This window comes from Lissotriton helveticus, chromosome 4_2 (genome assembly GCF_964261635.1).
Source record: "Lissotriton helveticus chromosome 4_2, aLisHel1.1, whole genome shotgun sequence".
NCBI lineage: Eukaryota > Metazoa > Chordata > Amphibia > Caudata > Salamandridae > Lissotriton > Lissotriton helveticus.
This window is the reverse complement of record NC_136064.1, coordinates 28,821,962-28,966,140: the sequence shown is the minus strand read 5'-3', so window position 1 is coordinate 28,966,140 and position 144,179 is coordinate 28,821,962.

The window sequence follows — 144,179 nt, the reverse complement described above, 5'->3', positions numbered from 1 at the left end:
CCAAGAATGCGGGAATTTTACTGTTAATGCGTCCGCCACATCTACGTGGTGTGGTGTATCTCTGCTTTGGTGGGAAACTTCTTGCTTCTGCGCACTAGTGCCAAGATTGCCGCTTCATGCTTATTCATACTATCGCACATGCTGCTGCTTGTACTAAACTTTGTTCGTTCTGCTTAACTATTATTGCAATAGTATAAATAAAGTAATGGGGTTTGAGTAGAAATAAGTGGTATACAGTGCATTCATGTATTTTTGTATTCTAATGTGTCTTTCCTTGACTTTGTTATTAGCTCATATTTGGGCCCGAGGGTAACATGAACTCCATATTGAAAAAGCTGCACCTGTGCAGAGAATCCCATAAAAGTCTAAGGTCGCTGTCATTGAATGGCTGCCAACACCCATCTTAACCACAATGTTCCTGGGAACCTGCACATTTGTACCTCAGAAGAGGAAGAGAAAAGAACTATACTAAATACAATGTATCATATTTGAAAGCAATATTGTTGGAAGGAATAAAGAACGTGAGAAAATAAATTATGGGCGGGAACATTGATCCATTACATTGAATAAGAAATGACCTCATCTTAGTATGGTGTGATGACCTCTCCTTGCTTTTTTGACCAATCAAATCAAGGGAATGCATGAATTTGCAACACTGGGGTTTAGTCACTGTCCTGGAAAATAGTATAACTAAGGTAGGCTAAGATAGTTAGATTGTCCGAATTGTCTGAGGAGCTGACCTGTCACTGACCCAACGCATGCTATAGGAGATCGAGAGCAGAGGTGCTGGCAGAGCACTCTGTCAGAAGAATTGAGATTTGCTGAAGGGAGAATTATCGATTACCCAGTCGGGGTACCTAAATCGGCGTAGAGAGAGGGGTGTAACGCTGGCCTTGCACTTAGCTAAGGTCACCTGTCCTGATCTGCACCTGTCCTGTCCTGAGGGCACCTGATTAGTCAGGAGCCCCATCTTTGCCCCAGCCCGTGGCCAGGGTTGGTCTTCACACCATTCTAGGAAATTATATAATCTGTCTAGTATGTCCTTGTGCTATTTCCCTTTCTCACCCTTCCCAGGTACCAAGGTTTAAAGGTGTTACTGTGATTTCTTGCTAACCTTATGTTTTATTAATCATATTCTTAATTGTGAAATTTATGGTCACTGCAATTTGGTCAACGACTCACCAAAACTTGCATAGATAAAGTGTTTAAAACTCCTCTTGAGTCTGTGAGTATTGCAGGAAAGGTAAATTGTTAACTAACTAATCATTATGCTAACCCCCTTTTTCGATCCCTAGGACTTCTAGCATAAGTGACAAAGATTGGTAAGTCATGGGTTACAGGTATTAGTCCTAAAAGAACTCAAAGTACTGATAGGCTGTAAGTAGTACAAAGCAGGACTATTAATTCAGAGTGTGAATATTTATGGGCCCAGGTGAGTATGGTAAATTGAGCTGGTAGTCCCGCACGCTATCACAGGGATACTGATGTTCAGGTGAAAAGCAATCAGGACTCCAGAGCATAGGGGTGAGTAAAAGATCCTGTGCTGCAGACAGGAGTACCTGTTTTGGACGCCAGCACTGGGATCTCAGTAACTTCCTTTTCTGCTACTGGTGTGAGAACCAAAGTGAAGGCAGCAGCATACATGAACTCATCTTTCGTCTCTGAGGTCTTGGTTGTGCCCACGGCATTCTGTTGTCTTTTGCCCTGCATGGAGTGGAGATTACACAGGGAATATGACAGGCAGTTTTGAATGAGCACCCAAGGAATACCTTGAGCAGGATTGCTATAGTCTCTGCTTTTTCATTCGGAAATTAAAAGATACATTCCCGAACAATTGAAGACGACTAATTAATAATTATCAAAAATTATAGCCAAATTGTGGCCAGGTGTGTGAATGTTTTCCAAGCTACCAATAATTTTGATACAAAATGCCTTATTTAGAGTTTGGTACACGGCATACTCATCCACAATCACAGCAGAGTACCCAGTGCACCAAATTTGCAGCTCCTCTTCTCCACTGCCAGGAAATGTAATAAATCTGATTGCTATTTGGTATAGGTGACTACCCCATCTCAAGAAATAATCACAAACCTTGTCTGGGGGAACTCTCAACGTCACTAAATTAACCTGAAAACACGTTCCTGGTAGCAATGGATCAGAGTAGAAACGCTTACCAATTTGTAAAGTATTTATGTAGGACAAAAACAGTAATAAAGTTGAAAACCAAAACAATGAAAATACCAAACTGAATGAGAAAAATCGAGTCAAATATAATAAACAATCCAACACCAAAATGACAAAAATCCAAATGCAGAAAAGCAGATACGATTTTTTAAACTTTAAATTGAAATAATTCTGTTAAGCATAAAGTGGCAATGATAGTTAATGGTTGCGGTAGAACGAGAAATTACTGAAATTTGACGCTAACTGCAATGAAGTATACCAGTAGGGTTTGTCCCGGTCAAAAATATTGCCTTTTGACTTTAAGTCACAATCCACCACAGGAGTACACTTCTAAAGCCCATCCGGACCTCAAGGGAGGCACTTAGAGACTACAAAGGTGTTGCCAAACAGCAGGGTCTAGTACAGGACTAGTTGCCACTGGTCAATGGTTTGTTATAGGAAAAAAAACTCTTTAGCTTGTTGTGTCCCTGAAGCTTTAATAGGTGGTCTGTTTTCTCATGTTAGGAGTCTAATTCTTTGTCCTTGGCGAAGTTAATGCCAACAATATTACTAGTGATGCATTATGAATGTGATCAATTGCAAGAACTGGCTTAACAAACGTTATATAGAAAGGAAAATATGTTTATATACAGTATGGAATACCTTAAAGATGGCACGCGTTATATTTTCATCGCGCTAGTCCCCTCTCTGTTTCATCAAATTCAAAATGACTGGTTTAAATGGCACTGCGTATGCTCATCGCATTGACACTGACGAAGGAGTCATCTCTGAAAATGCGTTTGTCTTACTGCTGATTAAAATGCCGTTTGAATCACCCCGCGAGTGCTGTATTACTTTCTGTTGAATTGGGATGTTTTTGGAGCTGGAATATTGGCGCGGGGCACCTATGCACTACAGCACCCGCCTAACGAGTGACTTGTGGTTTGATGCAAACGGAGCGAAAATAAATATTCGAGTGCACCGCTGCAGACCGACCAAGGAGCGTGGAGGAGATCCCGCGGCCAAATGGAGAAAGGAATCACTAACCAACACAGGGGCGGAACCGCGAGTATCGGGTAAGCCCAGTGATTGATTGTGCCTCCAAATGTGGTCTTGCAGCTAGGCGAGGGTTGGATAGAATAAACAGCAGATAACAGAGAGTGGAGCCCGGGAGCGGTGCACCACGACAGCAACTCGACATAAACATGTTTAACGTGACAGAGCGAAGAGAGGCGGTTCAAGAACAGAAATCCGGATATTACGCTCCCCTTTAACAACAAAAAAATTACAAGAGACACCTCCAATGCGCTTGTAGTCCAATTCAATAAACTGGAGAGGTTATATGAAAGAGAAATACGCAAGTGGTGGGAGGGCACCTCATTACAGAGTTATATAGAAGTACAGAGAGTACCCCGAGGCTTGCGCATATATACCGTTCCAGCGTACGAAAACCCTGACCCACTATTACTTGAAGCATGGGCAACACACACGGCACTATCATGCAACGGGATGCTTGAAATATTGGTGCATTTTGCGTGGATTGACAGGGACAAGACCTTAAAAGAGCTTGAATTATTGGAGGAGGAACTGTCAAAGGACACGGATGAAGAGCAACAAGAACTGCTGAGAGATGTACTGAAGAAACTTTAAAATTAAAAACCGTAAACAAGAAAAATTCGACCGGGACGAAAGGGCATACGCGCCGGGAAGAGTGTTAACTTTTGCCAAAAAATACGAGCAATTGCGAAAAGAACTGGTGAGCAAGAACAAGACACCAACAGAGCCACCCCAAGAGTCGAAACCTCTGAATCAGATTTGACAGAGGGAGAACAATCAGGGGAAGAATCAGCAAGCACTTCTGGAAGAGCTCTAAAGACCCCTTTTCAGCAGGAGTTCAATAGTATACGCCAAACCTGGCTGAGAGGAGGGAAGAGCAAGCCACCCGAGGAAGAAGACAAACAAGGAGGGGCAGCTGGAAGGGGAAGGGCCAAACAAAATCCATTTCCAAACCAAACTCCCAGAGTCACCCAGAGCAAACGTGTAGGCAGATGGTAGCAGATGAGGATCAATTGACAATTATCAATCTTTCTTCAAAAATTTTGACCTCCACAGAAGAATCAGTGTTAAAATTAGGACTCACATTTTGTCCAACAAACAGCATGGAATATACGCGAACACAGATTGATCTGTTTAAGTTCATCTGAAAACTAAAGTTACATACATTTTATAAAATCAAACCAACAACTAAAGAAGCAAAGTTTCTGAAATTGACCCGGAGAGACACGGATTTATTGACGGTCAATGACCTGACAGCACTGGAAATTCTGGAAGATCTGCATCAGGAGGGTACCATGGGAGATTTACCACAAGAAGTCACACCAACCCAAAGTATAAAAAAAATCCGAAGTAGAACAAGTTTCACCGAATAGTGGTCTAAAACTACCATCACAATTTTTACCACAAATGCCCTCCGATGCCATCGATATTTTCTCTGATCTAATAATTAAAGATCTTATCGCTTTCAGAGAGAATAAGACTGTCTTTAGAAAATCAATAATCTACATCTTTCTTTGATAGGACGGACAAATGCCCTAAAAATGGTCTACTTTCCAAAACTCTTGTATTTATTTAGAGCAATCAATCTGGAAATCTCAGATCAATGGTTTAAAATAATGGAACGTATCTTTACGGATTTTATTTGGGCATATACGCAGCCCCGCCGGGCCTATAAACTTCTCACACTTCCTAAAGAAAGAGGAGGGTTAAGTCTTCCAAACCTCAGGGCATATTATTGGACAACAGTCTTGCTATATAATCAAGAGCTTTTTCTTCTTGATGGAACAGGGATATCTCGGGATAAAGATGCACTGACTATTCATCAAATAATATTAGATGATAGAAGTATCGGCTATCTTTGGAGATATCTCTTTGATAGCTATCACAAAAAAATAAAACTAAAAACACTCTTAGCCGTGTTTAAAGTTTGGAAATCTGTGAGGAAAATAATCGGTCTGGGACGGTTATCTATCTATACTCCTATAGAAAATAATCCTCTCTTACCAGACATATTCAAAGACTCCTATATTGATAGATGGATCACAGCTGGAATTACTAATATAGGTTGCTTCTTCTCCGCAGAAGGGATATATTCTTTTGAATTTTTGAAAGACAACTATCATCTCAAATGGAGAGATTTTTTTAAATATCTCCAAATTAGAGATATTCTATTACGACGAATGAAGAGAGAAGACACCATGCCTAAAAACATTATAGCTGAAACTCTTAGCCATTATCAGGAAAAAATACGGATTGGAGGTTTTTACCAATTATTACTTACATATTTACCTGATGATAGACAGAAGATTATTCAGAAATGGCAAAAGAAATTTATAATTTCAGCTGATGAATTTGAGTATGTAAATGAGCTTTCACAAACTGTACTCATGTCAACCAAATTACAAACACAATTTTATAAAATATGCTTTTTCATGTATTATACTCCAGACAGAATCGCCAAATGGGGTAATGGGAGAGGAACATGTTGCTTTCGTTGTAACTTACAAGATGCGGATGGTATACATATCTTTTCATCTTGTCCTGCTTTAACTTCTCTCAAATCAAAAATTGAACATTTCCTCTCATTAATCCTAAAAACGGTGGTTAAGTTATCTGATCAAACAACTCTATTAGGATTAGTAAATTGTACTAATCTGAATGCTGGTCACGAACTGATTTTTATCTCGATGGCCGTTTTAAGAATCTGTATAGCATCGGCTTGGCTAGATCCTATCGCCCCCTCATATTAACAGTGGTTCTCTAGACTATTAGCAATTTTTAATTTAGAAATGGCAATATATAAAACTAAAGGTAGGAAACGTAGAATAAAAGGTTTAAAAATGTGGTCTCCTTTTATAGAATGGTCTGAACTTTAGACATTCATTTAACAATAATATTGTCAAAAATATCTAGTTGTAATATATACCCATCTATCTTAATGTTTATTTGTATCTTGATGATTCATTTGTTACTTTAAATATTCAATTTTATGTATTAATATTACCTATAAGTTCTTGAATTTCTTTTTGTTCCACATTTAATCTGCCCGATCAGAGGGGGGGGGGGGGTTCTTTTATGTGTTGTATTGTCTTTTTGTTGTATAAAATTCAATAAAAAGACTTAAAAAAAAAAGAAAATCTGACAATTTAACCAAGACACAAAGAATGGCGATAAAAAACTTGGAAGATGACAAAACAGTAATCTATAAACCCTCGGACAAGGGAGGGAATATAGTTCTACTTTCGCGGGAATATTATGTAAAGGAAGCCATGCGGCAATTGACGGAAACAAGCTGCTACGAACTTACCTCCATGGAGAAATACAATGACAGCATTCTCCAACTCCATTTGTTGCTCAAAAAGTGACATAAAAAGACAAATGCTTTACCTGGATGAATATCTATTTCTGAGGATGACTAATCCAATTTTACCAACTTTTTATCACCTACCAAAGGTGCACAAGGATTAAGATCACCCACCTGGATGACCTAAAGTCTACTCTATGGGGAGCCTGACTGAGAACCTTTGGACCATTATCTTTTTGAGTCTGTTTTGGATCTAAAATATTATATATATAGGACACTACAGACTTTATCATCTGTATTGACAAAGTGAACTGGCAACCAACATACTGTCTAATTGTTCTGGACATTACTAGTCTTTACACGTGTATTGAACACATGCAAGGCTTAGAGGCAGTAGAATACTTTCTAAATAAACGCCAATTGTAATTAGCCCTACACAATCAGATGCAGCTTGAACTAGTCAAGTATTGCCTCTTTAATAACATCTTTCTCTTCCAAGGAGATCTTTTTCGACAGGTCTCCGTTACAGCGATGGGCACCTGCTTCGCCCCCAGCAACGCAAATTTGTTCGTTGGCTGGTGGGAGGAGCAGGTGGCCTGGGCACCCGATAAAGAGGAATGGTTCAGGAAGATTGTATCATGGTATAGGTACATCGACGATCTATTCCTAATTTGGAATGGATCAGTGGATGAGGAAGAGCAATATGTTGGATTATTCAATGATATTCAGGTGAACCTAAGGTTCACGGGACAAGTAAGTTTGGTGGCAGCGAACTACTTCGACCTTAAAAGTGAGATACAGGATGGCAAAATTAGAACACCAACAGCTAGTAATAGTACTTAAAACGCATCCACAAGCCATCCGGTGAAGCTCAAAAATAGTATCCCCCATGGGGACCTATTGAGATTAAAACGCAACTGCACTAACATAAAAGATTTTGACTTAGCAGCAGCAGATAGCATCAATAGATTTGCAGCAAAAGGGAATAGTAAGGGCCTCTTAAAGAATACCCTTAAGAAAGTTGAACTTATGCCTAGAAAAGATCTTTTAAAGCCCAAACAGAGAACAAAGAACGATGATGAAGGTAGGTTTTGGCTTATAACTATCTTCTCACAGGATGCAGGCACTCTCAGAAAAATTATGAGAAGACACTGGCACGTCCTGAAAAACAAATTATATTCGGGGCAGACGTACCAGTGGCCCCATTAATCACTTTCACAAAGTCATGATCCCTTAGGGACGACTTGGTGCATAGCTTTTTGGATCCAGTGCAAGCCAAACAAAGTACACTACGAGAGATAAGAGGGTTTTTTCCTTGTGGAAAATGCAAGGCTTGTGCCTTTAGCAAAATTGCCCTCTTATTTGAAGTAAAAGGCCTAAAGGGAGGTAGAAGGGTAAACAAATTTCTCACCTGTCAGACAACCTTCGCAGTGAATTGTCTCAAGTGCCCATGTGGACTTAGATACATTGGAAGTACTATTAACTGTGTAAAGCTGAGAATTCTGGAACACATGTGAGCCATCGCAAAAAAAGATTTTTCTTATCCGGTGGCCCACCACTACGCAATTAAACACAGAAGTAACAGGGATCTGTTAGAGTATTTTTGCTTATACTGTGTACCAAGCAGCCCTAGAGGGGGAGACAGAGTGTTAAAATTGAGAAGGCTAGAGTCCAGATATATAGTGGATCTGCAGACGAAATCACCCGGAGGATTGAATAGTCGGGAAGAACTGGCGGTGCACCTAGGAAATTAGTCTTGTACTCAAGTGTTGCGGTTTTCAAGTGTTTTGTTTTCTGTTTGTTCTTGTATGTTCATTATGATACCATTTAGAATGTCTCTGAATTAAAACCAAGTAGGGTGTTTAGGTGAAGAAGTATAACCAACTTAATGCCAAACATAATCAAAGCCAATTTATGGCTAGATAGACCCTAGTGGGATGTTATCGAAGATTAAAGATGATGCAATGTTGGAATTTTTGTAACATCATCATATTTTAATTGTGATTTTAGTTTTGTGCAAATGAATTCAGAAAATAAGTGATCAACTGAGTAGTTCACTTCTCGAAGATAGCTGATGCCATTTTGTTTTTGGTTACATCACACCTTATTAAGTACTATTGAATGAATTGTTGTGTTCAAGTGGGGAAGAGTTGACTAAATAAGAGATAAACCATATGAATATATAAACAAGGAGGGGTAAAGCAACCCATTAAGCGTTGCAATTGCCGATCCACGGCCACATTATTATTGCGAAGTTAATGCCAACAATATTACTAGTGATGCATTATGAATGTGATCAATTGCAAGAACTATATACATATATTCACTGAAAAAAGCAAAGGTTTCAGAAACGTTATAGTTAGAAATTTTCTTTTAAAAAACCTTAGAAATTCACAGAAAAAAACATAGGTTTCAGGGGTGTTATAGTAAGCTGGCTATTTTACTCGTACAAAACCCCTATAACTTGTGCGCCCGCAATGCACTGCTGATGATGTCACATATTGCAACATTCATTACATGGTCAGTGACATCACTGATGACATCACAAATGACATCACTGATGACATCACTGATGACATCATCCAAGTGACAATCTGATACACCTCATCATACACTAGTACAACCTTTCATCACTCACTGTAAAATACAGAGTACCATATTTGAAACCATTGACACACCAAGACCAGTTACTACATACCCACTCACTGATTCCTAAGTCTACACACATAACTACCTATTCAACAACAGAATAATTTATACATGCAGTCACTAAATAATAGAACACTATCAAAATGCACTTATACATATATATAGACATTGACACATCAGCAGTCATCTTAGTCAGTTAGGCAGCCATCCTACTCACTCATGAAAAACGTAATCACACATACATTTACTGACTTACACAATTATCCAACAACACCTCATTTATTCAAACACATAGTAACTCATAGTTAATATGTTAAAAAAATCACCATTACAATTATACACTCATTCATATTGTTACTCTCACAATCACTGACTCTTACATATACTTATTTATATACACCAACTCTCGCATACAATTTCTTTTATTTTTTAACTTATTTAAGATGTACAACTAAAACTAAAACATATATTCGCTCATCAACACAAAAATAAATACACTCAGTCACCCAAACAACTGTTTCCACATGCACTCTTAAACCTAAACACCTAGTCAACCAACCATTCACACATCTATGCATAGAGTGACACACACCCCATGCAATCAAACACAAACTCAGTGTCCCATACAAACACTCATTCAACTAATCAATAACTAATATACACATTCATGTAGATAGTGACCAACTGATGCAGCATGTTGTACAACAACAGAGACAGTGATGCACACATTCACATAGTTTAGTTACTAATCAATGTATTAAGTTAGACAGCCACTAAATCCTCCATCCAGATAGATATATCAACTCAATCTTCAATACAGATTGGTATATATATAATACATATTTCAATTTCAAACTAAACCACATTCACTGGATGATGTCATCAGTGATGTTATAGTTAGCTGGACATTTCAGTCGTACAAAACCATTGAAATTCCTCTGTTATAGTTAGTTGTACTAAGTATAACTCGTGCACCTGCAATCCACTGCTGATGATGTCACATATTACATCATTCATGACATGGTCAGTGACATCACTGATAGCATCATCCAGTGACTGTGGTTTGGTTTGAAATTTAAATATGTATTATATACATACCAATCTATATTGAAGATTGAGTGGATATATAACTGTCTGAATGGAGGATTTAGTAGCAATGTGATTGAAGGTTTAAGTGACTAATTTAAAGTGTCTCACTAAATATATGGGATAGTGATTAAACTGTGTGAATAACTGTATCACTCTATCTCTTGTTGTGTAAACTACTACAAACATTGATTTCTAGCTATGTGAAAGTCTATATTAGTATTAACTAGTTAAGTGAGTATTTGTATGGGATAGTGAATGTGTGTGTGTGGTTGGGTGGGAGGTATGTGACGGTCCAAAGATGTATAAATGGTTGATTTAGTAGGTATAATAGGTTAAGACTGTATGTGGAAACAGTTGTTTGGGTGAGTGAATCTCTTTATGGGTGTGGTGATGAGTCAATATATTTCTCAATGATACACGTCCAACAAAGTAGAAATATAAAAGGCAGTGTATGTGACAGTTGTTGTTTATAAATAAGTATACATAAGACGCACTGATTGTATGAGTGACTGTATTGAAAACTTTTACTTGTAATAGTGATTTTATACCACACTAAGTATGAGTTACTATCTATATGAATCAATAAAGTTGTGTTTGTATGTGTGTATCTTATTAAATGTAAGTATGATCAATTGTTTGCATAATTGAGTAGGATGACTGCATAAGTGAATAGTATGTGTGCTGGTGTGTAATGTCAATGTAGGTGTATAAGTATATATAATAGTATTCTATCGATCTTTGTTAGCATGTATGAGTGAATTTCTAGGTAAGTGTTTAGATGTGTGTGTGTAGATGTAGGAATCACTGAGTGGGTTTTTAGAAATTGGTATTGGTGTGTCAATGGTTTCAAATATGGTGCTCCATATTTTTATAATGAGCGTTGAAAGTGTATGATAAGATGTATCAGATTGTCACGTGGATGATGTCATCGGTGATGTCATCAGTGATGTAATTTGAGATGTCATCAGTGATGTCACTGACCATGTCATGATTGATGTAATAAGTGACATCATCAGCAGTGGGTTGCTTGTGAGCGAGTTATACTTAGTACAACTAACTATAACGGAAGAATTTCAATGGTTTTGTACGACTGAAATGTCCAGCTAACTACACCACCCCTAAAACCAATGGTTTTTTCAGTGAATTTCTAAGGTTTTTTAAAATGCAAATTCCTAACTATATCATGTCTGAAACCTATGGTTTTTTCCAGTGAATTTCAAAGGTTTTTTAAATGCTAATTCCTAACTATCAAATAACTGAAATCTATGTTTTTTTCAGTGAATTTCAAAGGTTATGTATTCATTCTTATATTTTTTTCTTGATACTGATTTACTACATTTATTTAAACTAGTTATTTTTAGATATTTTATTTTTTAAATTACATTATACATTACAAAATATACTTTCTCAGAATGAATTACTTTAGTTAAAATACTTTGCAAATAGACAATAGACTTTTAAGTACAGTAGTTAAAGTTGAAATGGGCAACTCAATGTCAGACACAATACAACATTGAGCTCAATGTGAATTTCTAGTTAAATGCAATTAGTTACTTTATGGATTACTTTTCTAACCACAGGACTGGATCTTAGATTCAGTCCTGAGACATCTCCTGTAAACAGTTGAGCAAAAGCGTTTTGGTTAAAGTAGTGATTTTTAAGGAATATTGTTGTATTTTAAAAGTTGACACTTAGAAATGTTTTCACATAGAATCACCAATGTTATCCGATGGGAGAAAATTAACTTAGCAGGTAAGTAATGTTATTGTTACTTTTTCTTACTCAGTGGTGGATCCTGGATCCAGCACTGGTGCATCTCCTGCAAACAGTTGATAGAATGCGTTTAAGTCATACAGGCGATTTTTAAGGAATATTGTGTCTCTGATTTTTAAGGAGTATTGTGCGAATACAGGCAGTGTCTCCCGACCCCGCTTGGCGCCAGGTAAACACAAAAGATCTATTCTGCCCAAAATAGATTCATCAACATAGAAGAGGAGACCCTGACCAAGTCGAACATCGAGATGTCTGACTTATGAAGATATCTGGCGCAATAATCCTTTCCCTGCCCCCGTCCCGAAGAAGACCCGCTCGAGACCCACAAATAAGGCGTCTATAGGGTCGAAACGTCGACAGAATCTTATAAGGACCAGTTAACCGCGTCCAACACACCACAGCTAAATTAACATAGCGTGTTGGATTGGAGTACCATTAAATCAGGAACCGGCTTTTCTAACTTTTCTTCCCCTCTAATACCTCTTCATTCACATGTATATAGTTCACTAATTATTATGTCACTGTGTCACAATTTCTTCACGTTATGTCACTTTGTTCACTGATTTGAATTGTAGCGCCGTATTTTGTAATTAATTTGTATGCATATATCAAGGTGTCAGTTGAAAAGAACAAACAAAATCATGAATGAAAAAGTAATTCTGTGGTAAATAAATAAATAATACCTCTATTTTTGACTAGATATACAATAACAGATAGCTCAATAAATAAGAGTCAAGATTCGAGGTAGCTGGAGTTTTGCAGGTTTAATACAGCATAAAGGACAGGAACAGGACAACCTGCACGGGAATAGGATGGCAGCGCTGCACAACACTTAATAACAGGGCACAAGCATATATATACTTAAACGAAATACATGATGTTCAATACAATAGGCGTAGCAGTAGGCAGGGCCTGTAGCAGTCGCGAAAGATAAGGCAGAAAGTAGGTGTAACAAGAGGCGTGAACAGGGCGTATACATAGACATGTGATGTAAACATAACAGAATATGTCATAAATGGGGCGGAAACATGGAGGGGGCTACCTAAGGAGCCGGGACCTCTAACCTAGTGGTGCGCGCAAGCTGGCAATGACGTGTTACTGGGGAGAAGCTGGGGGCTATGACTTCTGCGCTAGAAGAAGAGACTGAAGTCTGGAGAGTCAGAGCGACATGTACCTAAACACTATCTAGTATCTGATGTTTAGAGAACATATTGATAGAATCCAAAAGTTATCAGGGTAAAGGCTAACAGACTCTAAGACTGGTGCATGCATTATTCTACATGTAGTGCGTGTTAAGGAATATTAAATGACCATTAATACAGTATTTCTCTTACATGGAGACGTAAAGGCTAGACCATGACGGAAACTATTGATGCGATTCAGTAGCTTAGGAATGCAGAGAAGGAGAGCTGGACTGATAACTAGAATCATAACATACTCTTGGCAGACTGGCAGGCAGAGCCAGGCCGAGCCGGGCACTGTGAGGCAAGAAGTAAGTGAAGGGTCAGGGATACAGGTGGGGGCTGTATCGCTCCTCAGAGAGGGTTCAGGAGACAGGAGCTGAATCTGAGTCCGGGCCCTTTTGAGGCCTAGAAACGGGGATTTTATAATGAAATAACGTGCACAGCGAGAAACGTGGCAACGTAACTTTACATAGGCCTAATACTCGTAGCTTTCAAGAGAACTGGAAACTGGCATACTAGAGGTGGACACAACTGTAATCGCGTCTTTAATCGATCATAAGGAATACATATGCATATTAATCATGCACATATAACATAAGATGGGGAACACGTAGGGACACAGAACATGGCAAAATTTACTTTTCCACATTCCCTCCTTGTCACTACGTTTCCATCAGGAAACATCAATATTCATGATACCATCTATCATTTCATACAGTATCATTTGCTCGTCTCGAATTGTCTTGGAATGGGATTTAGGACGGGACTTGGGACTAGGAATACAAGAGGTAGCACAAATGCCGCAAATCGCAGGGCCACATTGTATACAGAGGCAGCAACTGAATATGATCGCTACTGCAATACCTAGAAAGGACAATACTTTCCATCCCCAGGCAGAAATAATACTCCAAAACCAACCGGACCATGTCCAGGTGCCTGGATTCTGGTGTAACTGATGGGCAATTTTATGTAGTCTGGTTATAGCTGAATAAACAGACGGCGCGTTATTAGGAATGAAAATGCAGCAACTAGATCCGATGACTCTACATGCTCCTCCTCTATCAGCCAGTATGACGTCAAGAACGAGACGATTTTGGAGCACGACAAATCTCATAGCAGATTGCTCTTCAGTTAAGTTACCTAGGGCAGAAGTAGTCTCATTCACTACTGCTTCAAGGGTTCTGGTTAGTCTACGTATTAACTTACTATTCTGGATAGGTCCTATAAAGAAAAAGAAACCTTTATTGAAATCTGTATACTGTTCTAGAGCAGTTTCAGTTTGATCGACAATCGGGGACTCGATCTCCCTTCTATGTCTAATGTGTACTAGATGTGTGTTTCTATGATAATCGGATGGGGCTAGAAAAACTGGTGGCAGTAGGAAGGCAATGTAACAGGTTCCCTCCCAATCGAGGGGCAGACGAACATATGCGGTCTGACCACAAACAAAATATGAATGACGTGAGGCTTTGAAAATAGATTTCCCACTGTCACTATACTCGACAATAGTAGAACAATCACTATGTCGTACATGTACGGAACCATTATTTCGGACACATAATTCGCCTTTGACTGGTAGTACTGAAATAGCAGGTAAGTCTGGAGTAGGATCAGACTGAACATTCAGGACCATAAAATTCGAAGAATAATTACCCAAATTATAAACTTCATTTTCTAGATCTAACCCTGTTCTGTAAGGGAAGACCTTGTTTTTCTGGAAAAGATGTACTATTCAGAAGGTACATATCATTTGAAAATGACGTTAACATGGACCAGGCTCCACACGAACCATTATGTGAAAACGGATAAGGAAACAGTGGCAGAACTCCCTTCGGTGTCTGGAAAGGGGGGAGTCGACCACACACCCAACAATTAGTGGCATTGCTGGTCTGGTGTGAATAATGTAACATACGGATAAATGTATTGTTGCGCATAGCAAGACGATAGGATAGTTCGTGAGGAGGCAGATCACTAAACGTGTGCTCTACTGTAGCATTAGAAAACTTATTTACATGAGAAATTGGAAAACATAAATGAAATGCATAACTCGTGCAGGTAATCATCAGACTTAAAAACAATATAAAACTTAGAAAAACGATACATCGGATTGAGTTTTGACTAACTCTCTCACTATGGGGGTCTATCTCATACATGTCAGATACCTGTCTAACCGTTTCACCCAGGGGGACTTAGACAATTAAACTGGCTGACTTATTTTACTAGACCGAAGCTTCTGTTTATACTCCTGCTGCGGAGTTTTCTCTAACAGGGGAGGATTTGAGGCAAAGTCATTAGCGGGACAGTCCTTGATAATAGGCAAATGTTCAGACTTGAAAGTGTCTATAGAAGTGTCTTTGAGTCCGTGAAATTTCTTAACATGCGACAGATGCACCCAGCCTTTCCTGCCTTCCAACTTCACGGCCGTGCGGGTGGTTAGAAGGACTAACTTCGGCTCCTTCCAGCGAGGCTCCAGCGGACTTGAACGATCAAAATTCCGGATTAAGACCAGGGTGCCGGGAAGGATCTCGTGTGGCTTGACTTCAGTATTGTCGGGAAATGCAGCGGCAACCTGTGAACGACAAGAGTGTAGGGCAGACATCAAGGAAGCTAGGTAATCTGTCAGCATATTACTGGAAACATCTGTAATACTTCGGGGTCTGGGTGTACCCCACATGTTCGGGGGGCGGCCGAATACGACCTCATAAGGGGACAGGCCTGATCTGGAGTGTGCGACCATGCGCATATAAAACAAAGCAACGGGCAGGGCAACTAACCAGTCTACACCTTTTTCTTGACAGACTTTGGCAATACGGATTTTCAAGGTTTGATTATGTCTCTCTACGAGACCGGCTGCTTCTGGATGGCGTACACAATGGAACTTCCACTGGTACCCTAACAAAAGGGACACGTGCTTCATTAGTTCGGATGAGAATGGCTGGCCGTTATCAGAATACACGACCCTAGGGAGTCCATAACGGGGGAAAAATCCACGAACCAACTGCTTGGCAGTGGTCGCGGCTGTATAATCTGGGACTGGATATGCCTCTGTCCACCTGAACAAAGCGCATACAACTACAAGGACATACTTGAAACCTCGACATCGCTCCATCTGAATATAATCCATCTGGAGGACTTCAAAAGGGTGGTCAGGGGGCTGGAATCCACCTTGTTCCACCGGGACACTTTTACCTGGATTGAACTGGCAACATATCATACAGGTACGGACATTCTGCTTGGCTGCAGCTCGTAAATGCTTGTTGAACCAAATGTTCTGGATACTGTCTAACATGGCTTTTTCTCCTAAGTGTGCTGGACTATGTGCGGTATTGATAATGACTTGAACCATTGAGTCGGGGAGAAACCATGTGGCTTTTCCCTTCGTCAACCATCCCTGATCTGTCTGGACCCCTCCTTGTTCGGACCATTTCTTGATTTCTTCGGGAGTAGCATGTAACTGGATATCTATGACATCTTGTGTAGGGTCCTTAACTGTCATACAAGTAGTCTGTTCTAGAGTGGATGTCGGTGTCTTGTTAACTGGTATGTCTGGTGTCTGTGCTGTAAGCTTGGCTGTTCGATCTGCTAGATCATTACCTTGGGAAATAATGTCAGTAACTTTCGTATGTGCTTTGAACTTCATGATAGCGATAGATGTCGGTAAATGTATTGCATCTAACAGAGCTTGAATAAGGAAACCATGCTGAATCTTGGTTCCATGAGAAGTCATGAAACCTCTCTCCTGCCAGAGCACTCCAAAGTCGTGTACAACTCCAAATGCGTAGCGTGAATCTGTGTAAATATTAACTTTCAGGTTCTTGGCATGTATGCAGGCTTGTGTCAGAGCGACTAGCTCTGCTGCTTGAGCAGACAGGGTGTCAATACGGTGTGTTTCAATAACTTCAGTGTCAGTAGTCACTGCATACGCGGCTACTAGTTCTCCTGTACTTGTTCTCATACATGAACCATCCACATAAAGTGTCAGGTCGGGATTTGGTAATGCAATATCTGTCAGATCTTGTCTTGGCTTTGTCATAGTGTTAACAACTTCCACACAATCATGTGTGGCAGGATTTGAAGTAACTGACGGTAACAGTGTAGCAGGATGTAGAACGTTGCAGCGTCTGATTTCTATGTCTGGCTGGAACAGTGTCAGTTCATAACCTGTCAAACGTGCAATTGTCAAGTGCTGAGTCTGTGTTCGGTTTAAAAGAACTTCCACGGAGTGTGGAACTTGTACTGTCAAGGAGTGTCCTAATACTATGGAATCACTTTGTCTGATAGCTAGTGCTGTGGCTGCAACTGACTTGAGGCACGCAGGCAGAGCCTGGGCTACTGGATCTAGTGTGCTCGACAAATAAGCACAAGGCTTGTACTGTCCGGCTTGATCTTGTGTGAGAACAGATAATGCTGTACCATCACGTTCTGTGACAAAAAGTGAAAAAGGCTTACTGTAGTTCGGTGTAGCTAGAACAGGAGCTTGGCATAAAGCTTTCTTCAACTCATTGAAACTAAGTGTATGTTCAGATGTCCAAGGGAGGACAGTCGATACGGCTGCCTCCTGTGTCGTTAACTGTATCAGTGGCTTGGCTAGGAATGCATACTGAGGAATCCATTGTCTGCAGTAAGAAGTAAGGCCGATAAAAGCACGCACCTCCTTCTGTGTCTTGGGCTGTGGAAGACTCGCTATTAACTGGATGCGATCGGGTGTCAACTGCCTACCCCACTTGGACAGCAAGTGGCCTAAGTAGATCACTTGCTGGACACAGAATTGAAGCTTCGAAGGGGACACCTTGTGCCCCATCTCGGCTAGGAAATACAGGACTGTAAGTGATGCTCGCTCGCAAGCACGTTCAGACCGGGCTGTGATCAGTAGATCATCGACATACTGGAGCAGGGCAGTGTCAGTTGGCATGGGAATATTGTCTAGTTGTCTCTTAAGTGCTTGACTGTAAATACTAGGACTTTCTGTGAAACCTTGAGGAGCTCGTGTGAATTTATAGCTCCTTCCATTTAAACAAAAACCGAAAAGGTACTGGCTGTCTGGATGAATTGGAACACTGAAAAATGCGTTCTTGAGGTCTATTACTGTGAAAAATATTGCCTCAGAATCAATAGCTGTCAACAGAGATGAGATATCTGGAACAACTGGATACTGGGGGATAATACATTTATTGAGTTCTCGAAGATCAATCACTAATCGATATACTGGGGGTGCATTTGGATCAGTACGTTTCATAACTGGAATAATAGGAAAATTACATACATTGGAGTCAGTTTCTACAACTACTCCTTGAGCCATGAGCTCGTCAATAATTTTGGATAAGGCTGCTACAGCCTCAGGTGGCAATCTGTACTGTCTGATTCGTGGCAAGACTATACCTTGCTTGAGAGTCACACGATGGGGTGTGATTTGCATAAAGCCAACATCAGTTGGACCTTGCGCCCATAGATGCTGCGGAACATTAGACAATCTCGGATCAAAATCTCGTAAAACATAGTGACCCTTGAAGTCACGCAAAAACAAACGTATTCCTTCTGGGGAGCAGCAAATAACTGCACCTAATTCTTTCAATGTCTTAATACCTAACAAATTTTCTGGACATGACTTCGTAAGCAATAGATCAGTAGTTCGGGACAATGGACCTACTTCTAGAGTAACTGGCTTTGATATCTCGTTTACAATAGGCTTTCCTGAAAATCCAAGGGAAACATTTCTAGAGCCTGAGAGCGGAGCCCCTGGAACCTCGTCATGACTTATAGTAGTCCTACTTGCCCCTGTATCAATCAGAAACTTTCTGTCTTTCCGTAATACTTGACTATGTACATAGGGACCTTCTTGATCTACAGGAATCTCGATGAGAGGCAAGCCTACCTCCCTCTCTAGGCTGTTTCATGAATACGCTTGATACTCTGGATACTCTGTCTGTGCATACTGGTACATCTGCTGTGTAACATGCTGAGTTGCAGCGATAGGCTGCGGTGCTGGAACTGTCTGTTGTGCATTCTGTGGCTGAGAAGTCTGTGAAACTTGTTCTTGTCTAGGCGGACGTGGTCTTTCTTTAGTTTTACCAGTGGCTATATTGTGTTTCAGAACTGCACACTCGTTTATGAAATGACCTGGCTGTTTACAATAATTGCATGTCCCTTTAACGGAAGCTGCAGGATGACTGGCTTGATTCGGACCCCTCTTCTGACTGTCTTGGGGAACAGATTGTGCAACTAGTACTTTCATTTTCGTGTCTTTCATACGTCTTCTCTCGTGTTCTTGCTCTTCTCTGATTCTATTCTGGTGATACTGGAGCATCTGTAACATCTGGGACGGGGTACTAGCTTGCCATGTACTTTCGACTTTCAAAACTCGATTCTTAACTTGTGGACTTGAATTCTCGACTAATTTAGTAACAAAAAGATGAGGGTATGACTTACTACTCGTCTTCAAACCACTGTTGATTATAAAACATTTCTCAAATCTAGAATAAAAATCACTAGTGTCTTCGTCTTGTTTCTGTTTACAGGCTGAGATTGCATCCCAGTCTTCCTTTTTAGTGGCTAATAATCTAGGCAAAACTTGTATTAACAGTTCAGGTAATTCTTTACATTTATCTCCAAGACCGGTACCTTGTACTCGTATCTTATCTTCAGCTTCTAGAGCTGTCCAATCAATCTTTTTCTCTCCCACCTCCCAATCTTTTTCCTTGAGTTTTTCGTATACCCCTGCGGGCAACAGGACTTTTAACATTTTAATAATATCTGGATACGTGTATTCTCCCATATGGAGCATGTCTTTTAATTCTCGGTGGAACCCTGCTGGATCTTTGTCGTGACAGGGAATTAATTTCTTCATCTCTAAGAGTTCCATCTTGGTAACTGGGGTGTAAACAAATACTCGTTGCATTTCACCACCCTCTGTCCTAACTGGGTGTACTTCTCGTAACGGATGCTGTCTGTCTATGTAAAACGGTTTACTTTCCGGGGGTGAGACATGAACAAAATGCGGGTTCAAAAACGTTCTATATTTGTGGCGTTGTTCTAGAATGACACTAATTAAATCGGTACCTAAACCTTTCCATCTATACTGGAGTAACTCGTTCAGGACATCATGTAACGGACCTGGATCAGAATGTTGACCCTCATACAGAGTGATGAGGTGCTGGATCATATACATACCCACCAGTCGTTGCTCGGCTGGGGGCAGTTTCAGAAACATTTGTGCCACTATTTCGTCTGGAAAAGTGGTAGAATCAGTAATCCATCGGACTGCTGATCGGGCTAGTTCTTGTTCATGCATGGTACTTAACTCACTATAACCGATTCGTGATTTCAGAATGTGATCGGTAGCTTGAAATACTTGTTCTAGAGAGCCTTGTTCTGGTGCTGGAAGATGAAAGACTTTCTTGTGTTCTAGGCGTGACTGTCGGTCTGGAAATCTAGATTTACCTACATACGCTATTCTGGCGGTATTCTCGTCGTTTACCTCTTCACTAGAAGAGTCATTTTCTTTCTCGCTTCCTAGAGCTTCTTTGCGTTGTTCGTGTAACCTTATTATTTCTTTACGTATTTTCTTGTACATACTTTCTATACTATTGAGTGTCTTGTGCTTACCCTCGGCTATATTATCACTCCACCTTGTCAGAACTTTCATTTCGGTCGGATCTTTAGTCGGACAATCTTGTTCCCGTATTAAACAATTGATCAGAAACTTTAATAACATGAACTGGATCTCAGCTTTCCTGAGAGACATGACTTCACCAATACTTTCTGGATCTTGTCCTGTACGGATGAAACGATACATTCTGTCTAGATCCTCTTTCATATTCGGTAGGGTGACCAAATACTCGGACACCTGTCTTATACGTACGGAATATATAACCATACTATCCTCGCCTGGGACTGGATCATAACAGCATTCAGTAAGAGCTCGCCTGATTTCTGCAATGGACTGATATTTAGGCGTACGCTGTAACGCACGTTCATGTAACTCGACTGGCCCTAGACGTCTATTTGGCGGCGGGGTACCAGGAGGACATCCTCCCGCGGCCCCTAAACTGGAATCGTCGACTGATACTCTTCGAGCTGGCAGAGTGACTGAAGTAGCGGGAATTTGTACTACGGGCTGGACCGGGGGTACCGTAACAGGTGCTGTAACAGGTGCCCCGGTGACTGGAGGACCATGAATTACATTATTTACAGGAGCTGGTGGAACAGGATTTGCATATTCTGGGACTGTGTCGTCCAAATAGGACGAGAGAAAAATATCAGCTGCCGTCGGTTTGTGACGTAGCTTGGTCGGAACTAAAGGTGGCGGGAAATTACTGGATGCCTCCGGGGTTGCTTTTGGCAAGCCCTCGGCAAGAAGAGGATACATACCCTTAATGAGGGCATTTCTCTGTCACCTATCTCGATCAGTTCCCTTTCTTGGGCTCTTTCTGAGGATTCTCTACTTAATTCTGACTTTCTGATTTCTTTTTCGGTTCTCTTATGAGATTCTTTGCGCCATAACTCGATGGCATCTTTCTGTGACTGTCTGGCTTTCTTTTTCCATAATACTTCTTCTACTCGCATGATGCACTCGGCATCCCATGTACCCGATACGGGCCATCTATACTTTTCTTCTAACTGTTTGGTGTACTCCACCCACAAATCTAGATACAATATGGCACTTATGCCATGCTTTTGATACATAAAATGACCTGGACTGTCCCTAGGCGGGACAGGAACTGCTTCTTCTAACAGACCTTTTCTAGTTTTTAACTGACGTAATTTTGAGAACAGAGGCATGACTGAACTGTAGTCTAGACACAATACAATACACAATGAACACAATAATGACTTGAGACTGATCACTCATACCACGACATTGAAATACATGAATGACATTTTTAAAATAACAGTTCGGACAAAATACTACCTGGAATATTGAAAACAGAATACATTAATTTCTCGAGAACAGAACGGACTAGAACAGAAACTAGATGCACTGCTAAAACAGTACGAAACTTACCGGTCTCATAAAGAGACACGTCAGGACCCGCATCCACCTAAGTGGACACTTCGTGTTGGATCTGTGTACCCAAACCCACGGACCAGAGACAATGCAATTGACCCTGTCTAGATACTACCCCAGCAACGGTACTCACCGGGCAGCAAGAACGGAAGGCCTCGGACTGGACTGGACTGCTACGACAACGGACGGACGAACTTCGGACTTCTGTTACGGGTGGACCTCCGGATACCTCGGACCTTGGACTCTCGGCTTGGGCTCTGGTCGGGACTCGCCGCGTTCCTCCACCGCCTCGTCTGGATGCTGGACCGCAACCTCCGTCTCCTTCGTGGGCCTGAGGGATACTTGAAGCAGAAATATCTGCCGCTGCGCAGGATGGTTCCGTCACGGCTGCAGAGGATCAGGGGGCCTGCGTGGCTTCTCCGGCGCGTGGGGAAAGGGCAGGTCCCTATTCGGGCGCCATTATGTGGTAAATAAATAAATAATACCTCTATTTTTGACTAGATATACAATAACAGATAGCTCAATAAATAAGAGTCAAGATTCGAGGTAGCTGGAGTTTTGCAGGTTTAATACAGCATAAAGGACAGGAACAGGACAACCTGCACGGGAATAGGATGGCAGCGCTGCACAACACTTAATAACAGGGCACAAGCATATATATACTTAAACGAAATACATGATGTTCAATACAATAGGCGTAGCAGTAGGCAGGGCCTGTAGCAGTCGCGAAAGATAAGGCAGAAAGTAGGTGTAACAAGAGGCGTGAACAGGGCGTATACATAGACATGTGATGTAAACGTAACAGAATATGTCATAAATGGGGCGGAAACATGGAGGGGGCTACCTAAGGAGCCGGGACCTCTAACCTAGTGGTGCGCGCAAGCTGGCAATGACGTGTTACTGGGGAGAAGCTGGGGGCTATGACTTCTGCGCTAGAAGAAGAGACTGAAGTCTGGAGAGTCAAAGCGACATGTACCTAAACACTATCTAGTATCTGATGTTTAGAGAACATATTGATAGAATCCAAAAGTTATCAGGATAAAGGCTAACAGACTCTAAGACTGGTGCATGCATTATTCTACATGTAGTGCGTGTTAAGGAATATTAAATGACCATTAATACAGTATTTCTCTTACATGGAGACGTAAAGGCTAGACCATGACGGAAACTATTGATGCGATTCAGTAGCTTAGGAATGCAGAGAAGGAGAGCTGGACTGATAACTAGAATCATAACATACTCTTGGCAGACTGGCAGGCAGAGCCAGGCCGAGCCGGGCACTGTGAGGCAAGAAGTAAGTGAAGGGTCAGGGATACAGGTGGGGGCTGTATCGCTCCTCAGAGAGGGTTCAGGAGACAGGAGCTGAATCTGAGTCCGGGCCCTTTTGAGGCCTAGAAACGGGGATTTTATAATGAAATAACGTGCACACTGAGAAACGTGGCAACGTAACTTTACATAGGCCTAATACTCGTAGCTTTCACGAGAACTGGAAACTGGCATACTAGAGGTGGACACAACTGTAATCGCGTCTTTAATCGATCATAAGGAATACATATGCATATTAATCATGCACATATAACATAAGATGGGGAACACGTAGGGACACAGAACATGGCAAAATTTACTTTTCCACAATTCAATAATTAAAAAACCTTACTGACCCTTTCTTTTGTTTGGACTTGCACTTTAATGATTTAATCGAGGTGGCATAATAAGTAATGAGGTTATATCATGATTACAGTTGAAGATATATACAGAATTTAAAGCAATCGTGTTCATACCCGACAGAACCACTGTTGTAACTATTAATGTATTGCCCAGGTTCTTAGGGATACTGGGTTGCCCCCATAAGAAGTTTTCTTGCCAGGTAAACATTGGCAGAGCAGAAGACCCTGCTGACTTTGCTGATCTCTCCTGAAGAACTCTTTGTCACGTTTTTTTAAAAAATTGATTAGGAATTTGTAAACTTCATTCATGTGTTAGAATTGATAAATAATTTTAATACACACACCCACTGTGCACTTACAACCATTTTCGGGGTTGCCAGGGTTATTAAGGCTCGTTTAGGAAGTCTCTGCTCAGTGTTGCAGCCTGCCCGCCCCGGTCCGACTCGGTATCAATACCGTTGAGCAGATAGCGGGACAGGTAAGAGCCAGAGAGTCACGCCCAGGCACTTCCTGAGAGTTGAGTCGGTAGGTTAGCGCTCTAGCCTCTAAGCACAAAGGGCTATTTAGCCACTCGTCGGCTCTAGCACGCAGCTATTGCGCGCAGAGGGGTGCCTAAGAACGCGCCAAAGACGAGCCTAAGACCAGCCCGTCTGCGCCCGTCCGCGACAGGACGGGAACAGGGGCCGTGGGGGGGACTATGCACAATCTGTACAATCCTCTTTCCTCCAGGATAACCTACTCAGCACAGGTACTTCGGAACTTACATGTGAGACAAACACAAGATTGTGGTAAAGATGATAACAACTCAGTGGAGGGTCCATTTTCCTGCATCCACTGTAGAGCCCAGTTTACCACACAATGCCAGGTAACCTCAATTAAACGAAATGTAACAGCCTATACTCCCTGCCCTAAAGTCACGGAAAATGACATTAACACCCCTAATCTCACTGGAAGGAAAAACATCCTTTGTAATATAAGGTCACTACCCAAACATACATTCGAAGTATGGGACCTTATTTCCAGCAACGAGCCAGATCTGTGTTTCATTACCGAAACTTGGCTTAAACCCCACTCGACCCCCTCTATCACATTAGCAATTCCAATCGGCTATAAAATAATTAGGCTAGACCGCCCCCCGAAAATAGGAGGAGGGATTGCGATTATTCATAAACAAGAAATCAACTGTACCATAGTAGCAGAATTAAGCACTCCGGACATTGAATTACTTATCTTCAAATCTGTCCTCTAGCCTAAACAAACCAGAATGGGTGCCCTAGTGTACCGCCCACCAGGACCCAGCACGAATTTCTCAAATACGCTCCTTGAGAATCTTGCACCTTATGTTTATAATGACCGAGATTTCTTATTAGTAGGAGATTTTAATATACACAGTGAACAGAAAGACTGTAAGGAGGCACAATCTATTCTAAATGACCTCTCCCTACTGGGGCTAACACAACATAACGTGGGCCCAACACACCTGGCAGGGCATACCCTAGATCTAGTATTAGCCAATTTTCCCACAGTCACCTGTCTACCTCCCACCCAAGTCAGCTGGACTGACCATTTTATTATTGAGTTTTCTACCCCTCACCCCAAACCTACCTCCCACGGACCGATTTCCCTTCCCAGCGAACGACGTCAATGGCACAAAGTCAACGAAACTATATATTCAGATAAATTCATTGAACCCTCCATTACTACTTCGGAAAATATCGAAAGCGCCCTCGAAAAATTCGCAAGAGCAACAATGACTGCCATAGACACTATAGCCCCCCTTAAACAATTTAGACCCCGGCCAGCTAACAAACAAGAAATATGGTTTTCTGACAACCTTAGGATACTAAAACAAACAACTAGGAAGTTAGAGAAGAAATGGAGAATTTCCCCACCTATCGACCGACAGGAGCCTCTACTGGGACTCATTAACCATCTATCATAAAGCTATCCGTACTGCGCGGAAAACACACATAGCGTCCCTTATCACGGCCGCAGACAACTCCCCCAGGGTCCTATACCAAGTACTACAATCCTTTGTCAAACCGACAGCATGTGAAAGCTCCGACATTTCATCACAAAAGCTCTGTGATGGAATATCCCAATTTCTCTCTAACAAAATAGATACTATTGACGAAAAAATAGTCAACTCTAATAATATCATGATCAGCGATGCAGGTCTCGCCTTCCACGAAACAGAATATAATCAAAACTCTCATACCCTAGATATTTTTCCCCCTATTACCTCAAAGGATTTGTCAGCACTCACCATACAGATCAAAAGTGGCAGCCCTGACGATACCATTCCAGACAGACTTATGCCCACCTCACTGGAAGCCTTAAGTCCTACGTTCGAAAAACTTGTCAATCTGTCACTTAGTACAGGCTCTGTCCCCAGACAATGGAAGCAGGCACTAGTTAGGCCTATTAGGAAAAACACTGCTATACCATGGACCGAACTAGCAAACCTCAGGCCCATCTCCCTGCTACCGTTTTTGGGAAAACTTAGAGAGAAATATGTAAACAGACACTTATCCAGCTACATTGAAATAGCTGGCGGCCTAGACTATTCCCAATCTGGTTTTAGGCCAAAACACAGTACAGAGTCCACCCTCCTGTCTGTTACCGATGACTTGAATATGTTCCAGGACAAAGGCTACTCTGTGATCCTAGTGTTACTAGATCTGTCGGCAGCGTTCGACAGCATGTCACATAACATCCTTATTAACCGGTTGTCGAACGTAGGAGTCAAGAACAAAGCCCTTGCCTGGCTAAGGAGTTTCCTATCCGAAAGCACCCAGACTGTCACCATGGGTGCATATCGATCAGCGGAGGTAGAGCTTTCAAAAGGGGTGCCACAGGGCTCCTGTTTGAGCCCAACACTCTTTAACATCTACGTGGCACCCCTGGCAAGAGTGATGCGCAAATTTGGTTTCATCCCTGTGTCATATGCGGATGACACGCAGCTCCTCTTTCCCTTTAAAACTCTCACTGCTGAATTAAGGAACTCCTTCTCTGCAGGCATGAAGGCCGTTGCACAGTGGATGTCTACCAACTACCTACAGTGCAATGGCAGAAAGACTGAAGTTATGCTATTCGGAGAGGCCAAATTATTGTGGACCCCGGACTGGTGGCCATCTGATCATGGTACGGTCCCAGAACCCAAACAGGTCGTCAAAAACCTAGGGATCTGCTTCGATCAGGAATTGTCGCTTAAACAACATAGCAACTTCATTGCAGGCTCTTGCTTTCACATTATTAGCATGTTGCGTAAAATCTTTCACTTGCTGCCTGACTCTTTTAGAAAAACTCTAGTGCATGCCCTTATCTTGAGTCAAATCGACTACTGTAACGGCTTGCTTCTTTCCGCTAACGAGGGAGTGTTGGCCAGACTCCAGGTAGTCCAAAACATGGCGGCTCGCCTAGTCCTAAATGCCCCTCCAAGAACAGCATCTAAACCACTCTTAAATAAACTACACTGGCTTTCCATCCGACAAAGGGCAAAATTTAAGGCCCTACCTACCTGGAACAGAAATTCACGCCTTACATCCCCTCCAGATCACTTAGATCCAGCACAAACCATTTACTGGTAGTACCTCGTGCCAAAAAAGCCAGACACGGAGGCAAAGCATTATCTGTAGTAGGACCCACACTGTGGAATGGACTCCCTCTGACTCTCAGACTATGCACTGAACATCTGAAATTCAGAAAACACCTTAAAACCCTATTGTTTAAAAATGAGATGTAGCCACAGCATTACTCATCTCCTCTGTTTATGTAAATCGGCCTAAAGCCCATAGATACTCCAGTTGGAGTCGATTCCAGCGCTATACAAACTCGTAAATAAATAAATAAATAAATATTTTTAGTTTCTGAAAATAGACACGGAAACTTTTCTGGTGAAAACCAGACAATGGATTCCAATGGAAGGATATACAAGTTAATGGTAAGTACGGTTAGAATTACTTTTCAGGGTCAGTGCTGGGCTAAAAGATGCAGCACTGGGTTCTCTGCTGATAACAGGTGAGTAAATCTGAATTCGTTGTTTGGATGATTTTAGGTGAATATTTTAAAGTTCCAAAACTCCAAACTTAGACGAATTTCCAAGTGAAACCAGTCAATGTTAGACTATCGAAGGAAATTCAAGTTACTGGTAAGTATGGTTAGAATTACTTTTCAGGATCAGTACTGGGCTCAAAGATGCAGCACTGAAGTCTCTCCTGATAACAGGTGAGTAAATCGGAATTCGTAGTTCTGCTGATTTCATAGAATTATTTTAAAGTTCCAAAACTTCACACTTAGAAGAATTTCCAAGTGAAACCAGTCAATGTTTCCCTATGGAAGGAAATGCACTTACCAGGTAAGTAGTGTTATTGTCCCCTTTTCTTACTCAGTGGTGAATCCAGGATCCAGCACTGGTGCATCTCCTGTAAACAGTTGAAAGAATGCGATTAAGTCATACAGGTGATTTTTTTAGGAATATGTTTAGTTTATGAAAATAGACACTTAGAAACTTTTCAAGTGAAAAACAGACAATGGATTCCTAAGGAAGGAAATACAAGTTACTGGTGAGTATGGTTAGAATTACTTTTCAGGGTCAGTGCTGGGCTAAAAGATGCAGCACTGGGTTCTCTCCTATTAAAAGGTGAGTAAATCGGAATTCGTTGTGGGGATGATTTAGGTGAATATTTAAAAGTTCCAAACCTCCACACTTAATACAATTTCCAATTGAAACCAGTCAATGTTAGCCTATGGAAGGAAATTCAAGTTACTGGTAAGTATAGTTAGAATTACTTTTCCGGATCAGTACTGGGCTCAAAGATGCAGCACTGAGGTTTCTCCTGATAACAGGTGAGTAAATCGGAATTCGTAGTTCTGCTGATTTCATAGAATTATTTTAAAGTTCCAAAACTTCACACTTAGAAGAATTTCCAAGTGAAACCAGTCAATGTTTCCCTATGGAAGGAAATGCACTTACCAGGTAAGTAGTGTTATTGTCCCCTTTTCTTACTCAGTGGTGAATCCAGGATCCAGCACTGGTGCATCTCCTGTAAACAGTTGAAAGAATGCGATTAAGTCATACAGGTGATTTTTTTAGGAATATGTTTAGTTTATGAAAATAGACACTTAGAAACTTTTCAAGTGAAAAACAGACAATGGATTCCTAAGGAAGGAAATACAAGTTACTGGTGAGTATGGTTAGAATTACTTTTCAGGGTCAGTGCTGGGCTAAAAGATGCAGCACTGGGTTCTCTCCTATTAAAAGGTGAGTAAATCGGAATTCGTTGTGGGGATGATTTAGGTGAATATTTAAAAGTTCCAACCCTTCACACTTAGTACAATTTCCAATTGAAACCAGTCAATGTTAGCCTATGGAAGGAAATTTAAGTTACTGGTAAGTATAGTTAGAATTACTTTTCCGGATCAGTACTGGGCTCAAAGATGCAGCACTGAGGTTTCTCCTGATAACAGGTGAGTAAATCGGAATTCGTAGTACATCCAGTAAGCGCCACAGAGCTGAGTAGCAGAGAGATCTAAAAAGGGACACGGCCTGCACCACCTCTCTGCAACGCAGCACAGTGGCACTTCCTGGAAGCACCTGGTGGGCTACTTGGCCCCCATGGTCCCTCAAGTTTGAAGTGGAATTTATTCCCCAACTTAAAACGTACCACAGGGCATGTTTGCACACATCACGTCAGGCCCTGTCCCCTCCTTTCCCCACTTTACAAATGCGCCCTGTCACCATTCTAAGTTTAGAGATTAAGTCCCCTTAAATCCTAAGGGTCCCTAGAGTCAAACTAAGCCACTAGGAGGCTGCGTTGCAGAGAGGTGTTCAGAGGCCATGCTTCTGTTTACAACACTCTGCAATGCATCTCCATGGCGCTTACTGGAGTTACCTGGTGGGCTAGCTGGCCCCCAGGGGCCCTCAGTATTGACAAGGAATTAATTCCCCAACTTAAACTGCGCCACTGGGCGTGTTTGCACACATGTAAACTCAGGCCCCGCCACCTCCCTTCACCACTGTGCAAACACGCCCCGTGGCGCATTTTAAGTTGGGGGATTAACTCGCTGTAATGGGGTCATGTCTTGGGATATCAATTCACACTAGGACCAATAAATGATGCACCAAAAAACGTTTTTTATATATTTTTTTGCCTCTTAACTCAGAGTCCAATACAGTGTTGGCTTCCTGTATTATGTACAAGAAACAACTAAGGAGTGACTTATTGGAGCCTTGGACATGAAATTAGAGTCAGACAACCCATAGGGCAAGAAATTCTTCCACCTATTGGAACCAGACAAAGGAAAACAAGTGAAAACACATACATAAGTAACAATTAGTGATTAATTAAGAAGAACCCTCACTCACCCTAGTGGTGACATGCTTCATCACGGGGTTCCCACTGGCGGAACCGAATGTCCCTCCAGTGTGCTTCAACGCCTGATTTACAGCGGAGCAGGTCTTAGTGTATGTGATTAAGTGCAGGTGGTAGTGAATTAAAAAATATTAGTTGTACCCAAAATTATTTTATTCAGTGGTCAACCAATATTGTTAAAAACAATGTGTGGGATATTCTGGGTGGTAATGTTATTGACCACTTCTGTCCCTTCAAAGGTAGGTCGACATGTTTCAGCTGTCTCTTTATATTCATGCAGCTTTCTTCAGGACCAGTGACGTGAAAATCCCTGGTGGTCCGTGCTCGCTAAGGCACGTCTGACCAGTGGATATATGTGAAAAATAAGTATTTGAAAAAATTACCATAAAATACGGTTGCTGCACCCTAGTATTTCCAGGTGCACAAAAAAACTGTAACGAAAAACACAACATTAATGCATATTTTATAATTCTATAAAAATATTTCATATTATGCATACATTTTTCACTTATATCTTCATACCATTTGGTTCCAGCACAATAAGTCACTACTTAGTGACCTGCCATTAAACCGCCCGAATTTATTTCTATAGGGGAGATATGGATTTGAGGGGGTAACTGCCCCATTTTTGTAAATGATACATGGAAGCTTATTTGTAGGAACAAGCCTTCCGAGTGAGCAAGCTGTCTCATAATTTTTGTTTGGTTAGTAGCGAATTTTAGTTCACTTTCGACTGACTATGCTCATTGTATATAAAAAGTCTCTTGTGATCAAAAAAAGGTGCATGTTTAAATGACCCCGTTAAAATTGGTTTGGAAGCGAGTAAAAACCCTCTTGGCCATGTAAACACGGACATAAAGGTCAGGACCCACAAACACAAACACATGGAGAGAACACGGTTTCTAATACTTACAGCACAAAATTAAAGTGCTGTCATCTGTGGGCTTAGGTGGGGGAGGCTATCTTCACGCTACTGCCACTGCGTGAAAGAAGGTAGAGTAGAAGTTACGTTAATAATCTCGGCGTTGCAAATGAGTCCCTGCCGGAAAACACAAAATGCCCCTCACTTACTTTGCTCGTAACGGCTCGCCTCCTGTAACCTACTGGATCCACTGCCGCCACCCGGAAAGTGAAGCTACACACCCGTGGCTTCCATTAAAGAGCAAGGTCAGGGGTAGGTCACGTGGTCGGCGTGAGCCGCGTCTTAAAGGGGCATACTGTGTATACACTCGGTATAGTTGGATTTTGCGATGTTGGTGTAAATAGTTTTTCACAAACTTGAGAAGAAGTTCTGAAAAGGTGTACAGAAAGGCCATTCTCATTAATATATAGCGCAATACTGGAAACTAAAAACGCTATAATTAAGAAACACCTGAGAGCCTGTCTTCCCATGCTATATCTTTTTTCTTACTTTCTCTTTGTAAAGCCCAAACTTTATTGATAATGACTGTGTGCCGACATGGCATGCCTGGAATAAACGTCAGATTATTCAGAGGCGCAGAAATGCCGCCAGTAGGCAAAAGACAACTATTTGGGATGGAGAAAAGAAATGAAGAAAGATAATGCATATAAAAATGTGTATAAAAATAATCAGGAGCCAGCTAACGAGTGACACATTTTTCTTTATTATGGGGTCACGTATTATGACAAATCAGTTATAAGCAATCCATAAAAAAGATGTTATCTTTTCATCACTGTTCCCCAAGGAATATCATCATTAAGACCCGTTTGGTGGCTAGCCAGACGATATATCCATCTTTGTTCCTTTTCGAACAAGCTGGCCTCAGAGCCCTGGGCCAGTTGTTCGATCACTGTCCATTTCAACTCATCTGGGGTATGTTTCTGCTGAAAATAGTGAGATGTTAATTTCGTGTTGGTCTTATGGCATCGGATATTACTCCGGTGTTCACCGATTCTCAGTTTTACTCGTCTCGACGTCATTCCGATATATTTCAGCCCACAGGGGCAGGTGATAAGATAGATGACGGAGCATGAGTTACAATTTGTGTGGTTTCTTTGTTGCCACACCTTTCCTTCTTCTAAAATCAGAAATTTCGAGGCACTAGTCAGTGGGCACACGGCACATCCTCCACATGGATAATGACCAATTACCGGGGGTAATCCCCAAGCACTCAAAACACATGCAGTGTTGGTTGTTGTGAATGGTACATATAGATGACAGGATACTTAGTGGTGATTACAAATAGATTTAATCCAAGACACAGCCGAGTACAATCCTCGCCAGCTGACCAGACCACCAACTGACACTAGTGGAATACTCCAGGTAGATGTCAGAACATACATAAGCATTGTGGTAGACAGAGAACAAGAAAACACAAAGAAAGGACTAAGACAAAAGACAACCATATTACATGAAGAAACAATGTACAACACATCTCCCTCCTTTATAGAAAAGAAAAGAAAGAAAGGAAAACAAAGATTACAAAACAAGAGACTGCAACGACAACTCCAAAGACAAAAGAGTATTCAGAGACACAAGATGAAGAGTGAAGAGTGAGGTGAAACAAACAATCAAACAACTAAACAACACCTACCCCGTGTTGTACAATAACAAGATACACAACACCAAATAAGTACCTCACCGGGTATCCGAAATACCATTACACTCCATCCTCCTCCCTTAGAGGAACAGGGTAGAAACCCTATTACCCAAAGATAGGTATGAACACAAACCCTTGGGAGAAACACAACATACCCCAAGAAAGTTAAAAAACCAAAAGTTTTTAATATTTACGGACACACTGACACTGTAAACATGACTCCTCAAAATAAGGAAGAACACAAAGTACTAAGCCAGGTAAATAACACAATTTTCCTAAAACAGAGTACACCTCAGGATAGACAACCTGGGAACTAATATAAGTATAGATTACTCACTAACCCCACACCCTCCAAAGTAGGCTACACAAAACGACAGCACAGGATGGTTAACTTGGAGATTGACTAACTACCAGCACTATTTCTCCAAAGAAGGGTACAACACATAGTTGAAACCCTGAAACCAAACCTACAACATGCCCTACAAAGGGTATACCATGGGTACCAAAAAGCCCCACACCCTCCTCAAAGAAGAGTACGCCAATGGGTAAAAACATCGCCATAGAAAAGTACAATAACAACAACCCTCAATGCACTTTCCTCACTAACCCCATTAACACAAAACAGGTTGCACGGGGTTCACACCCTGGAACTTATACACCAACATGCCCTACATAGGGTATACCATGGGTACCAACTGGCCCCACACCCTCCACAAAGGAAGGGTACACCAATGGGTAAAAGACACCGCCATAGAAAAGTAGAGCCACAACAGCTCTCAAAGCACTTTCCACACTGACCCCCAAAACGCTCAAAAGGTAAAACACACCAGGAAAAACACATAAACCCTCCTAAATAAAGAACATCGGGGAAAATAGCCCTACAGACTAGAATGAGACACCAGATGTCAGTGCAACCTCATAATAATGAATACAAAAGAAGAACAGACCCATGAAACAGTCATCACATACCTGGTGTTGATCAAGTTCAAGCATTCTCATAACACAAACATGCAACATTTACTAACAAACTCGGTGACCAAACAACCAACAACACAACAAAACAGGGTGACAACAAACAAAGTACAAGGTTCATACCTTGGAAATTATACTCCAACACACCCTACACAGAGTATACCACGAGCACAGACAGGCCCCACACCTTCCCCAAAGAAGGGTACACCACTGGGTAAAAGACACCGCCATGGGAAAGAACAGCCACATACTTTCCACATTGACCTCCAGAATACAAGCTAATGAGCTGCCTAACAACAAGACACAACATTCATACTCCAACACGACCTACATAGAGTATACCATGGGAACCAAAGGGCCCCACCCCCACCCCAAAGAAGGGTACACCATCGGGTAAGAGACACCACCAGGGGAAAGAACAGCCACACACTTTCCACATTGACCCCCGAAATACAAGTTAATGAGCTGCCTAACAACAAGACATAACAGCCCGTAGTCCTGGTTCTTCTCAGAGTCTCTCTGTACAAACTCGCTGTCGCAAATCCTTAGACCTTGAAGATCTTGAAACCCTTCAGACTCAAATTTACCTCTTGGACTCATTCCGAAACAGATTCTTCACCTTGCTTGCTTCAGTGAGATGCTTCAGGACTCACAGTCCCAATTCAAATTTTAAATTCACCATCAGTACAATATCAGTTCCGGCCACTTGACGGCAAACTTCGTCCTCTCCCAGCTAGACACTGACCTATTCTTGTAAGTAACTTGAATTCTTCATTAACATACAGTCTACAGTCGCGAGACACACTTTCAACTTGCTGACCAGAGTCTCTTCTTCGTCAACATTGTGGATCTACAGTCCAGAGACTCACTTACGACTTGTTGACCCGAGTCTCTCATTTGGAACATTAGTCCCCCATTATGAACCAACCAACCAGGGACTTACCATCACCAGTCACCATAGGAACTTTTCACGTTGCGGACTTACTGTCCAGAGACCCACCCTGGACTTACAGTCCAGAGACACGCCTTTGCCTTTTGACCAGCATTGAGGACTTACTGACCAGGGACTTACCATTCCCAGTCACCACAGGAACTTTTTCACGTTGCGGACTTACTGTCCAGAGACTCACCAGGAACTTTCTGTCAAGAGACTGACCTAGGACCATTATCCTCTGTTGAAGTCCCACCGTCCAGAGACTCTCCTTTGACTTACAGACCAGAGTCTCACCAGAGACCTTTGTCTCCACTGTGGACCTACCGTCCAGAGTCCCGCATGGAACCTTCGTCCCTCTTTTAGATTTTACATCCATACTCTCACCAAGGTATAGGGACAATCCGCACCAACTTTGTGGGCAACTGTGAAAAATAAGTATTTGAAAAAATTACCATAAAATACGGTTGCTGCACCCTAGTATTTCCAGGTGCACAAAAAAACTGTAACGAAAAACACAACATTAATGCATATTTTATAATTCTATAAAAATATTTCATATTATGCATACATTTTTCACTTATATCTTCATACCATTTGGTTCCAGCACAATAAGTCACTACTTAGTGACCTGCCATTAAACCGCCCGAATTTATTTCTATAGGGGAGATATGGATTTGAGGGGGTAACTGCCCCATTTTTGTAAATGATACATGGAAGCTTATTTGTAGGAACAAGCCTTCCGAGTGAGCAAGCTGTCTCATAATTTTTGTTTGGTTAGTAGCGAATTTTAGTTCACTTTCGACTGACTATGCTCATTGTATATAAAAAGTCTCTTGTGATCAAAAAAAGGTGCATGTTTAAATGACCCCGTTAAAATTGGTTTGGAAGCGAGTAAAAACCCTCTTGGCCATGTAAACACGGACATAAAGGTCAGGACCCACAAACACAAACACATGGAGAGAACACGGTTTCTAATACTTACAGCACAAAATTAAAGTGCTGTCATCTGTGGGCTTAGGTGGGGGAGGCTATCTTCACGCTACTGCCACTGCGTGAAAGAAGGTAGAGTAGAAGTTACGTTAATAATCTCGGCGTTGCAAATGAGTCCCTGCCGGAAAACACAAAATGCCCCTCACTTACTTTGCTCGTAACGGCTCGCCTCCTGTAACCTACTGGATCCACTGCCGCCACCCGGAAAGTGAAGCTACACACCCGTGGCTTCCATTAAAGAGCAAGGTCAGGGGTAGGTCACGTGGTCGGCGTGAGCCGCGTCTTAAAGGGGCATACTGTGTATACACTCGGTATAGTTGGATTTTGCGATGTTGGTGTAAATAGTTTTTCACAAACTTGAGAAGAAGTTCTGAAAAGGTGTACAGAAAGGCCATTCTCATTAATATATAGCGCAATACTGGAAACTAAAAACGCTATAATTAAGAAACACCTGAGAGCCTGTCTTCCCATGCTATATCTTTTTTCTTACTTTCTCTTTGTAAAGCCCAAACTTTATTGATAATGACTGTGTGCCGACATGGCATGCCTGGAATAAACGTCAGATTATTCAGAGGCGCAGAAATGCCGCCAGTAGGCAAAAGACAACTATTTGGGATGGAGAAAAGAAATGAAGAAAGATAATGCATATAAAAATGTGTATAAAAATAATCAGGAGCCAGCTAACGAGTGACACATTTTTCTTTATTATGGGGTCACGTATTATGACAAATCAGTTATAAGCAATCCATAAAAAAGATGTTATCTTTTCATCACTGTTCCCCAAGGAATATCATCATTAAGACCCGTTTGGTGGCTAGCCAGACGATATATCCATCTTTGTTCCTTTTCGAACAAGCTGGCCTCAGAGCCCTGGGCCAGTTGTTCGATCACTGTCCATTTCAACTCATCTGGGGTATGTTTCTGCTGAAAATAGTGAGATGTTAATTTCGTGTTGGTCTTATGGCATCGGATATTACTCCGGTGTTCACCGATTCTCAGTTTTACTCGTCTCGACGTCATTCCGATATATTTCAGCCCACAGGGGCAGGTGATAAGATAGATGACGGAGCATGAGTTACAATTTGTGTGGTTTCTTTGTTGCCACACCTTTCCTTCTTCTAAAATCAGAAATTTCGAGGCACTAGTCAGTGGGCACACGGCACATCCTCCACATGGATAATGACCAATTACCGGGGGTAATCCCCAAGCACTCAAAACACATGCAGTGTTGGTTGTTGTGAATGGTACATATAGATGACAGGATACTTAGTGGTGATTACAAATAGATTTAATCCAAGACACAGCCGAGTACAATCCTCGCCAGCTGACCAGACCACCAACTGACACTAGTGGAATACTCCAGGTAGATGTCAGAACATACATAAGCATTGTGGTAGACAGAGAACAAGAAAACACAAAGAAAGGACTAAGACAAAAGACAACCATATTACATGAAGAAACAATGTACAACACATCTCCCTCCTTTATAGAAAAGAAAAGAAAGAAAGGAAAACAAAGATTACAAAACAAGAGACTGCAACGACAACTCCAAAGACAAAAGAGTATTCAGAGACACAAGATGAAGAGTGAAGAGTGAGGTGAAACAAACAATCAAACAACTAAACAACACCTACCCCGTGTTGTACAATAACAAGATACACAACACCAAATAAGTACCTCACCGGGTATCCGAAATACCATTACACTCCATCCTCCTCCCTTAGAGGAACAGGGTAGAAACCCTATTACCCAAAGATAGGTATGAACACAAACCCTTGGGAGAAACACAACATACCCCAAGAAAGTTAAAAAACCAAAAGTTTTTAATATTTACGGACACACTGACACTGTAAACATGACTCCTCAAAATAAGGAAGAACACAAAGTACTAAGCCAGGTAAATAACACAATTTTCCTAAAACAGAGTACACCTCAGGATAGACAACCTGGGAACTAATATAAGTATAGATTACTCACTAACCCCACACCCTCCAAAGTAGGCTACACAAAACGACAGCACAGGATGGTTAACTTGGAGATTGACTAACTACCAGCACTATTTCTCCAAAGAAGGGTACAACACATAGTTGAAACCCTGAAACCAAACCTACAACATGCCCTACAAAGGGTATACCATGGGTACCAAAAAGCCCCACACCCTCCTCAAAGAAGAGTACGCCAATGGGTAAAAACATCGCCATAGAAAAGTACAATAACAACAACCCTCAATGCACTTTCCTCACTAACCCCATTAACACAAAACAGGTTGCACGGGGTTCACACCCTGGAACTTATACACCAACATGCCCTACATAGGGTATACCATGGGTACCAACTGGCCCCACACCCTCCACAAAGGAAGGGTACACCAATGGGTAAAAGACACCGCCATAGAAAAGTAGAGCCACAACAGCTCTCAAAGCACTTTCCACACTGACCCCCAAAATGCTCAAAAGGTAAAACACACCAGGAAAAACACATAAACCCTCCTAAATAAAGAACATCGGGGAAAATAGCCCTACAGACTAGAATGAGACACCAGATGTCAGTGCAACCTCATAATAATGAATACAAAAGAAGAACAGACCCATGAAACAGTCATCACATACCTGGTGTTGATCAAGTTCAAGCATTCTCATAACACAAACATGCAACATTTACTAACAAACTCGGTGACCAAACAACCAACAACACAACAAAACAGGGTGACAACAAACAAAGTACAAGGTTCATACCTTGGAAATTATACTCCAACACACCCTACACAGAGTATACCACGAGCACAGACAGGCCCCACACCTTCCCCAAAGAAGGGTACACCACTGGGTAAAAGACACCGCCATGGGAAAGAACAGCCACATACTTTCCACATTGACCTCCAGAATACAAGCTAATGAGCTGCCTAACAACAAGACACAACATTCATACTCCAACACGACCTACATAGAGTATACCATGGGAACCAAAGGGCCCCACCCCCACCCCAAAGAAGGGTACACCATCGGGTAAGAGACACCACCAGGGGAAAGAACAGCCACACACTTTCCACATTGACCCCCGAAATACAAGTTAATGAGCTGCCTAACAACAAGACATAACAGCCCGTAGTCCTGGTTCTTCTCAGAGTCTCTCTGTACAAACTCGCTGTCGCAAATCCTTAGACCTTGAAGATCTTGAAACCCTTCAGACTCAAATTTACCTCTTGGACTCATTCCGAAACAGATTCTTCACCTTGCTTGCTTCAGTGAGATGCTTCAGGACTCACAGTCCCAATTCAAATTTTAAATTCACCATCAGTACAATATCAGTTCCGGCCACTTGACGGCAAACTTCGTCCTCTCCCAGCTAGACACTGACCTATTCTTGTAAGTAACTTGAATTCTTCATTAACATACAGTCTACAGTCGCGAGACACACTTTCAACTTGCTGACCAGAGTCTCTTCTTCGTCAACATTGTGGATCTACAGTCCAGAGACTCACTTACGACTTGTTGACCCGAGTCTCTCATTTGGAACATTAGTCCCCCATTATGAACCAACCAACCAGGGACTTACCATCACCAGTCACCATAGGAACTTTTCACGTTGCGGACTTACTGTCCAGAGACCCACCCTGGACTTACAGTCCAGAGACACGCCTTTGCCTTTTGACCAGCATTGAGGACTTACTGACCAGGGACTTACCATTCCCAGTCACCACAGGAACTTTTTCACGTTGCGGACTTACTGTCCAGAGACTCACCAGGAACTTTCTGTCAAGAGACTGACCTAGGACCATTATCCTCTGTTGAAGTCCCACCGTCCAGAGACTCTCCTTTGACTTACAGACCAGAGTCTCACCAGAGACCTTTGTCTCCACTGTGGACCTACCGTCCAGAGTCCCGCATGGAACCTTCGTCCCTCTTTTAGATTTTACATCCATACTCTCACCAAGGTATAGGGACAATCCGCACCAACTTTGTGGGCAACTTTGCTTTGTTGCGACATCATTGGCCACATTTAGTTTAGGCACGGCCTTAGTCCAGTCCAGTATTACTTCTGTCCTCTCGCACACTTTTTCTCTGCCCTTCGGCTATCAGAAGACCCCAAGCTCCAAAAGTTTAGGTACCCTGGTAACGTTCTGCGCCTTGAAGTTTAAGTAATAATAATTTCCAGTAGGTAGTAAACAGTATAGGCAGAATGATCAGAATACCAGTGGCTTCACAAAACACAGTACATTTTCTTATGCTAGCTCAAAGACACATTTCATATATTCTGCCAAAGTATGAACGAATTCCAAAAATAACCACTTGATGGCACTGTTGTGAAGAAAACAAGTTAAATAGTCTTAAAATACTGTTCTAAAATGCTGATAAGATTGAACAGTACTGCCGTGTTGACAGTTGTTGGATGACTCGAATAATGACTGAAGTATAAAGCTTGAAGAAGAATGGTGACGTTTTAGAAGCAAGAATGGATATGCTCGCTTACCTAAACTTCTGTCAAGAACTGGTAGCACATCATAAAGTTGCCGAAAAAGAAAAAAACTTTGTTTCAAGCGCTCCCAATCTGCGCCACACACACGCAAGGAAATGCTAATTAACCCTTCAATGATATGCAAGTATCCTCCATTGCGTTGTGCTCCTGTAGCTTCGTTGCTATAGAAACAAAAAAAATGAATACAAAATGGATGCTCACGCCGAGTCGTCACGTCTCCCTTTGCGCAATGACGGACTGAAGACATACAGGCTCCTTCAAAACACTGGAATGAGGTTTGACACGCACTGACGCCTAGGAGCAGGCTGCTTCTCCGCTGAACCACACAAGGATTCTACCACGTCATCAATTATGAAAGTGGCATGAAGGAGAGCAGGTCAGCACAAAGGCAGAAAAACGGTTGTAGGCAAACGATATTAAGAGGCAAGCATAGATTTCGTAGTTCAAAACAAAACTCACAGTATAACTTGAATTCAATTTTCCATTTTCTTACTGTGTTGGTGTCCCTTATACACTCGTTCTGTAGACAGTATTGATTTAAAATAAGTCTATTATTTCATCCAATACACTCGTTTTTCACAGCAGTTGTGACTTGTGCTTAAAAAGTACTAACTTAATCTCTATGCTGTTTGATATGTCTGACACTTCATCTGTAGCAATTGTGGAAACACTAACGTCATTTCTACACAGACAGAGCTTTAATCTGATAATTGTGGAGGAGTTGCCCATCAAAGTTCAGTTTAACTTCTGCTACTAATTACGACATTTTTCTCAATTAACAAATAAATAACTCCAGTCATTTTCTTTTGTTCTCACTGCGCTTCAAACATTCATAGTTACTTGGCAGTTATTTTCTTTACTCTTTACTTCTAACTTAAGACGGATGATAATGAGTCTTTGATTATTGTTACGCAGTGCTGCCAGGGATGAAAAGTTAACTCGCGGTTCTTTGCTTACTTGAATTTCCTTAGACTTTTCTAACATTCATCTGGTTTCAATCTTCTTATGATGATGTTACCGGCAGCAGATAAGAGGACCGTTGTGGGTTCTTTTGCGAGGTGTAGTTCAGGCTGTGTTAGATGGTTTCTTCTCTGGTCTGGTCAGCAGAAAACGTCGCCAAAATGTTGTGAATGGTACATATAGATGACAGGATACTTAGTGGTGATTACAAATAGATTTAATCCAAGACACAGCCGAGTACAATCCTCGCCAGCTGACCAGACCACCAACTGACACTAGTGGAATACTCCAGGTAGATGTCAGAACATACATAAGCATTGTGGTAGACAGAGAACAAGAAAACACAATGAAAGGACTAAGACAAAAGACAACCATATTACATGAAGAAACAATGTACAACATTGGTCTGTTCATGTTGTCTGGGGCGAGTATGGACAAAGGCATCTTTAAGACTTCTGGCACGTTTGAACGACATGAGGGGCTTTTCCCACTTATGATCCATACTCGTGAGTACTCGCCAATGTTTGTTTATACTGCGAGTGACTGCGTTTGATAACGGGTTAAATGTTGTTACACATGTATTATGTCTCTGGGCTTCTATTTCTCCGACTTGTGTCTGACGGCAGGTGGTTATTAGCTTGTCCTGGCTTCCTAAGGTTTCAAGTACTCCATTACCGGAACAGGCCAATCCAAAAAAAAAAAAAATAAATAAAAAGACGGTATGAGCAATGGAGTTGTAGCACTCTTTCTGAGGCAGGTAGCGGGAGTGAGGGACGAGTCACTGCCAAACGCCGACACCATACGTGCCCTGGTTGTGACCTCCCTCTGGTTCCCCACCCCTACCCATGCCCAGAAAACCCCTGTAGTTTTGCCAGTACCTTGTTAAGCCACCCTCCTCCTCCTGAAGGGTGGCGGGGGCAGAGCGCAGCCTCGTATGCCTCCTGGCTTGGAGTCTTCTTCTCCGCAGCGCTTCAATAAAGGGCTCCGGACCTGCCTGCAGGTAATGTAATACACTGCCGTTAATAGAGTCTTGGGGCGCTTCCATTTCCCTGTTGTCAGCGGAACACTGACACTCCCCTTGAATACTGAGGGTCCCTGGGGTGCAACTAGCCAACCAGGTATCTTCAGTAAGCGCCACGGAGCTCCGTTGCAGTGTGTTGTAAAAAGGTGCGTGGCCTCAGAACACCTCTCTGCACACAGCTCCCTGGCGCATACTGGAGGTACCTGGTGGGATAGTTGGCCCCAAGGGAACCCTAGTATTCAAGGGGAATTTCTTCCCCCTCTGTGTAGCCCCCCCTTCTTTTTCTAATTTTTTGGCCCTGGGTACCCTATTCCCCAGGGCCTGCCCCCTACTTTTTATTTTTTAATTTAAAAAATGTGGAAGGGGGCCGCGTGGCCCCCCACCAGAGGCCTTAATTGGCCCCAAGGACCCCACCCCCCAGGGCCTGGCATGTATTTTTTTTACTTTTGGGGAGGGGGAACGCGTGGCCCCCTCCCAGGCCACTTATTGCCCTGGGGACCCCATCCCTCAGGGCCGGCATTTCTATTTTTTTATTTTTTTTACTTTTGGGGAGGGGGGCTGTGTGGCCCCCCTCCTGGTCCTCTTGTAGCCCCGGGGACCCCATTCCCCAGGGCCTGCCCCCTAATTTTTTTTTTTATTTAAAAAATGTGGAAGGGGCCACGTGCCCCCCTTCCCCAGGGCATGGACTGTTTTTTTCTTTTAACTTTTGGGGAGGGGGGCCACGTGGCCCCCCTCCTGGGCCACTTATTGCCCTGGGGACCCCATCCTCTGGGGCCGGCCTTTCTATTTATTTTATTTTTTTACTTTTGGGGAGGGGGGCTGTGTGGCCCCCCTCCCGGTCCTCTTGTAGCCCCGGGGACCCCATTCCCCAGGGCCTGCCCCCCAATTTTTTTTTATTTAAAAAATGTGGAAGGGGCCACGTGCCCCCCCTTCCCCAGGACATGGCCTGTTTTTTTCTTTTAACTTATGGGGAGGGGGGCCACGTGGTCCCCCTCCTGGGCCACTTATCGTCATGGGGACCCCATCCTCCGGGGCCGGCCTTTCTATTTTTTATTTATTTATTTTTTTAACTTTTGGGGAGTGGGCATTGTGGCCCACCTCCCGGGCCTCTTGTAGCCCTGGGGACCCCATCCCCCGGGGCTGGCCCTCTCCCTTGGGGGCCGTGGGGGGATCCCCATTCCCCTCATGGTCCCACCGGCTCCCCTGCCTCCTGCAGGAGCCGCCATTGCTTTTCCACATGGGGAGCAGCTAACATGCTGCTCCCCATATGGAAAAGCAATCTGCTTTGCTATTTGGAAGAGAGAGCAGATTTCCTGCTCTCTCTTCCAAATAGCAAAGCAGATTGCAATGGCAGGGTGGGAGCCCCGAGGCTCCCGCCCTGTCATTGCAAATGGCAGTGTCACGGGGTGGGCACCCTGGGACACTTCCGGAGCCGGTCCTGGGGGGTGGCGGTCCCCAGGACCCTCGAGGGCTCCAGGAGGGGGGCCACGTGGCCTCCATCCCACCATTTCAAAAGCCCCGGCGGGTGGTGGTCCCCGGGGCTTGAGGGTCCCTAATGGACTCCCAAATTTAAAACTTAGTGCCCCAGGAAGGTTGCGGTCCCCAGGGCATGTGGGGGGCTTGAGCCCCCCACGCAGGGTATATCTTTTTAAAATAAAGCTGTAAGCCCCATGCCAAATCAATTTTTTTAAGCCCCAGGGGGTGTCGGTCCCCGGGGCTGGGGGGCCTGAGAGCCCCCCAATCAATATTATTAAGCCCCCTAGGGGTGGCGGTCCTCAGGGCTGGGGGACCTGGGAGCCCCCCACGCAATTGAAATAAGCCCTGGGGGTGGCGGTCCCCGGGGCTGGAGGGCCTGAGAGCCCCTCTACATAATTTTAAAAAGCCCCAGGGGGTGACAGTCCCCGGGGTTGGGGGGCCCCTCTGGGCCCCCCTTTACATATAGTCCATTGCCCCCCCGGGGGCTAAAAACCAAAGATGAGCGGGAGACCCCGCTTCTTTTTAAAAAAATGTCATCTGACATTCGGCTGCGCGAATCTCGCTGATATAAAAAAAAAATTTTTTTGGGGCCCTGGGGGTCCTTGTGGGACCCCCCCGAGCAGGCCTAGGGGGTCAGGGTGTTTCTACCCTGCCCCTTTTTTGCGTTTTTGGATGTTTTTTCTTTGGTTTCTTGTGCCTCGGTTCTACCAAGACACAAGATGGCTGCCAACACTTCGTGGTTTGTAGTGTTGACAGCCAATTAAAATAAAGCTTGTGCATGGCAGGGTGCGCGTAGGCTTTCCTTAGGGTACGGGGACCATCCGAGCTCATAGCTATATAAGTACTTTTAACTGTAATTTTCTCAGGAACTACAGAACGGATTTACACCAATTAAGCAAAAGGCACGAGTCTGAACAAAGGACTACCTCTTTGCCAAATTTGGTGTAATTCCAATCAGCAGTTCGGGCTGTAGCTGCGGCTAAAAGTCCTAGGGGAAATTGCATGGGGAAAATGCGTTTTGGGACCCCCCTTTTTTCTCGGCCCCCGCTTGATGAATCACCGTGAACCTTTCAGGATAGGAGCAGACCGGAGCTGGCCAAAAGTTTGGAAAAATTCATGCAGATTCGTCAACCTGCGCCAATGTTATTCCAAATAAAATGTTGCATATTTCCTATGGATAATAGGTCCTAACTATAACTTATAAACACAATGAACTCATCATGTTTCTCATTCTGTGGTGCATGCAACATAACTTTCTTATGTTCAACAACAAAACATACCAAGAACTCAGGGCTTGCTTCTCCCCCAGCTACACATGTCTCCATGTGGGCTGGTGGGAGGAGCAGGTTCTAAGGGTCATACACTCTGAATCTTGTTCCAATTGGTCCAATAACATCCTCTGTTGGCTACGCTATATAGACGATATATTCGCGGTCTGGAAGGATTCCATTGACAGTGCAAAGACATTCATCAATGAGATCAATTGTAATGACTATAATTTGGGGCTCACTGCCACCATAAGCACAGAATCAGTGGAATTTCTGGATGCGAAAGTATATGTCTCTGAGAATAGACTACAGTCCACACTCCATAGAAAAAGCACTGCAGGGAACTCCACCCTACACACCACCAGCTTCCACCCGAAACACCTTATTGCAAGCATTTCTTATGTGGAAATGCTGCACTTGCTGCACATATCTTTAATTATCATCCCATTCTTAACCTGGTGAAAACTGCAAATCTCACCACTCTTCCATCGATACCTTCCGCCAACAAAATCGCCACAAACGAGTACCACATCTAACGCTAATGATATGCAAAGTAGGCATTCTCTTGCAAAAAAAACACAAAAACATCACTTCTCCATATTTTCAACAACCAGCCAGATCTGCATTGTGATCCAAAAAGCAGATGATAAGCCGACATATCAGTAACAAATTAACATCAACCTTTAACTGGCGTAAGGAGGTCGACTATCTACTGCGTGAATTAGACCCAACTCGCTGCCACATCTAAAGACCAACAGGTGGTAGAGCTATTGATCATGCAGCTACGACACCCAGCAATACCACAACACCCAGCGCCACCACCACCAGAACCTCCCCCCGGAACCTCCCCCCTACTACCACCGAGGCAGCGCAAAACTGGACAACGGACCTTCCCAAAATCCATGGCCCTTCAACCGCACAATAGATGAATGTTGGGAGATGTGGCAACCAACGATATATGAAGAAGGCAAGTCACCCATCAATAATAATGCACACAATGCCAAGTGTAACGTTGATGTTCTGCACAGACCTCACTATGCAAACCACAAACCTCTCCATGTGGAGGTATGCTATTGATACTTGTAGTGTAGTGCACAGTGGACGCAACCATGTTACCTCAGGCAGATGGGGAAGATGGGGAAGATCTCGGTCATGTAGCTGTGTTGTCCCTCCCTGGAAACGGAGGCAGAGTGGGCTGATCCAACGTACGCAACTCCAGCGTAGGAATATGAATAAATAGGCCAGGCCCTGGTTCACTTCTGGGAAGATCAACGAGTCTGCCATAGCGGCGGCCCTCACCCTGGCACATGGTTACTGCCATGTTTATGTTTATGTTTATGTTCATTAGATTTGTATTGCGCACAAATACCCGAAGGTGTCTCGGCGCAGAGGATTATCAATTGACAAGACCGCGGGCCTCCTCCAAACAAGCCCCCTGGGAACCCAGTGCCACAGCACTGCAGACTTATGTCTGTACCGACTACTGCCTTCGATCTACACTGCGGACAGCAGGGTTCACAGCTTGAATACAGCCTTGATTTATTTATTGCACAGAGAATTGTTCTCTATGTCTTCGGATTTTGTCAAGAAGAAGTGACAAAAAGCATTCCTCGATGTCTATGCTAACTACTGCCTCTGATCTACACTGCGGACAGCAGGGCTCACAATTCAGATGCAGTGGCGATTGCAGCTGACACAGTGCAGTTCGCAAGACACGTTGCTCCTAGTACGGCCTGCTGGGACCACGCATCATTGCAGGATGCGCATACGCGGTGTGCTTCAGTTGCTACTAACTCACTGCACCATAAGTCATCTCATTGTGGCCTTAGCAAGGCAAGACATTGCACCCTGTGCGGCCCGCTGGAACCATGTAGCATCGCAGGGTGCGAACACGCTGAGTGCTCCATGTGCCACTAACTGTGCCGCTCAACTCAATGCCATGTGGCTGTGCGCCCATGTTGCGCAACCACGCGAGGTGCTCCAGTTGTTTCCTCTTGACGCCGTTAAGTCCCAACTCCCTCTTAGACTAGTCAACGTAGCAAGGATGTAACTCTTACTAAGCCTTCTAGTCCATAAGGGAAAGGGGAAGTGGAAGAGAAACAAACAAATCAAACACTGGTCCACACTGGTTCCAGCTGTTGCTTCTCTGGAAGTGTTCTGGGCCGAAATTTCATAGATAGTGTCCTGAATAATTGTACACAAATATTAGTATTCACTATTCTGAGTGTGAACAATTCCTTTAGTAATCCCTTGTACAACACATAACATTACAGACCATATTAAAAAACGGCCCTTGTTCACACTTCTCTGGTAGAGGATTTTGCGCAGACTGATTAATGCTTTGACTGCCGCCTTAAGAAAGAAATAGAATTACTCAATACAAGGTCTTCCTATAATTACTGTTAGATTAGTGGTTAGTGATTGTTAAGATTCACTCCAAAAATATGCACATACCTGTATACCAGTTGGATTATGCTCATTAGTGATTCTGTGAATTAAAGAAAAGAAAAAACAAACAAAATACCAGCAACCTAAATCACCTGCGAAAAGCAGTGTACAGAAAGATAGTTGCTCTTGATAATTGCACTCTTAACACAACTTGTTTTTTCAATAATTTTTAATAGTCCAATAATTAAATATTATGCAGGTGCAGAGTTCCTTTGTAACTGGTTCGAAATAATGGATCAGGAAATCGTAGTGTCAAGGGCTTTTTGTTTACAGAGTTCCTTTTAAACAGGCTTGAAATAATGATTCAGAAAAGTGTAGTGACAAAAGCTTGTTTGTTTTCACCTTGAAAGCCTTCTGAAGTCCGTTTGTTATTAGCGCTATTTCTCAAGAAAAAACAAAGTCTCAAAACCTTACTGTCCTTCTTCTTTCTCCGTAGTTCAGCAGCTGGGTTTCCTGGCCGTGGGCGGATGTAGCTCGGACTTCCGAAGTAGCTCTGGAATCCTCCGGTGACTGCCAAGTTCGGAGAAGAACTCGAGATGAAGCAGGTAAGGAGGGGGTTAGGGAACAGGAAGAGATTGTAAGAAGGAGGGAAGGGAGACAGGACAAGATCTCTGGATGGGAGAAAGCTGGAAGGAAGGACTGAGGCGGGCAAACTGGAAGCTGGATTCACGAGGGAAGACTGGAGCGCTCGTCGTGACGATTAGCAGAGCCGAAGCAAGGTCACGTTACCGAGCGCTCCTTTAAATAGCTTTCTTAGTGGCGGTTTAAGATTAGCATATCTCGCACATGGAATAATTCAGAAAACTCATACACGTGTTTTGAATAGGCGTCGCCCAACAAGCATTGGTAAATACAATACAAAAGGCTGAACATTGTAATAAACAATCATTGGCAAATATAATAAGCAAGTCTGTTTACCAACATGAAAATACTGTATTAATTTACCTAAACACAGTCTGTCTCAGTTAGGGAATGCATTTAAACGACAGAGAATAAAGATACTGAAAAGGATCATATGTAATTAGGTGGGAAAACCTGTTGCTGCATGTATTCCCTTAACAGTTCTCCCCCCCCCCAAAGGCCGTCTCACTGGTCTGGGTTTGCACGGGTGTAAGACATGGAATGACCTAACAAGTTTCGGGGCATGTACATTGCTTTCCGGTTCCCAGGACCGCTCGGAAGAATCATATCCCTTCCAATCAATGAGGTAGTGAAGACGCCCCTTAATTTGTTTTGCATCTAAAATAGCCTTAACTTCATATTCAAGATGGTCTCCAACTACAACCGGAGGTGGTGGGTTGTCTAAAGGTGTAGTAGGGTCATAAGGTTTTAACAGAGACACATGGAATACTGGATGGCTGGCGTATTCTATATGAAGAACTAGTCTGATTGACACAGGATTCAGGATCTTTTCAATTGGAAAGGGACCTAAATATCTTGGTTTCAGTTTCCTGGGACCTTCTAACTGGATATTTCTAGTGGATAACCAGACTAATTGTCCTTCCTTATACAGTGGTACAGGTATTCTATTTTTACCGGCTGATTTTTTCATTCTTATTTTACTTTTGGTCATTGTTTTTTAACTTGTTCTTGGATATCAAGTAATGAAGTCAATCTCTCCAAGACTGCAGGCATGATTTGTTGTTTTTCAGGTAAGAGAATGGGAAGAGATCGAGGATGTTATCCAGTCAAAAAATAGAAAGGGGAACAACCTAAAGCTGAATGCGAGGTGTTGTTGTATGAAAACTCAGCCCAAGGTAGTACCTCATCCCACTGAGCGTTGGTGGTAGATAACAAACAACGTAAACCCTGTTCAACATACTAGTTTACTTTTTCAGTTTGTCCGTCAGTTCGTGGGTGGAAAGAGGATGAAGAAGCCAATTCAATTCCTAATTGTTTGCTTAATTGTGACCAAAATTTGGACATGAATTGAGGTTCTCTGTCTGAAATTATTTTACTGGGAAAGCCCTGCAATTTGACAATTGTGGCCAAAAAACAGTGCTAAATTCAACTGCCGTTGGCATTTTTAGTAAAGATATAAAATGTGCCATTTTTGACAATAGATCTACTACCACTAAGATTGTGGTGAATCCATTGGACTTAGGTAAATCTGTAATAAAGTCCAAACTGTGGAGGAAGGTCCATTGGTTGCAGAAATCCCATAGGGGCAGTATGTAAAACTTTTTGTCTAGAACATCCTGGCCTTGATGTAATGTTGAATAACAGAGATCATTTTATCCCACCAAAAATATCTTTGACATCATTCCGCTGTTTTATTTACTACAGGATGAGCAGCCATAGCCAAGTCATGATTCCATTGCACCACTTGGTTTTGTAACTCTCTTGTAGGAATAAATAATTTATCATTTTGAAAGAAAAGTCCCTCACTAATTGTATTGTTTTTCTTAGATAACCATTCTTGTGCATTCGGAGTTTCAAGTTCTTTTTTAACAGAGTCAAGGAAATTGTCTGAATGTATTTCGGCCACAATTCTTTCTTTCTGAAAAATACTTGGCAATTCTCTAACCTGATCATGGTTCTTTTCACAGACTAATCGTGAGAGAGTGTCAGATAATAACTGTTTGTTTCCCGGACGATAGGTTATCAAAAAATCAAATTCACTAAAGAATTGTAACCACCGCATCTGCCGTGGAGTAAAAGATTTTACTGTAGAATACAATTGTAGATTCTTATGGTCCGAGAACACAGTGACAGTATGTTTTGCTCCCAACAGATGATGTCTGCGTTCCTGAAAAACATATTTTATGGCTAGTAATTCACATTCGGCGATGGTGTAGTTCTGTCGAGCTAACAACAACTTTCTAGAATGAAAGGCAATTGGATGTAACTGGCCTGTGTTTGAATCCTTTTGTAATAATACTCCTCCAAGTGCGGTTTGGGAAGCGTCCGCTTCCACAAAAAATGGCCTGTCAGGGTATGGATGCACCAAAAAAGGTGCCGAAGTGAAAGCCTTTTTCAACAAGAGGAAGGCTTTGTCCGCTTCTTCAGTCCAGAGGAACATTTTTCCTTTTTTCAGTAGTTGTGTGATTGGTGCTAAAATTTCTGAGAATCTTGAAATGAATCGTCTATAAAAATTTGCGAATCCTAGAATTCTTTGTGTGTCTTTGATAGAAGTTGGTGTTGGCCAATTCAGGATTGCATCCACCTTTTTAGGATCCATATGAATCCCTTCAGGAGATAAACAATAGCCCAAAAACTCTACTTCAGTTATATTGAAAACACATTTCTCCAATTTAGCAAACAAGTAATGATCTCTCAATCTTTGTAGTACTGAACGAACATGTTGAGCAAAAGTAAGAACCTTGAATAGGGTTAATGAAATCATTGGAGAGCAGGTGATGGAGAAAGGTTTCGCATATACAGAAACTTGCGTGGAGTCAGTCCTCTAGAAATAACCTATAATTAATTAATCAACATGTTTTGTCTATTAATATTTGCAATACACAACATATTTAGTATGTAGGGGAAGCTTACCTATATGCTTTTACTAACAGTAAACCGAGTGTCCTAAAATGGCCGACAAGAATGCGGGAATTTTACTGTTCATGCGTCCCCCACATCTACGTGGTGAGACACATCTGTGCTTTGGTAGGAAACTTCTTGCTTCTGCGCACTAGTGCCAAGAGGGCTGCTTCATGCTTATTCATATTATCGCACATGCTGCTGCTTGTACTAAACTTTGTTCGTTCTGCTTAACTATTAATGCTATAGTTTAAATAAAGTAATGAGGTTAGAGTAGAAATAAGTGGTATACAGTGCATTCACTTATTTTTGTATTCTAATGTGTCTTTCTTTGACTTTGTTATTAGCTCGTATTTGGGCCCGAGGGTGACAAGAACTCCATATTGAAAAAGCTGCGTCTGCGCAGCGAATCCCTGAAAAGTCTAAGGTCGCTGTCATTCAATGACTGCCAACACCCATCTTACCCATGATGTTCCTGGGAACCTGCACCTTTGACCTCAGAAGAGGAAGAGAAAAGAACTATACTAAATACAACGTATCATATTTGAAACCAATATTGTTGGGTGGAAAAAAGAATGTGAGAAAATAAATTATGGGCGAGAACATTGATCCATTAAATTGAATAAGAAATTACCTAATCTTAGTATGGTGTGAAGACCTCTCCTTGCTTTTCTGACCAATCAAATCAAGGGAATACACAAATTTGCAAAACTGGGGGGTGGTGCACTGTCCTGGAAAGTAGTATAACTAAGGTAAGCTTAGTTAGTTAGATTGTCTGACTTGTCCCAGTAGCTGACCTGTCACTGACCCAAAGCATGCTATAGGAGATTGAGAGCAGAGGTGCTGGCGGAGCACTCTTTCAGAAGAATCGAGATTTGCTGAAGGGAGAATTATCGATTACCCAGTCGGGGTACCGAAATTGGCATGGAGAGAGGGGTTTAATGCTGGTGTTGCACTTAGCTGAGGTCACCTCCTTTATTTAGATATAAGACATATCTTTAAAAGATTACCCAAATCACATTATATACAGTATTGTGAATAAAAAAAATAATTAAAAGAGTAAAAAAATAACATAAAATATCCATGAGCATTCTTGTAAAAACATTTCGATTTGTAGATTGGCCCCCGGTCGATACAAGTTCTATTAAAATACATGATCAATCTAGACAGTAAGCAATGAGGCCTTAGCAGTGTCCATTTTTTCTAGGTTGCGGTATGCTTGCTGAATAAATTTGGCCAAATTTATATTTAGGACAATGTTATCTAGAGACAAAGCAGCAATAATGGCATGCCTACAAGTCCGAACTCCCAACCTGTTCCATTCTGGCTTAAGCAAACACCTGCGTTGAGAATTGAATGAAGGACAGATACAGAGCACATGCAAGATTTTTTCTGTTGCTGACCCGCATCCTCTACATGTTGTGTCCTCCTTCTTGCGACACCAGGTGGGTTCATTTTGAAGAAAGCGCCAATCTCCCATTCTTAGGGCAATCAGGCAGCGCTTTAGATAAAGTGAAAATGTCGTGGACAGGTAGGCGGCAGGGGTTAAACGTTTGTAGGAGTTAACTACTGCCCAGGAATGACTACGTTTCATGACAAGAGCTTTATCTGAAGCCAGAGATTTCAGTCTTACACATGTTTTGATTGTATTTTTAAAAACAGTCTGACAGGGGTTAAGAGCCCAAAGGTCGGCAGCTGACATTTGATGGATATAGTCATTCAAAAGGCAGCCGAATGTTCCCCCTGGATTAATCTACTACGGCCTCCACGGCGGGATGCCTGGCTTCCACCTTGGGGATGCCCAGTACGGGTATCTCACCGGGAAAAAGCCAGGACGGGTTCCCAAGGCAAGCGCCGAGATGCCTACGGGTAATCAAGCGCTATATAAGAACGCATAATAATAATAATAATAATAATAATAATAATAATCTCATTGATTTTTTTCCAGACTAGAGATTTCAGTGTACCTGGCTCGGCCTGTCTTAATTTGTGGCAGAGCTTAAGATAGGTGCCAACATTAGAGGATTCATAGTTGGTTAATCCCTGCCCTAATCTAATCTGGGCCGGGGAAGCGGTGCTCGGCAAATGAAGTGCCTTTCTATAGATTTTAGTTGTGTATTTATTTAGGACAGTGTTCATTTTGCCTTTAAAGATCTCTATGCCATATGAAAGTGTAGGCCCGATCTTTGCTCTAAGGACTTCTAATAGAGGAAAAAAGGTTGGATCTGAAAGTTTCTTCGATAGCTTAGCCAAGGATACCACTAGGGCCGTGGTTTTAGCTGCGATCACATTACTTTGCTTTGAGAAGCTGCCCCTTGAGTCCAAGTGGACACCTAAATATTTGTACGATTGGCCAATCGAAAGACTTATTTTATTAATTGACCAGCCACCGCCACTGTAACGTTTCTTACCGAATGGAACTATCAGGGTTTTTTCCATATTAATTTCTAGTTGATTGCCAATCGTATATTGCGATAGTGCATCAAGGAGCCTTTGTAACCCTACTCTAGTAAGGCTAAATAGGGCCAGGTCATCGGCATATAAAAGATTACATAATGCCATACCTCCTATTTTGGGTGGATGACTATTTACCTTGTCTAGAGTTCTTGACAGGTCAGTTATAAATAGGTTAAAGAGAAGGGGTCCAGCACGCATCCCTGCTTGACACCAAGTGAGGTCATGATGTTTCGCGAGAGATGCGAGCCGGACCCTTAGCTTCACTCGAACCCATGTGTCAGAATAGAGTTGAATGATTGGGTTCAGGATTTTATTTGGAATTCCCCACTGGGTCAGTTTTTTCCAGAGAGCCACCCTAGGCACTCTATCAAACGCTGCTTTGAAATCAACAAAAGGCCATCCTGCGTGCTGATAAAGCTTTGTCGATGATGGTGGAAACTGCTAATAAATTTGTCGTAGTTCCTGAATTGGCAACAAACCCTGTTTGATTCAGAGGAATCAGATCATGGTCCTTTGCCCATTGCCTGAGGTCTACCAGAATAAGTCCTGCATAATGTTTCGCCTCTATGTCCAGTAGGGCGATTAATATGTAATTATTCGGCATGGCTCGTGATCCATCTTTGTAAATGGGATGAATTATTGCACCCCGCCATGAGTTAGGGATTGTCAGTGTCCTCAAGGTGTAATTAAAGAGGTTTAGTAACACTGTGGACCAGAAAGGGATGTCTGATTTAAATAACCTCTGTGGCAGGCCATTCGGGCCTGGAGCTCCATCTTGTCTTCCTTTTTTCACTGCTTTGACAACTCGTTCTTTGGATAATACATATTCTGGGGTGAGCCCCCGGGTTATGTCGAGGGGAGTTTTCAATGATACGTCAGTGCCAATCCTGTGTGCCCTGGATGATCTGGTGCAGTCTGGTGATCTTGTGCCTGGAAATGATCTGTTAAGTATGATACCCATTCTGCTTCCTGGATATTAGCTGAGCCAGAGTTTATTAGGTTCAGGTTGGTGTGGTTGACAAGGGACCAGAATTTCCTTGAGTTTTTTTGCTTACTTTCCCACACCAATTTTACCCAGTATTGGTTTTCCTGAACCTGTTTCTCTTGGGAGACTGCCCTCCTGAATGCTTTTTGGGCATGGTGATATGTGGCAAAAAAGGCACTGTTCCCCGGAAATTTTGAAAGCAACCTTAATACATTGTTCCTCGCTCTCTTTAATAGTTTTATAACGGTAGAGGGTGCGGCCCCCGCTGGTGGTAACCTGTTTGGTCTCTGCGCAGTCGCTGGATATGAGCTGATCAGGTGAAGGCACAACTGCGACCATTTCCATATTGGGTTGACATTTTTATCAAGACTGCCTGTTATAAAGTCCTTGCTTACTTTTAAAACACTCTGACTGTTGGATTCATTCCATTTGAGGCGCTTTAGGTTTTCAGTGTGAATTCCCTTATAGGTTATAGGGGCCATTTTATGGAATTCAGGATTTGTAATGAAGGTGATGACACGGGGCCTGTGATCACTTTCAGTCCATGGGTGGATGCAAAAACTGTTCAAATTAAACAGTAGTTCTGAATTGCAGATAGTAAAATCTAAGTAAGACTTTTTTCTTCCGTTCGAGCAGGTCCAGTTTGGAGGTGAATCGCTGGTTGAGCTTCCGTTCACTACCAGGTAGCCTGCGTTGTAAAATCTCATCACAGAGAGGTCGCCTAATATATTTGCGGCTTGCCTCAGGGGTATAGATTGAGTCATAGCCTCGATGATGTTAGTAAGGTCGGGCCCTTCCATGTCTGCTGCATTCCCCTGAAATAGATTTGTGTTGAAATCACCCGTAATGATACGGTCCGAATCGGGATATTCAGTGGCGATGTCATTCATGATTTCACAGAGTCGGACCAGGTCGTCTTTTTTTGTACGGGTGATGGGATCGATATACACGTTTATGAGGAGGAGCAAACTCTGCCTCCTCCAGGAGTTGATTTTGACCCCTAGTAACCAATCTTTTTTTAAATGAAATTGGTTAAATGCACCTTTTAGATTATTTGAGATGTATATGGACAGACCACTCAATGTATCTTTCTATGGGGCGGCCCCCTGTCGCCCAGGTTTCCTGTAGGGCAATTGCTGCATGTTTGCACAAGAAGGCCATAGTGTCATCATTTGAAGTTTTTTTATTAAGTCCACTGATATTCCATGAACACAATGAAAAGGGCAACCGCCCTTGCTTGTTGTCTCTTTTGTGCTGTGTGTCCGCCGCTGGGAGAGGTTTTCTAGAGGGATTATATGGCAGGCGGTCAATTTGAGGGCTTTGAAAACAGGATTGCTGGCAGCCACCCCCAGCTATGGTTAAGTTCTGCATTGTCTCTGGCTTTTTCGGGGCCTTTTGATTCGACGTCAGACCCTGAGGCATTTTTTAAGACCGAGTAGGGTCTCACGCGTCCAGTTGTTTTGATTGTTGCCAGATGACTGGGTGAAGTCCATCTTGTTAACAGGGAAGTAGGATACCCAGGGGTGGAATAAGGGTACACTCTAATTCCCCAATTCCGCAGGGTAGACCTCTGTTCAAAAAAAGCTCCTACCCAGCTGGCCGATGAAAAAGTCACCACAGTGACCTCAGAGGGTTGGTTTCCTCGAGGAGAGAGGAATTCGATGGACTCTATGTTGTTCAAGGCCAGTCCAGCTAGTCCCGGAAATCTGTTGAGAATGTCGTTCCGCCCTTTAGATTTATATTCGGGGGCCAGCAAAATCTGATGACACGATGGGTCATTGTTAATTGCCTCCGGTACATTTGTGGGCTTAATGTTGGAATTTTCGACTGTCCTATATGGTTTGATTTCGTATAACTGTTGTGACAGTCGTTGCGAAGCACTCTTTGAATATAGACTGTGACTGATCGGATCTATAGGATCATTACAGATAGTTTTGGAGTAATTGAGTCTTAACATTGCGTTTTCTTTTCCAGGAGAAATAAGAGCCAACGGTGGCCTGGGTTTTTCTGGTGTCGTCTTAAGCCCAGATTCGCTTGCCGTCTCTGCCCTCACCCTAATATTTTCTGTGTTGGCACTGCCCTCAGCTGTTTCTGGGGCCATAGTTTGTTTTGCTTTGGTCCTGTGGGCTCCTCACTAGTTCTTGGGTGAGTTTTTCCAGGATAACTCCATTGAGGTTTGTCCTTTGCTCTGCAGCACTGTTTTTGACGGGGGATTTTCTATTTTCAGCTTTTTTGAAAATAGGAAAAAGTTCCTGATGGACCATGTTGGAGTTTACCCTAAGTTTATTTCTGGCTTTGCGCTGACGTTTGCGCTCTCTCTGACGAGTCTGTAGAAGTTGTGGCCAAGCACTGGTCCCAGTGTTTTCTTCAATATTTAGTGTTTCGTTTGGAGTAGGGCTGAACCTGGAAGAACTTTGAGTCGTCTTGAAAAAAAGAGACAGATCCGTCATAAGCTGATCATTCTGGGCAGGCAGTACTGGCTGGTTTTGCGGTATGTCCTTTGTGTGTCCAGATGGCAAAAATAACATATACGGGGGGCTCAAAGCTGATGGTGCTGTTGAGGAGATTATTGATTGTGGGGTTGAGGATTGTTGACTGCTATTGAAGTGCTCGGGATTGGCATGCCCGTGAATTTGCACCGTCGTTGTTTGATGGAAAGAGGCCACAGGAGGGTTGATCAGGGTGGCTACACAAATAACAGTAGGCTGTGACGGCATTGAAGGGACCTCTGTTGAGCACGTAGTGTTCTCCAACTGGGTTTGCGGTGCTTGACAAGACCCATGGTCCTCTGCTTGAGACACAAGAAACTTGTCCGATTGAAGGTGGGCAAATTGAGAATTTTTACTGTTATGGATGGTACCGGAAGACCCAAAAATGTAGACCTCTGATGGCTCAATTGCCCTCGTGGTTTCAGGTGCCCAATATTGCGCTAGGGCCAGGTTAATCGACCCTTATTGCGCCAGGGTAGTAATGGTGGTTGCCTCCAAAGATTGCGCTCGTGGTTGTGGCGATTCCACGGACTTTAATGACGTTTTTCTAAAGAAATCCCGTATGCTTAAGGGTTTTTGGAGTTTTAAACTGTGGTTGGCGTTGGAGTTGGCTGAGACCTCAGCGACGTGAAGTTGTTTGGCTTTCCTTCTTTTGGGCGCTGTGTATTTCCTTTCTTTTCCAGATCTCATTATTCCAGAGGGCTTGAGCTTGGGCTCTTCTGGTTGCTCTCGAGTCCAACACTGGTGGTACTTTGTTGCAGCTTTATTACAGCAGCGAGTTGTTGAGATTTTGGCTTCTGGGACTGTGTGCAGGCTGTGCGTTGTATGGCTATATTGTTGTATAGCAATTGCAGGCTTTGTCTGCGTTCGCTCAGCACAGCCGCGCTGCACGGCTCCACAACTGCTCCTCAGCAGCTCCTCCTCCTTCCTACACCTGAATCCCAAGATCAGGTAGTCCTCACACGGCCCCCCCTCACCACTCGCTGCTCCCTCCTCATGGATCCTCTCAGGTGCGGCTCGCTCCGCTGTCTCCTTGTGGTCAAGCTGTGCCTTCACGGGGGAGGGGGGGGAGCAGGAGAAGGGAGAAAGATGCCAAATGTGTCCGCAGTGAACCCCCCGGTTCGCGGCTCCGCAGCGCCTCCGCAGTACCTCTAGTTGGCTTCTGCTGCTGAGGCGAGAGGCTCGCGGGGGCTCAGGCGTGGCTCCGACCGCTGTGTGGGCACAGGCACGGCTCCGATCGCTGCGGGGGCACAGGCGCGGCTCCGAACGCTGCGGGGGCACAAGCGCGGCTCCGACCGCTGTGGGGGCAGAAGCGCGGCTCCGACCGGTGCGGGGGTACAAGCGCGGCTCCGACCGGTGCGGGGGTACAAGCGCGGCTCCGACCGCTGCGGAGTACAGGCGCGGTTCCACTTTGGGGTGTCTTTCGCTTCTCTTGAGAGGCCCGCACACGGCAGTGAGTCCTCGCAGCCTCCGATGGCCCCGCTCCCACTTCCACACGGCAGCAAAAACCGAGAGCTGCGAGCTGCGAGCTGGTAACAGGGAGCAGGGAAACCACACCGGCAACCTCTAGTGACCTCTAGTGGCAACAGCTGTCCTGATCTGCAACTGTCCTGAGGGCACCTGATTAGTTGGGAGCCCCATCTTTGCCCCAGCCCATGGCCAGGGTTAGTCCTCACACCATTCTAGGCAAATATAATCTGTGTAGTATGTCCTTGTGCTATTTCCCTTTCTCAACCTTCCCAGGTACCAATGTTAAAGGTCTTACTGGGATTTCTTGCAAACTTTATGTTTTATGAATCATATTCTTAATTGTGAAATTTATGGTCACTGTAATTTGGTCAACGACTCTCCAAAACTTGCATAGATAAAGTGTTTAAAAATGTTCTTGAGTCTGTGGTTATTGCAGGAAAGGTGAATTGTTAACAAACAGCTCATTATGCTAACCCCCTTTTTCGATTCCTTGAACTTATAGTATAAGTGACAAGGATTGGTAAGTCATGGTTTACAGGTATAAGTCATAAAAGGACTCAGAGTACTGATAGGCTTTAAGTAGTAAAAAACAGGTCTACTAGTTCAGAGTGTGAATGTTTTTGGGCCCTGGTGAGTATGGTAAATTGAGCTGGTAGTCCCGCGCGCTATCAGTATACTTTTCTGGTAGCAGTATGATAGTTAGGGCTTAGTTAAAGATAGGTAGTTAGTTGCATATTGATTATTAAATATTGATTTTATTGATTCTATGCACTAACCAAAACCCGCTTGTATTGTTATTTGTTGTTTGGAAATCCCAGGATATTGAATAGCGGGTGGTAAATAGAAGCCACACTGCTGTGAGGTTACTTGCCTTGATGAAATAGGTGTGGAAAGTTAGGTAAAACTTGAAGCACTAGTTAGGGATTATTTCTAGTATAAAAGTGAGAGCGATTGGTAGCAAAGGAGTTCGCTGGTGAAACTTTGGTCTCATATGACATAGAAAGGGTAATTCTAAAGGAGTAACCGTTTCATTTTGCTTAAGTGAAGAGTAAACAGAAGGTTGTTTTACTCGCTGTGTATGAAGAGTAGACGGAACTAGGTTTACTCGTTGTGAGAGAAATTATCTTTTCTTTGAATTTAGTAAATCAGGCACAGTAGCGAATCTTTCTATGTTGTTTGATAATATCATGTGCATTAAAAAAAATTGAAAAGGAATTGAATTGTTGTATTGCCTTGCAAAGGAGGGAGTCAGTCGCGGGTGCTGCACTGACGTAATACAGAGCCGCGCTGGGATTGGTAGAAGCAGCAGGTGTGTAACCGTGAGAAAGTAGTAAAGGAGGGGTGAGTGCAGAGAGTGAGACTCATGTCACAAAAAAGTTGCACAATCATTGATTAACGCTGATTGTAAGTTAAAACCTCATTGGTCATTGAAAATAAAGGCACGCTGATATTTGAGAAATATTTCTGCAAAGTAAACAACTAAATTTAATTGAATTAATTGAAATTTCGTAAATAGCGGTATATATGGCATCTCGATCCAGCAATAGTAGAAAATCGCCCAGATAGGAGATATTTAGGGTTTGCCAAAGAATAGAGTATTAGAGGAACACCACATAACATGTACAGAGAGAAAAGAAAAATGTTGTTTATGCAGAAAATCAAGAATTACTTTAAAAAAGATAAACCAGTGAAAACTAGAGAAGGAATTATTATTCCTCCACCAAAAAATGCCTGCATCATACATTATGGTAGAAAGAGGCTATCACACTTATGTGTGGTTAGAAAATTGGATAGAGTATACCAAAGATGTTGGCATATTACCATTTCCGGGGCATGGTACATTTAATGGTAGAATATTGCACAATTTGCAAACTCGCATGAATGAATTAGACCCCAGACCAAGATTAACACAATATGAAGCCTTAGAAGAGTGGGAGACAGAGGCTTTTGAGGGAGATAGATCTCGAGGTGACAGACGTTTTAGCAGATTTTACCTCAGATTTCCAAAAGATACTCGAGATAAACAAATGAAACAATGGAGACAGTCTATGCTAGTGGGAGGATTATATACTGTTTTTACCACAGAATAACCAACTGGAAGTAAATGTACTGACAAAACAAAACATTTAATGACTAGTGGTGGTGATTTGGATGTCGATTATTTAGATGATTTATTAATGAAAAATCCACCACCTTATCAAGAAGAAACCCATAGAGCTATTCCTAGAGCTCCATTTTTACAACCACCATTGGTTCCGCCGATAATACATGAAACCTCATTGGAAACAGTTCTACAAGAAAGAGAGAAAGAAGCATTAAACAGACAGCGTAATGAGTTAATTCAGAAAATCCCTCAATTAAATATGAGTCCTGAAGCCCTGACAATACCAGTAACTAAAGGTCCTGTAATTCGTTTGTATGGAGATAAGCAACCCAGTCCTAAACCTCCTGTTCTAACTACACCCATGGTAGAGTTAGAGTCTAGGAAAGAAACCTTAATGATCGATAACCAAGCAAGTGAGTGCGAGTCAGTAATTTCCCTGATGGATTTACCTATACCAGAATCAGTGAGCGACTCAATCGGGCAAAAATACTTCTCGATGTTCAAAGGGAGTACAGATTGAGACATCTACAGGAACAAGAAGTGCCACTGTAGTGAGTCCAGACGAATTACAACGGTGGACCCGAGTTATAGAAAAGCCAAAATCACAGCTAAAAGTATTGGACATATTTAAAATAGAGTAGAGTTGGAAGAAATGTTAGCTGGAAATGTAGGATTTGAAAGGCTAAATTCTTTTAATGAAGATGAATTGTCGTTTAAATGCAGAAGTATTACTCGAAATACAAAAATTTACCATGAAAAGTTAATGAATTTGGCTACTGAAATTAGAATTGACATTGGTAAATCAAAGGTATTACAGAAACCATATAGAGCTGAATTTTCCGATAAAAATTTGGAAAACATGAATGTGTCAGGACGTAAATTGCAGATAAAGGAATTGTTGTCATTATTGCAAAAATGGGGGGATCTAGACAAATGGAAAGCTAGGTGGACAAAGAAAATGGAAGAAGCACAGGTAAATAAAACTTAATCCAAGTATTTATTAAAAGAAACAGTGAAAGTCGAAAGGTTGTGTCCAAAGAGAGAAGTGCCAGGAGGAGTTTATGTACATGTCCCATGGTCCCGACAGGATATGTTATCATTCACTAATGACTTCCCACAGCTTAGAGAAAACCCTGTTGAATGGTACCGGCAAGTTGAGAGGTTTGTGAAAGTGTCGAAGGGACTGTTAAAAGATTTAGATGGATTGTTTGACATTGTTGTTCCAGCTGTTTTTGGACTGAGTGTAAAATTATAGTAGATTGGCCAAATGATGAATATCCTACAGATCCAAAGACAGGAATCCCCTCAGAAGACGTAATGAAAAAGTATAATCAAGTAATAACCTATTTAAAGGGAAAGATTCCCCCAAAAGAAACAGACTGGACTAAAATAAACAGAAATACTCAAAATAAGGATGAATCTGTTCATGCATATTATGAACGCCTATTACAAGTATTTAAACAGTACAGTGGTTTAGAAAACATTGATAATAAGGACATGACCATTGTATATATCGTTTTGTGTCCGGACTAAAACCACAAATTTCCCAAACGATTAAAGAACAAATTATGTTGGCAAGCGAAGCCTGTCGACAAAATTCTAAATTATGCAAAATACTGTGAGGATGTAATTGATAACAAGTGAAAGAATTTAGAAGAAACGGTAATGTGGGCTTAAGTAAAAATGGCAGAATAACAGGAACTTCAGTTAAGTCAGCAAGCAAATAATCAGAAGGGAGGGAAAGGCCAAAGCGAAGGAAGTTTGGGTAAACTGAGAGGAAAGATGAGTAAAGAAGAGGCAAAGAAAAAGTTTCCCCGTCATGGGTGTGGAAAATTGGGGCATTGGAGAAACAAATGAATATCAATACAGAATAATAATGTCCAAAATCAAAATTTAAATCCGCAGAATGAGGTGTCAATGAGACAGCCGCAACAGGTAATACAGAATCAGTTTCCTCAAGCCCCGATGCCAGATTTTGTGAGTCAACCCAAATACAGTGTGGACACCGGATTTCAGGAGGGAAGTGGTAAGAAAAATACGGTAACACCACAGTTTCTTTTGCAGGACACATTTTTCGAATCTGAAGACTACTGATAGTACCTGAGATGGGGGGGAAGAGGATGCGTACTTGGCGCATCCTTACCGGTAGATCAGTCAGCTCCTTACATTGAGGGAAAAGTAGAGGGAAATGATGTTACCTTTTTGTTGGACACTGGTGCTACCAATTCTACTGTGAGAACAGCAGACATCCCAAACCTACCCCTCTCGGGAGAAGCGATCCAAGTAGTGGACGTTTCTAATAAACAAATTAGGACCCCTGTCACAGAACCAATGGAAGTCTGTATCGGTAATTTTAGAGAGATGCACAAGTTTGTAGTGTGTGCGATTCTAGCCCTGTGAACTTGCTAAGAAGGGACCTACTGTGTAAAATGATTTGCACAATCTTTTGCACACTACATGGTGTTGAAATTCAGACTCCAGATGAAGACAGAGTGCATAAAATTATGCTTTTGTGCTAGCCAGACAAGAAACAGAAGTTAAAAAGATGTGCCTAGAAGATTTACCAGGAGAACTAAAAACCTTTGTAAATCCTGATGTGTGGGATTTTTCTGGAAAAGAAGTAGGGTTGTTGGCAAACGTCAATCCCATGAAAGTGACAGTGAAAGAAGGTGCCGTTTATCCAAATATTCAACAGTACAAAATGAGTCCAGAAATAAAGGCAGGTGTTGCCAAAGAAATGGAGCGTTTGGTTAAACAAGGCATTCTAGATGAAATAATGAGCAGTCCTTGCAATTCACCCATAATTGGCATAAAGAAACCAAACGGAAAGTACAGGGTGGTCCACGACCTCCGGAAAATTAATAACATTGTTGTCCCATGTTGCCCTGTAGTACCGAATCAAGCCGTGATTCTGTATCAATTACCATGGAGAGCAGGATGATTCACTGTAATTGATTTATGCCATGCCTTCTTTTCCATTCCATTGCATCCAGACAGCAAGTTTTTATTTTCGTTCAAATTTGACTAGCATGTTTACGTTTGGAATCATGTTCCAAACACGGAAAGCCCATCCATCTTTAATCGGATTTTGAAATGGTGTCTTGAATCACTGGTGCTGGCCGGACAATCTGTCCTGGTGCAGTATATCGATGAACTATTGACTGCATCGAGAACCAGAAATGATTGCATGATTGATTCCATTGCATTATTGAACCATTTAGCCAAGGGTGGACATAAAGTGTCCCCTGAAAAATTGCAATACTGTACAACATCAGTCAAGTATCTGGGACACCAGATAGAAAGAAGGTCAGAAGAGTGACATCAGAAAGAATTCAAATAATACAAAACATGAAACTACCCCAAACTCAGAAAGAAATCAGAATGTTCCTCAGAGTTGTAGGTTACTGCCGGCAGTGGATTGTGGGATTTGCAGTACTAGCTAAACCATTGATTCAGTTGACAAAGGAACGAGCAAAAGATCCAGTTGAGTGGGATGATGAAAGCATGACTGCTTTCTTATAACTACGCAACAGTCTGTGTGAAGCTCCAGCATTAGGGATGCCTGACTAATCAAAAGAGTTTGCCCTATTATGTGACATAAGAGAAAATTGTGCTCTCTCAGTTCTAACCCAGACCGATGGGTTAATGCGAAGTCCTGTGGCATATTTTTCTGCCACATTGGACCCAGTGGCATCAGCACTGCCAGGTTGTCTGAAAGCAGTAGCTGCCACTTGCATGAGTATTGAGCAAAATGAATCCGTTGTCATGGGACACCCTGTAACCGTGTATGTCCCACATTCAGTCGTGATTCTGTTAACCAGAACACGTACTCAGTATTTGTCACTGAGTCGGATGACTAAATATGAAAGAATTATTGTTTGTTCAGAAAACATAACCATAGTTAGGTGTACTATTTTAAATCCAGCAACCCTGTTACCAAATTAACATTTTGAAGAAGAGAGAAAGTCGAACATGATTGTAACAACCTCACTGAACTCAGTACTTAACCTCGGGCAGGCATACAGGAAGAACCTTTAAAAGACCCAGAACATGAGCTATTTGTCAATCAATCAATCAATCAATCAATCAGAGCATTTGTATAGCGCACTACTCACCCGGAGGGTCTCAAGGCGCTAGGGGGGGGCCGCTACTGCTCGAATAGCCAGGTCTTGAGCTGCTTCCTGAAGGCGAGGTGGTCCTGGGTCAGGCGGAGGTGGGTCGGAAGGGAGTTCCAAGTCTTGGCGGCCAGGTAGGAGAAGGACCTTCCTCCTGTGGTGGCTCTTCGGATGCGGGGGACGGCGGCGAGGGCGTGGCTGGTCGATCGAAGCTGGCGCGTGGGAGCGTAGAAGTTGAGGCGGCTGTTGAGGTATCCTGGTCCTTGGTTGTGTAAGGCTTTGTGTGCGTGGGTGAGGAGCCGGAAGGTGATTCTCTTGTTGACCGGGAGCCAGTGCAGGTCTCTCAGGTGTCCGGAGATGTGGCTGCGGCGGGGGATGTCCAGGATGAGACCTGCTGAGGTGTTCTGGATCCGCTGGAGTCTCTTCTGGAGTTTGGCGGTGGTTCCGGCGTAGAGGGAGTTGCCGTAGTACAGACGGCTGGTGATGAAGGCCTGGGTGACCGTCTTCCTGGTCTCGGTGGGGATCCATCGGAAGATCTTGCGTAGCATTCGCAGGATGTGGAAGCACGACGAGGAGACGGCGTTGACTTGTCTGGTCATGGAGAGGGAGGAGTCCAGGATGAAGCCCAGGTTGCGTGCGTGGTCAGTTGGTTTGGGTGCGCTGCCCAGGGCGGGGGGCCACCAGGAGTCGTCCCAGGCGGAGGGTGAGGATCCCAGTATGAGGACTTCCGTCTTGTCTGAGTTCAGTTTCAGGCGGCTGTTCGACATCCATTTGGCGACTTCTGTCATCCCTTCGTGCAGGTTGGCTCTGGCGGTGGCGGGGTCGTTGGTGAGGGAGAGGATCAGCTGGGTGTCGTCGGCGTAGGAGATGATGTTCAGGTTGTACTGGCGTGCGATGGCTGCGAGGGGGCTCATGTAGACGTTGAAGAGAGTTGGGCTGAGCGAGGAGCCTTGAGGGACGCCGCAGATGACTTCGGTGGCCTCCGATCTGAACGGGGGGAGGCGGACTCTCTGTGTCCTTCCGGTGAGGAAGGAGGTGATCCACTCCAGTACCTTCTCCTGGATTCCGACGTTGCTGAGGCGCTGTACTAGGGTGCGGTGGCAGACAGTGTCGAAGGCCGCGGAGAGGTCCAGGAGGATGAGGGCCGCTGTTTCTCCGTTGTCGAGCAGGGCTCGGATGTCGTCTGTGGCTGCGATCAGGGCGGTCTCGGTGCTGTGGTTGGCCCGGAAGCCAGACTGCGAGAGGTCGAGGGAGCCGTTCGTCTCGAGGAAGGCGGCCAGTTGCTTGTTGACGGTCTTCTCGATGACTTTGGCCGGAAACGGGAGCAGCGAGATGGGGCGGTAATTCTTGAGGTCGGTAGGGTCTGCTGATGGTTTCTTGAGTACAGCGCTGAGTTCGGCGTGCTTCCAGCTCTCCGGGAAGGTGGCGATGTCGAAGGAGGTGTTGATGATGTCCCGCAGGTGGGGTGCGATGACAGTGTCGGCCTTGTTGAAGACGTGGTGAGGGCAGGGGTCTGTCTGAGATCCGGAGTGGATGGAGTTCATCGTGCGGATGGTGTCTTCGGTGCTGATCGGGGTCCAGGCGCGGAGGGTGGTGGTGGGGGGCGGTGGTTCGGTCGTGGCGTGCGTCAGTTGAGTGCTGAAGCTGTTGTGTATGTCCGCGATCTTGTTGTGGAAGTAGGAGGCGAGGGAGTTGCAGAGGTCATGCGAAGGGGTGATGTCGTTGTTTCCGGCGTTGGGGTTGGAGAGCTCTTTCACGATGTTGAAGAGTTCCTTGCTGTTGTGTGCGTTGTTGTCCAGTCGTTCCTTGAATGCAGTTTTCTTGGTGGCGCGGATCAGCTGGTGGTGTTTTCGGGTGGCGAGCTTGAGGGCAGTCATGTTGTCCGGTGTTGGGTCTGTGCGCCAGGTTTTCTCGAGTGCTCTGCAGTTCTTCTTGGAGCTCTTGAGTTCGTCGTTAAACCATGGGGCTTTCTTGCTGCCGGGTCGGCTCGGCGGGGTCTTCAGCGGGGCGAGTTCGTCTGCGCAGTCGCTGATCCATTTCGTGAGGTTGGTGGCTGCTTGACTGGGGTTCGTTGTGCTGGTGGGAGGGTTCTTGCTCAAGGACGTGGTGAGCTGGTCTGCAGTGATCTTGTTCCAGCTTCTGCGGGGAGCCTGTTGCTGGTGATGGTGGAGCGTGGTCCTTCTGAAGCTGAAGTGGACGCAGCTGTGGTCCGTCCATGGGAGTCCCGTGGCGTGGCTGAAGGCGATGTCCTTGCTGGAAGAGAAGATCGGGTCGAGTGTGTGTCCGGCGTAGTGAGTGGGGGTGGTCACCAGCTGCTTGAGTCCCAGGTTTGCGAGGTTGTCCAGCAGGGTGGTGGTGTTGCGGTCGTTGTTGTTCTCCAGGTGGAAGTTGAGGTCCCAGAGGAGGATGTAGTCGGCTGAGGGGAGGGCGAGCGGGCTGATGAAGTCGGCGATGTCCTCGCTGAATTGTGTGCGTGGTCCCGGGGGTCTGTAGATGAGGGTGCCTCTGAGGGTGGTCTTGGGGTTGACGTGGATCTGGAAGTGCAGGTGTTCAGCGGGTGCGATGGTGTCATCGGTGTTGGTCGTGATGCAGATGGTGGTCCTGTGGATGATGGCGATGCCTCCTCCTGTCTGGTTGACGCGCTCCCTCCGGATGATTTTGTAGCCGTCCGGGATGGCGATGGCGATGTCGGGCGCTGAGGAGGCGTTCATCCAGGTTTCCGTGAGGAAGGCGACGTCTGGGGCTGTGGTGTCGAGCAGGTTCCAGAGCTCGACGGCGTGTCTGTGGACGGAGTGGGTGTTGAGCAGGATGCACTTCAGGTGGTTGCTGCTGGTGCTCTGCTTGGTGGACGCTGGTGCAGTGCAGGTCCGGATGCAGGAGAACTTGCAGGACTGGCAGATGAAGGGTCCGTGGGTGCGTCTCGGGGTGGCTCGGTAGCATCCAGGGGTTCGGCCGGCGTTGAATGCGTTGAGGGTGGCGGCGTCGTACGTCCGGCGGGTGGGCTGGGGTCTGCGAGGGCCAGGGGTCCTGGCGCTGGGCGCGGTCCAGGCGCGGACGGGCGCAGACGGGCTTACCTTTGGCGCACCTTCGGCGCTCAATCGGTGCTCCCGCTGCGCGCGTCCGCTGCGCGGTCGCTCAGGGGGCGTCATAAGAAGGGGAACGGGAGGGCGGGTCTGCTGGGCTGGGCGAGCGTCCGGGCCAATGGGCCGGTGGTGGGCGGGGCCTCAGGGGCCAGCGGCGGGAAAAGTGGCGAGCGGCCGGCTCTGCTGTGGCTGGGCCGCTCCGGGGTGCTGGGGGGGGCGGCGGTGGCGGCAGGCAGGCGGCAGGCAGGCAGGCAGGGCAAGGAGGCTGGCTAGCAGGGCAGCAGGTGAGTGAAGGGGGTGACCCGGCCTCGAGAGGCACAGTGGTCACTCCCGCTGTCACCCAGGCGCTCCCCTTAAGAAGGGGGACGGGAGGGCGGGTCTGCTGGGCTGGGCGAGCGTCCGGGCCAATGGGCCGGTGGTGGGCGGGGCCTCAGGGGCCAGCGGCGGGAAAAGTGGCGAGCGGCCGGCTCCGCTGTGGCTGGGCCGCTCGGGGGTGCTGGGGGGGCGGCGGCAGGCAGGCAGGTGGCAGGCAGGGCAAGGAGGCTGGCTAGCAGGGCAGCAGGCGAGTGAAGGGGGTGACCCGGCCTCGAGAGGTACAGGCACATTTGTAGATGGCTTGTGTATGAGACATGAAGAAGGAGGACTAAGGTCTGCTTATGCTGTGTGCACATTATCTGGTATAGTCGAAGCATCCTATTTACCATGAGTCAAGCCTGCACAAGTAGCTGAATTGATTGCTTTAATAAAAGCGTGAAAAATTGGGACAAATTGGAGAGTAACCATTTACACTTATAGCCTGTATGGTTAGAGGGTTGTGCATGACTTTGCCAACTATGGATGCAAAAGGAGTTCATGACTTCTTCCGGAACCCCTATTAAAAATGGACAATTTGTAAAAGAATTACTTGAAGCAATTCAATTGCCTAAAGAATTGGTCATGGTCAAGTGTGCTGCTCACCAATCTGGAAATGACAAGGTGACAGCTGGTAATCGTTATGCTGACCAAGTGGCCCAACACTGCCAGATATAAAATGGCAGTAAACAAGAAAATCAATGCATGCGGAATCAGCTGCCAAATCATGCTGTTGAGAGGAGTGAATACATGGGAGGAAGTGAAAGACTTACAAGGTGAAGCAGAGCCAAAAGAAAAGGAAGACTGCCAGAAGATAGGGTGTCAGACAAGACCTGAAGATGGTGTGATAGTTTACCTAGATGGGAGACCAGTGTTACCTGACTGTATGCTTGCACCAATGGCCAGAATGCACCATGGGGACACACACATAGGTAGAGATGCCATGATTAGGTTTTTCAGACAGGATTGGTTTAATGCGAAGTTTAGGAACATAGCAGAGAGTGTTTGCCAGAGATGCTTAACATGTCAGCGAATGAACCCTGGTAGGAAAACTGTGGTTTGTCCTGGGAAAATTGGAAAGGCAGAAGGCCCATTTATCAGACTACAAATAGACTTCATTCAATTACCTGCATGTCGAGGATTAAAATATGTTTTAGTCATTGGTTGCTTATTTTCCAAATGGGTAGGAGCATACCCCAGCCAGAGGAATGACAGCTTAACTGTGGCCAAGCTCTTTTTAAAAGGGCTCATTCCTCGATTTGGTTTTCCAGTAACAATTGAATCAGACCGAGGGAAACATTTTAATAATGAAATAACTGGATTAATTTGTGAAGCATTTAAAATTGAGCAAAAGCTGCACTGTGCATACCGCCCAGAGGCTTCTGGAGTGGTGGAACAACTGAATGGCACAATCAAAGCAAGATTGGGAAAGATGTGAGAATTTACCCAATTGGAATGGCCCGATGCTTTACCTCTTGTCCTGATGGGACTCAGAAGCATTCCTGACAAGAAAACAGGCTTGAGTCCCCATGACATACTCATGGAAAGGGTAATGAGGCAAGCATGTGTGCCAGGACACCAACTGTTAACTATATCTGATGATTTAGTGTTGGAGTACTGCAAAGAGTTGGCTATCCAAGTGCGTTCTATCTCTCACCAGGTTGGGGAAGACGCTGAAGCCATACATTCAACTCCAGCACATGATTTGAACCCGGGAGATTGGGTAGTGATAAAAAATCACACCCGGGAATCTTGCCTACCACCAAGGTGGGGAGAGCCACGTCAAGTGATACTGGTTATCACCACAGCTGTAAAGTGCAAGGGAATCCCAAACTGGATCCTCGCTAGCCATACAAAAGGGTAACAGAACCTGACGAAGTTGAGGCTGAATGTCGTGCAGCTGAAGGCTCTCAAGAAGTTGATCCTGAAGTAGTTGATGAAAGAACAACCGAGCATCAGTCAGGATGAATGTATTCCAGTAGTTGATATACCTGAAGTAAGAATAAGGACAAGAAGTCAAACATATTTAGATAGTCAGACTGATAGTGAGGACGAGATAGGAATAGAAGAACGTACTCAGATTACAGAAATCAAAGCTAATGGTGATCATGAGGAGGACCAGATAAGGACTGAGCAATATACTCAAACCAACGAAACACCCACCAGAACATCTCTGTCTGAGGAGGGACAGATACGTACTAGACAAAAAACACACAGGCAGAAGACATCCAAGAAACTGCAAGACCTGTGCAGAACCAGACAGGATTAGCAAAAAGGGTTCAGGAAGAAGAACAAATTCCTGGCCCGGCAAAGCAATATCCTGAACCAGGTCAGACAAGTATAGAAGAATCTATCCAGGCAGACACGTCAACAATAATAAGCCCTGGATAAGGTCAGATAGAGAGGATACCTGAAGTTGACGAAAATCAAATTGTGCCACAATTCAAGGAAAATAAAAGAACATTTGAAGAAACAGAAAGCACAGTGACAGCTAACAGACTCAGAAAAGGTGATAAATGGCCTGGTTTTGTTAAAAGACTGAAAAATCGCCTAGTCACAATAAATGAAGAAACTGAAAAAGTAGATGAAGTGACAAGTCCAACTGATCCGTCAACAAGCACGCAAAGAAGGAGAAGTCCACGTTTGAAAAGACTGAATAATAAATTCAAGGGTCCTGAATGGACTTATGTCATCCTTGAAGATTTCGAGAATCTGGAAATCAGTGATGAACGTGATGAAGAATTGATTGATGATCAGTCTTTCGAAGAAGTGAGACCAACTTAAGATAAAATCACAGTTATATTCTGTGCAAAGTTTACAAAGAGGGGATAAGTCTTCTTAGCCAAAAATGGCTGATGCTAGAGTTACTGGAAACTCGAAAAGAAATTGTATAAGGACATGTTGTAGAGTATTAATAGTGCTTATAGTATGGCTAGGACAGACAAAAGCAATACCTTACTTGATGGCTGCTATACAGAATTACACTAGTATACACGGAATGGCAGCGCACCACAAACATGATAGAGTAGACTTAGAAGCACCAGACGAGATAGAATTACATCACTTTAGAAATAGAAATGAAACAGATTTGGATGTATTTGCTAACCTATTAGTACATTATGTAGAGACAATGCAAATTAGTGATTGTTATGTTTGTATGAAATTACCGACATCAGTAGCTGAAGGAGTTACTTACCACCATTTAACCCTGACCTATGGTATTTCATGTAGTATATTAACTAGTTTGTTTTATAGAACTGAAAATTACAGTATTATTATTCTAATCTAGACGTTATTTTTTCTGAAATTCTTAACGCAGAAAACTGAATCCTGTTCTTAGCAGTAGGGACTCACAGTTCATGGGTGAATATTTTCTAACAATGAAAACAATAGATATAGCTGATGCACACAAAGACAATTTAACATGTAAATTACACGAACAAGAAAATGTATTTTTGAATTTAGTAGAGAAAAGGAGACAGGATTTTCATAGAAACGCCACTGAACGAAAACCCCAGATACCCATATGGGCTGAAAAGGAGGAATTTATGGCAACTGGCAGGACTCATGCTGCCATGTCTCTGGATTTTGAAAAGAACGTAAAATTCTGTCTCCACAGGTTGAAAACGGAATATAACAATGTATTCATCGGTTCCAGTGAATGAACACAATTTTCTCATAATTGGGGGTTGGGGACTAAAAGGGTGAATTGATCTAGTATTTCCTGGAGTATATTATATTTGTGGGATCAAAGCTTATTTTAAGCTGCCTGATCACTGGTATGGGAGTTGGTATTTCGGAATAGTATTCCCAAAGGTATACCATGTAAAAAGAATCACTGGAAGCAATGTACACGAAAATGAAATAACACAATATAAAGGAGCCCGTTTTTCAGAAATTGTAGGTGATATATTTAGTGCATTGATACCTTCAGTGGGAGTTATTCTGAACACTCAAAGAATTTGTAAATTGTTTACAGTGGTAGATCGCTTATCGACTGACACTGCTGGAGGATTCTTATTGATCAATACCGAATTGGTTGCGATCAGATCAATGGTTTTACAAATTTGACTTGCTCTTGATATATTATTGGCAAAAGAGGGTGGAGTCAGTAGAATGTTGGAAGCGCAACATTGTTGGTGTGTAAGAAATATTACTAATTTGGAAGATGAATTGAAACCACTGGAGGTTGATAGTGCATGGAATAGACTAACTGATGGTTTCTCCTCTGTTGGTAACTGGATTTCTAATGTAGGTAGAAGTATTGTGGGAAAAGTGCTGATGCCTATAATGGTAATATCAGTAGTAATTTTGGTGATAATGATTTGGTGCAAATGCTGCAGAAACAGAAATCTATATACAGTAAATGAGAAAAGAAAGAAAAGAAAGATCGACGAAATTCAAATGGAAGAGTTGAAGGGGGACATTTACAAAAGAATGAAAGATTTACAGAATAAAAGTGAAAAAATAACTCCCAAAGTAATTGAATAAATTGAACTGGGAGAGTGCTAAAGTTGTTATCGGGTTCCGTAATTAGTGATGATATAAAATATTTATTTATTTATTTATTTATTTTGCGATTTGTAGAGCGCCTGGTGACCCGTAGGCATCCCCGCGCTGTAAATCTGTGAAGACCAAGAGAGGGGGAGAAAGGAAAACTATTTGGGGAACAGGAAGGTTTTTAGTTTTTTTCGGAAGAGGGCGTGACAAGGTTCCAGACGCAAGCTGCGTGGAAGTGAGTTCCATCCTGCGGAGGCTTTGACCGAGAAGCGACGGCCACCGGTGCGAGCCTTCTTGAACTTAGGAACCGTGGCCAGGTGTTCGCCGTCAGAGCGAAGGAGTCTGGGGGCTTTGTAGGGAATGACCATGTTTTTCAGGGCGGCTGGGCCAACACCGTTGATGAGTTTATGAGAGGTGTGGTAAATAAATAATTTATTACCGGATCTATTTTTCAGAAATAATCAATAAACAGGTAGCTCAATAAATAAGAGTCAAGATTCGAGGTAGCTGGAGTTTACAGGCTTTAATAGGCATAAAGGACAGGAACAGGACAGCCTGTACGGGAATAGGATGACAGCTGCCGGGGACAGGATCTGGAAGCATAAGGGTAACTTTTTAATAACAGTGCACAATATTTATAGTTAAACAAATACATTACATTCAATACAGTAGGCGTAGCAGTAGGCGTGGTTCGTAACAGTCGCGAAAGATAAGAGTAAAATGATGTAACAAGGCGTGTACAGGGCGTATACATAGACATGTGATGTAAACGTAACAGAATATGTCATAAAAGGGGCGGAAACATGGAGGGGGCTACCTGAGCAGCTGGGACCTCTAACCTAGTGGTGCGCGCAAACTGGCAATGACGTGTTATCAGGGAGAACTGGGGGCTATGACTTCTGTGCTAGAAGAGGAGACTAAAGTCTGGAGTGTCAGAGCGACATGTACCCAGGCATATCTAGTATCTGGTGTTTAGAGTACATGTTGATAGAATCCAAAAGTTATCAGGGCAAAGGCTAATAGACTCTAAGACTGGTGCATGCATAATTCTATATGTAGTGCGTGTGTGAGGAATATTCTATGAACATTAATACAGTATTTCTCTTACATGGAGACATAAAGGCTAGACCATGACGGAAACTATTGATGCGATTCAGTAGCTTAGGAATGCAGAGAAGGAGGGTTGGACTGATAACTAGAAGCATAACATATTCTTGGCAGACTGGGAGGCAAAGCCAGGCCGGGCCGGGCACTGCGTGGCAAGAAGTAAGCTATGGGTCAGGGATGCAGGTGGGGGCTGTATCGCTCCTCGGAGAGGGTTCAGAAGACAGGAGCTGAATCTGAGTCCGGGCCCTTTTGAGGCCTAGAAACGGGGACAATTCAATGAATGAACGTGCACACTGTAAAATGTGGCAACGTAGGTTTACATAGGCCTGAGATTCGTTGCTTTCACGAAGACTGGAAACTGGCATACTAGAGATGGACACAACTATAGTTGCGCCTTTAATCGATCAGAAGGGAATACATGCATATCGATCATGCACATATAACATAAGATGGGGAACACGTAGGCACATACAACATGGCAAAATTTACTTTTCCACAGAGGTGCACAGGGCCTTAAACTCAACTCTCTGGCGAACAGAAAGCCAGTGCAGAGTCTTAAGTGCAGACCTGGCTGAGGCTCTGGGTGGAAGGTTCATAATGAGCCTCGCCGCCGCATTTTGGGTGCGTTGGAGTTTAGCCAGGGTGAATTCAGGTGCGCCGAGATAAACGGCGTTGCTATAGTCAAGCCGGGCTAAGATGAGCCCCTGAACCAGTAGTTTCCTGGATAGGGGGGAAGGAGAGGGAGGATCTTGCGAATAGAACGCAAGAGGCCGAAGCATGTACCAGCTGTTTTGGCTGCCTGAGTCTTCATAGTGAGGTCCGGTTCCAGCCATACTCCTAGTGTTTTAATTTCTTTTTTTGGTGTGGGGATTTCACCAAAAGCGTCCGGCCAGACTGATGGAGGGATGGAGGTCCATTTATTGCCCAAGAGCATAATTTCGGTTTTAGCACCGTTCAGCTTCAGGGAAGATTCGCACATCCAGGTGTGAATATCCTGGAGACAGTTCAGCAGGCTGTCTGGGTGTTTATCCAGGTGGGAAAGAGAGACGACGAGTTGAGTGTCGTCAGCATAGTTTACTATTTTTATCCCGTAAGGGGTCACGACATCTTCAAGGGGGGCCATGTAGACATTAAACAGGGTGGGACTAAGCGAAGACCCCTGGGGGACACCACTTATGAGTGGGAGTGGGTCTGAGCGTGAGTTGCCGTCCCACACCTGAAATGAGCGTCCGGATAAGAAGGAGTCAATCCATGCATGTGCAGTTCCCACAATTCCTGCCCTGGCCAGGCGATGTAGAAGGACACGGTGGTCCACCGTGTCAAAGGCGGCACTGAGATCCAGGAGGATCACTGCCACTGATCCTCCTGAATCCAGGATACACCTGGCCTCCTCGATAACGGAGAGGAGGGCAGTGTCCGTGCCATGGCCGGGCCGGAATCCAGTTTGGGATTGACGTAGAAGTTTGTTTGCCTCAAGGAATTGGGATAATTGCCCATTCACCAATTTCTCAGCCATCTTGCTGATACATGGAAGGAGCGATATGGGTCTGTAGTTGGCCATGTCGTCCGGGTTCAGTTGGGGCTTTTTCAGCAGAGCCTTGACAACCGCATTCTTCCAGTTGGGAGGCACTGTGCCTTGGGAGAGAGAGGTATTAATGAGATCCCTGATGATGGGGGCTATACTGGGAGACACGGTTTTCAAGAATCTAACCGGGGCCGGGTCAAGGGGGGACCCGCTTTTCATTTTGGCCAGCGTGGAAGTTACCTCGGTGAGGGAAACTGCTCTAAAAGTAGACAGCCGGGGGCTGTTAATGCAGGCCTCTGAATCCATGTGATTATGTGGACTGGTGGTGGGAAGGGAGTCCAGTATCCGTGAGATTTTAGAATCAAAATAGGCAGCCAGGTCCTTACTTCTATCCGCGGGAGGGGAATGAGAGGACGGTGCCATTGGAACATTAAGTAGTTCTTTGACTATTAGGTAAGATTCTTTTGACGAATTAGTAGCATTTTTCATTCTATTGTCATAGAATGCGGCTTTAGCTGATTTTAGGGCAGATTTGTAGCGTCTTACCGAGCTATGGTACATGTTCTTATTGCTATGGAGACAGTCTTTTCTCCACAGTCTCTCAGCCTTTTTGCACTCTTTACGGAGAGCTCTGAGTTCCGTATTGTACCATGGGGCATGGCCCTTGATCCAATTTTTGTTCTCACGTTTTTTTATGGGGATAATACTATCAAGGGAAGAGGAGATCCAATCTCTAAACTGAGTATCAGCGGTGGAAGGATCAACCAAGAGACTGGGGGTCGTGGAGTCCAGGGCTTCGGACCAGTCCTCCACCGCGAGTCTGGCCCACGATCTGTCTCTGGTGTAAGTAGTGGGTTTTTGGGGTTTCCTGAATGCACCTGGTAGATGGGTCGTGACCAGGAAATGGTCCGTCCATGGGAGTAGGGAATTGATGAATTGGAGGGAAGAAATGTTCGAGAATACCGGATCAAGCAAGTGCCCTTTCGTATGCGTGGCACCGGTATTAGCAAGGAGAAGGCCATGGGCCGCCAGGTCACAGATAAGGTCGGATGCCCCTGTGTCTAGTGGGTCATCGAAGTGTATGTTTAGGTCTCCTGTAATTAAGAAGTTGGATGTCAGGTGGGCCGAGGATGAGATGGTTTCCAGGAAGGCGGCCGAAAAGGGGCCGAAATGCCCGGGGGGCCGATACACCAGGAGGCCTGACAGGGAGCTGGTCGGGGATAGCTGGATCATGAAGAGGCAGCTCTCTGACTCCTGGCTCTGAATCTCGCTGGTTCGACAAGCGAAGAGGTCCCGATAGATGATGGCTAATCCACCTCCTCTGCCTAAGGGGCGGGGTTGGGACATGATAAGAAAGCCCGGGGGTAAAGCCAAAACTATGTCCGAATTAGAATGCTCAGTGATCCACGTTTCCGTAAGGAAAAGTATGTCCAGATCAAGATCGACAATAAGATGATGAATGAGCAGGGCGTGCTTGGGAAGCGATCTGCAATTAAGTGTCGCTATTTTAAGGCCTGGGGGTGGTACCGGGGGTTTGGGAAGAAGTAGCTTTCCTGGTTTGCAGATATTACAGCTGGTAAAAGAACCATTGGGATCGTGCATTACATGACATGTGCTGCTTTTAGAGGGTCTAAGACTGAGAAGATCTCTACGAGTGTAGCTAACCCTTGTGGTGGTAGGGTCCGGCATAGAGTCTGGCCCTAGGCCCGGTCGTGCGCGGACGGGCGCAGACGGGCTTGCCCTAGGCGCGCCTTCGGCGCGCAAACGGCGCTCCCGCTGCGCTCGTCCGCTGCGCTGGTATGGCCGGCACATTTGAGGGAGAAGGGGATGGGCGTGGCCTCGAAGTGGGCGTATCTACCCTTCGAGCCGCGATGGCGGGTGGAGGGGAGATTCCCTGTCTCAGCGGTCAATCGGCTGTTTCAGGGGGATTCCAGAGAGCCTGCTAGGCGCTAGAAGCGAGCGCTTTGGGTGCAGGGTGCAGGTGAGTGCGTTTTAAAACAGTGAAGGTGAAAGCTTTTTTAAAAACACAGAAATACAAAGAGTCCTCCGGCTTCCGCCTCAGAGGTCGACAAGATTGTAGCAGCGCTAGTGATCAGCGGTTAAATACTACAATGAAGGTGCAAGCTTTTTAAAAAAACACAGAAATACAGACAGTCCTCCGGCTTCCGCCTCAGAGGTCGACAAGATTGTAGCAGCGCTAGTGATCAGCGGTTAAATACTACAATGAATGGGCGTGGCCTCGAAGTGGGCGTGTCTACCCTTCGAGCCGCGATGGCGGGTGGAGGGGAGATGCCCTGTCTCAGCGGTCAATCGGCTGTTTCAGGGGGATTCGAGAGCCTGCTAGGCGCTAGAAGCGAGCGCTTTGGGTGCAGGGTGCAGGTGAGTGCGTTTTAAAAACAGTGAAGGTGAAAACTTTTTTTTAAAAACACAGAAATACAAAGAGTCCTCCGGCTTCCGCCTCAGAGGTCGACAAGATTGTAGCAGCGCTAGTGATCAGCGGTTAAATACTACAATGAAGGACTAATGAAATATCATCAAAGAAAGGATTGATGGAGCAAGGTTTCACATATACCGAAACTTGCTTGGACTCAGTCCTCTCGAAACAACCTATAATTAATTAATCAACATGTTTTGTCTATTAATATTTGCATTAAACAACATATTTAGTATCTAGGGGAAGCTTACCTATGTGCTTTTATTAACAGTAAACCGAGTGTCCTAAAATGGCCGCCGAGAACTCGGGAACTTTACTGCACATGTGTCCGCCACATCTACGTGGTGTGATGTATCTCTGCTTTGGTGGGAAACTTCTTGCTTCTGCGCACTAGTGCCAAGATGGCCACTTCATGCTTATTCATACTATCGCACATGCTGCTGCTTGTACTAAACTTTGTTTGTTCTGCTTAACTATTAATGCAATAGTATAAATAAAGTAATGGGGTTTGAGTAGAAATAAGTGGTATACAGTGCATTCATGTATTTTTGTATTCTAATGTGTCTTTCCTTGACTTTGTTATTAGCTCATATTTGGGCCCGAGGGTGACATGAACTCCATATTGAAAAACCTGCACCTGTGCAGAGCATCCCTGAAAAGTCTAAGGTCGCTGTCATTGAATGACTGCCAACACCCATCCTAACCACAATGTTCCTGGGAACCTGCACATTTGTACCTCAAAAGAGGAAGAGAAAAGAACTATACTAAATACAATGTATCATATTTGAAACCAATATTGTTGGATGGAATAAAGAACGTGAGAAAATAAATTATAGGCGGGAACATTGATCCATTACATTGAATAAGAATAAGGAAATAGTATAACTAAGGTAGGCTAAGATAGTTAGATTGTCCGACTTGTCCAAGGAGCTGACCTGTCACTGACCCAACGCATGCTATAGGAGATTGAGAGCAGAGGTGCTGGCGAAGCACTCTGACAGTAGAATTGAGATTTGCTGAAGGGAGAATTATCGATTACCCAGTCAGGGTACCTAAATCGGCGTAGAGAGAGGGGTGTAACGCTGGCGTTGCACTTAGCTACGGTCACCTGTCCTGATCTGCAACTGTCCTGTCTTAGAGCACCTGATTATTCGGGAGCCCCATCTTTGCCCCAGCCCGTGGCCAGGGTTGGTCCTCACACCTTTCTAGGAAATTATATAATCTGTGTAGTATGTCCTTGTGCTATTTCCCTTTCTCACCCTTCCCAGGTACCAATGTTTAAAGGTGTTACTGTGATTTCTTGCAAACCTTATGTTTTATTAATCATATTCTTAATTGTGAAATTTATGGTCACTGCAATTTGGTCAACAACTCACCAAAACGTGCATAGATAAAGTGTTTAAAACTCCTCTTGAGTCTGTGAGTATTGCAGGAAAGGCAAATTGTTAACTAACTAATCATTATGCTAACCCCCTTTTTCGATCCCTAGGACTTATAGCATAAGGGACAAGGATTAGTAAGTCATGGTTTACAGGTATAAGTCCTAAAAGAACTCAAAGTACTGATAGGCTGTAAGTAGTACAAAGCAGGACTTTTAATTCAGAGTGTGAATATTTATGGGCCCAGGTGAGTATGATAAATTGAGCTGGTAGTCCCGCACGCTATCACAGGCATACTGATGTTCAGGTGAAAAGCAATCAGGACTCCAGAGAATATGGGTGAGTAAAAGATCCTGTGCTGCGGACAGAAGTGCCTGTTTTGGACGCCAGCACTAGGATCTCGGTAACTTCCTTTTCTGCTACTGGTGGGAGAACCAAAGTGAAGGCAGCAGCATACATGAACTCATCTTTCGTCTCTGAGGTCTTAGTTGTGCCCACCGCATTCTGTTCTCTTTTGCCCTGCATGGAGTGGAGATTACACAGGGAATATGACAGGCAGTCTTGAATGAGCACCCAAGGAATACCTTGAGCAGGATTGCTATAGTCTCTGCTTTTTCATCAGGAAATAAAAAGATTCATTCCCGAACAATTGAAGACTAATTAATATTTATCAAAAATGATGGCCAAATTGTGGCCAGGTGTGTGAATGTTTTCCAAGCTACCAATAATTTTGATACAAAAGGCCTTATTTAGAGTTTGGTAAACGGCGTACTCGTCCACAATCACAGCAGAGTACCCAGTGCACCAAACTTGCAGCTCCTCTTCTCCACTGCCAGGAAATGTAAGAAATCTGGTTGCTATTTGGTATAGGTGACTACCCCATCTCAAGAAATAATCACAAACCTTGTCTGGGGAACTCTCAAAGTCAATAAATTAACCTGAGATCGCGTCCCTGGTAGCAATGGATCAGAGTAGAAATGCTTAACTTAGGGCAATTTGTAAAGTGTTTATGTAGGACAAAAACAGTAATAAAGTTGAAAACCAAAACAATGAAAATACCAAACTGAATGAGAAAAATCGAGTCAAATATAATGAACAATCCAAAACCAAAATGACAAAAATCCAAATGCAGCACCGCAGATACGAATTTTTAAACTTTAAATTGAAATAATTCTGTTAAGCATAAAGTGGCAATGATAGTTAATGGTTGCGGTAGAACGGGAAATTACTGAAATTTGACGCTAACTGCAATGAAGTATACCAGTAGGGTTGGTCCTGGTCAAAAATATTGCCTTTTGACTTTAAGTCACAATCCGCCACAGGAGTACACTTCTAAAGCCCATCCGGACCTCAAGGGAGGCACTCCAAAGGTGTTGCCAAACAGCAGGGTCTAGTTCAGGACTAGTTGCCACTGGGAAATGGTTTGTTTTAGGAAAAAAACCTCTTTAGCTTGTTGTGTCCCTGAAGCTGTAATAGTTGATCTGTTTTCTCATGTTAGGAGTCTAATTCTTTGTCCTTGGCGAAGTTAATGCCAACAATATTACTAGTGATGCATTATGAATGTGATCAATTGCAGGAACTGGCTTAACAAACGTTATATAGAAAGGAAAATATGTTTATATACATTATGGAATACCTTAAAGATGGCGCGAGTAAAGTTTTCATCGCGCTAGTCCCCTCTCTGTTTCATCAAATTCAAAACGACTGGTTTAAATGGCGCCGCATACGCTCATTGCATTGACACTGACAAAGGAGTCATCTCTGAAATGCGTTTGTCTTACTGCTGATTAAAATGCCGTTTTGAATCACCCCGCGAGTGCTGTATTACTTTCTGTTGAATTGGGAGGTTTTTGGAGCTGGAATATTGGCGCGGGGCACCTATGCACTACAGTACCCGCCTAACGAGTGACTTGTGGTTTGGTGAAAACGGAGCGAAAATAAATATACGACTGCTCCACTGCAGACCAACCAAGGAGCGTGGAGCAGATCCCTTGGCCAAACGAAGAAAGGAATCACAAACCAACACAAGGGCATATCGGGTAAGCCCAGCGATTGATAGTGCCTCCAAATGTGGTCTTGCAGCTAGGTGACGGGTGGATAGAATAAACAGCAGATAACAGAGATTGGAGCCCGGGAGCAGTGCACCACGACAGCAACTCGACATAAACATGTTTAACGTGACAGAGCGAAGAGAGGCGGTTCAATAACAAAAATCCGGATATTACGCTCCCCTTTAACAACAAACAAACAACAAGAGACACCTCCAATGCGCTTGTAGTCCAATTCAATAAACTGGAGAGGTTATATGAAAGCGAAATATGCAAGTGGTGGGAGGGCACCTCATTACAGAGTTATATAGAAGTACAGAGAGTACCCCGAGGCTTGCGCATATATACCGTTCCAGCGTACGAAAACCCTGACCCACTATTACTTGAAGCATGGCAACACACACGGCACTATCATGCAAAGAGATGCTTGAAATATTGGTGCAATTTGTGTGGAGTGACAGGGACAAGACCTTAAAAGAGCTTGAATTATTGGAGTAGGAACTGTCAAAGGACACAGATAAAGAGCAACAAGAACTGCTGAGAGATGTACTGAAGAAACGGCTAAGTAAATATGAAATGAAAATTAAAAACCGCAAACAAGAAAAATTCGACCGAGACGAAAGGGCATACGCGACGGGAACTTTTGCCAAAAAATACGAGCAATCGCGAAAAGAACTAGTGAGCAAGAACAAGACACCCACAGAGCCACCCCAAGAGTCGAAACCTCTGAATCAGATTTGACAGAGGGAGAACAATCAGGGGAAGAATCAGCAAGCACTTCAGGAAGAGCTATAAAGACCCCTTTTCAGCAGGAGTTCAATATTATACGCAAAACCTAGCTGAGAGGAGGGAAGAGCAAGCCACCCGAGGAAGAAGACAAATAAGGAGGGGCGGCTGGAAGGGGAAGGGCCAAACAAAATCCAATTCCAAACCAAACTCCCAGAGTCACCCGGAGTAAACGAGGAGGCAGATGGTAGCAGATGAGGATCAATTGACAATTATCAATCTTTCTTCAAAAATGTTGACCTCCACAGAAGAATCAGTGTTAAAATTAAGACTCACATTTTATCCAACAAACAGCATGGAATATACGCGAACACGGATTGATCTGTTTAAGTTCATCTAAAAACTAAAGTTACATACATTTTATAAAATCAAACCAACAAATAAAGAAACAAAGTTTCTGAAATTGACCCGGAGAGACACGGATTTATTGACGGTCAATGACCTGACAGCACTGGAAATTCTTGAAGATCTGCGTCAGGAGGGTACCATGGGAGATTTACCACAAGAATACACACCAACCCAAAGGATAAAAAAAATCCGAAGTCGAACAAGTATCACCGAATAGTGGTCTAAAACTACCATCACAATTTTTACCACAAATGCCCTCGGATGGCATCGATATTTTCTCTGATCTAATAATTAAAGATCTGATCGCTTTCAAAGAGAATAAGACTGTCTTTAGAAAATCTGACAATTTAACCATCCCACAGAGAATGGCGATAAAAAACTTGGAAGATGACTAAACAGTAATCTATAAAGCCTCGGACAAGGGAGGAAATATAGTCATACTCTCTCGGGAATATTATGTAAAGGAAGCCATGCGGCAATTGACGGACACAAGCTGCTACAAACTTACCACCATGGAGAAATACAATGACAGCATTCTTCAACTCCATTTGTTGCTCAAAAAGTGACATAAAAAGACAAATGCTTTACCTGGATGAATATCTATTTCTGATGATGACTAATTCAATTTTACCAACTTTTTATCACCTACCAAAGGTGCACAAGGATAAAGATCACCCACCTGGATGGCCTATAGTCTCCTCTATGGGGAGCCTGACTGAGAACCTTTGGACCATTATCTTTTTTAGTCTGTTTTGGATCTAAAATATTATATATAGGACACTACAGACTTTATCATCTGTATTGACAAAGTGAACTGGCAACCAACATACTGTCTAATTGTTCTAGACATTACTAGTCTTTACACATGTATTGACCACATGGAAGGCTTAGAGGCAGTAGAATACTTTCTAAATAAACGCCAATTGAAATTAGCCCTACACAATCAGATGCAGCTTGAACTAGTCAAGTACTGCCTCTTTAAAACCATCTTTCTCTTCCAAGGAGATCTTTTTCGACAGGACTCCGGGACAGCGATGGGCACCTGCTTCGCCCCCAGCTACGCAAATTTTTTCATTGGCTGGTAGGAGGAGCAGGTGGCCTGGGCACCCGATAAAGAGGAATGGTTCAGGAAGATTGTATCATGGCATAGGTACATGGACGATCTATTCCTAATTTGGAATGGATCAGTAGATGAGGCAGAGCTAACTGTTGGTTTACTCAATGATAATTAGGTGAACCTAAGGTTCACTTGACAAGTAAGTTTGGTGGCAGCGAACTACTTCGACCTTAAAATTGAGATACAGGATGGCAAAATTACCACAGCACTTTTTAGAAAACCAACAGCTAGTAATAGTACTTTACATGCATCCAGCAGCCATCCGGTAAAGCTAAAAAATAGTATCCCCTATGGGGAACTATTGAGATTAAAACGCAACTGCACTAACATAAAAGATTTTGACTTAGCAGCAGCAGATAGCATCAATAGATTTGCAGCAAGAGGGTATAGTAAGGGCCTCTTAAAAAATACCCTTAAGAAAGTTAAACTTGTGCCTTGAAAAGATCTTTTAAAGCCCAAACAGAGAACAAAGAACGATGATGACGGTAGGTTTTGACTGATAACTACCTTCTCACAGGATGCAGGCACTCTCAGAAAAATTATGAGAAGACACTGCCACATGCTGAAAAACAATATATAATTGGGGCAGACATACCAGTGACCCCATTAATCACTTTCAGAAAGGCACGATCCCTTAGGGACGACTTGGTGCATAGCTTTTTGGATCCAGTGCAAGCCAAACAAAGTACACTACGAGAGATGAGAGGGTTTTTTCCTTGTGGAAAATGCAAGGCTTGTGCCTTTAGCAAAAGGACCCTCTCATATGAAGTAAAAGGCCTAAAGGGAGGTAGAAGGGTAAACAAATTTCTCACCTGTCAGACAACCTTCGCAGTGTATTGTCTCAAGTGCCCATGTGGACTTAGATACATTGGAAGTACTATTAACTGTGTAAAGCTGAGAATTCTGGAACACATGTGAGCCATCGCAAAAAAAGATTTTTCTTATCCGGGGCCCGCCACTACGCAATTAAACACAGAAGTAACAGGGATCTGTTAGAGTATTTTTGCTTAGACTGTGTACCAAGCAGCCCTAGAGGGGGAGACAGAGTGTTACAATTGAGAAGACTAGAGTCCAGATATATAGTAGATCTGCAGACGAAATCATCCGGAGGATTGAATAGTGGGGAAGAACTGGCGGTGCACCTAGGAAATTAGTCTTGTACTCCAGTGTTGCAGTTTTCAAGTGTTTCATTTTCTGTTTGTTCTTGTATGTTCATTATGATACCATTTAGAATGTCTCTGAATTAAAACCAAGTAGGGTGTTTAGGTGAAGCAGTATAACCAACTTAATGCCAAACATAATCAAAGCCAATTTATGGCTGGATAGACCCTAGTGGGAGGTTATCGACGATTAAAGATGATGCAATGATGGAATTTTTGTAAGATCATCATGTTTTAATTGTGATTTTAGTTTTGTGCAAATGAATTCAGAAAATAAGTGAGCAACTGAGTAGTTCACTTCTCGAAGATAGCTGATGCCATTTGGTTTTTGGTTACATCACACCTTATTAGGTGCTATTGAAAGAATTGTTGTGTTCAAGTGGGGATGAGTTGACTAAATAAGAGATAAACCATACGAATATATAATTGGAACAAGGAGGGGTAAAGCAACCCATTAAGCGTTGCAATTGCCAATCCAAGGCCAAATTATAATTGCGAAGTTAATGCCAACAATATTACTAGTGATGCATTATGAATGTGATCAATTGCAAGAACTATATACATATATTCACTGAAAAAGACAGGTTTCAGAGACGTTATGGTTAGAAATTCGCATTTATAAAACTTTGAAAAAATTGGTTTCAGGGGTGTCATAGTAAGCTGGCCATTTTACTCGTACAAAACCACTATAACTTGTGCGCCCGCAATGCACTGCTGATGATGTCACATATTGCATCATTCATTACATGGTCAGTGACATCACTGATGACATCACAAATGACATCATCCACTTGACAATCTGATACACATCATCATACACTAGTATAACCTTTCATCACTCACTGTAAAATACAGAGTACCATATTTGAAACCAAGACCAGTTACTACATACCCACTCACTGATTCCTAAGTCTACACACACAACTACCTATTCAACAACAGAATCATTTATACATGCAGTCACTAATTAATAAAACACTATCAAAATGCACTTATAAACATATATAGACATTGACACATCAGCAGTCATCTTAGTCAGTTATGCAGTCATCCTACTCACTCATGAAAATAATTAATCACACTTACATTTACTCACACAATTATCCAACAACACCTCATTTATTCAAACACATAGTAACTCATAGTTAATATGTTAAAAAAATCACCATTATAATTATACACTCATTCATATAGTTACTCTCACAATCACTGACTCTTACATATACTTATTTATTTACACCAACTCTCACATACAATTACTTTTATTATTTAACTTATTTAAGATGTACAACTAAAACATATATTCGCTCATCAACACACAAATAAATACACTCAGTCACCCAAACAACTGTTTCCACCTGCACTCTTAAACCTATACACCTAGTCAATCAACCATTCACACATCTATGCATAGAGTTACACACACCCCATCCAACCACACACAAACTCAGTGTCCCATACAAATACTCATCCAACTAATCAATGACTAATATACACATTCATGTAGTTAGTGACCAACTGATGCAGCATGTTATACAACAACAGAGACAGTGATGCACACATTCACATAGTTTAGTTACTAATCCATGTATTAAGTGAGACAGCCACTAAATCCTCCATCCAGACAGTTATATATCCACTCAATCTTCAATACAGATTGGTATATATAGAATACATATTTATATTTCAAATTAAACCACATTCACTGGATGATGTCATCGGTGATGTTATAGTTAGCTGACCATTTCAGTCATACAAAACCATTGAATTTCCTCCGTTATAGTTAGTTGTACTAAGTATAACTCATGCGCCCGCAATCCACTGCTGATGATGTCACATATTACATCATTCATGACATGGTCAGTGACATCACTGATGCCATCACTGATGACATCTCAAATTACATCACTGATGACATAACTTATGACATCATCCAGTGACTGTGGTTTGGTATGCAATTTAAATATGTATTATATACATATCAATCTATATTGAAGATTGAGTGGATATATAACTGTCTGAATGGAGGATTTAGTAGCAATGTGATTGAAGGTTTAAGTGACTAATTTAAAGTGCCTCACTAAATATATGGGATAGTGATTAAACTGTGTGAATACCTCTATCACCCTATCTCTTCTTGTGTAAACTACTACAAACATTGGTTACTAGCTATGTGAAAGTCTATATTAGTATTACCTAGTTAAGTGAGTATTTGTATGGGATAGTGAATGTGTGTGTGTGGTTAGGTGGGAGGTATGTGACTGTCCAAAGATGTATAAATGGTTGATTTAGTAGGTAAATGAGGTTAAGACTGTATGTGGAAACAGTTGTTTGGGTGAGTGAATCTCTTTATGGGTGTGGTGATGAGTCAATATATTACTCAATGATACACGTCCAACAATATAAAAGGCAGTGTATGTGACAGTTGTTGTTTATAAATAAGTATACATAAGACTCAGTGATTGTATGAGTGACTGTATTGAAAACCTTTTACTTGTAATAGTGATTTTATACCACACTAAGTATGAGTTACTATCTATATGAATCAATAAAGTTGTGTTTGCATAATTGAGTAGGATGACTGCATAAGTGAATAATATGTGTGCTGGTGTGTAATGTCGATGTACGTGTATAAGTATATTTAATAGTATTCTATCGATCTTTGTTAGCATGTATGAGTGAAATTCTAGGTAAGTGTTTAGATGTGTGTGTGTAGATGTAGGAATCACTGAGTGGGTTTTTAGAAATTGGTATTGGTGTGTCAATGGTTTCAAATATGGTGCTCCATATTTTATAATGAGCGTTGAAAGGTTATACTAGTGTATGATAAGATGTATCAGATTGTCACGTGGATGATGTCATCGGTGATGTCATCAGTGATGTCATGTGAGATGTCATCAGTAATGTCATCAGTGATGTCACTGACCATGTCATGATTGATGTAATAAATGACATCATCAGGAGTGGGTGGCTTGTGAGCGAGTTATACTTACAACAACTAATTATTACGGAAGAATTTCAATGGTTTTGTCCAGCTAACTACAACACCCCTAAAACCAATGTTTTTGTCAGTGAATTTCTTAGGTTTTTTTAAATGCGAATTCCTAACTATATTATGTCTGAAACCTATGGTTTTTCCAGTGAATTTCAAAGGTTTTTTAAAAGCTAATTCCTAACTATCACATGTCTGAAATCTATGTTTTTTTCAGGGAATTTCAAAGGTTTTGTAAATAAAAATGTATGTATTCATTCTTATTTTTTTTTTCTTGATACTGATTTACTACATTTATTTAAACTATTTATTTTTAGATATTTTATTTTTTTAAATTACATTATACATTACAAAATATACTTTCTCAGAATGAATTACTTTATTTTAAATACTTTGCAAATAGACAATAGACTTTTAAGTACAGTAGTTACAGTTGTTGCAATGGGCAACTCAATGTCAAACACAATAAAACATTGAGCTCAATGTGAATTTCTAGTTAAATGCAATTAGTTACTTTATGGATTACTTTTCTAACCACAGGACTGGATCTTAGATTCAGTCCTGAGACATCTCCTGTAAACAGTTGAGTAAAAGCGTTTTGGTTACAGTAGTGATTTTTAAGGAATATTGTTGTATTTTAAAATTTGACACTTAGAAATGTTTTCACATAGAATCACCAATGTTATCCTATGGGAGGAAATTCACTTAGCAGGTAAGTAATGTTATGTTACTTTTTCCTACTCAGTGGTGAATGCTGGATCCAGCACTGGTGCATCTCCTGTAAACAGTTGATAGAATGCGTTTAAGTCATACAGGCGATTTTAAAGGAATATTTTTAGTTTCTGAAAATAGACACGGAAACTTTTCTGGTGAAACCAGTCAATGTTAGACTATGGAAGGAAATTCAAGTTACTGGTAAGTATGGTTAGAATTACTTTTCAGGATCAGTACTGGGCTCAAAGATGCAGCACTGAGGTCTCTCCTGATAACAGGTGAGTAAATCGGAATTCGTAGTACTGCTGATTTTATAGGATTATTTTAAAGTTCCAAAACTTCACACTTGGAAAAATTTCCAAGTGAAACCAGTCAATGTTTCCCTATGGAAGGAAATGCACTTACCAGGTAAGTAGTGTTATCGTTCCTTTTTCTTACTCAGTGGTGGATCCTGGATCCAGCACTGGTGCATCTCCTGTAAACAGTTGAAAGAATGCGTTTAAGTCATATTGGTGATTTTTTAGGAATATTTTTAGTTTATGAAAATAGACACTTAGAAACTTTTCAGGTGAAAACCAGACAACTGATTCCTAAGGAAGGAAATACAAGTTAATGGTAAGTATGGTTAGAATTACTTTTCAGGGTCAGTGCTGGGCTAAAAGATGCAGCACTGGGTTCTCTCCTGATAACAGGTGAGTAAATCGGAATTCGTTGTAGGGATGATTTTAGGTGAATATTTACAAGGTCCAAAACTCCACACTTAGAACAATTGCCAAGTGAAACCAGTCAATGTTAGCCTATGGAAGGAAATTCAAGTTACTGGTAAGTATAGTTAGAATTACTTTTCCGGATCAGTAATGGGCTCAAAGATGCAGCACTGAGGTCCCTCCTGATAACAGGTGAGTAAATCGGAATTCGTAGTACATCCAGTAAATGCCACAGAGCTGAGTAGCAGAGAGATCTAAAAAGCGGCACGGCCTGCACCACCTCTCTTCAACGCAGCACAGTGGCACTTCCTGGAAGCACCTGGTGGGCTACTTGGCCCCCATGGTCCCTCAAGTTTGAAGTGGAATTTATTCCCCAACTTAAAACCTACCACAGGGCGTGTTTGCACACATCACGTCAGGCCCTGTCCCCTCCGTTCCCCACTTTGTACATGCGCCCTGTCACCAATCTAAGTTGAGAGATTAAGTCCCCTTCAATCCTAAGGGTCCCTAGCGTCAAACTAACTCACTAGGAGGCTGTGTTGCAGAGAGATGTTCAGAGGCCATGCTCCTTTTTACAACACTCTGCAACGCATTTCCATGGCGCTTAATGGAGGTACCTGAGGGACTAGCTGGCCCCAAGGGACCCTCAGTATTGACAAGGAATTAATTCCCCAACTTAAACTGTGCCACTGGGCGTGTTTGCACACATGTGAACTCAGGCCCCGCCACCTCCCTTCACCACTGTGCAAACACGCCCCGTGGTGCATTTTAAGTTGGGGGATTAACTCCCTGTAATGGGGTCATGTCTTGGCATATCAATTCACAGTAGGACCAATAAATGATGCACCAAAACAAGTTTTTTATTTTTTTTGCCTCTTAACACTATACAGTGTTTGCTTCCTGTATTATGTCTCTGGGCTTCTATTTCGCCGACTTGTGTCCAACGGCAGGTGGTTATAAGCTTGTCCTGGCTTCCTAAGGTTTCAAGTACTCCATTACCGGAACAGGCAAATCCAAAAAAAAAAAAAAAAGACGGTATGAGCAATGGACTTGTAGCACTCTTTCTGATGCAGGTAGCGGGGAGTGAGGGACGAGTCACTGCCAAATGCCGATACCATACGTGCCCCGGTTGTGACCTCCCTCTCGTTCCCCACCCCTACCCATGCCCAGAATACCCCTGTAGTTTTGCCAGCACCTTGTTAAGCCACCCTCCTCCTCCTGAAGGGTGGCGGGGGTGGAGCGCAGTCTCGTATGCCTCCTGGCTTGGAGTCTTCTTCTCCGGCAGCGCTTCTCTTCTCGGCTTCTTTTCGTTCCTCGGAGTCTTCCGGTCTCCACGCCTCCAATGCTCTCCTTTCCTGGGATTCTCCTTCCGCAGACGTGCGGGGGCCCGCTTCTCTTGTCCCGTCTTTTCCCTTGTTGGATTGGCTGGTGGATGGAAACGTCATGGGCCACGCCTCCACGGAGTCCTCCAAGGGATATTCAATAAAGGGCTCCTGCAGGTAATGTAATACACTGCCGTTAATAGCGTCTTGGGATGCTTCCATTTCCCTGTTGTCAGCGAAACCCTGACACTCCCCTTGAATACTGAGGGTCCCTGGGGTGCAACTAGCCCACCAGGTACCTTCAGTAAGCGCCACGGAGCTGCGTTGCAGAGTGTTGTAAAAAGGGGCATTGCCTCAGAACACCTTTCCTCACACAGCTCCCTGGCGCATACTGGAGGTAACTGGTGAGCTAGTTTGCCCCAAGGAACCCCCAGTATTCAAGGGGAATTTGTTCCCCCTCTGTGTAGCCCCCCTTCGATTTCTAATTTTTTGGCCCTGGGGATCGCATTTCTCAGGGCCTGCCCCCTACTTTTTATTTCTTAATTTAAAAAATGTGGAAGGGGGCCGCGTGGCCCCCCCTCCAGAGGCCCGGGGACCCCATCCCCCAGGGCATGGCCTGTTTTTTTCTTTGAACTTTTGGAGAGGGGGGCCACGTGGCCCCCTCCTGGGCCATTTATTGCCCTGGGGACCCCATCCTCCAGGGCCGGCCTTTCTATTTTTTATTTATTTATTTTTTATACTTTTGGGGAGGGGGCCTTGTGGCCCCCCTCCCGGAACTCTTGTAGCCCCGGGGACCCCATCCTCCGGGGCTGGCCCTCTCCCTTGGGGGCCGTGGGGGGATCCCCAATCCCCCCATCCCCCATGGCTGTCTCTTTTCCTTGGGGGCCGTGGGGTGATCCCCAATCCCCCCATGGTCCCACCGGTTCCCTTGCCTCCTGCAGGACCCGGCATTGCTTTTCCACATGGGGAGCAGCTAACATGCTGCTCCCCATATGGAAAAGCAATCTTCTTTGCTATTTGGAAGAGAGAGCAGATTTCCTGCTCTCTCTTCCAAATAGCAAAGCAGTTTGCAATGGCAGGATGGGAGCCGTGAGGCTCCCGCCCTGTCATTGCAAATGGCAGTGTCATGGGGTGGGCACCCTGGGACACTGCAGGAGACAGCCCTGGGGGGTGGCGGTCCCCAGGACCCTCGAGGGCTCCAGGAGGGGGCCACACGGCCTCCCTCCCACCATTTTGAAAGCCCCGGCGGGTGGTGGTCCCCAGGGCTTGAGGGTCCCTAATGGACTCCCAAATTTAAAACTTAGTGCCCCGGGGAGGTTGTGGTCCCCAGGGCATGTGGGGGCTTGAGCCCCCCACACAGGGTATATCTTTTTAAAATAAAGCCGTAAGCCCCCTGCCAAATCTACTTTTTTTAAGCCCCAGGGGGTGGCAGTCCCCGGGGCTGGGGGGGGCCTGAGAGCCCCCAATCAATATTAATAAGCCCCCTAGGGGTGGCGGTCCTCGGGGCTGGGGGACCTGGGAGCCCCCCACACAATTGAAATAAGCCCTGGGGGTGGCGATCCGTGGGGCTGGGGGGGCCTGAGAGCCCCTCTACATAATTTTAAAAAGCCCCGGGGGTGGCAGTCCCCGGGGCTGGGGGGCCCCTCTGGGCCCCCCTTTACATATAGTCCATTGCACCCCTGGGGGCTAAAAACCAAAGATGAGCGGGAGACCGCGCTTTTTTTTGGGCCCTGGGGGTTCTTGTGGGACCCCCTGAGCAGGCCTAGGGGGGTCAGGGTGGTTCTACCCTGCCCCTTTTTTGCGTTTTTCGATGTTTTTTCTTTGGTTTCTTGTGCCTCGGTTCTACCGAGGCACAAGATGGCTGCCAACACTTTGTGGTTTGGAGTGTTGACAGCCAATTAAAATACAGCTTGTGCATGGCAGGGTGTGCGTAGGCTTCCCTTAGGGTACAGGGACCCTCCAAGCTCATAGCTACCTTTAACTGTAATTTTCTCATGAGCTACTGAACAGATTTACACCAATTAAGCAAAAGGCACGAGTCTGAACAAAGGACTACCTCTTTGCCAAATTTGGTGTAATTCCATTCAGCAGTACGGGCTGTAGCTGCGGCTAAAGGTCCTAGGGGAAATTGCTTGGGGAAAACGCGTTTTGGGACCCCCCTTTTTTCTCAGCACCCGCTTGATGAATCACCGTGAACCTTTCAGGATAGGAGCGGACCGGAGCTGGCCAAAAGTTTAGAAAATGTCATGCAGATTCGTCAACCTGCGCCAATGTTTTTCCAAATAAAATGTTGTGTATTTCCTATGGATAATAGGTCCTAACTATAACTTACAAACACAATGAACTCATCAGGTTTCTCATTCTGTGGTGCATGCAACATAACTTTCTTATGTTCAACAACAAAACATACCAAGAACTCAGGGCTTGCTTCTCCCCCAGCTACGCATGTCTCCATGTGGGCTGGTGGGAGGAGCGGGTTCTCAGGGTCATACACTCTGAATCTTGGTCCAATTGGTCCAATAACATCCTCTGTTGGCTACACTATATAGACGATATATGCGTGGTCTGGAAGGATTCCATTGACAGTGCAAAGACATTCATCAATGAGATCGATTGTAATGACTATAATTTGAGGTTCACTGCCACCATAAGCACAGAATCAGTGGAATTTCTGGATGTAAAATTATTGTCTCTGAGAATACACTACAGTCCACACTCCATAGAAAAAGCACTGCAGGGAACTCCACCCTACACGCCAGCAGCTTCCACCCAAAACACCTGATTGCAAGCATTTCTTATGGGGAAATACAGCACTTGTGCAGAATATGCAGCAACACTGCAGACCTAACCAAGTGCCAATTGAAGTCTCACATGGGATTCAGGGCCAGGGGGTACACTGAAAAGACGATCACGGCAGCGAATACCAAAGCTAATTAATTTCCTAGAGAGGCGATATTACAGGGCGCATGCGCAGACATTACTAACAACACAGATTCTCAACCAGAGCTGACCACTGAGAGCTGGGTAACCACTCGCCTAATCATCACTCACAACACAGAGGCACGTGCACTCAAATCCATTTTCAACAAACAATGGGGCATTATCAAGACTGATTCCACACTAGGACTAATGGTTGCCCCCAAGCTTGACATCACCTATAGGAGAGCCAGTTCCATGCATGATGCTGTTGTTAGAAACAGCCCTGAAATAACTAACTCCACGATTTGTTGTCAAAGGTTTTTTTTTCAAGTGCAGCAGCTGCAGGACGTGCAGATTTGTAGTTAACACCACCCAAATCACTGCGGAGTTCAGGAATAAACCCATAGTGATCCAATAAAAACTCACTTTCAGAACGGAATTTGCAGTTTACAATCTTACCTGCAGCTGCGGACTCAGATATGTAGAGAGCACTAAGCTCCAGGTGCACCTACGTATCTTGCAACACATTAGAGCAATTGACAACAGTGACTCGGCATATCCTGTTGCCAGGCACTTTAAAGAAACACATCACAACAATTTGGACCACCTTAAATACTGTGTAATTGACTGCATCCCACCACTTGGACGTGGGGAAATAGAAATAAATTGTTAAGACAACTGGAGTCCAAATATATAATTGAACTCAACACCAAGGCACCGACAGGACTGAATCTCAGTGTAAACCTTTATAACTTCCTGTAAAAGGAAGTTACCACAGTTGCGCTTGCACACTTTCGCCCATTTGACTTTAAAAGTCGGCTGACTTTTGGTTGGTTGTCCAGTTTTTAACCACTGCATTTCTTGTTTTCACTAATAAGAACATCGTTTTAACACACTGCACCAGGCTCGCAAGTTCTGGGAGCAAAATTAGGGTTTAATACTCACACGTCACGAGACCTCATCACTTTTCCCCGTCCTAATTCACTTATTTCCAATATTATTCATTAGTGACCCCTTTGTTTAGTAGATTAACGTACTCACATCTTTTGGCCATTTAGTGAACACCACACATCACACGCAGACTTCGACATGCAATATATGACCTTTTATAACAATTAGGCCGACTTAAGTACCCGCACTTATCAGTGATGTGACTGACCATGTCATAAATGATGTAATATGTGATGTCATCAGCAGTGCATTGCGGGAGCGCGAGTTATAGTTAGCTCAACTAACTATAACAGCGAAATTTCTATAGTTTTGTATGAGTCAAATGTCCAGCTAACTATAATGTCCCTGAAACCAATGTTGTTTTCTGTGAATTTCTAAGGTTTTTTAAATGCTAATTCCTAACTATAACGTCTGTAAAACATGTTTTTTTCAGTGAATTTCACAGGTTTTTTAAATGCTAGTTTCTAACTATAACGTTCCTGAAACCTATGGTTTTTTCAGTGAATTTCAAGAGTTTTTTGAAATGATAATTTCTAATTATAATGTTCATTAGACATATCTTTTTTTTCTAAGTTTTTTAATTATCATCCCATTCTCATCCTGGTGAAAACTGCAAATCTCACCACTCTTCCATCGATACCTTCCGCCAACAAAATCGCCACAAACGAGAGCCACATCTAACGCTAATGATATGCAAAGTAGGCATTCTTTTGCAAAAAAAACACAAAAACACCACTTCCCCATATTTTCAACAACCAGCCAGATCTGCATTGTGATCCAAAAAGCAGACGATAAGCCGACATATCAGTAACAAATTAACATCAACCTTGTAACGAGGTCAACTATCTACTGCGTGAATTAGACCCAACTCACAGCCACATCTAAAGACCAACAGGTGATAGAGCTACTGATCATGCAGCTACGAAACCCAGCAATACCACAACACCCAGTGCCACCACCACCAGATCCTCCCCCCTACTACCACCGAGGCAGCGCAAAACTGGACAACGGACCTTCTCAAAATATCATGGCCCTTCAACCGCACAATAGCTGAATGTTGGGAGATGTGTCAACCAACGATATATGAAGAAGTCAAGTCACCCATCAATAATAATGCACACAATGCCAAGTTGAACGCTGATGTGCTGCACAGACCTCACTACGCAAACCACAAACCTCTCCATGTGGAGATATGCTATTGATACTTGTAGTGTAGTGCACAGTGGACGCAACCATGTTACCTCAGGCAGATGGGGAAGATCTCGGTCATGTAGCTGTGTTGTCCCTCCCTGGAAGCAGAGGCAGAGTGGGCTGATCCGATGTACGCAACTCCAGCGTAGGAATATGAATAAATACGCCAGGCCCTGGTTCACTTCTGGGAAGATCAACGAGTCTGCCATAGCGGCGGCCCTCACCCTGGCACATGGTTGCAAACATCACCACAGGCCTCCTCAAAACAAGCCACCTGGGAACCCAGTGCCACAGCACCGCAGACTTATGTCTTTACCGACTATTGCCTTCACTGCGGACAGCAGGGTTCACAACTTGAATTCAGCCTTGATTTATTAATTGCACAGAGAATTGTTCTCTATATCCTCTGATTTTGTCAAGAAGAAGTGACAAAAAGAATTCCTCGATGTCTATGCTAACTACTGCTTCTGATCTACACTGCGGACAGCAGGGCTCACAATTCAGATGCAGTGGCGATTGCATCTGACACAGTCCAGTTTGCAAGACACGATGCTCCCAGTACGGCCCGCTGGGACCACACATCATTGCAGGATGCGCATACGCGGTGTGCTTCAGTGGCTACTAACTCACTGCACCATAAGTCATCTCCATGTGGCCTTAGCAAGGTAAGACATTGCACCATGTGCGGCCCGCTGGGACCATGTATCATCGCAGGGTGCGCACACGCTGAGTGCTCCTGGTGCCACTAACTGTGCAGCTCAACTCAATGCCACGTGGCTGTGCGCCCATGTTGCACAACCACGCGAGGTGCTCCAGTTGTTTCCTCTTGATGCCATTTATTCCCAACTCCCTCTTAGACTAGTCAACGTGGCAAGGATGTAACTCTTACTAAGCCTTCTAGTCCATAGGGAAAGGGGAAGTGGAAGAGAAACAAACAAACCAAACATTGGTCCACACTGGTTCCAGCTGTTGCTTCTCTGGAAGTGTTCTAGGCCGAGATTTGGTAGATAGTGTCCTGAATAATTGTACACAAATATTAGTATTCACTATTCTGAGTTTAAATAATTAACAACATTACTGACCATATTAAAAAACGGCCCTTGTTCACACTTCCTTGGTACAGGATTTTGCGCAGACTGATTAATGCTTTGACTGCCGCCTTAAGAAAGAGATAGAATTACTCAATACAAGGTCTCCCTATAATAATTATTAGATTAGTGGTTAGTGATTGTTTAGATGCACTCCAAAAACATGCACATAGCTGTATACCAGTTGGATTATGCTCTTAAGGGATTCTGTGAATTAAAGAAAAGAAAAAACAAACAAAATACCAGCAACCTAAATCACCTGCGAAAAGCAGTGTCAACAAAGATAGTTGCTCTTGATATTTGCACTCTTAACACAACTTGTTTTTTCAATAATTGTTAATAGTCCAATAATTAAATATTATACAGGTCCAGAGTTCCTTTGTAACTGGTTCGAAATAATGGATCAGGAAATCGTAGTGTCAAGGGCTTGTTGTTTACAGAGTTCCTTTTAAACAGGCTTGAAATAATGATTCAGAAAATTGTAGTGACAAAGGCTTGTTTGTTTTCACCTTGAAAGCCTTCTGAAGTCCGTATGTTATTAGCGCTATTTCTCAAGAAAAAACAAAGTCTCAAAACCTTACTGTCCTTCTTCTTTCTCCGTAGTTCAGCAGCTGGGTTTCCTGGACGTGGGCGGATGTAGCTCGGACTTCCGAAGCAGCTCTGGAATCCTCCGGTGACTGATAAGTTCGGAGAAGAACTCGAGATGAAGCAGGTAAGTAGGGGGTTAGGGAACGGGAAGAGATTGTAAGAAGGAGGGAAGGGAGAAAGGACAAGATCACTGGACGGGAGAAAGCTGGAAGGAATGACTGAGGCTCGCAAACTGGAAGCTGGATTCACGAGGAGCGCTCGTCGTGACGAAGCAAGGTCACGTTACCGAGCGCTCCTTTAAATAGCTTTCTTAGCGGTGGTTTAATATTAGCATATCTCGCACGCAGAATAGTTCAGAAAACTCATAAACGTGTTTTGAATAGGCGTCGCCCAACAAGCATTGGTAAACACAATACAAAAGGCTGAACATTGTAATAAACAATCATTGGCAAATATAATAAGCAGGTCTGTTTACCAACATGAAAATACTGTATTAATTTGCCTAAACACAGTCTGTCTCAGTTAGGGAATGCATTTTAACGACAGAGAATAAAGATACTGAAAAGGATTATATGTAATTAGGTGGGAAATCCTGTTGCTGCATGTATTCCCTTAACAGTTCTCCCCCCCAAAGGCCGTCTTGCTGGTCTGGGTTTGCCCCGGTGTAAGACATAGAATGACCTAACAAGTCTTGGGGCATGTACATTGCTTTCCGGTTCCCAGGACCGCTCGGAAGAATCAATCTATCTAAAATAGCCTTAACTTCATATTCAAGATGGTCTCCAACTACAACCGGAGGTGGTGGGTTGTCTAAACGTGTAGTAGGGTCAAAAGGTTTTAACAGAGACACATGGAATACTGGATGGATGGCGTATTCTACAGGAAGAACTAGTCTGATTGACACAGGATTCAGGATCTTTTCAATTGGAAAGGGACCTAAATATCTTGGTTTCAATTTCCTGGGACCTTCTAACTGGATATTTCTAGTGGATAACCAGACTAATTATCCTTCCTTATACAGTGGTGCAGGTATTCTATTTTTACCGGCTGATTTTTTCATTCTTATTTTACTTTTGGTCCATTGTTTTTTAACTTGTTCTTGGATATTAAGTAATGAAGTCAATCACTCCAAGACTGCAGGCATTATTTGTTGTTTTTCAGGTAAGAAAATGGGAAGAGATCGAGGATGTTGTCCAGTCAAAAAATAGAAAGGGGAACAACCTAAAGCTGAATGCGAGGTGTTGTTGTATGAAAACTCAGCCCAAGGTAGTACCTCATCCCTCTGAGCGTTGGTGGTAGATAACAAACAACGTAAACCCTGTTCAACATACTGGCTACCCTACGAAGCGAGAATTAAAATGAAGATGGCCTGTATTACCCACAAAGCGGTTCACTACAGCACGCCTAGATATCTAGCCAAGAAAATTAAGCTATCGGGAGGCAACAGACCAACGAGAAGCGCCAAGGAGCTGCTACTACGACCGGCCTTCTTCCGGAAGAAAAAGACCTATGACCGAGCATTCTCCGGAGCCGCCCCCAGAATCTGGAATTCACTCCCTCCTAACATCAGGGTGATTCAAAACACTGTAAAATTCAAACGGGAACTCAAGAACCACTTGATGAGTAAATACCCTACATAGAGACACATACCGACCATTAGTATGAACACTCTAGAGAAATAAGATCGGACTCATCATATTGCTGATTATTCATGTAACTGCACTGATAATACTATGTAACCCTACCTCAGCCAAACCTGACGATATGACTACGACACAAGCCAAGCCTATGCATCTCATAAGGCTAATGTCACAGGCATTTAGAATATATATATATTTATTTATTCACCCTGATATCATATCGCCTACTACCTCATATATGTGTGTTATCATAATCTGCTACTATAATGTCAATCTGTAATTTGTAATCTTTTTATGTTTTTATGTTTCTATGTTTTTATGTTAAGCGCTCTGATACCCACGGGTCTTGTCCGCGCTATACAAAACTCTACAAATAAATAAATAAATAAATAAACTAGTTTACTTTTTCAGTTTGTCCGTCAGTTTGTGGGTGGAAAGAGGATGACAAAGCCAATTCCATTCCTAATTGTTTGCTTAATTGTGACCAAAATTTGGACACAAATTGAGGTCCTCTGTCTGAAATGATTTTACTGGGAAAGCCATGCAATTTGACGATTGTGGACAAGAAAACAGTGCTAAATTCAACTGCCGTTGGCATTTTTTGTAAAGATATAAAATGAGCCATTTTTGACAATAGATCTACTACCACTAAGATTGTGGTGAATCCATTGGCCTTAGGTAAATCTGTAATAAAGTCCAAACTGATAGTATGCCATGGTTGTGGAGGAAGGTCCATTGGCTGCAGAAATCCCATAGGGGCAGTATGTAAAGCTTTTTGTCTAGAACATACTGGACAAGCCTTGATGTAATGTTGAATAACAGAGATCATTTTATCACACCAAAAATATCTTTAACATAATTCCACTGTTTTATTTACTCCAAGATGAGCAGCCATAGCCAAGTCATGATTCCATTGCACAACTTGGTTTTGTAACTCTCTTGTAGGAATAAATAATTTATCATTGTGAAAGAAAAGTCCCTCACTAATTGTATTGTTTTTCTTAGATAACCATTCTTGTGCATTCTGAGTTTCAAGTTCTTTTTTCACAGAGTCAAGGAAATTGTCTGAATGTATTTCGGCCACAATTCTTTCTTTGGGAAGAATACTTGGCGATTCTCTAACCTGATCATGGTTCTTTTCACAGACTTATTGTGAGAGAGTGTCAGATAATAACTGTTTGTTTCCCGGACGATAGGTAATAAAAAAATAAAATTCACTAAAGAATTGTAACCACCGCATCTGCCGTGGAGTAAAAGCTTTAACTGTGGAATAAAACTGTAGATTCTTATGGTCCGAGAACACAGTGACAGTATGTTTTGCTCCCAACAGATGATGTCTCCATTCCTGAAAAACATCTTTTATGGCTAGTAATTCACGTTCAGAGATGGTGTAGTTCTGTTCAGCTAACAACAACTTTCTAGAATGAAAGGCAATTGGATGCAACTGGCCTGTGTTTGAATCCTTTTGTAATAATACTCCTCCAAGTGCGGTTTGGGAAGCGTCCGCTTCCACAAAAAATTGCCTGTCAAGGTCTGGATGCGCCAAAATAGGTGCCGAAGTGAAAGCCTTTTTTTAAAAAAAGAAGGCTTTGTCTGCTTCTTCAGTCAAAGGAATGTTTTTCCTTTTTTTAGTAGTTGTGTGATTGGTGCTACAATTTCTGAGAATCTTGAAATGAATCGTCTATAAAAATTTGCGAATCCTAGAATTCTTTGCGTGTCTTTGATAGAAGTTGGTGTTGTCCATATGAATCCCTTCAGGAGATAAACAATAGCCCAAAAACTCTACTTCAGTTGTATTGAAAACAGATTCTCCAATTTAGCAAACAAGGTCTTTGTAGTACTGAACGAACATGTTGAGCAAAAGTAAGAGCCTTGAATAGGGTTAATGACATCATTGGAGAGCAGGTGATGGAGAAAGGTTTTGCATATACAGAAACTTGCTTGGACTCAGTCCTCTAGAAATAACCTATAATTAATTAATCAACATGTTTTGTCTATTAATATTTGCAATACACAACATATTTAGTATGTTGGGGAAGCTTACCTATGTGCTTTTACTAACAGTAAACCGAGTGTCCTAAAATGGCCACCAAGAAAGCGGGAATTTTACTGTTCATGCGTCCGCCACATCTACGTGGTGTGATGTATCTCTGCTTTGGTGGGAAACTTCTTGCTTCTGCGCACTAGTGCCAAGATGGCCGCTTCATGCTTATTCGTACTATCACACATGCTGCTGCTTGTACTAAACTTTGTTTGTTCTGCTTAACTATTAATGCAATAGTATAAATAAAGTAACGGGGTTTGAGTAGAAATAAGTGGTACACAGTGCATTCATGTATTTTTGTATTCTAATGTGTCTTTCCTTGACTTTGTTATTAGCTCATATTTGGGCCCGAGGGTGACATGAACTCCATATTGAAAAAGCTGCACCTGTGCAGAGAATCCCTGAAAAGTCTAAGGTCGCTGTCATTGAATGACTGCCAACACCCATCTTAAACACAATGTTCCTGGGAACCTGCACATTTGTACCTCAGAAGAGGAAGAGAAATGAACTATACTAAATACAATGTATCATATTTGAAACCAATATTGTTGGATGGAATAAAGAACGTGAGAAAATAAATTATAGGCGGGAACATTGATCCATTACATTGAATAAGAAATTACCTCATCTTAGTATGGTGTGATGACCTATCCTTGCTTTTCTGACCAATCAAATCAAGGGAATACATGAATTTGCAACACTGGGGTGTGGTCACTGTCCTGGAAAATAGTATAACTAAGGTAGGCTAAGATAGTTAGATTGTCCGACTTGTCCGAGGAGCTGACCTGTCAATGACCCAACGCATGCTATAGGAGGATTGGTGTCACTATAACGCTGATTTTTACAACGCATTCCGTTACATCGGAATTTTTACAACGCAGGATCCATTACATCGGATGCCATTACAACGCATGGCATTACATCGCAGATGCTATTACAACGCATGGCATTACATCGTAAGTATAGGTAAGTATACTTTTAAAAAAAATGTAATTAAGTTAATTTAATTAATTTAATTTATTTAATTTAATTAAAATACATTTTAAAATAGTAATTAATTTAATTTAATAAATTTAAATCTATTTATTTAATTTAATTTTAATAAAAATTGTAATTAATTTTAAATAATTAATATATCGAAATTATTTTAATTTAAATATGTTTAAAATTGTAATGAAATTAAATTAATTAAAATAATTTATTTAATTTAATTAATTTAATTAAAAATGTAATTAATATAATTTAATTAATTTAATTTAATTTAATAAATATATTTTAATTAATTTATAAATGGTAAATATAATTTAATTAGCCCTAAGCACAAACCCAACCCTGAACCCTAAAAACACCCCTGTACCCCAAAACCAAAACCCTACCCTAAAACCTAAAAACACCCCTGTACCCCAAAACCCAAACCCTACCCTGAAACCTAAAAACACCCCTGTACCCCAAAACCCAAACCTAGCCCTGAAACCTAAAAACACCCCTGTACCCCAAAACCCAAACCCTACCCTGAAACCTAAAAACACCCCTGTACCCCAAAACCCAAACCCTACCCTGAAACCTAAAAACACCCCTGTACCCCAAAACCCAAACCTAGCCCTGAAACCTAAAAACACCCCTGTACCCCAAAACCCAAACCCTACCCTGAAACCTAAAAACACCCCTGTACCCCAAAACCCAAACCCTACCCTGAAACCTAAAAACACCCCTGTACCCCAAAACCCAAACCTAGCCCTGAAACCTAAAAACACCCCTGTACCCCAAAACCCAAACCCTACCCTGAAACCTAAAAACACCCCTGTACCCCAAAACCCAAACCTAGCCCTGAAACCTAAAAACACCCCTGTACCCCAAAACCCAAACCCTACCCTGAAACCTAAAAACACCCCTGTACCCCAAAACCCAAACCTAGCCCTGAAACCTAAAAACACCCCTGTACCCCAAAACCCAAACCCTACCCTGAAACCTAAAAACACCCCTGTACCCCAAAACCCAAACCTAGCCCTGAAACCTAAAAACACCCCTGTACCCCAAAACCCAAACCCTGCCCTAAAACATAAAAATACCCAAACACCCCAAAACATATACCTCAGTACACCAAAACATATACTCCTATACTCATACTTATTAAAAAAATTACTTAAATTAATAAATTTTATTTATAATATTTAAAAACATAAATAAATATTTTTATTTATTTTTATTTATAATTAATAATAATTAAATCAATTATATAATATTAAATAAATTTAAAAAAAATTATATACTTACCAATACTTACAATGTAATGGTATGCGTTGTAATAGCATCTGCGATGTAATGCCATGCGTTGTAATGGCATCCGATGTAATGGATCCTGCGTTGTAATAGCTGCGTTGTAACAGCATTACGACGTAAAAGTTGCGTTGTAAGTGATACACACCGCTATAGGAGATCGAGAGCAGAGGTGCTGGCGGAGCACTCTGTTAGAAGAATTGAGATTTGCTGAAGGGAGAATTATCGATTACCCATTTGGGGTACCTAAATCGGCGCAAAGAGAGGGGTGTAATGCTGGCGTTGCACTTAGCTAAGGTCACCTGATCTGCACCTGTCCTGTCCTGAGGGCACCTGATTACTCGGGAGCCACGTCTTTGCCCCAGCCCGTGGCCAGGGTTGGTCCTCACACCATTCTAGGAAATTATATAATCTGTGTAGTATGTCCTTGTGCTATTTACCTTTCTCACCCTTCCCAGGTACCAATGTTTAAAGGTGTTACTGTGATTTCTTGCAAACCTTATGTTTTATTAATCATATTCTTAATTGTGAAATTTATGGTCACTGCAATTTGGCCAACGACTCACTAAAACCTGCATAGATAAAGTGTTTAAAATTCCTCTTGAGTCTGTGAGTATTGCAGGAAAGGTAAATTGTTAACTAATTAATCATTATGCTAACCCCCTTTTTCGATCCCTGGACTTATAGCATAAGTGACAAGGATTGGTAAGTCATGGTTTACAGGTATAAGTCCTAAAAGAACTCAAAGTACTGATAGGCTGTAAGTAGTACAAAGCAGGACTATTAATTCAGAGTGTGAATATTTATGGGCCCAGGTGAGTATGGTAAATTGAGCTGGTAGTCCCGCACGCCATCACAGGGATACTGATGTTGAGGTGAAAAGCAATCAGGACTCGAGCATATGGGTGAGTAATAAATCCTGTGCTGCGGACAGAAGTGCCTGTTTTGGACGCCAGCACTGGGATCTCGGTAACTTTCTTTTCTGCTACTAGTGTGAGAAACAAAGTGAAGGCAGCAGCATACATGTACTCATCTTTCGTCTCTGAGGTCTTGGTTGTGCCCACGGCATTCTGTTGTCTATTGCCCTGCATGGAGTGGAGATTACACAGGGAATATGACAGGCAGTCTTGAATGAGCACCCAAGGAATACCTTGAGCAGGATTGCTATAGTCTCTGCTTTTTCATCAGGAAATAAAAAGATATATTCCCGAACAATTGAAGACGACTAATTAATAATTATCAAAAATTATGGCCAAATTGTGGCCAGGTGTGTGAATGTTTTCCAAGCTACCAATAATTTTGATACAAAAGGTCTTTTTTAGAGTTTGGTACACAGCGTACTCGTCCACAATCACAGCAGAGTACCCAGTGCACCAAACTTGCAGCTCCTCTTCTCCACTGCCAGGAAATGTAAAAAATCTGATTGCTATTTGGTATAGGTGACTACCCCATCTCAAGAAATAATCACAAACCTTGTCTGGGGGAACTCTCAAAGTCAATAAATTAACCTGAGATCACGTCCCTGGTAGCAATGGATCAGAGTAGAAACGCTTAACTTAGGGCAATTTGTAAAGTATTTATGTAGGACAAAAACAGTAATAAAGTAGAAAACCAAAACAATGAAAATACCAAACTGAATGAGAAAAATCGAGTCAAATATAATAAACAATCCAACACCAAAATGACAAAAATCCAAATGCAGAACCGCAGATACGAATTTTTAAACTTTAAATTGAAATAATTCTGTTAAGCATAAAGTGGCAATGACAGTTAAGGGTTGCGGTAGAACGGGAAATGACTTAAATTTGACGTTAACTGCAATGAAGTATACCAATAGGGTTTGTCCTGGTCAAAAATATTGCCTTTTTACTTTAAGTCACAATCCTCCACAGGAGTACATTTCTAAAGCCCATCCGGACCTCAAGGGAGGCACTTAGAGACTCCAAAGGTGTTGCCAAACAGCAGGGTCTAGTTCAGGACTAGTTGCCACTGGTCCATGGTTTGTTTTAGGAAAAAAACCTCTTTAGCTTGTTGTGTCCCTGAAGCTTTAATAGGTGGTCTGTTTTCTCATGTTAGGAGTCTAATTCTTTGTCTTTGGCGAAGTTAATGCCAACAATATTACTAGTGATGCATTATGAATGTGATCAATTGCAAGAACTGGCTTAACAAACATTATATAGAAAGGAAAATATGTTTATATACAGTATGGAATACCTTAAAGATGGCGCGCATTAAATTTTCATCGCGCTAGTCCCCTCTCTGATTCATCAAATTCAAAATGACTGGTTTATTGCATTGACACTGATGAAGGAGTCATCTCTGAAATCCGTTTGTCATACTGCTGATTAAAATGCCGTTTGAATCACCCCGTGAGTGCTGTATTACTTTCTGTTGAATTGGGAGGTTTTTGGAGCTGGAATATTGGTGCGGGGCACCTATGCACTAAAGCACCCGCCTAACGAGTGACTTGTGGTTTGGTGCAAACGGAGCGAAAATAAATATACGAGTGCACCGCTGCAGACCGACCAAGGAGCGTGGAGGAGATCCCGCGGCCAAACGGAGAAAGGAATCACAAACGAACACAAGGGTGGAACCGTGAGTATCGGGTAAGCCCAGCTGGGCCAGGGGTGGATAGAATAAACGGCAGAAAACTGAGAGTGGAGCCCGGGAGCGGTGCACCACGACAGCAACTCGACATAAACATGTTTAACGTGACAGAGCGAAGAGAGGCGGTTCAATAACAAAAATCCGGATATTACGCTCCCCTTTAACAACAAACAAACAACCAGAGACACCTCCAATGCGCTTGTAGTCCAATTCAATAAGCTGGAGAGGTTATATGAAAGAGAAATACGCAAGTGGTGGGAGGGCACCTCATTACAGAGTTATATAGAAGTACAGAGAGTACCCCGAGGCTTGCGCATATATACCGTTCCAGCGTACCAAAACCCTGACCCACTATTACTTGAAGCATGGGCAACACACACGGTACTATCATGCAAAGAGATGCTTGAAATATTGGTGCAATTTGCGTGGAGTGACAGGGACAAGACCTTAAAGAGCTTGAATTATTGGAGGAGGAACTGTCAAAGGACACTGATAAAGAGCAACAAGAACTGCTGAGAGATGTACTGAAGAAACGGCTAAATAAATATGAAATGAAAATTAAAAACCGCAAACAAGAAAAATCCGACCGGGACAAAAGGGCATACGTGACGGGAAGAGTGTTAACTTTTGCCAAAAAATACGAGCAATCGTGAAAAGAACTGGTGAGCAAAAACAAGACACCCACAGAGCCACCCCAAGGGTCGAAACCTCAGAATCAGATTTGACAGAGGAAGAACAATCAGGGAAAGAATCAGCAAGCACTTCTGGAAGAGCTCTAAAGACCCCTTTTCAGCAGGAGTTCAATATTATACACCAAACCTGGCTGAGAGGAAGGAAGAGCAAGCCACCCGAGGAAGAAGACAAACAAGGAGAGGCGGCTGGAAGGGGAAGGGCCAAACAAAATCCAATTCCAAACCAAACTCCCAGAGTCACCCGGAGCAAACGAGGAGGCAGATGGAAGCAGATGAGGATCAATTGACAATTATCAATCTTTCTTCAAAAATTTTGACCTCCACAGAAGTATCAGTGTTAAAATTAGGACTCACATTTTGTCCAACAAACAGCATGGAATATACGCGAACACGGATTGATCTGTTTAAGTTCATCTGAAAACTAAAGTTACATACATTTTATAAAATCAAACCAACAAATAAAGAAGCAAAGTTTCTGAAATTGACCCAGAGAGACACGGATTTATCGACGGTCAATGACCTGACAGCACTGGAAATTCTGGAAGATCTGCGTCAGGAGGGTACCATGGGAGATTTACCACATGAAGTCACACCAACCCAAAGGATAAAAAAAATCCGAAGTAGAACAAGTATCACCGAATAGTGGTCTAAAACTACCATCACCATTTTTACCACAAATGCCCTCGGATGCCATCGATATTTTCTCTGGTATAATAATTAAAGATCTGATCGCTTTTAGAGAGAATAAGACTGTCTTTAGAAAATCTGACAATTTAACCAAGACACAGAGAATGGCGATAAAAAACTTGGAAGATGACTAAACAGTAATCTATAAACCCTCGGACAAGGGAGGGAATATAGTTCTACTCTCGCGGAAATATTATGTAAAGGAAGCCATGCGGCAATTGACGGACACAAGCTGCTACGAACTTACCACCATGTAGAAATACAATGACAGCATTCTCCAACTCCATTTGTTGCTCAAAAAGTGACATAAAAAGACAAATGCTTGACCTGGATGAATATCTATTTCTGAGGATGACTAATCCAATTTTACCAACTTTTTATCACCTACCAAAGGTGCATACGGATAAAGATCACCCACCTGGATGACCTATAGTCTCCTCTATGGGGTGCCTGACTGAGAACCTTTGGACCATTAACTTTTTGAGTCTGTTTTGGATGTAAAATATTATATGTAGGACACTACAGACTTTATCATCTGTATTGACAAAGTGAACTGGCAAACAACATACTGTCTAATTGTTCTAGACATTACTAGTCTTTACACGTTTATTGACCACATGCAAGGCTTAGAGGCAGTAGAATACTTTCTAAATAAATGCCAAATGAAATTATCCCTACACAATCAGATGCAGCTTGAACTAGTCAAGTACTGCCTCTTTAATAACTTCTTTCTCTTCCAAGGAGATCTTTTTCGACAGGTCTCCGGGACAGCGATGGGCACCTGCTTTGCCCCCAACTACGCAATTTTTTTCGTTGGCTGGTGGGAGGAGCAGGTGGCCTTGGCACCTGATAAAGAGGAATGGTTCAGGAAGATTGTATCATGGCATAGGTACATCGACAATCTATTCCTAATTTGGAATGGATCAGTGGATGAGGCAGAGCAATATGTTGGATTACTCAATGATAATCTGGTGAACCTAAGGTTCACGGGACAAGTAAGCTTGGTGGTAGCGAACTACTTTGACCTTAAAATTGAGATACAGGATGGCAAAATTACAACAGCACTTTTTAGAAAACCAACAGCTAGTAATAGTACTTTATACGCGTCCAGCAGCCATCAGGTGAAGCTCAAAAATAGTATCCCCTATAGGGAACTATTGAGATTAAAATGCAACTGCACTAACATAAAAGATTTTGACTTAGCAGCAGCAGATAGCATCAATAAATTTGCAGCAAGAGGGTATAGTAAGGGCCTCTTAAAGAATACCCTTAAGAAAGTTGAACTTATGCCTAGAAAAGATCTTTTAACGCCCAAACAGAGAACAAAGAACGATGATGACGGTAGGTTTTGGCTGATAACTACCTTCTCACAGGATGCTGGCACTCTCAGAAAAATTTTGAGAAGACACTGGCATGTGCTGCAGGACAATAGTATAATCAGGGCAGACGTACCAGTGGCTCAAAAAATCACAATCAGAAAGGCATGATCCCTTAGGGACGACTTGGTGCATAGCTTTTTGGATCCAGTGCAAGCCAAACAAAGTACACTACGAGAGATGAGAGGGTTTTTTCCTTGTGGAAAATGCAAGGCTTGTGCCTTTAGCAAAAGGACCCTCTCATATGAAGTAAAAGGCCTAAAGGGAGGTAGAAGGGTAAACAAATTTCTCACCTGTCAGATGTCAGACAACCTTTGCAGTGTATTGTCTCAAGTGCCCATGTGGACTTAGATACATTGGAAGTACTATTAACTGTGTAAAGCTGAGAATTCTGGAACACATATGAGCCATCGCAAAAAAGATTTTTCTTATCCGGTGGCCCGCCACTTCGCAATTAAACACAGAAGTAACAGGGATCTGTTAGAGTATTTTTGCTTAGACTGTGTACCAAGCAGCCCTATAGGGGGAGACAGAGTGTTACAATTGAGAAAACTAGAGTCCAGATAAATAGTAGATCTGCAGACGAAATCACCCGGAGGATTGAATAGTGGGGAAGAACTGGCGGTGCACTTAGGAAATTAGTCTTGTACTTCAGTGTTGCAGTTTTAAAGTGTTTCGTTTTCTGTTTGTTCTTGTATGTTCATTATGATACCATTTAGAATGAAAACCAAGTAGGGTGTTTAGGTGAAGAAGTATAACCAACTTAATGCCAAACATAATCAAAGCCAATTTATGGCTAGATAGACCCCAGTGTGAGGTTATTGACGATTAAAGATGATGCGATGATGGAATTTTTGTAACATCGTCATGTTTTAATTATGATTTTAGTTTTGTGCAAATGAATTCAGAAAATAAGTGATCAACTGAGTAGTTCACTTCTCGAAGATAGCTGATGCCATTTGGTTTTTGGTTACTTCACACCCTATTAAGTACTATTGAATGCATTGTTGTGTTCAAGTGGGGAAAAGATGACTAAATAAGAGATAAACCATATGAATATATAATTGGAACAAGGAGGGGTAAAGCAACCCATTAAGCGTTGCAATTGCAGATCCACGGCCAAATTATAATTGCGAAGTTAATGCCAACAATATTACTAGTGATGCATTATGAATGTGATCAATTGAAAGAACTATATACATATATTCACTGAAAAAAACAAAGGTTTCAGAGACGTTATAGCTAGAAATTCGCATTTAAAAAACTTTGAAATTCACTGAAAAAAACCTAGGTTTCAGAAACGTTATAGTTAGAAATTAGCTTTTAAAAAACCTTAGAAATTCACAGAAAAAAACATAGGTTTCAGGGGTGTTATAGTAAGCTGGCCATTTTACTCGTACAAAACCACTATAACTTGTGCGCCCACAATGCACTGCTGATGATGTCACATATTGCATCATTTATTACATGGTCATTGACATCACTGATGACATCACAAATGACATCACTGATGACATCACTGATGACATCATTCACATGACAATCTGATACACCTCATCAAACACTAGTATAACCTTTCATCACTCACTTTAAAATACAGAGTACCATATTTGAAACCATTAACACACCAAGACCAGTTACTACATACCCACTCACTGATTTCTAAGTCTACACACATAACTACCTATTCAACAACAGAATCATGTATACATGCAGTCACTAATTAATATAACACTATCAAAATGCACTTATATACATATATAGACATTGACACATCAGCAGTCATCTTAGTCAGTTATGCAGTCATCCTACTCACTCATGAAAAAAAATAATCACACTTACATTTACTCACTTACACAATTATCCAACAACACCTCATTTATTCAAACACATAGTAACTCATAGTTAACATGTTAAAAAAAATCACCATTACAATTATACACTCATTCATATAGTTACTCTCACAATCACTGACTCTTACATATACTTATTTATATACAGCAACTCTCACATACAATTACTTTTATTTTTTAACGTATCTAAGATGTACCTTTAAAACATATATTTGCTCATCAACACACAAATAAATACACTCAGTCGCCCAAACAACTGTTTCCATATGCACTCTTAAACCTATACACTTAGTTAATCAACCATTCACACATCTATGCATAGAGTTACACACACCCAATCCAACCACACACAAACTCAGTGTCCCATACAAATACTCATCCAACTAATCAATAACTAATATACACATTCATGTAGTTAGTGACCAACTGATGCAGCATGTTATATAACAACAGAGACAGTGATGCACACATTCACATAGTTTAGTTACTAATCCATGTATTAAGTGAGACAGCCACTAAATCCACCATCCAGACAGTTATATATCCACTCAATCTTCAATACAGATTGGTATATATATAAAATACATATTTAAATTTCAAACTAAACCACATTCACTGGATGATGTGATCAGTGATGTTATAGTTAGCTGGACATTTCAGTCATACAAAACCATTGAAATTCCTCCGTTATAGTTAGTTGTATTAAGTCTAACTCGTGCGCCCGCAATCCACTGCTGATTATGTCACATATTACATCATTCATGACATGGTCAGTGATATCACTGATGACATCACTGATGACATCTCAAATTACATCACAGATGACAGATGATTAAAACTCACAGTGAGCTACCTTAACACTCGCTCACTGGTCAAACACCAGTTGGATATTTTCAATTACCTAGACTCTGTGAAACCCAATCTATTGCTGTTGACTGAGACCTGGCTCAATGCTGATTCTACCCCAGATATTCTTGCCACCATTCCCCCTGGATATTATATTCTGCAAGCAGACCGAGCTTCTGACAGGCCAGGTGGAGGAGTAGCAGCAATTATTACAACCTCTATCAGATTCTCTTCCTTAACCACGGTCTGTATTCCTTCGGTCGATCATCTTGTGCTGAGACTGGAATCCTCAGTCACACCTTTGATCTGTGTGGTAGCGTACCGCCCCCCTCAACCCATGCCCAATTTTCTGACGCTGTTTGGCGATATGCTTTCTGAATTAATCATTAACAACTCCAATATCCTAATTCTAGGGAATTTTAATTATTGGCCTTTTGACAAAAAGGAGAGAAATGTTCTCTGATCTTTTATCCGGCATGAATTGCTGCCAGCACATAAATGTCCCGACCCACATTAAAGGTCATGTACTGGACCAGGTCTGGACGTCCAATGTGAAGATTTCGGTCCCCCTCATTTCCCCTTGCCTATGGTCAGATCACTTTATAATTTCTTTTTCCCTCACAGTCACCTCCTGTCCTAGTAGAATCTTACAGAGTAATTTCCAAGCCCGGAATTGGAATAGGGCTGACCTTGACAAATTCGCCGATCTACTTAAAACCTCCCCCCCCCCCGCAGCCAGCCTTACTAACTCTATTGACATCCAAGCCTCAGCTCTTACGAATTGGCTTGTAACAGCTAGTAATGCTGTTGCCCCGCTTAAACGAATTAAGCTTAGGCGCCCACATGATGCACAAAAGTGGTTTACTGAAGACCTTAAAGCCTTAAAGTTCGAGCTTAGGCAGGCTGAGCGTCAATGGCGGCGAGGCTATGCCGCGGACACAAAGTTGCGGTATAGGTCCCTACATAAAGAATACAAAACTGCGATTTTAGCTGCCAAGACCTCCTATTTCTCACAAAAAATTGTCAATTCAGCGACTAAAACGAAAGAGATCTTCTCCATAGTGGAGGAGTTATCACTTCCTGACAGGGTAACCATCAAACCCCTCCCTTCCCAAGCGCTTTGCGATTCCCTCAATCAGTTTTTTGTAGACAAGATTGTCAACATTATAAAGTGTATTTCTCCTGCCGGCCTCCCTTTCCTCCCTGGGCCCGCTCCCCTTCTGCCCTCTCCGAACTCACTCAGATCCCCCCCATTTCGGAGGAGGACTTCCGAACCTTTTTGAGGAAGGTTACTTCAGGTTCCCCGTCTGATTGCTGCCCTCCCTTGATTCTCCGCGAGGCATTTACCGCCTACCCGCTCTACCCTTTGAGACTCTTGAATTCGTCTCTGTCCTCTGGTCTGGTACCTAGCTCCTTCAAGGTGGCCGAGGTTGTGCCCATCTTGAAGAAACCCACGGCAGACCCAACGATCATGAGCAACTTTCGCCCCATATCGCTCCTCCCCTACCTCAGCAAAGTGCTTGAGTCTCATGTTACCAACATATTGAGCTCCTTCATTGAGCACTCTCAATACCTTGATTCCCAACAGGCTGGTTTTAGACCCGCCCATTCCACTGAATCAGTTATTCTTTCAGTTATGGAGGAACTGCGGAGAGGAGCGGACTCTAACATCAGCCAGGTTCTAGTGCTCCTGGATTTGTCGGCCGCCTTTGACACGGTCGACCATAATATTTTGGTCGACCGTGTCAGGGAGGCTGGCATCCAGGGCACCGCTCTGGACTGGGTCCGCTCCTTTTTGTCCAACCGCCATCAGGCGGTCCGGCTCTCCCAGTTCACTGCTGACAGAGTAGGTCTAACTTGTGGCGTCCCGCAGGGCTCCTCCTTATCCCCTCTCCTTTTTAATTTATACATGACCCCTCTTATCCGGTCTCTACGTGGCAATCATGCCACCGCGTTTAATTACGCGGATGACATTCAATTGATTTTTAATATCGATGGCTCGGTGGAGTCCATCCTCACTTTCCAGTCTACCCTCTGTCACATTAGCGACTGGATGGGGGCTAATCATTTGAAGCTCAACCCCGACAAGACCGAACTGGTTCTTGTCGGGGGTGCCGCCAACCCATGGAAATCCACCTTCTGGCCGGCGAGCCTGGGCTCTCCACCCAGCCCAGTTGACTCAGCAAAAAGTCTGGGAGTTATCATCAGCAACGACCTCACGATGAAGCCCCAGGTTAATGCTGTAGTCTCCTCTTGCTTCTTTCAGCTCCGGAAAATCCAGAAGATAGCCCACTTCCTGACCATTGAAGCCCTCACCTTAGTACTGCTGGCTTTAGTCATTTCGAGAATTGACTATGCCAATTCACTTTATGTAGGTATTCCACCCTACTTGCTGAAGAGGCTGCAGCTTATCCAGAACCATGCTGCATGCCTCACCCACCATCAACCCAGGTATTCCCACGTTAGCCCTTTGTTAAAGTCCCTCCATTGGCTCCCTTTGTCTGAGAGGTGCAAATTCAAGCTAGGCTATATTATTTTTAGGTCCCTTGCCGGTCTGAGTCCCTTTTTTATTTCTTCATTACTGCACCCTTATGTTCCTGCTCGTGACCTCCGCTCTTCCCACCTTGCGCAACTCAAGGTCCCTATCTTTAAACGCAAGAAACAGGGAGGTTCAAGATTCTCATTCCTCGCCCCTTTTGGAATTCACTCCCTCTGAGCATCAGACTTGCTTGTCCAAATGTACGCCTCAGGTCCCTCCTCAAAACCCATCTGTTCCGTAATGCTTTTTGCTAATGCCTATATGTTGTGAACTGTTTTTCCCCCGCTGCTCAAGCGCCAAGAAACCGTTAGGTGTTAGCTGCGCTCTATAAGTAATTTTTACATTACATTACATTACATAACTGATGACATCATCCAGTGACTGTGGTTTGGTTTGAAATTTAAATATGTATTATATACACACCAATCTATATTGAAGATTGAGTGGACATATAACTGTCTGAATGGAGGATTTAGTAGCAATTTGATTGAAGGTTTAAGTGACTAACTTAAAGTGTTTCACTAAATATATGGGATAGTGATTAAACTGTGTGAATATTTGTATCACTCTATCTCTTGTTGTGTAAACTGCTACAAACATTGGTTAATAGCTATGTCAAAGTCTATATCAGTATTAACTAGTTAAGTGAGTATTTGTATGGGATAGTGAATGTGTGTGTGTGGTTGGGTGGGAGGTGTGTGACTGTCCAAAGATGTATAAATGGTTGATTTAGTAGGTATATGAGGTTAAGACTGTATGTGGAAACAGTTGTTTGGGTGAGTGAATCTCTTTATGGGTGTGGTGATGAGTCAATATATTTCTCAATGATACACGTCCAACAAAGTAGAAATATAAAAGGCAGTGTATGTGACAGTTGTTGTTTATAAATAAGTATACATAAGACTCAGTGATTGTATGAGTGACTGTATTGAAAACTTTATACTTGTAATAGTGATTTTATACCACACTAAGTATGAGTTACTATCTATATGAATCAATAAAGTTGTGTTTGTATGTGTGTATCTTATTAAATGCAAGTATGATCAATTGTTTGCATAATTGAGTAGGATGACTGCATAAGTGAATAGTATGTGTGCTGGTGTGTAATGTCGATGTAGGTGTATAAGTATATTTAATAGTATTCTATCGATCGATGATGTCATCAGTGATGTCATTTGAGATGTCATCAGTGATGTCATCAGTGATGTCACTGACCATGTCATGATTGATGTAATAAGTGACGTCATCAGCAGTGGCTTGCTTGTGAGCGAGTTATACTTAGTACAACTAACTATACAATGTTTTTGTACGACTGAAATGTCCAGTTAACTACAACACCCCTAAAACCAATGTTTTTTTCAGTGAATTTCAAAGCTTTTGTAAATAATTTTTTTAATGTATTCATTCTTATATTTTTTTTCTTGATACTGGTTTACTACATTTATTTAAACTATTTATTTTTAGATATTTAATTTTTTAAATTACATTATACATTACAAAATATAGTTTCTTAGAATGAATTACTTTAGTTTAAATACTTTGCAAATAGACAATAGACTTTTAAGTACAGTAGTTACAGTAGTTACAGTTGTTGCAATGGGCAACTCAATGTCAAACACAATACAACATTGAGCTCAATGTGAATTTCTAGTTACATGCAATTAGTTACTTTATGGATTACTTTTCTAACCACAGGACTGGATCTTAGATTCAGTCCTGAAACATCTCCTGTAAACAGTTGAGTAAAAGCGTTTTGGTTACAGTAGTTATTTTTAAGGAATATTGTTGTATTTTCAAAGTTGACACTTAGAAATGTTTTCACAAAGAATCACCAATGTTATCCTATGGGAGGAAATTCACTTAGCAGGTAAGTAATTTTATTGTTACTTTTTCTTACTCAGTGGTGGATCCTGGTTCCAGCACTGGTGCATCTCCTGTAAACACTTGATAGAATGCGTTTAAGTCATACAGGCGATTTTTAAGGAATATTTTTAGTTTCTGAAAATAGACACGGAAACATTTCTGGTGAATACCAGACAATGGATTCCTTTGGAAGGAAATACAAGTTACTGGTAAGTACGGTTAGAATTACTTTTCAGGGTCAGTGCTGGGCTAAAAGATGCAGCACTGGGTTCTCTCCTGATAACAGGTGAGTAAATCGGAATTCGTTGTTTGGATGATTTTAGGTGAATATTTTAAAGTTCCAAAACTCCAAATTTAGACGAATTTCCAAGTGAAACAAGTCAATGTTAGACTATGGAAGGAAATTCAAGTTACTGGTAAGTATGGTTAGAATTTCTTTTCAGGATCAGTACTGGGCTCAAAGATGCTGCACTGAGGTCTCTCCTGATAACAGGTGAGTAAATCGGAATTCGTAGTTCTGCTGATTTTATCGGATTATTTTAAAATTCCAAAACTTCACACTTGGAAGATTTTCCAAGTGAAGCCAGTCAATGTTTCCCTATGGAAGGAAATGCACTTACCAGGTAAGTAGTGTTATCGTTCCTTTTTCTTACTCAGTGGTGGATCCTGGATCCAGCACTGGTGCATCTCCTGTAAACAGTTGAAAGAATGCGTTTAAGTCATACAGGTGATTTTTTAGGAATACTTTTACCTTATGAAAATAGACACTTAGAAACTTTTCAGGTGAAAACCAGACAATGGATTCCTAAGGAAGGAAATACAAGTTACTGGTAAGTATGGTTAGAATTACTTTTCAGGGTCAGTGCTGGGCTAAAAGATGCTGTTTTTGAAAAACAAGGGAAACCCAGCGGGTAGCCAAGAACCATGGGTATAACTAAGTTATGGAAACAAGGGTTCCTAGCTTATTTGGAATAATCACAATACCGTATAGAACACAATGGACTACTATACGTTAAATTCTCCTTGCCCAGCCGGACAAGGAATTTATTTCAACAAATGTCAAATTTAATCACAATATTTTTCAGACAAGTAGTATGACACAAGCCTGTGCCGCACTTTGAAAGGGAGAAGGTAGAGAAGAGTGAAAGGGGAGTTTTCAGGCAAGAAAAGGAGCAAGTCAGGGCACTTGTAAATGATAAGAAATAGTGACAGTGTCGCCTGGAGTGAAACAAACAATATCAAATTTAAAGTACTACATGTATGTACACTCATAGGTGTCGACGTTTCGATCCCTTTGCTCAATTAGTTAATTGGGATCATCATCAGGACTTTCAAATTAGAATTGCCTGAATGTAACAAAGCCTCTAGATGCGAGGTATTGGGTAAAGGCGTCAAGCCTTCTTCGAGCAACCGAGGATGACGTCCCGTAAATGCCAGGAGTAAAGCACAGGTCCTGCTTGTATAGTTTACATCTATCCCGTAGCGGCTTTTCGCCGAGCCATTATGAGCTCGGTTTTCACTCTTGTAAGATTCCAAGAGGATTTTTGAGAGAAATGGTTCTTCTTCTTTCAGCGCCGACTGGTTGTGTGGGCTTGAATAGTGGTCCTGAGTGGTTCACTAGGGGCTCGATGGCCGTGATAACTGATGAACAGTCGTCCACTCTTTGTTCGATCAATGTCACAATGGTAGGCGAGTCAGATAGGAGCTCGCGTCTGGCCGGGATACTCCGTCTCGATGAACCGGCATCGAGACGGAGTATCCCGGCCAGACGCGAGCTCCTATCTGACTCGCCTACCATTGCGACATTGATCGAACAAAGAGTGGACGACTGTTCATCAGTTATCACGGCCATCGAGCCCCTAGTGAACCACTCAGTACCACTATTCAAGCCCACACAACCAGTCGGTGCTGAAAGAAGAAGAACCATTTCTCTCAAAAATCCTCTTGGAATCTTACAAGAGTGAAAACCGAGCTCATAATGGCTCGGCGAAAAGCCGCTACGGGATAGATGTAAACTATACAAGCAGGACCTGTGCTTTACTCCTGGCATTTACGGGACGTCATCCTCGTTTGCTCGAAGAAGGCTTGACGCCTTTACCCAATACCTCGCATCTAGAGGCTTTGTTACATTCAGGCAATTCTAATTTGAAAGTCCTGATGATGATCCCAATTAACTAATTGAGCAAAGGGATCGAAACGTCGACACCTATGAGTGTACATACATGTAGTACTTTAAATTTGATATTGTTTGTTTCACTCCAGGCGACACTGTCACTATTTCTTATCATTTACAAGTGCCCTGACTTGCTCCTTTTCTTGCCTGAAAACACCCCTTTCACTCTTCTCTACCTTCTCCCTTTCAAAGTGCGGCACAGGCTTGTGTCATACTACTTGTCTGAAAAATATTGTGATTAAATTTGACATTTGTTGAAATAAATTCCTTGTCCGGCTGGGCAAGGAGAATTTAACGTATAGTAGTCCATTGTGTTCTATACGGTATTGTGATTATTCCAAATAAGCTAGGAACCCTTGTTTCCATAACTGGGCTAAAAGATGCAGCACTGGGTTCTCTCCTGATACCAGGTGAGTAAATCGGAATTCGTTGTGGGGATGATTTTAGGTGAATATTTAAGAGTTCCAAAACTCCACACTGAGAACAATTGCCAAGTGAAACTAGTCAATGTTAGCCTATGGAAGGAAATTCAAGTTACTGGTAAGTATAGTTAGAATTACTTTTCCGGATCAGTACTTGGCTCAAAGATGCAGCACAGAGGTCTCTCCTGATAACAGGTGAGTTAATCGGAATTCGTAGTACATCCAGTAAGCGCCACAGAGCTGAGTAGCAGAGAGATCTAAAAAGGGGCACTGCCTGCACCACCTCTCTGCAACGCAGCACAGTGGCGCTTCCTGGAAGCACCTGGTGGGCTACTTGGCCCCCATGGTCCGTCACGTTTGAAGTGGAATTTATTCCCCAACTTAAAACGTACCACAGGGCGTGTTTGCACACATCACGTCAGGGCCTGTCCCGGTCCCTTCCCCACTTTGTAAACGTGCCCTGTCACCGTTCTAAGTTGAGAGATTAAGTCCACTTCAATCCTAAGGGTCCCTAGGGTCAAACTAACTCACTAGGAGGCTGCGTTGCAGAGAGGTGTTCAGAGGCCATGCTACTTTTTACAACACTCTGCAACGCAACTCCATGGCACTTACTGGAGGTAACTGGTGGGCTAGCTGGCCCCCAGGGACCCTCAGTATTGACAAGGAATGAATTCCCCTACTTAAACTGCGCCACTGGGAGTGTTTGCACACATGTGAACTCAGGCCCGCCACCTCCCTTCACCACTGTGCAGACACGCCCCTTGGCGCATTTTAAGTTGGGGGATTAACTCCCTGTAATGGAGTCATGTCTTGGAATATCAATTCACAGTAGGGCCAATAAATGATGCACCAAAAAAAGTTTTTTATATTTTTTTTGCCTCTTAACTCAGAGTCCAATACAGTGTTGGCTTCCTGTATTATGTCTTGGGGCTTCTATTTCGCCGACTTTTGTCAAACGGCAGGTGGTTATTAGCTTGTCCTGGCTTCCTAAGGTTTCAAGTACCCCACTACCGGAACAGGCCAATCCAAAAATAAAAATACAAAAATAAAAAGACGGTATGAGCAATGGAGTTGTAGCACTCTTTGTGATGCAGGTAGCGCGGAGTGAAGGACGAGTCACTGCCAAATGCCGACACCATACGTGCCCCGGTTGTGACCTCCTTCTCGTTCCCCACCCCTACCCATGCCCACAAAACCCCTGTAGTTTTGCCAGTACCTTGTTAAGCCACCCTCCTCCTCCTGAAGGGTGGCGGGGTCGGAGCGCAGTCTCGTATGCCTCCTGGCTTGGAGTCTTCTTCTCCGGCAGCGCTTCTCTTCTCGGGTTCTTTTCGTTCCTCGGTGTCTTCCGGTCTCCACGCCTCCAATGCTCTCCTTTCCCGGGATTCTCCTTTCACAGACGTGCGGGGGCCCGCTTCTCTTGTCCCGTCTTTTTCCTCGTCGGATTGGCTGGTGGATGGAAACGTCATGGGAAACGCTTCCGGGGACTCCTCCAAGGGATATTCAATAAAGGCCTCCGGCCCTGCCTGCAGGTAATGTAATACATTGCCGTTAATAGAGTCTTGGGGCGCATCCATTTCCCTGTTGTCAGCGGAACCCTGACACTCCCCTTGAATACTGAGGGTCCCTGGGGTGCAACTAACCCACCAGGTACCTTCAGTAAGCGCCACGGAGCTGCGTTGCAGAGTGTTGTAAAAAGGGGCGTTGCCTCAGAACACCTCTCTGCACACAGCTCCCTGGCGCATACTGGAGGTACCTGGTGGGCTAGTTGGCCCCAAGGGACCCCCAGTATTCAAGGGGAATTCGTACCCCCTCTGTGTAGCCCCCCTTCTTTTTCTAATTTTTTGGCCCTGTGGACTCCATTCCTCAGGGCCTGCCCCCTACTTTTTATTTTTGAATTTAAAAAATGTGGAAGGGGGCCGCGTGGCCCCCCTCCAGAGGCCTTAATTGGCCCCAAGGACCCCACCCCCCAGGGCATGGCCTGTTTTGTTTTTTTCTTTTGGGGAGGGGGACCACGTGGCCCCCTCCCTGGCCTCTTATTGCCCTGGGGACCCCATCCCCCAGGGCCGGCCTTTCTATATATTTTTTTTTTTTACTTTTGGGGAGGGGGCTGTGTGGCCCCCTCCCGGGCCTCTTGTAGCCCCGGGGACCCCATTCCCCAGGGCCTGCCCCCCAATTTTTTTTTATTTAAAAAATGTGGAAGGGGCCACTTGGCCCCCCTTCCCGAGGCCTTAATCCACCCGGGGACCCCATCCCCCAGGGCATGGCCTGTTTTTTTCTTTAACTTTTGGGGAGGGGGCCACGTGGCCCCCTCCTGGGCCACATATTGCCCTGGGGACCCCATACTCCGGGGCCGGCCTTTCTATTGTTATTTATTTACTTTTTTAACTTTTGGGAAGGGGGCCTTGAGGCCCCCCTCCCGGGCCTCTTGTAGCCCCGGGGACCCCATCCTCCGGGGCTGGCCCTCTCCCTTGGGGGCCGTGGGGGGATCCCCAATCCCCCCATCATCCCACTGGCTCCCCTGCCTCCTGCAGGACCCGGCATTGCTTTTCCACATGGGGAGCAGCTATCATGCTGCTCCCCGTATGGAAAAGCAATCTGCTTTGCTATTAGGAAGAGAGAGCAGATTTCCTGCTCTCTCTTCCAAATAGCAAAGCAGTTTGCAATGGCAGGGTGGGAGCCGCGAGGCTCCTGCCCTGTCATTGCACATGGCAGTGTCATGGGGTGGGCACCCTGGGACACTGCAGGAGCCAGCCCTGGGGGTGGCAGTCCCCAGGACCCTTGAGGGCTCCAGGAGGGGGCCACGCGGCCTCCCTCCCACCATTTCGAAAGCCCCGGCGGGTGGTGGTTCCCAGGGCTTGAGGGTCCCTAATGGACTCCCAAATTTAAAACTTAGTGCCCCGGGGAGGTTGCGGTCCCCAGGGAATGTGGGGGGCTTGAGCCCCCACACAGGGTATATCTTTTTAAAATAAAGCCGTAAGCCCCCTGCCAAATCTATTTTTTTAAGCCCCACGGGGTGGCAGTCCCCGGGGCTGGGTGGGCCTGAGAGCCCCCCCACACAATTGAAATAAGCCCTGGGGGTGGCGGTCCGTGGGGTTGGGGGAACTGAGAGCCCCTCTACATAATTTTAAAAAGCCCCGGGGGTGGCAGTCCCCGGGGCTGAGGGGCCCCTCTGGGCCCCCCTTTACATATAGTCCATTGCCCCCCTAGGGGCTAAAAACTAAAGATAAACGGGAGACCGCGCTTCTTTTTTTATAATTTTCAGCCGACATTCGCGCTGGCTGCGAGAATCTCGCTGTTTTAAAAAAAATGTTTTTTTGGGCCCTGGGGGTCCATGTGGGACCACCTGAGCAGGCCTAGGGGGTCAGGGTGGTTCTACCCTGCCCCTTTTTTGCGTTTGTTGATGTTTTTTTTTTGATTTCTTGTGCCTCGGTTCTACCAAGGCACAAGATGGGTGCCAACACTTCGGGGTTTGGAATGTTGACAGACAATTAAAATACAGCTTGTGCATGGCAGGGTGCGTGTTGGCTTCCCTTAGGGTACGGGGACCCTCCGAGCTCATAACTATATATGTACTTTTAACTGTAATTTTCTCAGGAACTACTGAACGGATTTACACCAATTAAGCAAAAGGCACGAGTCTGAACAAAGGACTACCTCTTTGCCAAATTTGGTGTAATTCCATTCAGCAGTTCGGGCTGTAGCTGCGGCTAAAGGTCCTAGGGGAAATTTTCGGTGCCCGCTTGATGAATCACCGTGAACCTTTCAGGATAGGAGCGGAACGGAGCTGGCCAAAAGTTTGGAAAATTTCATGCAGATTCGTCACCCTGTGCCAATGTTATTCCAAATAAAATGTTGCGTATTTCCTATGGATAATAGGTCCTAACTATAACTTACAAACACAATGAACTCATCATGTTTCTCATTCTGTGGTGCATGCAACATAACTTTCTTATGTTCAACAACAAAACATACCAAGAACTCAGGGCTTTTTGGTCCAATATCATCCTCTGTTGGCAACGCTATATAGACGATATATTCGTGGTCTAGAAGGATTCCATTGACAGTGCAAAGACATTCATCAATGAGATCGATTGTAATGACTATAATTTGGGGTTCACTGCCACCATAAGCACAGAATCAGTGGAATTTCTGGATGTTAAAGTATATGTCTCTGAGAATACACTACAGTCTACACTCCATAGAAAAAGCACTGCAGGGAACTCCACCCTACACGCCACCAGCTTCCACCCGAAACACCTGATTGCAAGCATGTCTTGTGGGGAAATGCTGCACTTGTGCAGAATATGCGGCAACACTGCAGACCTAACAAAGTGCCAATTGAAGTCTCACATGGGATTCAGGGCAAGGGGGTACACTGAAAAGACGATCACTGCAGCGAATACCAAAGCTAACTAATTTCCTAGAGAGGCGATATTACAGGGCGCATGCGCAGACATTACTAACAACACAGATACGCAACCAGAGCTGACCACTGAGAGCTGAGTAACCACTCGCCTAATCATCACTCACAACACCGAGGCAAGTGCACTCAAATACATTTTCAACAAACATTAGGACATTATCAAGACTGATTCCACACTAGGATTATTGGTTGCCCCCAAGCTTGACATCACATATAGGAGAGCCAGTTCCATGCATGATGCTGTTGTTAGAAACAGCCCTGAAATAACTAACACCACGATTTGTTGTCAAAGGGTTTTTCAAGTGCAGCAGCTGCAGGACGTGCAGATTTGTAGTTAACACCACCCAAATAAAGGCGGAGTTCAGGAATAAACCCATAGCGATCCAGCAAAAACTCACTTGTAGAACGGAATTTGCAGTTTACAATCTTAACTGCAGCTGCGGACTCAGGTATGTAGAGAGCACTAAGCTCCAGGTGCACCTACGTATCTTGCAACACAAGAGCAATTGTCAACAGTGACCCAGCATATCCTGTTGCCAGGCACTTTAAAGAAACACATCACAACAATTTGGACCACCTTAAATACTGTGTAATTGACTGCATCCCACCACTCGGACATGGGGGAAATAGAAATAAATTGTTAAGACAACTGGAGTCCAAATATATAATTGAATTCAACACCATGGCACCGACAGGACTTAATCTCAGTGTAGACCTTTATAACTTCCTGTAAAAGGAAGTTACCACAGTTGCGCTTGCACACTTTCACCCATTTGACTTTAAAAGTCGGCTGACTTTTAGTTGGTTGTCCAGTTTTTAACCCACTGCCTTTCTTGATCTCACTAATGGGAACATCGTTTTAACACACTGCACCAGGCTCGCAAGTTTTGGGAGCAACTTTAGGGTTTAATACTCACACGTCACAAGACCACATCACTTTCCCCCGTCCTACTTCACTTATTTCCAATATTATTCATTAGTGACCGCTTTGTTTAGTAGATTAACGTACTCACATCTTTTGGCCATTTAGTGAACACCACACATCAAAAGCAGACTTCGACATGCCATATATGACCTTTTATAACATTTAGGCCTACTTAAGTACCTGCACGTATCAGTGATGTCACTGACCATGTCATAAATGATGTAATATGTGACGTCATCAGCAGTGCATTGCGGGGGCGCGAGTTATAGTTAGCTCAACTAACTATAACAGCGGAATTTCTATAGTTTTGTATGAGTCAAATGTCCAGCTAACTATAACGTCCCTGAAACCAATGTTGTTTTCTATGAATTTCTAAGGTTTTTTAAATGCTAATTCCTAAATATAACGTCTGTAAAACGTATGTTTCTTTCTGTGAATATCAAAGGTTTTTTAAATGCTAATTTCTAACTATAACGTTCCTGAAACCTATGGTTTTTTCAGTGAATTTCAAGAGTTTTTTGAAATGCTAATTTCTAATGATAATGTTCATTAGACATATCTTTTTTTTCTGAGTTTTTTAATTATCATCCCATTCTCAACCTGGTGAAAGCTGCAAATCTCACCACTCTTCCTTCGATACCTTCCGCCAACAAAATCGCCACAAACGAGAGCCACATCTAATGCTAATGATATGCAAAGTAGGCATTCTCTTGCAAAAAAAACACAAAAACACCACTTCCACATATTTTCAACAGCCAGCCAGATCTGCATTGTGATCCAAAAAGCAGACGATAAGCCGACATATCAGTAACAAATTAACATCAACCTTTAACTGGTGTAAGGAGGTCGACTAGCTACTGCGTGAATTAGACCCAACTCACAGCCACATCTAAAGACCAACAGGTGATAGAGCTACTGATCATGCAACTACGACACCCAACAATACCACAACACCCAGCGCCACCACCACCAGAACCTCCCCATAGAACCTCCCCCCCTACTACCACCGAGGCAGCGCAAAACTAGACAACGGACCTTCCCAAAATACCATGGCCCTTCAACCGCACAATAGCTGAATGTTGGGAGTTGTGGCAACCAACAATGTATGAAGAAGCCAAGTCACCCATCAATCATAATGCACAGAATGCCAAGTGTAACGCTGATGTGCTGCACAGACCACACTATGCAAACCACAAACCTCTCCATGTGGAGATATGCTATTGTTTACTTGTAGTGTAGTGCACAGTGGATGCAAACATGTTACCTCAGGCAGATGGGGAAGATCTCGGTCATGTAGCTGTGTTGTCCCTCCCTGGAAGCAGAGGCAGAGTGGGCTGATCCAACGTACGCAACTCCAGGCCCTGGTACACTTCTGGGAAGATCAATGAGTCTGCCATAGCGGCGGCCCTCACCCTGGCACATGGTTGCCGCCATCATCGGGGCCTCCTCCAAATAAGCCCCCTGGGAACCCAGTGCCACAGCACCGCAGACTTATGTCTGTACCGACTATTGCCTTCGATCTACACTGCGGACAGCGGGGTTTACAATTTGAATTCAGCCTGGATTTATTAATTGCACATTGTTCTCTATGTCCTCGGATTTTGTCAAGAAGAAGTGACAAAAAGCATTCCTTGATGTCTATGCTAACTACTGCCTCTGATCTACACTGTGGACAGCAGGGATCACAATTCAAATGCAGTGGTGATTGCAGCTGACGCAATCCAGTTCGCAAGACACGTTGCTCCCAGTACGGGCCGCTGGGACCACGCATCATTGCAGGATGCGCATACGCGGTGTGCTTCAGTTGCTACTAACTCACAGCACCATAAGTCATCTCCATGTGGCCTTAGCAAGGCAAGACATTGCACCCTGTGCGGCCCGTTGGGACCATGTATCATCACAGGGTGCGCACACGCTGAGTGCTCCAGGTGCCACTAACTGTGCATCTCAACTCAATGCCACGTGGCTGTGCCCCCAAGTTGCGCAACCATGCGGAGTGCTCAAGTTGTTTCCTCTTGACGCCGTTAAGTCCCAACTCCCACTTAGACTAGTCAACATAGCAAGGATGTAACTCTTACTAAGCCTTCTAGTCCATAAGGGAAAGGGGAAGTGGAAGAGAAACAAACAAACCAAACACTGGTCCACACTGGTTCCAGCTGTTGCTTCTCTGGAAGTGTTCTAGGCCGAGATTTCGTAGATAGTGTCCTGAATAATTGTACACATATATTAGTATTCACTATTCTAAGTTTGAACAATTCCTTTAGTAATCTCTTGTACAGCATATAACATTAATGACCATATTAAAAAACGGCCCTTGTTCACACTTCTCTGGTATAGGATTCTGTGCAGACAGATTAATGCTTTGACTGCCGCCTTGAGAAAGAAATAGAATTACTCAATACATGGTCTTTCTATAATAACTGTTAGATTAGTGGTTAGTGATTGTTAAGATTCACTCCAAAAACAAGCACATACCTGTATACCAGTTGGATTATGCTCTTAAGGGATTCTGTGAATTAAAGAAAAGAAAAAACAAACAAAATACCAGCAACCTAAATCACCTGCGAAAAGCAGTGTACACAAAGATAGTTGCTCTTGATAATTGCACTCTTAACACAACTTGCTTTTTCAATAATTGTTAATAGTCCCATAATTAAATATTATACAGGTCCAGAGTTCCTTTGTAACTGGTTCAAAATAATGGATCAGGAAATCTTAGTGTCAAGGGCTTGTTGTTTACAGAGTTCCTTTTAAACAGGCTTGAAATAATGATTCAGAAAATTGTAGTGACAAAGGCTTGTTTGTTTTCAACCTTTAAAGCCTTCTGAAGTCCGTTTGTTATTAGCGCTATTTCTCAAGAAAAAACAAAGTCTCAAAACCTTACTGTCCTTCTTCTTTCTCCGTAGTTCAGCAGCTGGGTTTCCTGGACGTGGGCGGATGTAGCTCGGCCTTCCGAAGCAGCTCTGGAATCCTCCGGTGACTGATAAGTTCGGAGAAGAACTCGAGATGAAGCAGGTAAGGAGGGGGTTAGGGAACGGGAAGAGATTGTAAGAAGGAGGGAAGGGAGACAGAACAAGATCACTGGACGGGAGAAAGCTGGAAGGAATGACTGAGGCTCGCAAACTGGAAGCTGGATTCACGAGGGAAGACTGGAGCGCTCGTCGTGACGAAGCAAGGTCACGTTACCGAGCGCTCCTTTACATAGCTTTCTTAGCGGCGGTTTAGGATTAGCATATCTCGCACGCAGAATAGTTCAGAAAACTCATACACGTGTTTTGAATAGGTGTCGCCCAACAATACAAAAGGCTGAACATTGTAATAAACAATCATTGGCAAATATAATAAGCAAGTCTGTTTACCAACATGAAAATACTGTATTAATTTGCCTAAACATAGTCTGTCTCAGTAAGGGAATGCATTTAAACAACAGAGAATAAAGATACTGAAAAGGATCATATGTAATTAGGTGGGAATACCTGTTGCTGCATGTAGTCCCTTAACAGTTCTCCCGCCCTAAGGCCGTCTCACTGGTCTGGGTTTGCCCGGGTGTAAGACATGGAATGACCTAACAAGTCTCGGGGCATGTACATTGCTTTCCGGGTTCCCAGGACCGCTCGGAAGAATCATATCCCTTCCAATCAATGAGGTAGTGAAGACGCCCCTTAATTCGTTTTGCATCTAAAATAGCCTTAACTTCATATTCAAGAAGGTCTCCAACTACAACCGGAGGTGGTGGGTTGTCTAAACGTGTAGTAGGGTCATAAGGTTTTAACAGAGACACATGGAATACTGGATGGATGGCGTATTCTACAGAAAGAACTAGTCTGATTGACACAGGATTCAGGATCTTTTCAATTGGAAAGGGACATAAATATCTTGGTTTCAAATTCCTGGGACCTTCCTACTGGATATTTCTGGTGGATAACCAAACTAATTGTCCTTCCTTATACAGTGGTGCAGGTATTCTATTTTTATCTGCTGATTTTTTCATTCTTATTTTACTTTTGGTCCATTGTTTTTTAACTCGTTCTTGCATATCAAGTAATGAAGTCAATCTGTCTAAGACTGCAGGCATGATTTTTTGTTTTTCAGATAAGAAAATGGGAAGCAATCGAGGATATTGTCCAGCCATAAAATAGAAAGGGGAACAACCTAAAGCTGAATGCGAGGTGTTGTTGTATGAAAACTCAGCCCAAGGTAGGACCTGACCCCACTGAGCATTGGTGGTAGATAACAAACAACGTAAACCCTGTTCAATATACTGGTTTACTTTTTCAGTTTGTCCGTCAGTTTGTGGGTGGAAAGAGGATGACAAAGCCAATTCAATTCCTAATTGTTTGCTTAATTGTGACCAAAATTTTGACACAAATTGAGGTCCTCTGTCTGAAATGATGTTACAGGGAAAGCCATGAAATTTGACGATTGTGGACAAGAAAACAGTGCTAAATTCAACTGCCGTTGGCATTTTTTGTAAAGATATAAAATGTGCCATTTTTGACAATAGATCAACTACCACTAAGATTGTGGTGAATCCATTGGACTTAGGTAAATCTGTAATAAAGTCCAAACTGATAGTATGCCATGGTTGTGGAGGAAGGTCCATTGGCTGCAGAAATCCCATAGGGGCAGTATGTAAAGCTTTTTGTCTAGAACATACTGGACAAGCCTTGATGTAATGTTGAATAACAGAGATCATTTTATCCCACCAAAAATATCTTTGACATAATTCCACTGTTTTATTTACTCCAGGATGAGCAGCCATAGCCAAGTCATGATTCCATTGCACAACTTGGTTTTGTAACTCTCTTGTAGGAATAAATAATTTATCATTGTGAAAGAAAAGTCCCTCACTAATTGTATTGTTTTTCTTAGATAACCATTCTTGTGCATTCTGAGTTTCAAGTACTTTTTTCACAGAGTCAAGGAAATTCTCTGAATGTATTTCGGCCAAAATTCTTTCTCTGGGAAGAATACTTGGCGATTCTCTAACCTGAACATGGTTCTTTTCACAGACTAATCGTGAGAGAGTGTCAGATAATAACTGTTTGTTTCCTGGACGATAGGTTATCAAAAAATCAAATTCACTAAAGAATTGTAACCACTGCATCTGCCGTGGAGTAAAAGCTTTTACTGTGGAATAAAACTGTATATTCTTGTGGTCTGAGAACACAGTGACAGTATGTTTTGCTCCCAAAAGATGATGTCTCCATTCCTGAAAAGCATTTTTATGGCTAGTAATTCACGTTCGGCGATGGTGTAGTTCTGTTCAGCTAACAACAGCTTTCTAGAATGAAAGACAATTGGATGTAACTGGCTGTGTTTGAATCCTTTTGTAATAATACTCCTCCAAGTGCGGTTTGGGAAGCATCCGCTTCCACAAAAAATTGCCTGTCAGGGTCTGGATGCACCAAAATAGGTGCCGAAGTGAAAGCCTTTTTCAACAAGAAGAAGGCTTTGTCTGCTTCTTCAGTCCAAAGGAAAGTTTCTCCTTTTTTCAGTAGTTGTGTAATTGGTGCTACAATTTCTGAGAATCTTGTAATGAATCGTCTATAAAAATGTGTGAATCCTAGAATTCTTTGCGTGTCTTTGATATAAGTTGGTGTTGGCCAATTCAGGATTGTATCCACCTTTTTAGGATCCATATGAATCCCTTCAGGAGATAAACAATAGCCCAAAAACTCTACTTCAGTTGTATTGAAAACACATTTCTCCAATTTAGCAAACAAGGAATGATCTCTCAATCTTTGTAGTACTAAACGAACATGTTGAGCATGATTTGTTGTATTCCTGGGGTATATCAAAATGTCATCGATATATACTTTGCAACAGACGTCCAGCAAATCGTGCAGCACCTCATTTATGAAATATTGAAATGCTGCTGGAGCGTTGCAAAGACCAAACAGCATGACTGTATACTCGAAGAGGCCAAATTTCGTGCGAAAGGCGGTTTTCCACTCGTTGCCTTACTTTACACGAATCAGGTGATAAGTCCCTCTAAGGTCTAATTTATTATATATACTGGAACCTTTGACCTGATTGAGTAAGTATGGAATTAAGGGAAGCGGGTACATGTTTTTGATTGTTGCCTTGTTGACAGCACGATAATCAATGCACGCCCTCAGATCACCTGTCCGTTTTGCCACGAAGAAAAGAGGCGAGGAGACTGGTGAGGTAGAATGTCGAATGAACCCAAGATCTAATAAGTCATCGAAATAGTTTTTTCAAGCATTCATTCTCTGGTTCTGTCAGAGCATAAATTCTGCTCCAGGAACAAGATCAATATGACAATCATAGACCCTATGAGGTGGAAGTTTAGTGGCTTTCACTGGGTCATACACATCTGAGAAATCCTGGTACTCTATGGGGAGGTTTACTGTTTCAGAATTTACTGTGGCACAAAACAAGGGCATTACTGGATCTGTAAGTTCTTGATAACAGTGCAATTTACAATAAGAGGATTCTAGAGTCACTGTTCTTTTAAACCAGTCCACTTTGGGGTTATGTAACTCCAACCAAGGAATTCCAAGAATGACCCCAAAAGTAGGAGTATCGTTTAGGTCAAACACTATTTTCTCAGTATGACCATTATCAGTTACAACTGTTAAAGGTTCTGCATGAAATCGTATCAAACCTGATGATAAAGCTGAGCCGTCCACTGCCCTCACTGTTTCAGGTTCCTTCTTGGCAACGTGAACCAGGCTTAATTTTCCAGCTAACTCCAAATCAAAGAGGTTTCCAGTGGCTCCGGAGTCAAGAAGTACTGGTATGCTGTGCCTCTGTTGAGTGGATAAAATGAAAATCACCCGTATGGTAAAATGCTTAGGAACACGAGTAATTACATTAGTGGCGTAGTGGGAGATATTAGGAGTCACATATCCAGAGGAAACAATCTCTTCTTTCTTCGAGAAACCTAGTTTTCCGACTGTGATTGGGAAAGCGCCTCTACCACCAAGGCCTTTTTCTTGACAGGTTTCACTAAACAATCTTTTGCAAAGTCTCCGGGTTTTCCACAATAAAGACACAAGTTACCCTTGCGCCTTCTCTCTTTTTCATCGGGTGTTAAGGGACCCTTTATTCCTCCAATTTGCATTGGTTCTACTAAGGATGTTTTATCCTCAACCTCTTTCTTATCAGTTCCAAAATGCAAAGTTCTAATGTCTCCTCTAGGTCTCTCACTTCTTCGTTCTCCTAACCTGTGATCTAATTTTACTACTAGGTCTTGGAATTCAGCGAAATCATCAGGTAAATTAACTATGTGGGCTAGAGAGTCTTTTATTTCATCCTTTAATCCCCTATAAAATAATGAGATTCTCTTCTCTTCAGGCCAATGTTTCTCTACTAAAAGTCTGTTAACGGTTGTGATATAAGAAAAACGATCTTTTGAACCTTGATGCAGACTCAAAAGCTCATTGTCTGATGCTTGGATAAAAACATGCTTAGCAAACAGACCAGACATAGCAGTTTTAAAGTTATTCAAGTTGTGAAGAAGAGGATCATTAGTTTCAACCAATGGCATGGCCCAGTTGGCAGCTACGCCACCCAAATAAGATATGATAAAAGCCACCTTGGCAGTGTCAGTGGGAAAGAGCTGTGGTTTGCACATGAAGTGCAGTTGACATTGACTAATAAAAGTAGTATACTTACTACTTTCTCCCAAAAATCTTTCAGGGTTGGCTAACGGAACTGGATTTGGAGTGACTAATGTGACCTGTACTGGGTTATCAGGATTTTGGTTATTGAGGGAACGTGTTTGATAAGTAGTGGACCCAAATTTAGGAGGAGCAATTATTGGTTTCCGTTCCTGGGAGGAATCCCTCCAAGTTGTGAACCCTGTCCTAGATTGGTCCAATTCCTGTCTAAGCGCCTGATTTTCTAGTCTCAACTCCTCCATCTCTTCAGACAACTTGTGCACTAACTGGGTGAACTGAGGGATATCCATGGAGAGGGCTACGGAGTCAAAAGCAAACAAGGTGCGGATTCGTCTTCTGTTGCGCAACCACGCGAGGTGCTCCAGTTGTTTCCTCTTGACGCCGTTAAGTCCCAACTCCCTCTTAGACTAGTTAACGTAGCAAGGATGTAACTCCTACTAAGCCTTCTAGTCCATAAGGGAAAGGGGAAGTGGAAGAGAAACAAACAAACCAAACACTGGTCCACACTGTTTCCAGCTGTTGCTTCTCTGGAAGTGTTCTAAGCCGAGATTTCATAGATAGTGTCCTGAATAATTGCACACAAATATTAGTATTCACTATTCTGAGTTTGAACAATTCCTTTAGTAATCCCTTGTACAACATATAACATTACTGACCATATTAAAAAACGGCCCTTGTTCAAACTTCTCCGGAACAGGATTTTGCGCAGACTGATTAATGCTTTCACTGCCACCTTAAGAAAGAAATAGAATTACTCAATACAAGGTCTTCCTATAATAACTATTAGATTAGTGGTTAGTGATTGTTAAGATTCACTCCAAAAACATGCACATACCTGTATACCAGTTGGATTATGCTCTTAAGGGATTCTGTGAATTAAAGAAAAGAAAAAACAAACAAAATACCAGCAACCTAAATCACCTGCGAAAAGCAGTGTACACATAGATAGTTGCTCTTGATAATTGCACTCTTAACACAACTTGTTTTTTCAATAATTTTGAATAGTCCCATAATTAAATATTATACAGGTCCAGAGTTCCTTTGTAACTGGTTCAAAATAATGGATCAGGAAATCGTAGTGTCAAGGGCTTGTTGTTTACAGAGTTCCGTTTAAACAGGCTTGAAATAATGATTCAGAAAATTGTAGTGACAAAGGCTTGTTTATTTTCACCTTGAAAGCCTTCTGAAGTCTGTTTGTTATTAGCGCTATTTCTCAAGAAAAAACAAAGTCTCAAAACCTTATTGTCCTTCTTCTTTCTCCGTAGTTCAGCAGCTGGGTTTCCTGGACGTGGGCGGATGTAGTTCGGACTTCCGAAGCAGCTCTGGAATCCTCCGGTGACTGCCAAGTTCGGAGAAGAACTCGAGATGAAGCAGGTAAGGAGGGGGTTAGGGAATGGGAAGAGATTGTAAGAAGGAGGGAAGGGAGACAAGACAAGATCACTGGACGGGAGAAAGCTGGAAGGAAGGACTGAGGCTGGCAAACTGGAAGCTGGATTCACGAGGGAAGACTGGAGCGCTCGTCGTGACGATTAGCAGAGACGAAGCAAGGTCACGTTACCGAGCGCTCCTATAAATAGCTTTCTTAGCGGCGGTTTAAGATTAGCATATCTCACACGCAGAATAGTTCAGAAAACTCATACACGTGTTTTGAATAGGCGTCGCCCAACAAGCATTGGTAAATACAATACAAAAGGCTGAACATTGTAATAAACAATCATTGGCAAATATAATAAGCAAGTCTGTATACCAACATGAAAATGCTGTATTAATTTGCCTAAACCCAGTCTGTCTCAGTTAGGGAATGCATTTAAACGACAGAGATAAAGATACTGAAAAGGATCATATGTAATTAGGTGGGAAAACCTGTTGCTGCATGTATTCCCTTAACAGCCCAAGCTGACCTCTGCCTGTGCCCTACACTGGGGTTACACGGTTCACATTTCAAGATTAGTAGCGACGCAAATTGGGTAAGAGACTATAATAGGTTAAGAAGACCAAATGCTCCCAATCTGTGCAGCTCAAGTCAACGTCACCTGCCTGTGAGCCTTTGCTGACCGCTGCCTCCAATCTACACTGTGGAAGACCTGGCCTACACTACGGTCAGCAGGCCTCACAATTCAGACACAGTCCCGATTCCACATAACACAGTCCAGTAGGCAAGACATATTGCTCCCAGTGCGACCCGCCGACATCAACCATCATCACAGGCTCATACAGTCTCATTGCTTCTAGTACCACTAACCCTATTTAACACAAAGGAATCCCACATGTTTAACTGTGTCCTGAGTCCTGAACGGCAGTGACCCCAACTTCGTGGCAGCGACCTCAGCACCAGACTCCCTTCAGTCTTATTTGTTGTTCTTTCCTTTAAATACATTTTTTATATGTAAATATATACACAACTCAGATTCTTCTTTCTCCAACCGCATAGGGACACTTCCGGGCCCAGGAAGATTGTTGGGGTTATGTTGGTAATGTGGGAAGAGGGTACGTTACCTGCTAATGTGGGGAGAGGAAGCGTCAAAGGGGTAACACTCACAGAAATAACTCTGATATCTTTTCACAAATGCCTCGGACAGATGCCAGCTGATAGACTGAGTTATAGGAAACAAGGGAACGCGAAGGTAGTACACTAGGGAGCTTGGGTGTTTAGCTTATTAAAAACAACAGTGGACCCAAACAAGGTAAATGGCATCATCTAGACCACTTACCTGCACACCAACAGTGAGTACACCTGTGACAGGTAGCTATGTGGGGCCAACATTGGAACGTAATCGGAGTGGTGTGGCGTGGAGTGGTGTACGACGGAACAGGACAGGGATAGACACAACGACGTGGACGGATCGTAGTACTGCGTTTGGGAGTCGAGCGGACGGGCCGCAGCTGTCCCTCTGCAAGCCTGGGTCCGAACTATTCATTACTCACACTATATAAGTATTGAAAAACATTTTGTGATTCAGTCTATCAGCTTATTACAAAAAACAGTGGTCCCTAGAAGTTTGGGTGATCAGGGTAAGAATAGACACAAACTGGAATAGTATTTATGTCCTTTGTCCAGACAGGAATTTATTTGGCGATGCACACAATCAGAAAGTAATGTCAAGGGGGCACAGCCCGTGACCCACAGTGAACAAGACAAAACAACAAGTATAGACAAGAACGAGCAAATCAGTCTGTATACTTATAATCAGTGAACAGACTTGATTGTAGTTTAAGTGACCATTGTACATAGTATTCACAAGCATATTCAGTACATATGATCCTATTGTGTTGATGACGTTTCGATGCCGTAAAACAAGATAAATGGCATCATCTTCAGGACAAATATATAAATCATGTTTGTCTTAGAATTATAAACAATTGCCTTTCATGCTACATACAATGACATTAGTGGGAAAATATGAGGGAGAAAAGGGAAAAAAACACAGTGTAATTACGTGGCCAGGCATGTTTAAAACAAAAAACACACGGTGGTGCATTTTACTATTCGCACATCATGGACCGTTCTTTGCTGGCATGCTTAGTGCTGGAGCAACGATGTCAAACTGTGCACTTAAACATCGGTGCAGTGAGTTCGGCGCAGATGGCGAAAAAGGAAGGAGAAGTGATGACGCAGTGCGAAATGGTGTTGGAATTAAAAAGCCCAAGTTCCAAATTGGAACCAGTTCAGAGAAGGGGCGTAAAAAAAAAAAATGTTGCATATGGCGCAGTGCGAGAGAGTATCCAGAATAGAAGTGAGAGGGTCCAGAGTGACTGGTGCATTAACGATGACTAAACAGTGTTGGATACAGGGTTGTCTATACAGGGAGCAGTTTTATGTAACCGGCATGGTGACATATGAAGGTATTATCACAGCAGATCTTAACCAGGTATACAATTGTCTATACAGTGAGCAATATTGTGTGAACGGCGCCGTGGCATTCAGGGAGAAAGTTAATATCAAAGCTAGTCCTTAAGGCGTGGACAATTATCTCTACAGTGAGCAAGTTTGTGTAAACGGTGCGGTGATAATAGAGGAGAAGGGTATTACCAAGACAGATCCTTAGGCGTGGAGGTAGTACAGGTCGAGAGAAGTGGATCGATTTGGACCTATGGAGAAGGTGGCCTGGATAAGTATTGTCCAGTCATGGTAAATTGAGTGTTAGAAAAATGAGCAGAGAATAGTTACCAATGATAGCGTGTATTTCAGATTATCCCGCTTTTGAGTCAATTAGACCATCCTGATCACAGCTCGCTGGGGAAAGGAAGCATGGGCTCAGTCAAAAATGTGTGACAGGGGGGCTGGGGTTAAGCAGGTTAAGGGGGTTAGGGTGGGTGTACTTACAGTTGTGCCGGTTGCAGAATCACAGGACGCGGCATCTCTGGTGGCGATCGCTGTTGGGCTGTTCTATGGCAGCCGGCTAAAAAGACATGTGGTCTGGAAAAATAAAGAAGGGACTAGCGCTGACTCTGTGGTGGCCATATAAGAATGGCAGCCATGCAATTAGTACGCGATGCCCATCTTGGAGTGGAGAATGAGATAGCATGGGGCATGTGATTAAAATAAATGAGGGACTAACGCTTAGCTAAGCGGTTCAAAGGTTAACTAGGACGTGGTGGCCGTCTTGGAGTGGAGAATGAAAGGTGGTGAAGTGGTAGTGGTGGTGATATAAGTGAAAATCAAGACTTAAAAACAATGTACATTAAAAATATCAAGAGGGGAAACAGATGATCACATTTGAGAAGATAGTTTCTATCCAAGGACAGAGACAGAACATTTGATTGGCACAGTAATTTTTCTTTGACTCAGTGATTTTTAACAAGGCATATCGTGGGGATGTTTGCACCTTCAGTTAGAGGAGGGTTGTCCAATCCTCAAGGCGGTTGAGGCCCATACGGATACTGTTGGTCCTTAATATCCAATGGAGCTCCTCCTTGTTAAGTAGTTGTGACACATCCCTACCACGTGGTGGTGGTTTGATCTGCGTAATATTTGTCCAATTCAAGTCTCTTTCATTGTGTGCCTTTTCCACAAAATGTTCCACCAAGGGGGAGTTTTCCATGTTGCATTTTATTCTGCTCCGGTGTTGCCTAATGCAAAGCTTTATTTTCTGAGTGGTTTGACCTATATATATTTTCATGCATGGGCAAAAGATCCCATACACCACATTTGATGAATTAAAATTGGTAAAATGTTTTCTTTCAAACTTGATTGAGCCAAATGAGAAGGTTTTACCTTCAATAGTTGAATCACAGGCTACACAGTTGCCACATTTCATGTGGCCAGTAAGTGCGGGTAGTCCCCATACATCATTTAGCGTAACTTTGGATGTAGGTTGTGGAAGGGATACTCGTACCAGATGATCTTTGATATTTTTGGCCCGTTTGAAAGCAAACATTGGGCGTTCTAATTGTAGTTCCCCTGCATTCAGTACTGGCCAGTGTTTCAGTATGCCTTTCCTCATAGAGTTTGAAGCTGGTGAGAAGCTAGTCACACATATGAGTCAGATTTGGTTCTTTTTGGGCTTGCGTTCTAGCAAGACCTCACGGGGGCAGTACCAAGCTCTTTTAAGAGAGCGACGTACCAATTTTTTCAGGTACCCTCTGTTTCTGAGTTTATCACTGAGAATTTTAGCCTCCTTAAAATATTCTTCCTTAAAGTAACAATTCCTTTAGATACGTAGGAACTGGGAGTAAGGGCGGGAGTTCTCAGGGCATGGGGATGATGGCTGTTGTAAGTTAACAGAGTATTACGCTCAGTGGGTTTACGATAGAGACTAGTGGTCAGACGGCCATCTGTGTGCTTAATTTTCGGATCAAGGAATGGTATTGAGTCTTTGCTCATAGAGAGCGTGTATTTCAACCCTCCACTGTTGTTGTTAAGCCAGTGTAGAAGGTGGGTGAGAGTGTCTGTAAAGTCAGTCCATAGTAGGAAGATATCATCTATGTATCATTTCCACAGGGCTATGCCACTGTGGAAAGGATTAGAGGAGTTCAGGATACATGATGTTTCTATGTGGTCCATGTATAGAATGGCCAGGTTGGGAGCAATCATATCTCCCATGGAAGTCCCACGTACCTGGCCATAAAATACTCCCTCAAAAAGAAAAAAATTCTTAGTTAGACAGATTTCCAGTAGTTGCAAAATGAATAGTGAGGGGACATTATGTGGGCATGGTCGTGTATTCAGACCTTTTTCAATGACCCGAAGAGACTCTACTTGAGGGATGTTGGTATATAATGACTCCATATCCAGCGTGCACATGGTGCTGGATGTGGCGTCAAACGGATAGTCCTCAATCACATTTATCATTTACATGCTATCTTTTATGTAGCATTTGGAGAACTGGGCCTTATGGGCCGTGCGGCGCAGGGCACGCCTAAAATCTCCGAGTTCACCTGCCTTATCTGACAGAGACACGAGACACTCCGTTAGGCGTAGAAAATCAGGTTTTAGTAGCTGCAGCAAAGCACAGTCGTCCAAGAAGTACACCAATGGTAGGTTCTCAGGAGACTGCCACTTCATTCCGTGGCGCACAGTCTTTTATACCATGCATATTTACAATATCTACTCCCAAAACATTCAAAACTGACAAATGAGAAAAGTTTGAAAACAAGCTATTGAGTATCTTGTGTACGCCCTTCTTTCAGACCCCGTGTTCTCCCCTCCCCTCAAGTTAATCAATGTTAATGCATGTAATTCAATTTGCAGGTGGCAGGATGTATTTGCGAGGATAGTTGTGTAACAGGAGAATACACGGAGAGAATAGTGAAGGCCAGTCAAATAAGATAAAGTAAAGGAAGAATGGTGGGACCCAAACAGTCAACTAAGACAAGGATCAATCAGTCTAGACATGTCTAGACATGGATTAACTAACTTGGCCAGTCCCTGACATCGGTTTCACAAACAAGGACAAAGGGTTACTTTTTAACAGGGGAGACGAGCAGCTGAAAAGATAAAAAGACTATGTTCGCTGTGTCCCCTGAGTGAGGGCAACATAAAATGGCGGCTGTCACAAAATGGCGGCTGACTACGAAGCAAAGTCGAAAATCACAGAACCTCAGACCCTCCTTTAGCCATCACTCAGGCAAAACGCAAAGGACCCAAGTTAATCTGAGTCAATGTCAATGGTCATGAGGTCATTGAGCTGTTGCTGCAACATCATCTTAATTTTCTCTGTTTTCTGTGACGCAGACTTTGGAACACACAAGGTGGCACAAAGACCACAGATGGCAGGACCACACTGCAAACAGAGACAGCAAGAGAAAATGATGGCTAAAATCATTCCAAGTAAAGTTAACACTTTCCATCCCCATGTGGACAGTAGTCCCCAAAACCATCCCATAACGGACCAATCTCCTGTGTCCTGATGAATATCTGCAAGGACGATGTCTAAAACCATTCGGTTTTGTAAAGTCATGAGATGATCCGCCTGAACTTCAGCCGTCAAGTTACTCAAGGCTCCGGAAGTTACATTTATCGTAGCCTCGACAACACGAACTAGCTGTCTGATGTTTCTGCTATTGACCATTGGGCCCCAGAAGGGAAGAAACCATTTAATAAAGTCTCCTCCCTCTTGTCCAGTTGTGTCTCCAGAATCAATAACCCCTCTACCATATCTTTTTCTGTAATGACTTGAAGGAGCATTGTATGTAGGGGGAAGGAGAAAAGCTATATAAAATGTTCCTGAAAAATAGACAGGAAGCCATGTATAGGCCCTATCGTGACAAACAAAATATGTACCTGAGGTGGTACTAACGGAGAAGAAATCAAGGGGGAATAGACATAAGTATGAGAACAAACACTCTTTTCCTGTTTATTCTTATTATTCTGACCAGTTACTTGCAAACATAAGATACCTTTATGAGGTACAGTCCAAATTGGTAAGGATCTTCCTTGTCTAGCCTTGTCAGTGAGGCTAGTGATGTAACGAGTCACATTCCAACCATCATATGCTCGTTTCTCGTCAACGGGAATCTTACTAATATTGGCAATTTTAGCCATAGTCACTATTCCCTTTATCAAAGGACTATGACTATAATCTGATCCATCAGAATATATATCACCTGGAGAATATCAAAGTTGGTTCTGATATGCATTGGAAAACATAGCCAAATAAGCCCAAGCAGAACCTTCATATGAAAACGGGAGAACTAAATAAGGCATCCCTTTCTCAGGGTTATGGGGCATAAGCCCACAAACCCAACTGTCAGTAGTGTTAACTGCCAGTTGATGCTGATGTAACAACTGGATGAATGAATTGTTAAAGTATTCTGTTCTCCTAACTTGTTCATGGTCTGGGAGTGTGTAGAACTTATGCGGAGAGTTAGTAGAAGAAGAGGGCAAAGGAACAGAGGTTGGAACAGGTGCTTGCTGCATAGTGTGGATAACCCATCCCACACAAGCTAATAAACTACATAAACACACTAGAATACATAATGCTACACCACATCAACTAAACAACAGTTTCTTGTACTTATTTCTTTTTACAATCTTAACATCATTCCCTTCCATTTCAGTACCCATTTCTCTAAAGACGTTGCTCACGGTAATCTTCCTAGATCACTTAGCTGTGATTATTAGCCGTCCCATGACACTGCAAGTCCTGTTGACCTAGTCACTATTCAGGTCACAGCTTAAGACTCCTACCGTGACCCTGCAACTTGATGGATGGTGGAAAGGAAATGTCTTTTCAAAAAAAGGTAACCAAAGAAAAAGAAAACACAGTTTAATTGTTTTTTGGCAACCTAGGTCTTAGGTTGTATCGTGTCTAGCAAGGTATCGCTTGGTCCCGAAACAATATCTCTGGGTTAGTCGTATCCAGTCTCAAATGTGGTGGTACAGCTTCTTGCAGCACGTCGTCATCTTCTTTCTCAGAACTTGTCCAGTCCAGGCGTACACTACTAAAAGGTACAAATCGGGGTACTTTCTCACGTTCACTATCACCAATGCCTTCTTGGACCCCCTGATCATAAGGTAAAGGCAAGGGTACCCTCTTACAGTGCACGCCGTGGACCCAGTTTTTCTTTCTAACGACTTTAACAGCTGTACGTGTTGTCAAAAGCACTTGTCGCGGCGGCCCCCAACGAGGTTCCAGATTCTTCTTCCTCTGGAAGTTTTTAAGACACACGAAGTCGCCAGGTCGAATGGAATGACCTGGATCTGAGGAGGCCTCCGGCAAAGCGTTTTGGACCAGTTGATGAATAACACGTAATTTAGTGGTGAGGTCATGCAAGTAATCAACCAACAATGGATATGGAATGTCAGAGTATTTCTTTGGTCGAGGGACTCCCCAAACATTGGCTGGGCGTCCAAAAACGACCTCATAAGGACTAAGTCCTAAACGAGAATGCACAGTTGTTCTTGTAGAGAGAAGTGCCAAAGGTAAGGCGTCAGGCCAAGCGAGGCCCATGCTGGCATGAATCTTCACTAATTTGAGCTTGAGAGTGCCATTATAGCACTCTACCAAACCCGCTGACTGAGGATGGTTTGCCGCATGGAATTTCTGTCTAATCCCAAGACCCGCACACACCTTCTGCATAATTTGACCCACAAATTTACTTACATTGTCACCCCAGACAATGCGCGGCAAACCAAACCTTGGGAAATATTCCTTCAAGAGGACTTTAGCAGTGGACAAGACAGTATTATCCTTTAAGGGGTAAGCCTTTATCCATCTGGAAAATGCACAAACCACCACCAGGACGACGCAGCGAAACCCTCCTCTCACTCTCTCGATCTACTTCCCGCAAGACTGACCAAGGACCTGAAGCTCACCCTAGCCCCAATATGGGGCAAGATCATCAACAGCTCCTTAAGCGAGGGCCTCATCCCTGACTGCCTTAAACTAGGACAAGTCACCCCTCTGCTCAAAAAACCCGGCCTTGATCTCACAGACATGAACAACTTCAGACCAGTCTCGAATCTTCCGTTCCTAGCCAAAATTCTGGAAAAATGTGTGCTGTCACAACTAAACCAACACTTAGAGAACTCTAACCTACTGGATCCTCTCCAATCAGGGTTCAGAAAGGGCTGCAGTACGGAAACCGCTATTCTAAATGTCCTTGATGACCTGCACATGTCACTCGACTCCAACCAGTGTAGCCTCCTCATTCTCCTTGACCTCTTGGCTACATTTGACACGGTCGACCACTCCCTCCTTCTTAATGTCCTCCGAGAAAGAGCGGGCATCGAAAACACAGTCCTAAAATGGTTCGCCTCCTTTCTGAACAACCGCTCTCAAAGAATAAAGATCAACAGGTTCGAGTCAGACCCCCTCCCCATCAACAGAGGTGTTCCACAAGGATCAGTACTCTCCCCACAACTTTTCAACATCTACATGGAACCCCTCACCTCTCTCCTAAGGAACTCTAACATCCCCTTCCACCTGTACGCGGATGACACTCAACTCTACTTGGAAACCACCTCGATCGCTGACATTCACAGACTTAATGCCACACTCATGGAGGTCCAACACTGGCTCTCAGCCAACCACCTCAAACTAAACGAAGAAAAAACGGAAGTTCTCCTAATTTCGAACAAAGATGAAAACCCACAAATAATGGAATGGCTCAAAGCCTTAAATGCTCTCAATGTCTCTCTTACTCCAACGGACTCAGCAAAATCACTAGGAATCACTCTCGACCCCAAACTGGACATGAAGAAACATATCTCAAAAACAGCCAAAAGCGCATTCATGAACTTGAAACTTCTCTACAAAATTAAACCCTTCCTCCCCCCCAAAGATCTGAAACATGCCACCCAGGCACTTGTGCTCTCAAGAATTGACTATGGCATTGCTGTACTGACTGGAACAGCCAAATCACACCTGGGTCCCCTCAACTCCACCCTCAACGCTGCCGCAAGAATGGTCACAGGAACAAAGAAATTTGACCACATCTCACCGGCGCTCAAAGAACTCAAATGGCTTCCGATTGACCAACGAGCCAACTTCCGCACAGCCTGCCTCACACATAAAGCCTTGCATACAGGCAAACCAGAATACCTGGCCTCTAAACTCAAAAGGGCTGGACAATCCAGGAACCTCAGAAGCTCCAACACACTCCTGCTCATCCCGCTGAAATCACAGAAACGCAAGACCTCTAATAAATCCTTTGCGGGGAACGCTCCCAGGATTTGGAACGCCATCCCCCCACATATCAGAATGACCGCCTCCTTCCCACAATTCAAAACGCTACTCAAAGCCCTCTTCCTTGAACGCTCCGGTGCTTAGCGAGAAGCCCATCTCCCAACAGCAGAAATCTGATATCCTTTGCGGAACTCAAATCTATCCGATTCGCCCCCAATATCAGTCTCGTATTGCGTTATTATTGCTGTTGTTTTGCTGGTGTACAGGCTTTATTCCCCTCCTATCGTTTCCGATTCTTGTATTCTATGCTTATTGCCTTGATTGCACTTCTCTATTTGCTGTGAAGCGCTCTGATACCCCCCGGGTCCAGCTAGCGCTATACAAAACTTCAATAAATAAATAAATAAATAAAACTTGAGGTTATTAGAACGTTCCATATGAATGTAATCTATTTGTAAAACCTCAAAAGGATACGTAGGAGGAGAAAAATGGCCTGCCAGAGTTGGTGTTCCCTTTCCTGGATTATGCATTAAGCAAACAATACAATGCTTTACCACATTTTCCGCACATTTAGGAAAACCTTCATTCTGCCATACTGGAGCCAGAAGCTTACATATGCCTTTCGCACTGATATGAGCTGGACCATGCGCCATAGTAACTACAGGTAGTACATAGGCATCTGGTAACAGCCAACGTTGGTGTTCCGACAATCCGTCCAACACCCTGTCGTGTCCAACATTCCCGTACTCTCTCTCCACTTACTCAATTCCTTCTCAGTTGCTTCTCCTTGAATCATCTTCACACTTTCCACTGTGTCCTCACACATACCTGCTCCTCCAACCCATCTTGCAGGACCTGCAACATACATATGGCTCTTAACATCTTTCGCTGTTTCTTTCGCTACTTCGTCTGCAAAGGCATTCCCACGACCCACATCATCAGTGATCCTTTTATGTGCACTTCACTTCACAATCGCTATTTGGATAGGCAAGGCAAGTGATTCGAGAAGGTCAGTAACCAACTGACCATGCTGTATTTTAGTCCCATGGGTAGTAAAGAATCCTCTTACCTTCCACAAGCGACCAAAACTATGAGCCACGCCAAAGGCGTATTGGCTATCGGTGTAAACAGTCACTCTCTTTCCTTTTGCCAACACACACGCTCTCGTCAGTGCAATCAACTCAGCTGCTTGTGCTGAATTGTGTGTAATACGTGCAGTTTCTACTACTGTATGCAAAGTGGTAACAGCATAGGCTGCAGTCGTATCACCATTAGGAAGCTTAAAACACGACCCATCTACCCATAGGATCCCATCAGGATCCACGAGTGGTGTATCTTTTAAATCTATTCTGCCTTTAGTTTCCTCCTTTGTACGAAGAAAACAATCGTGCTGATCTTGTATATCCTTCTGTTCGGGATTAGGTAACAATGTTGCTGGATTTAAAACATTACATCACTTGATGTGTATGTGGCTACCTAAAAGCGTCAACTCATACCCAGACAAGCGAGCACTCGTGAGATGTTGCATTTTTGGTCTGTTCAAAAGAGTATCTACTGCATGTGGTACCATAAGAACAAGAGTATGATCCAATACCAATCCAGCAGATTGACGAATAGAGATCACAGCTGCTGCTGTTGCTCTGAGACAACTAGGCAGTGCCTTGACTACTGGATCCCATGTAGCCGAAAAATAGGCACATGGCCTTTGCTTGTCTCCAAATTGTTGTGTTAAAACTGACAATGCACAACCTTCTCGTTCATGCACGTAGAGTGTAAAAAGCTTACTATAATCTGGAGTACCCAACACAGGCGCAGAACACAAAGCGGTAGGTAACTCAGAAAAACTCTTCTGACATTCGTCAGTCCAAGGAAAAGGTTGAGGTGTGTCTTTCAGAGTAAGTGCCAACAGAGGTTTAGCCAACAGGGAAAAATTCAGGATCCACTGTCTACACTAAGAAGTAATGCCCAAAAAGGCACGCACTTCCTTTTGTGTGGATGGTGAAATTGCATGAATACGTTCTGGGGTCAATCGCCTTCCCTCCTTCGACAAGAGATGACCTAGATAGGTAACCTCTTGGCGGCAATATTGTAACTTAGAAGGTGACACCTTATGATGTAAATCAGACAAATGACGCAAAAGCGAAACAGTCACATTTTTAGTAACATCCTCTGAATCGGCAGCCACTAACGAATCATCCACATACTGAATGAGAGTAGCACCTGGAGGCAAAGAGAAAGCATCCAGACGGGACTTCAAAGCTTGGCTATAAATGGAGGGACTCTCACAATAGCCTTGAGGTGCACGTTGAAAT